At 42.9% G+C, this 109143-nt stretch overlaps 9 protein-coding genes, 1 long non-coding RNA gene and 1 other non-coding gene across 17 annotated transcripts; 4 read left to right on the top strand and 7 right to left on the bottom strand.

The window, feature by feature from the left end:
• Positions 1 to 3946: 3946 nt before the first annotated feature.
• gfap (glial fibrillary acidic protein) lies at positions 3947 to 10939 on the bottom strand. The gene is made up of 9 exons (XM_062408916.1): positions 10393 to 10939; positions 9026 to 9086; positions 8826 to 8921; positions 8507 to 8668; positions 8290 to 8415; positions 6722 to 6942; positions 6592 to 6635; positions 6166 to 6248; positions 3947 to 5945 (listed from the first exon to the last, which is right to left on the bottom strand). Exons 1-9 carry the CDS (start codon positions 10911 to 10913, stop codon positions 5904 to 5906), a joined length of 1356 nt encoding a protein of 451 aa, XP_062264900.1. The 5' UTR covers positions 10914 to 10939; the 3' UTR covers positions 3947 to 5903.
• A 5514-nt stretch (positions 10940 to 16453) lies between these two features.
• Positions 16454 to 16525, bottom strand: trnac-gca (transfer RNA cysteine (anticodon GCA)). Its single transcript has one exon. It is a non-coding gene; the product is annotated as a tRNA-Cys (tRNA).
• A 2942-nt stretch (positions 16526 to 19467) lies between these two features.
• map3k3 (mitogen-activated protein kinase kinase kinase 3) lies at positions 19468 to 39871 on the bottom strand. Its single transcript, XM_062408380.1, has 17 exons — positions 38611 to 39871; positions 34315 to 34386; positions 33654 to 33775; positions 31602 to 31642; positions 31060 to 31159; positions 30387 to 30500; positions 30034 to 30154; positions 29190 to 29323; positions 28710 to 28783; positions 28451 to 28518; positions 27811 to 27906; positions 27524 to 27685; positions 26900 to 27048; positions 24943 to 25074; positions 23745 to 23874; positions 23427 to 23604; positions 19468 to 22030 (listed from the first exon to the last, which is right to left on the bottom strand). Exons 2-17 carry the CDS (start codon positions 34316 to 34318, stop codon positions 21802 to 21804), a joined length of 1854 nt encoding a protein of 617 aa, XP_062264364.1. The 5' UTR covers positions 34319 to 34386; positions 38611 to 39871; the 3' UTR covers positions 19468 to 21801.
• A 538-nt stretch (positions 39872 to 40409) lies between these two features.
• On the bottom strand, positions 40410 to 46327 carry limd2 (LIM domain containing 2). Its single transcript, XM_062408799.1, is given in 5 exon segments — positions 40410 to 43264; positions 43267 to 43405; positions 43494 to 43630; positions 43873 to 43917; positions 46227 to 46327. Coding segments are annotated over 5 exon segments (345 nt in total). The 5' UTR covers positions 46230 to 46327; the 3' UTR covers positions 40410 to 43243.
• Positions 46328 to 55023: 8696 nt separating this feature from the next.
• Positions 55024 to 63142, bottom strand: ddx42 (DEAD (Asp-Glu-Ala-Asp) box helicase 42). 2 transcript variants are annotated; one of them, XM_062407298.1, is made up of 18 exons: positions 63052 to 63142; positions 61882 to 62103; positions 61610 to 61769; positions 61460 to 61521; positions 61160 to 61196; positions 60642 to 60794; positions 60432 to 60536; positions 60129 to 60248; positions 59858 to 60034; positions 59623 to 59751; positions 59426 to 59525; positions 59295 to 59342; positions 59105 to 59202; positions 58732 to 59008; positions 57384 to 57610; positions 57171 to 57281; positions 56859 to 56969; positions 55024 to 56389 (listed from the first exon to the last, which is right to left on the bottom strand). In XM_062407298.1, the coding sequence occupies exons 2-18, from the start codon at positions 62094 to 62096 to the stop codon at positions 55691 to 55693; spliced, it is 2829 nt and encodes a 942-aa protein (XP_062263282.1). In that variant the 5' UTR covers positions 62097 to 62103; positions 63052 to 63142; the 3' UTR covers positions 55024 to 55690. The 2 variants fall into 2 exon arrangements, with proteins under 2 accessions (XP_062263282.1, XP_062263283.1); XM_062407299.1 differs by having other exon boundaries at positions 61882 to 62098; positions 63052 to 63091.
• A 34-nt stretch (positions 63143 to 63176) lies between these two features.
• strada (STE20 related adaptor alpha) lies at positions 63177 to 72297 on the top strand. Of its 3 annotated transcripts, XM_062407300.1 has the most exons (13): positions 63177 to 63304; positions 64221 to 64284; positions 64754 to 64811; positions 65944 to 65972; positions 67280 to 67382; positions 67915 to 68036; positions 68348 to 68456; positions 68580 to 68703; positions 69371 to 69542; positions 69742 to 69846; positions 69985 to 70238; positions 70339 to 70381; positions 71285 to 72297. In XM_062407300.1, the coding sequence occupies exons 2-13, from the start codon at positions 64273 to 64275 to the stop codon at positions 71438 to 71440; spliced, it is 1287 nt and encodes a 428-aa protein (XP_062263284.1). In that variant the 5' UTR covers positions 63177 to 63304; positions 64221 to 64272; the 3' UTR covers positions 71441 to 72297. The 3 variants fall into 3 exon arrangements, with proteins under 3 accessions (XP_062263284.1, XP_062263285.1, XP_062263286.1); XM_062407301.1 differs by lacking the exons at positions 64754 to 64811; positions 65944 to 65972 and having other exon boundaries at positions 63178 to 63304; XM_062407302.1 differs by lacking the exons at positions 63177 to 63304; positions 65944 to 65972 and having other exon boundaries at positions 64228 to 64284.
• Positions 72298 to 72325: 28 nt separating this feature from the next.
• On the bottom strand, positions 72326 to 75182 carry rnf113a (ring finger protein 113A). Its single transcript, XM_062407303.1, has 10 exons — positions 75045 to 75182; positions 74279 to 74358; positions 74104 to 74199; positions 73867 to 73974; positions 73499 to 73608; positions 73302 to 73408; positions 73098 to 73187; positions 72922 to 73015; positions 72716 to 72822; positions 72326 to 72464 (listed from the first exon to the last, which is right to left on the bottom strand). The coding sequence occupies exons 1-10, from the start codon at positions 75148 to 75150 to the stop codon at positions 72397 to 72399; spliced, it is 966 nt and encodes a 321-aa protein (XP_062263287.1). The 5' UTR covers positions 75151 to 75182; the 3' UTR covers positions 72326 to 72396.
• Positions 75183 to 75970: 788 nt separating this feature from the next.
• rundc3aa (RUN domain containing 3Aa) lies at positions 75971 to 89944 on the top strand. Of its 2 annotated transcripts, none has more exons than XM_062408652.1 (11): positions 75971 to 76235; positions 84182 to 84297; positions 84568 to 84701; positions 84787 to 84872; positions 85558 to 85647; positions 85895 to 85975; positions 86076 to 86241; positions 86317 to 86474; positions 87214 to 87327; positions 88473 to 88579; positions 89056 to 89944. In XM_062408652.1, the coding sequence occupies exons 1-11, from the start codon at positions 76129 to 76131 to the stop codon at positions 89196 to 89198; spliced, it is 1302 nt and encodes a 433-aa protein (XP_062264636.1). In that variant the 5' UTR covers positions 75971 to 76128; the 3' UTR covers positions 89199 to 89944. The 2 variants fall into 2 exon arrangements, with proteins under 2 accessions (XP_062264636.1, XP_062264635.1); XM_062408651.1 differs by having other exon boundaries at positions 84182 to 84309.
• LOC133971344 (uncharacterized) lies at positions 77883 to 81469 on the bottom strand. Its single transcript, XR_009924373.1, has 2 exons — positions 81274 to 81469; positions 77883 to 80395 (listed from the first exon to the last, which is right to left on the bottom strand). It is a non-coding gene; the product is annotated as an uncharacterized LOC133971344 (long non-coding RNA).
• A 1382-nt stretch (positions 89945 to 91326) lies between the features above and the next one.
• fam117aa (family with sequence similarity 117 member Aa) lies at positions 91327 to 100039 on the top strand. Of its 3 annotated transcripts, XM_062408457.1 has the most exons (8): positions 91327 to 91895; positions 93788 to 93933; positions 96368 to 96463; positions 96645 to 96761; positions 97118 to 97234; positions 97607 to 97832; positions 97918 to 98092; positions 98329 to 100039. In XM_062408457.1, exons 1-8 carry the CDS (start codon positions 91772 to 91774, stop codon positions 98540 to 98542), a joined length of 1215 nt encoding a protein of 404 aa, XP_062264441.1. In that variant the 5' UTR covers positions 91327 to 91771; the 3' UTR covers positions 98543 to 100039. The 3 variants fall into 3 exon arrangements, with proteins under 3 accessions (XP_062264441.1, XP_062264443.1, XP_062264442.1); XM_062408459.1 differs by lacking the exon at positions 96645 to 96761; XM_062408458.1 differs by lacking the exons at positions 91327 to 91895; positions 93788 to 93933 and adding an exon at positions 95431 to 95903.
• A 475-nt stretch (positions 100040 to 100514) lies between these two features.
• Positions 100515 to 108141, top strand: slc35b1 (solute carrier family 35 member B1). Its single transcript, XM_062408419.1, has 9 exons — positions 100515 to 101058; positions 101661 to 101764; positions 102136 to 102266; positions 102355 to 102385; positions 103872 to 104032; positions 104184 to 104310; positions 105674 to 105780; positions 106886 to 107039; positions 107456 to 108141. The coding sequence occupies exons 1-9, from the start codon at positions 100934 to 100936 to the stop codon at positions 107506 to 107508; spliced, it is 993 nt and encodes a 330-aa protein (XP_062264403.1). The 5' UTR covers positions 100515 to 100933; the 3' UTR covers positions 107509 to 108141.
• Positions 108142 to 109143: the final 1002 nt, after the last annotated feature.

Raw genomic sequence — 109143 nt, 5'->3', positions numbered from 1 at the left:
TATTTATGGACTATAAAGTGGTTTAAAAATCTATTTGCAGTTTATAAAAGAAACATGATAATCGCACATATATTAGGATTTGGAGACTACTAAAAGTGTGTTAAAAATAGTGTTTTATTTTGAAATTGCTCTCGTGCAGGTATGTTACTTGTATGGTGGATGACTTAACAGTGATCTGACAGTGACAAAGGGCAGACCCTCACCATTCTATTCTGCTGCTGTCCACATCACAAGTCTCTGTGCTTAAAAATAGCTGCATCCTCTTTCTCTCTTACTGTCATCACACGTCGGCAGAATCATCTATATTCGCGATAAGCTTTGAAAGTGTGTGTGTGTGTGTGTCGAAAGGACACATCCCGATATTTAGTTGTTATCCATAATGTTGACGCGCTCCAACATTATAAATCACGATGAGCAGGATAAGGCCTGTGCCGCTAAAGAAGAAACAAATCTTTACAAGGCGGTTGTAAAGTTTACTGAGTAGATGAGGTGCTCTGGTTTTTTACAGGCGGGTGACTGCAACTGGAAATTTATAGTCTGTATTTTATTGTTGGACACAGGCAGACACACTACAGTGGGCCTGAGTAACCCGGCGTGATTTAAATAAAAAATGTGACAAATACAGACTTGATTAAATAAATAAAGTTTTGTGTTTTCACCTGGATCCTGATCTTTGCCCTGAGAGGTCCCAGTGGCAGCATTCAGACACAGAGCAGACGTTGGGGCCAGGTTTGTTTGTGTAACTACTTAAAGGTCACCAGGAGAGTTTCGAGTGGCCTCTTGACATACACTACACATTGTTAGTTTTGTTTGGGAGCAGCTGCCATAAAAGAGTTTCATTGACCAACTGAAGCTTTTCTGTTAAGTGGTATTTACAGACTTCAGCCAAATGTTTTGACCCTTGTCCGTTTCTGTGTTGGTTTCGTTTTTCAGTAGGATGGATTTAATGAAACTTAGTGGAAGGATGGGACATATTGATGAAAAATCAGGGGACTGATATCTATGTGTGAAAGTTGGTGCAGATCAAAGTAAAAACTGGGAAAATCAAAACAATAAGTTCTTAGTTTGATGACATCATGGGATCATGGGAGTTGGGGTCCACACCACCATTGCTGATCTACCTGATGCTAGTCAGGCACAAATCATGTTCACGGATGAGGTAATGAATCAAAGTTTTATTCACGTTATACAGCTAAAAGCACTGAATAATCGTGCAATGTGTTCATCACATAAATTGGAAGTTATAACAGAAAATCAAGGCCCCAGAGAAAGCAGATTTGACGTAGTTAAAAGGCGACCAAAATAATGTCCTGTTACTTTGCATAAAATTGGGGATTACTCTGGGTTTGAGCATTGTTTGAAACATTTTGTATGATTTAAGCACACATGTCAACAAAATGTTATATATGTTGCGTTGTTTTCCAATGTTTTCATGAAGAACTGTTAGATATGTCTTTAAATATGGTCTCATAAGGGGACTGTTGGGCCTTGGTGCTATTCAGGTTTTCTTTTCTTTTCTTGTGTGTCATTATCTGAAAAGCTTACTTACAGTCCAGATGTGGCCTATCGTTATCTATTAGAGACCATGAGGAAAACATAGATTGAGTGTCAGGTTGTTGACCTACACACCTAAAAAGTCATCGCTCCACTTTGTCCAAAGAAAAGCAGCCGCAATTTCCACATGTTCTCAGATCCAGCGGTTCAGCCGGTGCAGGGTGTCCAGAGACCGTCGGCCAGAGTGAGAAGCCACACTCCCTCAGACAGGCTGAGGTGGTTGCTCTGTGTTTTCTCTCAATGGCCCCGATGAAACGTGGGCTAAAATTAACCAAGGAGGGCACATGCCTTCCCATGACCCTTCGGTGTGAGAGCCAAGTGAGACAGGAATGTGAATTGAAGGAAGGCGGCGTTTGTTTTGTTGGACCTGCTGCAGCATCTCACTGATTCTTTCCACGTATGAGAGCTTTTATGACTTTGCTTGGTAATTGTGTGATAATAAGTCACCTGGAAACTTAAAAAAAACTCAAGAAAAAAAAAATTACAACAATTTCAATGGATTCTGGTGAAAAGTTTATGATGGGTATATTGAAAAAATATATTATTGGTTTGTCTCCTTTTATTATTTCCTTAGTTTATCCTAAACCCCAATTTATAACAATAAGAATATTTATACAAATTACATTTAATTAATGTTAAATTGTAAAAAACTTTTTTGATTATTTTACTAGCAGTTTACTCAAACTAAACAACTACAATTTTACAAACTGTACAGCATTGATGGATACATGAGATGTCTACAATGTTGAAATATTTTGCTGCACCAATGCGACACAACGCTCAGCCTTGAAGGAAGGAATGTCTTGGTGAAAAGAAAATTATAATTATACCATGATTAACATATTAAAATCGTGTGCACACCTCCTCGGTGTCCACGCATGTGCTGACATTGTGTGTATCCATGCTTTCTCCAGCTGATATGACAGCTTTTGTCACTGCATTGCCTGAGGAAACATAGCTAATTTTAATATGCCCTTCTCCGTCCCTCCTTCCCGGTCTGTGGAAAAAGGACTGGACGGAAAAATGGTTTCTGAGTCAGACACAGAAAGTCCCGCAGAACGCCTGGGAGTTTTATTTGCCTGGAATTCCTTCAGCTCAGGGTCACCTTCAGTGCAGACCTGAGACCTTTCATTCCTCTGATAAGAGCAGGACAGAGGAGATACATACTGTACTTTATACACACTTCAAAACACACACATCATCCCAAAGGAAAATAAGAGCAGGAGGAATATGTTTATCTACAGAGACGTGGGTATCTTATGTGAAAGTGATATGATTTTCTTCACAAATAAGCTTGGTAGGAAAATGACGTCCTTCGTGAGTTATCTGAATCACGATATTCAGAGACTAACACCACTGTGTTCTTGTGGAAATATGGATTTCATTATGTAATTTACTTCAATTAAATGCTTATTTTAGCAAACCTAAAACATTAGTTTGAGTGTCTTTTACCCAGGCTGACCTCACCTTGTGTTATTACTGTCTCAAATCCCCAAGTAGCAGATAAACACCAGGAGGAGGAGTGAGGACATAATTTTACTCTTCTCTCTAATCTATTTAGAGTTTTACTAACTGGGAGATTTTTTTGTAAGATGTTATTGTAAGTGTGCAGCACAGTGGTTTAGTGGTACAGCCCGACCCCACCATCAAGGGTTAGGTGATAATTTTTGATGGATTTTGAAATGCAGTAGCATAATGTGCAGGAACGGTTTATATTATTTGAACTCAACTGTCTAACCTACAAACACACACACACACACACGTGGAAAGGATCTCTCTTTGTTGCCGTTGTCCTTTTCAACAACCATCGTCCTCATTCCAAAGTTTATTTGAGGTTAATATGATGCTTTAACTGTCAGAGCCAATTCAATCTAATGGGTATCTTACAGTTCTTTAAATGAGGACTTCCAGCAGAGGAGTTATATCTCCAAATCTTGTCCCCATCAGGAAGAGATATTTTAACAGAAGGAACAGGATGAACAACATGGTTTGTTTTTATTGTGCCTAAGGGTATCTGATTGTTCTTTTAGACACATTTCTTCTTTCACGCCTCAAACAAACCACCCTGACATTTAACAGCCTCGGATCCATAGCTTTTCAGCCGAATCAATACAGTGACATTTTAGATATTAAACTGTTTTATGAACTGTTTGATCAGGTGCATCTGAGGCAACACTTGTCTCTCTGCCTGGATACAGTAACTCATAGTGAGCTGATACTACAGGAGGCGAACCCATCAGCTTCGCAGCACAACCAGTCTGATTGAGCCCGCCTGCTGCTGTCAACCTCTGACAGCCTAAAGTTGACTATCAGTTTATTTACTGTTCATTTCAGTGAGATGAGAGCTGATATATGGGTATGTGCGTCAGAGGAAAACCACAAGAGGCATGAACTCTAACAAACACAATCTTTTATTGTTGTTAAGTTAACATGGCTCCACAGATTGCAGCACTGGTCAAAACTACTGTTATATTCACATATGCAGAGGTTTCAGCAGCTGTGTCTTTGCTAGGAGACTCTAATAAACACAAAACAAAGTGAGAGGGCTGGATGTTAATGGGAGAGAGAGAAGAAAGGGTCGTGTGATCAGGGTGGAAGTTGCGGAGGGGAGAAGAAGGTGGGAGGCACATGGGAACACGAATCACAGTGTGTCCTTGGCGATGAGCAGAGACAGCCAGCCACGGAGTAGAGTACCATGCTCATTAGTGCCAGGGCCTGTCAGCACGGCTACAGTCAGCAAGGGCTTCCAGAGAATCACAAGGATTACAGTGTCTGAGCTGGGACGTCCATCCATCCATCCATCCATCCATCCATCCATCCATCCATCCATCCATCCATTCATTCATCCATCCATCCTTACAGCGGCCTTCTACTTCAACATCCTCCTTTTCAAAATGAAAATAAAAACAAGGGTTCCAGCTGCACTGCTGGGTTGTTGGAGGTTATCTCCACAGCACCCTCCTCCACCTCTGCGTCTCGCTCTGCTATCAGTAAACCACTACAGAAACTGGCTGGTGAATTCAAAGGATTAACTGGAAGCAGTGGGAGCAAAGGTCGAGTCAGTTTTACCAAACACCCTCCTCCACACCTCCAGCCCGGCCCTGTCCCTAACACCACTCGTGCTGGATAAGTGGGCAGACCCTGACACGTCCAAAAAATGATCATGTATTATCAGGTTGTGTTGGAGAAACACCATCAGATGAGTGTGTGGTGGAAGAAATAGGTGCAGGCGAGAGGTTAATTCATGTAGGGATGACATTTGGTTGTTTTCACTTATTTGTGCTAATTCAATTTTTTTAATTACAGACAATTGCAGGTGGTTGTAAAAGGTCACCAGGGTACAAAAAAGAATCTAAACTACAAATTGTTATTGTTTATTTATTCAGGTGAAACTTTTCTCACAGATGACTGCCGCAAAGCAGACGGGGAAATAAACCACTGCATTTGCAATTGAGATGCTCACACACGCACGAGTAGATGCATCTCTGTGTTAAAATACAGTATTCTTCAGTTACATTTAAGACCCTTTCAGAATAAGGTTAAATACAGTGAGTGTACGTATCTTTGTTTTCCTCTCGGTTATGTAAAGGACTATACATTCACAGCAGCAGCAGAAGATCATGGAAACAAACCAGCGGAGCGCAGCCAAATTCAAATCCGAGAGCAGGTCCAGTCCGAAGCATGCAAATCTTGTTCTAGTGTGCAGGACCTTAAAGCAACGTGTGGCTGCTGCAGCAAGCAAATGAGACGTAAAATAGCACCCGGTCAAAAGTAGAAAAAAAGAATCGGCTTACATTCACTTTCTGCCAAACGTTGCTCTAACATACACAAATCTCTCATTCCCTGCCCGAAACCCACTTTGAATTCCGCGAAAAGCCCCAACTCCCTCTTGCATCTTCATCACCCTAATTCACATACACAATAACCACATGTCGACCTCCACCATGATCGCTACGTTTCGAGGCCTCCTCTACGCCAGCTGATCAGAAACAAAGCAAAAAATTAGGTCTGTCAGTCCAGGTTAAAGTTAAACACATTACCAGTAAATTCCAGTCCTTTTTCTTCACTGGAACTAGCTACAGACCATTTAAGATGAACTCAAGCTAACAAGTGGAGCGGTACAAAAAGCTAAACAGAAATTAGTGATGACGTTTCGTGGTACTTCAGGGTTACAACATGAGTGTAAGGCAGTAAATAGTTTAGTCCAAGGATAACGATAAAGGAGAGACATATGAAATGGTGTGATGACTCTGACAGGGCAGCTCTGGGGTTTGCAAACAACAACAAGAAGTGATAATACGCATAGAAACTCCTCATATCGTTACGGAGGATGAGCTGGGAGAGCTGGTTTAAGGCAGATCTTTGTGTTCAGAGGTCGAATCCTTGATGATCTGAAAAGAAAGAAGAGAGACAAAAAAGAGGTTTATAAATAAAAGTCTCGGGAGAGTTTCGGGATTAGTTGTTGCACCAGGCATCAGGTGTGGTGAGCCGCGGTGAATAATTGTGAGAGCCTTCAGAGGGGTTAAACATTGCCCTCCAGAGGGACTGGGTAAGAGGTGCAATGTGCAGCTGTAAATGAGAGCGGGAGTGTGGCTCTGTGGGAGCACGTACCTCCCCGTCTCTGGTCTCCACAGTTCGAACCAGGATGCTCCTCTTCACAGGGGACTCATGGGTTTTGGTGTCCAGATTAGTTTCTAAAACGTGAGCGGATGGAGAGAGAGGCAACATTTAGACCAGAGAAGTCACCTATGGCACGAGCGTTTCTAGCAGGGCCTTACAGATTTTCCCCCAAAAAAAACACATCCACCACACCACATTATTCCAATCTTCACACTCAAATGGCATCAGAGAGCGCACACCTCTGCCATGGCGTAAACAGTCTTCTCTTGAAACCACATTCAATTCAACAAATCCGGATTTGTATTTGGATACGGATGCACACTGTTTTTGGAAAACCTGAACCATTTTTGTAATCATCACCGCAAGATTTTCAATAATTCTACAAAAACAAATGTGTGGGTCTCGTTTGATACTGACCTCGAAACTGCACGTTGGAAAAGCTCTGAACTGGAAAAGCGATCCTGGAGGAGCAGAGGAGAAACATCATCATCACACGCACCTGTCCACTCTACACCAGTACACTCCAGTCCACAGGGCTGTTGCTCACCTGGTCTCCTCTCCCTCCAGCAGCTTCCTGTAGGTGGCGATCTCGATGTCCAGGGCCAGCTTGACGTTGAGGAGGTCCTGGTACTCCTGCAGGTGCCTCGCCATCTCATCCTTCAGGGCATGGATCTCCTCCTCCAGACGGTTCACTGTATCCTGATAACCGGCGGTCTCCATGGCGAAGCGGTCCTCCATCTCCCGGAGCTGGCGTTCCAGAGAATCGTTCTGACGGAGGACAGAGAGGAGTGGGTGATGAACCCTGGAGCCAAAACACAACTCCCACCCGTCCCACCAGTCCCACCAGCATCTGATGATGTTAACTGAGGTGTCATTTAATGTTCTGGTCAGATTAACTGTAAAAGCAAATTCACTAACAGTGTTTTAATACTTACATTACTGCTGTAAATCCACCAATTACTTCTCCTTCTACCTGATAATATGAGGGCAGTCTCTACTATGTTTTCAGTGCAGATTTTTAATGAAACAATGATTTTTATTTGGATCTGCAACGAATTTCACACACTCATAAATATCAGTTTCCAAAACCAGTCAGTTGTTTTGTCATCAAGAACCGTGAATTATTCTCTATCCTGAGACTTAAACCATAAAAGAACTGCAGCAGAAAGCCAAGTCTTATGAAATCACACGGAAAGGTTTGGAGGTTGAGTTCACAGAGTTGAGGAAGATACTGAAAATGAAGGAGAGAGAAATCTGCAGGACGAAACTGAGACCATAAGAGTTGGACACCATCAACAGAGAGCTGCAGATGCAGTAAGCTCCTCATCCTGAAAACAAGTGAGCTCCAAGTAGGTTTCATCAGATCCCTTTGATTTGAATAATAACTTTTAGTGACACGTGGGTCTTTTCAGGAACTCGCCTCAAGGTCCGACAAAGACAAGGCGAAGCTGAGGGAGCAAAAGATCACAGAGAAGGAGGACGGAGCGAAGAAGGAGCTGATAGAGAAAAATGTGCTGGAGAAGAGTTCAAGCAAAGAAATGGAGAAGTGAGAGAAGGATTAAACGATCGAGAGGGAAAGGGAGGAGAAGAGAAAAAAGTTACGCTTTTACTTCCCCCAAACCTGACTCAACAGTATGAAGTGTTTCCACACAGTGAACTGCAGCTGAAACCTTTCATACATTAGAGAAACAGCACCTTCCAGTGTTTAAAGATCAATACTACGTCAAAATGTGCACACGGGAAAACTATCATTGTGTGACACATACTGACCGTGAGTGCACTGATGAAACATCTAATTTGAATTACTGCAGTATAATACACACATTAATACACAGTTATCGGAGTCTGTTGATGCTAATGGTAAAAGCACAAAACTAGATTGGTACTCGAGCACATACGAAGGTCCAACAGTCCAAAGAGAACCCGGAGAAAACACACAGACAGGAGGAGAACATGCTCAGCAAAGAAAGGCCTCTGGCTGAACCAAGGTTTGAACCAAGTAGGGCATTAAGGTTGTGAACCCCTGCTCCACCATATAGACTCATCGGACATTGGTTGTTAGATAACATAGCAGTATAGTGTCTCCCAGTCTTTTCCATGGTTTAGGGGACTTACTGCTCCACGGAGCGCCTCCATGTCACAGGTCACCACTTGGACCTGGCGCCGGTATTCGTTGGCCTCTTGCTTGGCTTGGCGCAGGGCTTCTGCGTTTCGATTGGCTGCGTCTGTCAGGTCGGCAAACTGCATGGGAAGACACACAGTCAGTTGGCCTGCTTCTGTTCCATCTTTTCTACTTTGTGTGGCTCTGTGCTACATATCATAGTGTTCTGACCTTGGATCGGTACCACTCCTCCGTCTCCTGCATGTTTGAGGAGGCCATGGTTTCATACTGGACCCTGATGTCTCTCAGGGCAGCAGTCAGGTCGGGTTTGGACACATCCAGGTCAACGTGCACCTGCTGGCACATGATCTGCTCCTGTATATCACGAATCTCCTGATGAGGGAAAAGGATATTGGGAAAAAATGTTGAGACCAAAATAAGAATCAATGTGAGCTCCAGTGAGTTGTAATAATTGGAAATAAGCCAACTGGTGTTAAAGTTTCATCACAATATGTTATCTGTCACCTTGTTCTTTTAAATTCCTCCTTACCTCGTCATGGATCTTCTTCAGGAAGTTGATCTCATCCTGCAGGGCATCGATCTTCCTCTCTAACTGGACTCGATTTAAGGAAGCCTCGTCCACATCCTTTCAGCAAGCAATGAGAAACATGGAGGAATGAGTGCGGACGGAGGACAGTCATGTTGAATATCTAAACTGTTTAGAAGATGACACCTGGGGAAAATAATGACCTGTCTGAAGGCGTTCAAGTTGTTCTCTGCATCCTGTCGGAGGCCGATCTCGTCCTGCAGCCTGAGGAAAAGGAAAAGCTGGAATCAGCAAGACGCTTTTGAATAAAATTTTTAGCATTGGATTTACAGCATTATAAACCCCCCCCCCACCCCCCCTTTTTTTACAAGGGGTAAAATGTCAATTTTCCAGTTCTGCAATTCGAATGGGACTTTTATGTAAAATAACGAGTTAAATTATGAGGACTGAAACCATATTTCAGGGGTTTTGATCAGTGCTACTCTCTCCGTGCTGCAGGAGACGACGGGGGCTCAGCTGAAAGGACGGCTCACGCATCACTACACATTCACTCCGATCTCACAGCCAGAGGCCTTTCCCACGGGATGGTGTACACACACACACACACGCACACAAACACACACACACACAGACACACACACACACACACACACAGGATGATAATCCACCACCGTGCGATCCATCTGTAACATGGGAATATACACGCTCAGACTCGAGGTAACATCTGTACGTCTTCACGCAAAGTCCACTGAATGAAGTGGCTGGAGGAGAGAGGTGGTGACCTTTGACCTCTCAGCCACAACCATACCTATACACTCCAGTGGACCAGCATCTATGTGGTAATCAGAGGGCGGAGAGGAGTCTGAAGTCAATTGTCTACCCTGACTAAATTAAATTATACATTCGTGCCAAATGTGCACCTTCAGTGTGAACAATTCTGGATGTGCAACTGCAAAAAAACACAGGGGACAAGAGAACATCTGCCCGAGTGCGGGCCCCCTTTGTGTACGGCCGCCATTGTGTTTGCCTCATTCCTCCACACTCGTTCAATGATGAGGGGTTCAGCCAGGATCAAGTTTGTGAAAAAAGGGATCCAGGAGGAAAGCCCGGGCAAAGCACTGTGGTCTGCATTCCAACGCGTCAGAGTCTAATCAAATCTGCATATAAATAGATTTGCAATTAGTTTTGGAAGACAAAACTCACAGCTAAGTCTTTCGGTTCATTTAAATCCTGTCTTTATGTTAATAGGGATTTCGGCCATTATTTGTTGCCTAAACAAAGACCTTGTGCATTACATATTTATTCTAACATAAAACGTTTTGCAAGAATATGTCAATATTTATGAGGTTTATTTAGATTATATTATTTACCGTGAAACTTACAGTATCATATGTTTTGATTGTCAATTGTATCATTAACTAAACCAAAAGTAGAAGAAAGCAAAATGAGGATGTAAAAATGTTGGATTATTCCCTTGATCACTGAACAGTAACAGGGTTGATTTTTCTTCTCTGTTCATCACATCAACATCATCCTCCGCCCACTGGAGCCCCGCCCTGTTTCCTCCTACCTCTGCTTCAGTGTTCCCACATCTGCGGCCAGGTTGTCCCTCTCTATCTCCAGCCGTGCTTTGCCGTTAGTGAGACCGTCCACCTGCCGTCGCAGCTCTCTCAGCTCCTCCTGGTAGATGTCTCCCAAGTGGCTGGGCTCCCTCCCCTTCACCTGGTTCAGCTCCACCCCCAGAAGCTTGTTCTGCTGCTCCAGCAGGCGCACCTTGTCGATGAAGCTGGCAAACCGGTCGTTCAGGCCCATCATCTCCAGCTTCTCGTTGGTGCGAGTCTCCTTGAATTGGGCCTTCATCAGGGACTCGGCGGGGAAGTCCAGCCGGTCGGCGGGGCTCCCCAGGAAAAGGGCCGGGTTGGTGGAGCCCAGGGAGATCCTGGATATTGGGCTGGAGTGGGTGAGGATGCGCGGGGAGCCATGCCAGGAGAAGCGGTTGGAGGAAAGGCTCCCGATTCTTGGGGCTGTGGAGCTGGAGCCCTGAGGCCCATAACGCTTCCTGTACGAGGACTGGACTCTCTGACTCTCCATGATGGGGAATGAAGCTCGCCTGGGGCACAGACGGGGCTTTTATAGAGGCGGGTGAACCCCTCAAGTCCGGAGCAGAGTGGCCACAGGGTGGGGCAGAGAGAAGGGAGGGTGGCAGGCACTGAATGGGACAAAAAGGGAGAGCGAAGGGGTGGTTTACATGACACTCACAAAGCTGTGTGCCAGGGATTGTCTGTGCTCGTCCACTCAACTAAAAACTTCTCTGGGCTTTCTCCCTCTCTCCCCCTCTGCTCACTTCTCCCCGGGCCACTGAATCACTCTCTCCCGCTCTCTTTCTCTCTCTCTCTCTCTCTCTCTCTCAATCTTACTTTCACCCCGTTTTTGTCTCTCTCTCTCTTTCTTTCTGTTCCAACTGAATGAAAAGGAATTTGTGAGACAGGCTCTGGCGACCAATTCAACCTGACCACACATGCACGGACTAAGGGTGAGAGTTTTTGGTAAGAGTTCTCCACTATTTAACAAGAGAAAGTATCAGCAGATTGATGGAGACGCATAAATAACACCCAAATATTACATAAGTTTCTATGTGGCACGTTTTAAACATAAAGCTGCAGGGTTTAATGAAATTAAACAGTGTTGGGAGGCAACTGAAATACGCTTGTGTCTCTCCTCTCTGTTTACAGTACAGTTACATAACAAGGACACCACTTAAAATAATTCAGTAAATACCTATGAACTGTAATGGGAATAATTTATCAGAAAATCGGGGTAATCAATAGATAAAATCTAAATTTGCAGTTTCAAATAAACATACGATAGATATAACACAAAGGCATTATTATTATTATGTTATAATAGATGATTTCTAATATAATTATTATTTAGTATTTTAGGGGGGTATTTTATAGCCTTCAATAGACAGAGTAACGAGATGACAGTAGACGAGAGAGAGACAGAGAGAGATGTCAAAATGTTACTCAGATAATATCATTAATACATTCGGTTGTACTCTACATTTCAAGATGCATCTTGGGAAACCAGGATGTCCACTGTATACGGTATAACAAATTTCACTAAACATTCGGACACCACTACAAAATGACAAATTCACTATACTAGTGAGTCAGTGTCGTCTGGCTGGTGTTGGGGGACCCATGGTGGCAGGTGACTAGACCACAGATCCATCAAGAGAATAAGTAGTTTAAAGAAATGGAACTTTACATAATCTTAACTGCAATCTGTAAATACAACAGTCCACTGATTTAAGCAAATAATAAACCATTTCATCTGGACCCTTAACAAGGTTTTATAACCAGGAAGTCAGCCGTATCTCATGGACAAGACATGGACTTTATGGGCTTTTAAAAAAGAATAATTAGCTACGTAATTTGAGTTAATTTTGTGGATGGAGCGAATCAAATAGAAGTGTATGAGAAATGTGTATATATCATTAGATAACATTACTATAATGATCAATAAAAGTTTCTTTTATTTTTTATTTATTTGTACCAATATCATGGTGAATGGGGGTGATGGAAACATATGAGGTAATTAATGGGATAATGAAAATAATTTTATTCTAATAATTAGACATCGTGTGACATTGGTTTGAGCATCATGCTGCACACTTGTATTAGAGCTGGGGTAGAAAGCAACCAAGGCTCCAGAGAGACTGCAGGACTCCTGGCTGTACACTGAGTGCAGGTCATTAGACTCTGAAAGATAGATGGTGGAGGCAGGGGAGGGGTGGACCGTGAGGAGGGAAAGTTCAGACCTAATCTTATTTTAAGTCTGCGAGGGAACATCCCAGAGGACGAAGAAGAGTTGAAATAAAGACAGTGAATTCCTTTGACACAACCACTGTCACAGCAATTATGTTGTGTAACACAATGTTTTATCGTATTTACTAGCTTGTTTACTGCAAATACAAAAAAAATTGAAAAACATTACATAAATTTCAGTGAAATTAGTCTGAGGTAAAATTATGCACCGTCTGTTGGATCATGATGGGTCAAAAGGAATTATACACATTTATACTCTTACTATAGCCTTTAATTAGTTCATTCACTTTCTCGATTATTCACTTTTAATGTTTTAGATTAGACTAGATTAGATTCAACTTTATTGTCATTGCACACTACAATTGCATATAAAACTAAATGCATTTTAGCATCTAACCAGAAGTGCAAAAAAAGGCAGTAAAAGTGCATAGTATTGTGCATAGTGGAATATGTAAATAAACAGGAAGTACAGTTAGAAATTTAAATGGAATATGAACAGTATTAAGAGGTAAGGTATGATATAAGAATGGAGAATACACTATGAGCAAGATAAATATATAAACAGGAATACACTATAGGTGGGATAGGTGGGATAATACAGTAGTAGAAACTGTCAGTTTTACTATTTATCTGTCATTTTACTGTTTAATACACGTTAAATTTAAATTGAGATGGCCCCCTTATAAAACCCCTTCTCCGTTCAATAGATCAAGACTTTTATTTGGATCTGCACCAAATAACTTATCAGTCCCTCAAACAAGCAAATCATTTTTCACCAGGACCCATGAATAATTCTCTGAGAAATCATGAAAATGTTGAAAAACCTGATAAAAGAATTCAATGGTCTCTTCCCTGACCTATAGCATATTTTCCCACCGAGTTTTGTGGTGATCCATTCTGTAGATTTTGAGTAATCCCGCTGACTAGCAAACAAACAACCAAGGTTGAAAAGACAACCTCCTCGGCGGAGGTAAATACAAGTTTGCTCGAATGGACGACCCTGGTTGGAGGAAAGAGCGAGGGAAAAAGGCAAACTGTAAAACATGCATTTGAAGAGTATACAGCATAAAAACAAAACGCTATTTTCCGACATCATTTAGAATCAACAGGATAAACGTTGCAGGAACACTGGCACGGCCATTTCACAGGTCGTAAAACAACAAAGGCAGAGGGAAATAAAGCTGCTCTTTGTTGGTGGGTCGCCAAATCACGACGAGTGCAAACCAGTGGCACTAGGAGACAGTGAATGAAGCCGCTACAACTCTACTATCTGGCCTCATGACTGTTTTTTACTTTAAAAGCAGAAAAACAACAACACAGTGTCTTGAATTCCAAGTGGGATCTGTTAATAGAGGTTAAACGACTCTAAGTCTGGCAGAGGTTTGTTGATTTAAAAGGCTCCGCGGTGACGGATTGATGGCACGGTTGCATCATTGTGGGGACACTAATTGTCTGGGCCCTCTGGATTTTTCAGACAATCGGGGCCGTTGCCTCAGATCTGGTCACTGAGGGAATATGTCTGGAAGATTAAACATTCATGTACAGAAAGGAGGAAGAAGGCGGGTGGAGGCCTCCTCCTCCTCCTCCTCCCTCCCTGCTGCTGGAGCCACAGGACGGCCAAGTCAAACAGCTGATTCATGTGTCCGACATGAGGAGAGCATCTCATTTGAGGGACTTACAAGAGAAGAGAGGTGTTGAGCTGAATTTTGACACCGCTGCCGCTGCTGCACCCGAACTGAACTCAGGCCAAAACAACATGGCTGCCAGCTAAGATTGACTGAGCGCCACTCAACGCTCGCTTTGTGCTCTGGCATTTTACACCCAGAGTCCCGCAGTGTGAACTTCACAACCTCTCATCCCTCAGCCCCGCTGAAGGCTGAATGTACATGGCCACATACCAAATTGAATCCCGACCAACGAGCCGGAAATACTGCCTCACCTCCGTCACGACATCGAGGGCGTGTTTTCCTGGACAGGGTGAAAAAGAAGTATGGGGCAGGCTTAAATCTGGTATAGTAGCTCTTGGTTTGAACACTGGCTCACTGAAACACAGGCTGAAACAATCGGTACTCACTTATTAGGCCTGTGCTGTTCAGGTCTGCAACCTGTTTAAGACTTTATGTACATTTTATTTGATCTTAAGCTTAATTTTCTTTGGATTTCATTGGGATTTGGGAAGTTTTGTGTTGGGGTTAGAGGTTCGGTTCGGACCTCAAACTCATTATTTCCTGTTTTTCCGCAAAGACCGCTCCTTTGTGGCCAAATTGAGATGATCCGGTCCACGGAGAATTTCCCTGATCGGTGTCACCAACCCATCACACCATTATTAGGTAGGCGACAGTTTTAATGAACCTCAGTGTAAGTTCAGTCAGGAAGACTTGACCTGCTTATTGATCAGCTGATTGTGGGCCTTCCTGAAAGGCCAACCAGATTTACCACGATCTCTTCTAGCCAATCATTCTGCTGAATTTCAAACTTTAAATCCCTTCTCCCTACGTCCGCAGTCAGCCGCCATTCAGTGACACACAAAAAACAACCTCCTCCAGCGGTAGGCTGGGCAGGGATGGATCCATCTGTTGGAGCAAGTGGGACAACTTAGTTGCACCTCTGTGACACAATCGATCTTGAATGCAGCCTGTGGAGGTTGCAGTCCCTGAATTGGGACACAGCCTATGATATCCTGCTGGGACCTTTCACCTGTGCCTAATTCTCCCTACTTCCCTTATTTTGTTTCTTTGCTCCCCAGTCTTCCTGGTCACTCCGTCTGTTTAGTGTTCAATTCCCTGTTGGTTCATGTCCATGTCCCTGAGTTCCACCAGCGATTTTCTGCACTGACTTCATAGTGTTGGATTCTTGAGTTTCCTCATGTCTGCCACACTGCAATCAGAGCCTGTATGCTTTGTTCAAACACTTGTGTCTGCCTTGTCTAGTGCCTGTGAATTGGCTGCAGTGACTCCTCAACCTGACACGTACCAAACAGAACAAGAAGCACCTGTGTTAGTCATTAGAGAGAGAAACTACATGGTGCAGTGGAGGAGTAAAACCGCTTGAGGCAGAACAGGAGAGCACGTTCCCAAAATATGCAATGCCGAAATCCTTTTAAGTAATCAACGGCTAGAGACGTGTGTGCCACATTTTCTTCACTGAGGCACAGTCTGGGATCTACGCGTTTAAATGGTCCCCACAGTTTTGTTTGTGTGTGTTTTTGTACGATTTTGAATGAAAAAGTGTAATCACCACCGAAATGATCCATGTGCTTCATTACAAAACTAATAAGGTCATATAAAGGCTAGATATAATCTTGGCCCACCCAGACTTGTCCGTTGGGGCTGAACACATGACAGTTTAATCACTTTTCTTACGGTGATGTCTTCTAATTTTCAGCATCGTTGAACCTGAGCCGAGGTCTAATGAACCATAATAAGTCAAATCACTGTTGCCTTGCTCCAGGGCACCACATCATTTGAATTAACTTATATGTATAATTTATTTTAGACCCTTTTCACGGCAGCCATATTGACATGAATTTCAGATTTAGTTTGAGATGTTTTCAAGCAACAAAATATGTAATTTATTTTTAAAACATGTTATAGTTGTCCCACTTTATGAAAGATGATTGATAATATGGACGTGCCACCGGGGTCTCCCATACACAGCCAGAGACAAACCTGTTGCTGTTCAGTATCATTTATTGCAGAACTTCCAACATAAACTCAACACAACTTAACTTGCATTACTTTCTGCTGGCATCCAGCACTCTAACCCTATCACATGATTAATTTTATAGCCACATCTTCAAGCAGGGGGCACCCAGATTTGAACTAGGGACCTCTTGATCTGCAGTCAAATGCTCTACCACTGAGCTATACCCCCTGTTGGGACTTAAAGACCCTAGTGGTTACGTGACAAACGCATGAATGTGGTTAAACTTAGCTTGATGAATATTTGTCTCTTTTGCTAGAGGGAGGAGAACTTAGGCCACAATCACCCTCCCCACTCCAACTAGTTCAGAACGCAGCAGCTAGGCTCCTGAACCTGATCCTTGCCTCTCTCCATTGGCTCCTTGTTATTTTTAGAATTGATTTCAAGGTTTTTTTACTGATCACTAGGGTTCCGGTAAATTTTCGGAAAACTATCCGTGGGAATATTCAGCTCGGGAATTTTGAAAAAAAAATATATACGCAAATTAAATGCTGAGCAATAAAAACATCATTCAAAACTCTATTTTAAAGATTTATGAAATGCAGCACACGCTGCACGTTGAATTTCAACCCTGCACTGTGCATTTCTCCATCACTTGTGCAGATAATTGCCAGCATCCTGCACACTACAGCAGGGCTATTGAGGCCTGCTGTAGTGTGCAGGACTATTCAGGTAGGTTTCGATGATATTACTGGGGATAATATACTAGCATGCTGATTGAGGATTCCAATTGGCCAACTATTTATATCTCTGTCATTGCATTAGTGTTTTTTTACAAGCTTTTTTCTCATCTTACTCTACAGAACAATTCCACGTGCACTATCATGTGTGGAGACATTTCACCCCAGTCACTCTCTGGGAAGGTTCTTCATACTCTTCTTTCTGGGAGTAATTTCAGCCTCACCTTTAGTTCGTTTTTTAGTGCAAGAGATTTTCTCACCACGACCACCTCTTGCCCTTTCCGGTGATGCCTCAGCCTTACTTGTGATAGCAGATGAGTCATATCGTTCTTTTACCCCTACTACACAAGTTTTGTTGCCCTTTCCATTGCATCCTGCCAATCGGCGAACTCGTCTTCTCCCAGGGGCCGATGGCATGTCAGGATTTGAGACACACTCACTGGGAAAGTGCTTCATGGTCATGAAAGGATGTCGCAGAGCTCCTTTGAAAAGTAAACTCAGCCGAGTACCCCCTGACCAGTGCAAAGCATCTTTGGTTGAAAAAAAGATGAAAAACACAGAGCTGTGCCTTTAGTGTCTGATTAATTAAACTTTGTAACTAGAAACTTACAACTTCATCAAAGTGCATAACATTTGTCCTTTGTAGTGGTCTCTCTTGAACAATTTGGAAATAAAAACATATCAAAATAACCAAAGATTTATTAAAAAAGAAATAATTATCTCAACTATAAATAGAGATTTGTGCACATAAAAATGATTATCATCTTAAAGTGCGCTCTTTCGGGATCATTACATTACATGTCATTTAGCTGACGCGTTTGTCCAAAGTGACTTACACTTTTAATACACTCAACATTTATGAGGGGCCACTTAGGGGTTCAGTATCATGCCAAGGACACTTCGGCATGCGGATGGGAGAGAGTGGAGTTTGAACCGGCAACCTTCATGTTGGAGAACCCCCCGGCTCCACCCCCTTTGCCATACCGCCCCCTAACGAGATCCTAACAAAGATATGTTCTCAAACTGAACTTATGAACTTATTTTAAACACTTCTTCACAAAAAAATCCTTATCTCAATAATAAATAAAGATTTGATCACTCCAAGCTACATCACAGAATTGCTGACCTCTTATATGCCTGCACGCAGCCTTTGATCCTCAGGCGGATCCTGTTGGATGTTCCAAAGTCGAGGTTGAAAGATGAAGGTTTTTGCCATCAGGGCCCCTCGGCTTTGAAACATCCTACCTGATGAGAGTGATCACAACAGGGATACAAACAACCCGGCTGAATGTTCGGGTGCTACTGAAGCAGCAAGGCCTCCTGGGAATGAGCTGTGTGGAGAATCAGGGGGGCTTAACTGGGACAGACTGGCCGGCTAAATGACTAAGCACCACCAGGTCCAAACAGAGCGCTGCCACAAAGAGGGCCGCTGGAGAGCTGGTTCAGGCCCAAAGCTCCAGTCTGCCTGTCAGCAGGAATCCTGGGGCCCTGAATTCACCACACACACACATTGATCTGCATACCACAAAAACACATCACCTCAAAGGCACAGCACTCAGACCCAAACACATTTAATAATGAGGCTGCACTAATTACCCAAAAATCTATTCATATGATCATATGCCGGGAATTAGACGTCATGTCAGCAGCTCTGAGGTCAGTGCTGTCATCACCCTGTTTTTATCAGGGATATTTACTATCTTTTACATGCTAATGTGCTTACATTTTATATTCAGGATGAGATATAAAGATCACCTGAGGCTGGAGATGCCATTAGATGGAACTAGTTAATTCATGGAGGTAATAAAAAAACAAAAATCAACCAATCCCTGTGTCGCATCATTCTAAGAAAAAGGCAGAAACTTCTCAGCCTCCTGTTTTTCACTACGAGTCGAGCAAAAGACCTGAACAAGAGGAAGAAAGAAAGTGACGGAGAAAGAGGAAGGAGGAGAAATGGTTTCATCAATCAAGTGGCTTCCCGGAGCCAACAATGAGCTCAGTCTCCTGCGTGCTTTCATTTACTGGACTCACTGGGTCTGGACAAGGCACAACTGTCCTCCGATGCATGTAGACAAACCAACGGACTACAGTTACCGGTTGTATGCCTCCACCAATCACAGCATTTTCACCTCTTAGCTAATATCACGTCTTATTTGAGTCCAATCGTACATTGACACTAACTTTGAAAGGACTCCCTCAAAGACACATTGCGTTCATAAGGCAGAGAAACATTGCTTATGTGGTTCCAATGATTTTGACCTTTGACAACCAAAAATCGAATCAGTTCAACCTCGATCAACCAAATTTGGAGAAGTTCCATCCGGGCACGTTCTTGAGATATTGTCTTCACAAGAATGGGACGCACTTACAAAAGCATAAAGCCTCCGATTGCTGGCTGTCGTCAGCACGGACGCATAAAAACAACAAACAGAATTAAAAAAAATCTTTATTTGTTTTGTAGAGGCCATGACAAATACATATACATATGTATATTTATACATATAAGTCATTAAAGATACTATTCTTTTCTTGATGTAAAATAAATTTGATACATTAGACTTTGCACTGCAAGTCCTGTCATGATACATAATCATACATTTACATATATAGATATATAGAGAACTAGTTTGTATTCCTTTGATTATCCCAGGGTCCTTTGTCTTCTTCAACACTGAACTTACTCAAGCTGCCTTTATCCTGTAGAAGCATCTTCATGTTAAGGCTACAGCCCCTGAAAACCATTTGCTGCAGCCCCCTGGGATAAACAAAGTCGTCTTCTGGTTTGAACAGCGAACTCTGACATCCAGCACTGGCTCTGATCCTGCTCCTCTCTGTCTCTCACACACCCCTCAATTTCATTTTAATAACACAGATCAGAGGAAAAGATTTACTTGGAGCTTCTCTTGTAAATGAAGCCTTTTTCAAGGTTTTATTCATGAGACCTCTTCAATGTTAGAAGGTACAATAGTTAAATGATTCAAAGTTTCCATAAACTGTCAGGTGATCATTTTAATGAATCTCTTTGGATGTGTGGAAAGTATTTTCTTGGAGCTGGAACAAGAAGCGTGCAGCCAGAGCTCGTTTTCCACCCATTTTTCATTTATATACTCCATTTCTGTAATGTCCGCAAAACCAGCTGCTTCCTACAATTGAACGAAACTATGTCTTGAAGTATCATTAACTTTGACACAGTCGAATTATAAAAAATATATTTATACATTTATATTTAATTATAAAATCTAATTGGAATGGATGTGGGGATTTAAATAAAAGTGAAACAATTTTCACATTTTAAGTCAAATTTGGTAACGAGAACAAAAAACCACAACATTCATTTGACATAAAAGTGCATCTGATTGAAAATCGATCATTAACCTAAGGCTTCTCTGTCAAGGATGTTTGGGCCGGACACAAATGGACACTATGATCCTCAGCAAAGGAAGTCCCACATTATGGCTTTTACTTTGTATTGTCTCTGAACATGAAAAGCCCCGTCAGCTGACTGATACCAAGTTCAGACCATGACCCTGTTCCGTCCCTATTTGGCACATTGTAGGCTCAGAACAACTGTGATACTGAAGAGCTGCGAGAGGAAGAAGGCAGCTGGAAGGAGAAGTCACACTGAGGCAAGAGGTAGAACCAAAGACGACTCACTTTAAGAAGAGAAATCCACACTCAGCTCCTCTTTCACTGTTACACGCGTCCTCATGCTGTATATGATGATTCAATTCAATTCCTTAGTCTGTACTGAAGTGCACTGATTTTCTTAATTACCTCCGACATGGAGCTTATGTTTCACAGGATAATACAAAAATTACTGAAGCTTTTTCCATTACATTTTTGGAGGGATGGGGAATGACCCAAGAAAACACATTCAATTCTGGAGTGGGTTCAGATTTTTGAGGGCTTCTTTAGATAAAGTCTGCAATAATGACAGTGACAATTTTTTTTTTCGTGCAGAAAGATTAAGAGTGAAATCTCATGCTTCTCTCTCTCCTTTTGACTGGAGCGAGGAGCTGCAGTGCATCGTGGTCTTTGGAGCTTTAAGATAGTGGACGCAATTGTGCATTTATCTCTTGTCATGACTTTGTGATCGCTAAGGCACATACTCTGTCATCTGAGGGGCTCAAACCAAAACATGACGTAGCTTATTGACTTCAGAGGTTTTCAACAGCTGAACAATATTTTGCTATTAAACTCCAGTTAAAGACAAAACTGTGATATCACTTCATCTATTGTTTTTTTTTAACCACCAATTGGTAACGAAGTTCTAACTCTGAGGGTGGAGTTTTCTTTGTTCCAGAGCAGGAACAGAAACAGGAAGTAGCTGCAAATTGCCAAAGTTGGAAAAACCTTTAACACTGTAGTGCACTGGGGGGTGGGGGGGCGATCAACATCCACTGGTGAAGGTAAACACAGGGGAGGATACGTTATCATGTGCAGAGACTCACTGATGCTGCAATTGGAGTGTGTGTATCTGAGTGATACTTCATCTGTGTTTTGTTTCCCCCTGGTGGTGACTTTTGTACTAACACTGGTTTTAAAGGCCCCAATGTTTGACAGTATGGCTCTCTTTGTCTCTACTTTGGATCAGTGTGAGCGAACACCGATTCGTCTTTGAAGCACCTGCATTGTGGCAGAGGCTTAGTGGGTTTCACACTGTTCCAGGTCTGGACTCCTGTCACGGTTCGATTTCGAGGAAGCTGCAGATTCTGCCGAGGCTGCCGTGCCACTTCATGGCAAGAAAGTTCACGAACCAGGCGGGTTTCAGCACAAAATCTGAGAGAACGGATGTCTGAGCAGCTCCTCAGCGCTCGGCCTGTGTTTGGCCTCCACGAAAATGCAGCGGATGAAGTCCCGTGCCTGGTCGGAGGTGTTTGAGGGTAGAATTGGGTTGGTGGGCTGGGTCGCGATCTTGAATATGGCCGCCATGGCCTCATATTCAGCCCATGGAGGCTTCTCTGTCAGCATCTCCACCACTGTACAGCCAAGGCTCCTGTAGAAGATGTGCATGATTAGTAATTCATAACAAGTTGAAACAAACACCGCACACTTTGTCCCAGCTGCTTTGAAGGAATGTTTGGAGTGGAAACTTTCACACTTGCTGTCTGCAGAGAGCCTCCTCCACCTGTTGGGGAGGTGCACGCCCTCCAGGGAGCATCACTCCCCCTCCAGGCCTCGGCTCAGAACATGGAACATACCAACCTCTGTTATGACCTGTCTGACTGGCTGTCGGCCAATCACATTACCCGCCCTATTGGGTGACCAGCCAATCACATTCATAAGGGAATGTTCTGTGCTCTGTGTGTGGGAGCGTGGTAAGAAGTGAGATACATACAGAAGACACCACAATTCATTAAAATGTGTTTTACAAGCATCAAGCTTCTGTCATTTAAAGAGTAATAAGTAGATATTATCCATTCTTTCAAGTTCACAGATAGATCAGTCAGTAAATGTCAGTACCTTTGTTCCCATTTCAAACTGAACTAGTTTAACAAAGAGATGCAAAGCTTTTGTTAAAAAAACACTTGTATGCAAGTGTTTGACACTCCCACGAAATTGTTGCATTCACTTCAGCAGTATTAACAGATATCATTCCCTGACAGGACCAAGTGCTCCAATGTTTGTGACACTAGATTATCAGAGAAGCTTCAATAGCTAACTTGTAAATCCGTTAAAAATCCCAAATTAAAAGTGCACAGGGATTCGTTTAATATGTGTTTGGCCAAAAAAACTGTTTCATTATTTTTATCTGTCACTTTTGCACTGATTGCAATAAAGATTTTTAACAATGAATCCATTCATATAAGAGCCCGACCGATGAGCTTATAACAATAATAGGGAAGAATTCCCAATACAGATATAATAATAATATTTATGTATATAAAAAATTGGCAATGTCAAACCATAAATCTTTTACATTTACATGCATTGGTTTTTTTCTGTAAGATGAAAGTTTTCATATCGGCAAACATGAATGCTGAGATTAATACGTCTGTGAAAGACTCATGTCTGCAGTCGAGAAAACTATGCAAGTTAATTCTGTAATTAATTATAATGATAGATTTTAATTATACAACACCCAGCTCATGTGACTTTACGAGACAAAAGTAGGTAAAAAAGAACAACAGATGCTTAAAAACAGACGATATTTTGACAATAAAATATTCTTTAAAAGGTGGTAAAAAGTAACGTAAATGATCAAAATAAGAAAAAGTTGAGATCAATCAAAATTAAGACCATAAAAAAAACATGAGGAGTCTCTCATCATCTTATTATTTGCAAAAATGAAGGCAAAATATCTTTATAATAGTTATGAGGGTCAAAAAGGACATCTATCCAGTTGTGTGATGAACTTTAAATGACACTGCTGTGTATTTCCTGGGCCTTACCAGACGTCAGCCTTTCTGCCGTAGCCTTCTCCACTGATCACCTCCGGACTCATCCAGTAGGGGGTGCCGGTCACTGTGCGGATGCCGGTGCCAGAGATGCAGATGGTCTGAAGCCTCTTGCTGGCGCCAAAATCTCCCAGCTTCACATTGCCCACTGAATCCCGCAGGATGTTGGCACCTGAGAGCCACAGTTGACATGGAACACATCAAATATTTGAACTCATCTTCAATAATCTTCTGCACGTGGTGAAACCCAAGCATCTCTGTCTGTTCATGCATCTCCTGTATAAACAGGCTTGTGTATTTAAACCGCATTACCTTTTATGTCCCTGTGTACGATCATGTTGCTGTGCAGATAGGACATCCCCTCCAGGATCTGTCTCGTGTACTTCCGGGTCACATTTTCCGTCAGGGCCCCGTACGCCTTCAGCTGGTCTTTGACTGAACCCTGATAATAAGAAAAATGCATCTTTCAAATTCAACTGCTTCAAGATGTCAGTGCAACAACTAACAGACTGTGAATACGCACAAGTGTTACGATCACCAACAAGATCACTTGAGATTTGAACCAAGGATGTATGGAGTGAAAGAGCCTGAAATAACTCTTCACTAAGTGTCTCTTAACATATCTACCCCCACCATAAGACTTAACAAATTTCAAAACTTGGTGGAGGGATGTGGTTGGGTAAGAATCCATTACATTTTGGTGTGCATTCCGGAATTTGTTTGCTTTTTTTAGCATTGTGAGCGAGGGTGTTTTTTAAAATTTTCCCTTGATTTCTCATTCAATGTGGTTTCATAAGGAGACTGCTGGGCCTTAGGGGTAGTACTCTAGTACTTCTTGTTTGTTTGTTTGTTGGTTTGGAAGCAGGATTATGCAAAATCTACAGAACTGATTTCCATAAAAACTAGCTGACGACTGGAAGACTGCACAACCAATTTTTTTTGTTTTCTATAGTTTTTTAAGTGATATGTCTACACACTGGTGGCAGGTTTTTATTTGGCAATCATTATTCATTTTCAGGTTCTGTTTTTATTTTCTCCTCCAGGGGGATTTCTCACCTGAACTCACCTATAAACCACCCAACCTATTGTTTTACTAAACAATCAATGTCTTTTTCGTCTTTTACAGCATTGGTATGTGTCGCTTTACTCCTTTTAAAATGCCTAAAACACTGGGCAAGGTTACTTCAAATTTTTTTTATAGAAAAAGTGTTGTTGAAAAGCCGCTTAACTACTTTTTTTATATATATAGAATAATTTGAAGGGGAACAATCCCTTTTCTAAATGCCTACATTTCTTAATATCACCAAATAAAATATTTATGTTAAGCTGGTTGAGTTATATGAGTTTAAATTATAATTGTTTTGTGATATTATAATCTTATTGATACGATTCCATCATATGCAAATGCTGTGGAACGCAAAGGCTCAAAGATCTGATTTCTAGTTTTCAACTTGAGAAAACACACATTGCTCTGACCCCTGGTTGAACCTGTGACGCTGCTTGGACTCACCCCCGGCATGTACTCCATGAAGATAGTGAGGGTCTTCTCATTGAGATCCCTCAGACAGCCGTAGTACTGCACAATGCGCTCGTGATGCAGGTTTTTCAGCAGCTGGATTTCACACTCAAGAGCGCTAACCTCCTGCAGAGAGACATTGAGATGGAGAGTGCGATCACGACTCAGATCTCAGAGATTAAACATGAAGGGTGTCATGTCTGAACAGAGCGGCTTTATTCATTTCCTGTTTCTGTTTGCATTCTTCAGACATGACAAATCCCTGCCATCTCTCGCAAACAAATAACCTTAAACACAGCGATGAAAAAGAGTAATTTATGGCTGCATGTGGACTCTGCGAAAATAGACACCGACAGCAGAGAGTAAATAAAAGTCAACGGCACAGTTCCCCAAAACAAGTGTGTGTTTACCTCAGGGAAATAGGCCACAACAGAGACAGAGACAGAGAGACAGAGAGACAGAGAGAGAGAGAGAGAGAGAGAGAGAGAGAGAGAGAGAGACGCACAGAGTCATCTACAAGTCCCAAAACAGAGGCTGCTTTAACAGAAACAACAACTAATTCCCATCTGCTACAAACTGGGGGAGTAAGAGATGGTGAGTGTGTGTGCAAGTGAGTGGCAGGGTGATGGAAGGCCAAGGGGACGCTGACCTGTCGCCCCTCTTCCGCCACCACCACCACAACACACATATACAGGAAGTGACAGTGCATGTTTTCTCTGTGGCAGACAGGAAGACACATTAAAATGGAGGCAGAGGGAGGAGAGATAACCTCTTCAATACATTCCTCCCCGTGGGTTATTTCATTTTTTTTCCCTTGTGCTTTGATTATCACCTCCTCCAAGGAGGTTGTGTTTTCACCCCTGTCTGTGTGTGTGTCAGCGGGATTGCACAAGAACTACTGAACATACACAGAAACTTGGTTGAAGGATGGGACATAGGCCAAGAGAGAATGGCACAGATCCAGACAAGAAGACGAAACCAGGAGTTGCTTTTTCATTAAAGTTGCATGTTTGACACCATATCCCAGAGAACAAGTCATGGATCTTGATGTGAAAAATCAGGCATACATGTTGACTGATAAATGATTGTGTGCAATTTGCGAATTAAATGTGGTTTAATAATAGGGGTTGGTTTTTTGCAGGCAAACAGAGCTACAGACATGTTATAATATGGATTCAGGAGGGATTCGACAGTTTAAATGCATCTTTAAAAGAAAGAGTTGGTGCAGAATTTAAGTGGAGTGATGGACCTTGGTGTAAGTCAGCAGTCTACTGATTGTCATTCTAGTTAGTTTTCTGACGAAAATTAAGGTAAAGTCATAAATCCATGGCTCAGTCAGTTATGCTAACTACCTACATTCCTACACTTTAACATTCACAACACATGAGGTCATTCTTATTGAGCCAACGTGTGATTTGATTAATAACCAACCGAAGGTTTAATATTTTACTCTAATGGTTCGAGAGATGAGTTTCGTAAAATGTGAGAAAAGTGAGCATTATGATGTAATGCCGTTTCCTGACAATGGGAAGTGAGCTTTGGGTGGTAGCAAAAATGTCTACATGCAATGTCAGCAAAACAAACAATATTATTAAGAGGTAATGTCCAAAGCAAAAGTAGAATTGGGGAATCAAAAAGAGACACTGCACCTGTTGTTTCTGTGACAACAAGCATCAACAACCAGGGCTCTGCAGAACAGTCGCTGGGACTCAACAACGAAAGATTATCATGACAACATTCTTTTCACGACAACAACTGATTCTCCAGTTCGGGGTTCTGCGTACTGATATGTACTTCACCGAACTTTGAATAAACATGTGAACAACTCTTTGTGCAGCAGCAGCCATTCGTAATAGAGAACTGCTCGCAGCTTCACCACAGGCCGAACAACAGTCCTTTCCAAACAGGCAGGTTTAGATACTCCATGTTTAGATACTAGCGAGCATCTCACCTTGCTTGTCTCAGGGCTGTCAGGATCAAACTGGACCTGCTTGGCAGCCAGCTCTCTCCCAGTATCCACATCGTAACACAGGTAAACCCGTCCAAATGCCCCCTGGCCCAGGAGCTTCCCCCGCCGCCATGTGACTGGGGCGCTGGGTGCTGCGGAAAAAACATTAACACACCTGTTAACCTATGTTTTACATTAGAAGAGAAGTAACATGAAAAACCTCTAATGGCTTGACAGAACTACAAAAGCATTGTTTTCACTTTTACCCTTTAGCACACTTTCCTTACAAGCTTCTCCCAGACGTTGTGGTTAGGCTTAAAATATCCCTGATTTTTGTCTCTATGGGATGTAAGAAGTTCACCTTATTCTTATCTGGTTATGATAAGAGAGCAAACAAAGGTATTTTCCAAAGTGTTCCTTCAACCTCATGTGCTGTTTAAATTACGCATAGTAACTCATTCGGTACTGACTAAACTGGAATCAATAGCACCATTTTCATTGACCTACCATTTAAAAAAACGTCATTGGCATTTACCGTTGAACCTTGCTTCACTTCTCATAGATTCATGTCATCCTAAAAAGTAAAGTGTATTTTCCAAGAAACAGCTGCTGCAGATCAACACTCACACTTATGGGCAACAGAACGATCCTGGGGACGAAGCCTGCCCTGGGCATCCACCAGCTGCCAGCTGCCCAGACTCTCCTCGCTGCCGTTGAGTGACCGACGTGAAGGCACGAGGGTGAACAGGTTCCCCTGGGGACGGCGAATCCGCGGAAACGTCCGACGACCTGCAGGAGAGCGAGACAGAGGCTCAGGTGAATGTCCCGTGATGACCGGGAGAGATTAATGGAGGAAATACCACAGAGGGAACCCATGAGACCAGGTACAGAGTGGATAAATGGAGACATCTTACCTTCGCTGTGGTCCTTGTGATGCAGGGAGACGTGGTACCTACGAGGGTAGGTGCCACCCTTTCCAGCTACCCTGTCATACACATGATTCTCCCTGTCTGAAAGCAAAAATCAACAAGTCAAAGGTCAGCAGGATTACTCTGTATTTCAACCACAGCTTAGCTCAGTTGCACGGTGAGTCACACAGCGTTCATGTGAGCTACTTTATGACTCTCCCTTACAGCTTATACTTAAAATGAAAATACTGTTCACATGAGGTGCTTAAACACTGCTTGTGTAAATGAATGAGGTCACGACAGGCTAGCACTGAAGATCATGAGCCGGATTCTTTATCAAATCAGTGATGTTGTATTCTCAGATGTTTCAAAGCTGGATTTTTGTGTACCCATGCGGTTTACAGCAAAACAGTTTCAATGTCTATATCAGTCGCGTACGTCCTAAATATTTGCAACACTTCCTGTTTCAGGCATTAGTATTTGAACATGCTTTTTAAAGTGAAATATTTGCAGGACTAGATCATGCACAACTTCATAACCTAGAGTCCTGGCATTGAGTTGAGTACATAGGCTACTTTTAGTCGAGGAAATTCAGTAGTCATACCAAAATGCTGTTAGAAGGTTCTTTGATTGTAGCTGTTCTCACCTGAGCACTCCTGACGATTATCAGGGTAGCTTTTAGCTCTGTGCATGCGAGACTTCCTCAATGACGGGCTGTACGAGAAAAAGAGTGTGAAAGAAGTATGAACATGTTGAGAGGTTTTCCAAAGTAAAATAGCCATTTCCACAGATCGTAGTTGGGTATTGACATAGAGATGGTTACAGTTATTCCAAAAATAAAACATGAAATAGACAGGGAGTTCCTGTGCCAGTATAAGTGTTGGCGGCCAGCGTTTGATCCTCACCTGTCTGAGTTGCTGTCCAGAGACTGACAGCTTCCAGAGACAGAGTTTTCTGCACTGCTCCAGGGATCCAGCACCTGCACAGGGCACAATGGAAAATAACAGCTGTGCTTGTGTGTGTGTCTGTGTGTGTGCGGGTTTGTGTACATGTTTCGAGAAGAAGAGTCTGTCCTAAAATGAATAAGTGTGGGGACTCGATGAATGCCTAGCTCGACCTTCTACTCACAAATTAATTTAGCTGCTTTACAACTCTTAACATTCCTGCATAAAAATGTGACCACAATCAGCTGAACAACTTTAGTGACTGTAAAACTTTTGATTAGCAGAACAACTTCAAAAACCAGTAAAGGTCCTGATTTCAAGCTGTTGAGGCCAAGGTTGTTTATGTGAACCAATTTGAATAGTCTCGAGATCATAAACACATCACAAGAATTATTTTTTCACAGCGGATTTTCCCCCATTTATTGTGAAGCTATGACTCACACACTGATCGCTGGTCTCTGGGATGAACTCCCCCTCACTGTTTATGCTGGTGTATGAACCTTGGCGGGCGATCCTCTGCTGGCGCTCGGGCACATAGCCAGGAGGCGGCGAGCTACGCCCAGTGTTCTGAGAACCTGGGATTAGACAGCAGTTATGAGCATAAATAAAACAATATTTGTATTTTTTTTAAATTGCAGCAACAATGTTGCCCATTTAAACTAATGGGCCCATGTTGAGATGTATTTATATTGAGAACAAGCAGCACAAAGCAACCACGCAGACACTCAACTCAAACACAGATCCATAAATAATGAAAGAAAAAAACACTAGAGCTTTTACATTTATGGCCTGGAGCTGTCATGAAGTTCAGAACTCAACCCCCCCTGCAGCCACTTTGCCCCCCCCCCCCCCAGTTCTCTAGGGGAAACAAAATAAAGATCCTAAACCAGGCCACTGGCCTACCATACTAATAGTGCTCCGTAATCTGATTGGCTGCTATCCAGCAGGCATCGTCTAGTGATGGTGAACAGGAAAAGGAAGAGGACCCATTGCTAGAAGGGGAAGCCAAAGAAAGAACAACCAGAGTGAGAGAGGGGGAGAGAGGGGGAGAGAGAGAGAGAGAGAGAGAGAGAGAGAGAGAGTGGAGGCAACAGAGAAAAGGAAACTGAGGTAGTAAAAAAGACCCGGCAGAGGGCCGCTGACATGACAGCTGCCTATAAATTAATATTTACTGTATTTATGTTGAGGCTTCTTAGGTGATCATATTTACATTCAAATCTGGAAAAAAAAGTTGCTGCAGTAAAATATCAGTTTCGCACATTTAATGACAGTTAAAGATATGTACCGGTTGATAGGTGGCGCCCTCTGGGCTCGGCAGATTGGTATGCCGCGCTAACGTCTCCAGTGGATTGAGACGACTTGATCCTCACCTGTTTACATGGAACATGGTGAGAGGGGGAGGAGACCTAGAGTCAAGAGACAGTGGGGGAGGGGACAAAAAGTTTAAACATGAACACACACAGAATTAACCTATGGCTTCATGTCAGCGAGTGCAACGACGAAGTAAGAGGAACCTGGATTTGTCACAACAGGGCTGTGCAATGAAGAAAGGGCAGTGTTGCATCTGTGCACTGTTAACGCACACCAAGTTTGTGGGTGTGTGAGCGCGCGCGTGTGTGTGTGTTTTTTGTGTCTCACGTTGCTGTGCTCCTGAGTGAGCAGCAGGATCTTGATGCTCTTCATGTTGGAGCTTCGGTCCAGCAGATCGACTGCCTTGTCCAGGTCGTCCTGGCCCCGCAGAGGGATCGACAACTGCCACGACACAAGTCCGACATATCAACACTCGCACAAACACGTGAACCAACACATGCATATGCAAACATATGAAGAACAAATGTTTGATAAATATGAAAAAACACAGTATATATTCAAACACGTTACAACCAAACAAAAAACTTAGAAGCCAATTATTTGTCCTAGCTTTTGAATAAATATGGTATATAGATATTATTGTATTGCAATTATCCCATCTCAGTGAAGTTTATTTATTGTACATCTTTACAGTTTTTGTTTATCTATTTTGATTGAAAAATACCAAATCATTCCCTGATTTTTTTTAATTTCTAACTTTTCTTTCTTTCTTTGACATCTTAAAATTAAAGATTGAGATGGAACCTTTGGCCTGAGGAAACTAACCGAAAATCGACATATCACTAGATTGTATTAGACATCTAATCGGATAAAATATGAATTCAGAAAATAATGTCAAAATATATGAAAATGATAGTCTATATCAGATTTCTTTGCACACAAACACGATAAACAATCAAGCGGAATCAATGGTTAACCAGCAGCTGAGTCGCCACTTTACCTCATTGTTCATGTAATGGAGATCTAACTGCTGACCAAACACAGTCTTAACTTTCTGCTGGATTTCTTCGAACTGCACAGGCCGTCCAAACATCAAGATCCTACGCGTGAAAAGAAATGAAGAAATCAAACAGACAGACAGATTATGAGAGCTTTGCAGTGGCTGCTCAGGAAACTGCTTTCGAGTTACATGCACACATGCAAGCAGAGTACACACGAGCTGCTGTTTTTTCAGAGAGAGCGAATCCTCTCAGTACACCTTGCATATTTGTAGTTTGTACTGGCAGCCGCAGAGTAACCACAGTCCTTTCCTCTGTGTTCTCCAGCTCACATACCAGTCTGAATTAAGAGCTGGAGCCTGTGTTTGACTCTGAGATGTGCTCGTTTCTCATGAGCTGAAACGTGACAGGAACAGCTCGTGCGTGAGTGTGTTTATGTCTGCCTCTGTTCCTGCTCGCTCTCACTCACTTATGGATGTACCGTATACAGGCATGTGTGTAGAATACCTATTCTGCATGTAAACAAAGCCTGACACAAACTCACCGTCTCTCCCCTGAGAACTCAAACTTTATCCTGACATCACCCTGGGGGGGAAAACAGAAACAGAAAGGTCACGATCATCAGTGGTCATCAGAAGCAATCACATAAGATAGACTGTGCTGATATTTTGACTCCAGCTAATTCCCCACAAACCAGTTCATTATCTACACCGCTTATCCTTACGCTGGGAGCTGGAGCCAATCCCAGCTGACATTAAGCGTGAGGCGGAGTAAAGCCTGAACATCGCAGAGCCAACAGACAGAAAAGAGCATCCGACAGTTTCACACTTAGGGCCCAGTCACACAGACTCAGATGCATCAGTGGCAAACCTTGGTCTCCCGGTTCAATTAAGGAGGCGGAGAAAACACTCACTTCCTGTGGTGAGCCAAATCTTAGTGAGGCTTTGCGTGAAGTTCAACCTTGGTGGACTTTGACCCACAATGTTCTCTACATACAGTATCTGCGTATATGTGTGAGCTGGTCCGTGTCTGTGGACTGCGGAGGACGCTGCAGTACCCGGGGCGAAAATGCAAAATCCACACAAAAAGACCAAGCTGGGATTTGAACAAACCTTCTCAATTAGTTTGACTTTTGGGAGTTGAATTACTTTAAGAATGACTTCCACATGTCATGTCGTCTTCTGTAGGTCTTACTCAATAATGGCCTGCTGGGAACACATGTCCCTTCATGCTTCTTTCGTTGCTTCATCATTAGAGAACACCCACTTCCACTCAGAACAAGCACAAACAAAGTTATAAAGCGGAGAAAATGGTGGAGAATGTTATCCTTGGGGGACAATCTCTGGCTTTAAGAAAATACAACCAAGCACATGAGTTTCCGTAATGGTTATTTTCTGTGGCCGCGACTCAATGATATTGGTAAAATGAGAGGGTGGGTGGGCTACTGGCCACTTTCCATACAAGAAAAATATATATTTTTAGAGAGAGTAGATGAAAATAACTGGATTTAATCTGTTTCAGATGAAGGGGTCCCAGAGTTGTGGTTGGCTACATCGGAAATTCATCTGTCATTATGCTAAATTAGCGAACTGTGTGGGCCAGAGGAAATTCTATAGGCAATGAGAATATTCCTGAACTGGTGATACCAAATTACACTTTTTTTCAAGTAAAATTGTTCATCGTAAAAACTCATTACTTGACACACCAATTGACCATAAGGATACAAAAATACTTTGGTAGCTTTTCAGACCCTTCGGAAATTCACCATCACTCACATTAGACACAACCTAAAATCTCACCCAGTTTGTTGAGTTCACACATAATGGACACCTGAAGATTTAAAGTGTGCAGAGAAGACTTTCGTCTTTATCACCCTTCATATTCCTCTTCAAGGACATCCAATGCTTGTCAAGTTTTTCGTTCTTCTACTCGATAAATAGTTTTTTTGTGGATGTTAAAGTTCTGCTATGTTAAAAAGCCTTAAGTCTGTGGTTTAGAGAGTTTCTCTCTCGACAGTCGTCTGGCCGATACTGCCTTCATTATGCAAACATGGAGCATTCTGATGTCACAGGTAAAGTAAGAGCAGAGGCTGACATTTTCTAAGTGAATTAGAGACAGTTGACCAATCAAACAGTGTGGGCAAGCTGCCCAAACAGAGAAACCCAGGCTTTATCAGAGAAAGGGGGGGAGGCCTCGATCTGAAACCAAGTGTTTCAGATAGAGGCTGAAAAGAGGAGCTGCAGCAATGCTCAGTGACAGGCATTTCAGCATGTAAACCTTTTCAATTAATAACACAAATTAACATTATCCACCTGAATAGGATTTAGGACTTGGGGAGTGTGATCTTGATGCAGACTTTTATTCTGACAGTGCGCAGGCACACTGCGTTGCTGAGGGACAATACAAACAACAACAACACACAGCTGTTCATGGACGTCTGTTGGGATTCATTCAATTGTTAAATTTTAGGACCAAGATGTTTAGAGTCTTGATTGTAACTGACTTTGGTGAAACTTTTGTCCATGGTTCCCAGGTTCATATCATGATTTATAAACACAACTTTACATTGATGCACTGGGATGGACTGTTACAGTACCTGTCTGTTGGACTGAGCCGGCACCTTGGGTTTGCTGTTGTCGTACGACAACACTGGCTGGCGTCTTGTCATCTGGAGGGCAACCAGGTCCTTCATTATAGAGTGGAGGGCCTGCCTCTCATCTGGAGAGGATAATACGTTGGGGGAAAACAACCAATTAGAGTGCAGATTGGAAAAAGGATGATCTGAGTGTGTAATAATGACAGAAAGTTAGAGATAGAAAGAGAGAGGTAGGAGCCTTTAGCTGTGCACTAAAAGGTGAGTGGAGACATTTAGTCAGTTATCTTTAACTAAAGCCATATTGAGACTATCCCATGACATGGTATTAGAGCCAGGGAGGGATAACAGTGTTTTTGATGTGCCTGTTCCCACGTTTGATTTCAGGGCAACCTCTGCCTTGGCTGGACAAACTCACGGAGAGAAAATATTCTCCTTGTGTAGCTTGGACAGACTTCATACAGCCACAGAGCAGTGGAGAGAACTAGACCCCATCTATACAACAGTGAAAACCAACCCTGTGTCCGCAACAGCAGCAGCAGCTCGCACAGGCTTTGGCCTCAGGGATTGTGTTTGGTGTGATTGTGTGTTTCTGTTTTTATTTCACACTGTGAGGAAACCATGCAGCAAATGTCTGCCTAACAGCAGAATTCAGAAGACTTACTCATTGTGGCAAAGTTTGCGTACGATGGTGCCCCAACAGGCCCTCAGAAACTTGCCTCTGCTGTCCCACAGCCTGTAGTAATAAAAAAACAGTAAGTGGTTATTAATAAGCTCATAAAAACTGAGGCTCTGATTGTTTTTGTTAGTATTGAATTGCTTAGAGACAAGAGTGTGAGTGTTGACACTCTCTGAGTCACATGGGAGATGACTTATGACCAAGGTTGTCAAGAACCAATGAAACATCAACTAAGTGGTAAACATCAATAAAATACAGAGGTTGGAAAAAATTTGAAAAATGTATTCATAGTATCCAGTAGAGCCAAATAATCAGACAATATGATGACAATATTAAACTCATTGTATCCGCATTTATGAGAACTATACTTCACAGCATAAACTAAGAAGATAAAATGTGCCTTACGTTAATATTTATTTTTCTAAGTTATATATATATATATATATATATATATATATATATATATATATATATATATATAGATAACAAGATCTTAGAAATGATTGCCTGAAGGCTGGCCTGATAAAGTGACTGTCCTGTGACCTTACTATAAAAAGTATCTCTGTAATTCATTTACATGAAAGAATGTTTTAATGTGATGCAAGTTAGAGAGCCTAATATCCATCAACAGCACAGGCCTTTTCACATTTGATCCCTTACAGGCATGTAACAAATGTAACCTAAGCTCTCAGAAAACAGACCAGAAGATCTCTCTGACTGAGGACCCGAGTGAATGCGAGTGTGTGCAGCACATGAGAGAATGTGCGCTGTGTTTTTTGCCCATGAGAAAGAATGACAATTGGAAACGGCTGAAACTCAAACTACACTGGCAGACATCGCTCTGGCACAGCTCACATGGGAAGAATGAATTCTAACGCTGACTTTTCGGCTTTTTTAAATATCTACCAGCTCTAAACTACTTGATTGCACGAGCTGCAGAAAACAGATTCAGCTGTTATAACTCCATTGTTGAGAGGGCAACATCATTTGCTCTGTTCAAGGCGTCAACGGCGTTAGAAACTGAGGCATTTCCTTCAATGGACAGGGTTTCCCCTAAGTTCTGACCAGTAAATCCAGGGGATTCAAACTAATTCAACAAAAGATGAAAACAATTGGACTTGTCTTCTTGTGACTTTGATGTCTTTAAACATTAGTTTTTACAAGTACACCAGATGATGAGATTTGACCGATTTTCCCTCAGTCTTGAAACAGTCCAAGGCCTTCTCTACCAGAGAGATGAACTGATTCTTCCCTTCTCCAGTACTTCAACTAATGCTCATACTGATCCTGAAGTTGATCTGATAACATTTCTTTCCTTTTTTATTTGCATCCATCCCTGCATGAAACTTTTTTGATGCACAGTAACTTGAAGCAGTGATTGCGGGGACCCTAAAAGCTGACTTGGCAGCTTGTTGTGCCTAAATGAATGCAACTGATGACGATAAAGAAACTGCACGCCATGATCTGACGCATGTGACCGACACTTGATCTGCTTCGTGAGATCAGTATCGGGACAGATATTATTGAGGTTCTTTATATCCTCATGGATGGCGGCTGAGGAAGTAGACAGAAGTTCAGTGGTTTGATCCACGGCACCTCCAGTCTGCATTCTGAAGTGTCCTAGAGGAAGGTACTGAACCCCAAATCCCCCCTGACAGCTCTGCTGACAGTGTGTGAATGGTGCCTGGTAGAAAAAGCTGAGTATAAAAGAGCTGTATAATTGTGTGTGAATGGGTGAATGTGACTTGTACTGTGAAGAGCTCTGAGTTCTCAATAACACTGGAGAAGCTCTGTATAAATAAAGTCCATTAAGCATTACCATGGTTGATGCTGTAGCAAAACAAATCACTGCTGGTGCAAAGCATGTGCTTCAATCATGCTGTTTTTACATTGATAAGTCAAACGTCACAAGCAAACAAGTTTCATCTCCAGCAGAACTTGCAGGTCAATCATTTCCTGAAGGTCAGCAAGAAAAAGAGGAAAAGCCTCATGCAGCAGGTCTGTCTACAGGAGCTCTGTGGTGATGTGCTTGGTGAACCTAGAGAACCAGTGACAAGTTACTGTCAGTGGCTGAGGATGGAGGCTGCCGAAGCCTGAGATCTGAGGATTGGTGAGGCGATCGGAGAAGAGAGCAGCTAGGTGAGCGGGAAACGACTTCTGTGCATGAAAAGGGAAACATCAGCACCTGAGGCAACACACTGACTCTCTGGATTTCATGGTAATAATCACCCACAGGAATGTTGGGCACGTCCGACTGTGGTCAGGAGACCGTTGCCACGTTTCTTTCAAGCTTCCGCCACTCTCATGTTCCCCTGCCAAAGGAGTGGGTGCCAAAGACTTTTGTCCTTCAACCCTGAAGACTTCACGCTCATGGCGTTTTCATCCCCTGCTAAATAGCATGGAGTCTATGAGGTGTGCAGAACCCCCACTAGTTGCATGGATGTGGTCCCTTCCGGTAACAAAGAACCATAATCTCTTCTCAACCAAACAAAATTGTCATAAGCAGCCTGAGTGCTGGATCTGCTATCCGATTTTAAGAAACCTCACTCGCTCAAAACATGCACCTCCAGGGGTCGTTGGAATCAAAAAACAACAATTAACCTCTCTGTCCAATCCCCTGCAGACCCTCTCATCTCTCCTGACTTTAATTACCTCCCAGGCGGAATGTGGGGAATTTGAAGGCGAAGCCGGCTGCACTGTACCAGTCCAGTCAGCTGTGCCCACTGTATTTTCCTTGTATCATATTTCCAGGACTTGCAGGATTTACATGGATTTTCCTCCCCCCCTCTCCTCTCTGTCTGCTTTGAGAGGTGTTTAGTCTGAGGCTGTTTTTCCCAGCCACAGTTCTCTCTCTGTCTCTGGCCGGTGATGCATCTGAACTCAGAGCTTCACATAACCCCCATCCCCATCACCCCCGCCACCCTGATGTCTCTCCTGTTTCAGGTGCACATGTGCTTTGGATTCAGGGAAGCCCAACATGTTTGAATATTTTTGCAATCTGAATAAGCTCCTCGTTCTTGGCTTGAGTTTCAAATGTGCTTGGCGGGGTTTAAACACAGACGGACACACTGGAATATCAATTTCAAAAGACACATTTATGTAGAACCTCAGTGTGAGTTTTGGAAATGCTGGTTATCCTGCAGGTTCGGATAACAATATTTAAAGGTCAGAAGAGGTCAAATATATGAAGGAGTATGATGAGGTTCTGTGGCCTGTATCTCGATCTATTCAATACGATTCTGATCATATCATTGAAAAACATAAATCAATAATCCAGTATTTCTTTATCTGAATTATACACTCAGCTTATTAGGTAAACCAAGATAAAAAAAATCAATGCAATGACCTTCCATAAACCTCCATGGTGATTCAAATTTTTTAGAGAGGTGCTGCTTCATGATCATTTAGTTTTTCTATCATCCCATACATCTCTGTATAATGCAATACAGTACATCAACACCACAGACTAACAACATTGTTACTGTTTCCACTAGAAACATTAAATGCAACATTTCAAGCATAGTCAAGAAATTATACTTGACGTATTAAATGTAAAAGTACTTAATTATGCAGAATAATGCCCCCTGACAGACAGTTTGTTATTATTAGTCTTGAATTCAAAAAACCTTGTTGAGGTGCGAGCACAGTTTTAGCTACCTTGTATATGACGAGAACTAATGAGGATTTTCATTATGGATTCATCTGCTGATGAGACAGGGACACCATCGTGATGCCTGTTTTGTCTAATGAGACCACTGTCATTTGTCACATATGAAATAACAACAGACAAAAAAATGATTCCAACTGCAGTAAGGACCAAAAGGGTGGGAAGAGTATTAAAAACGTTGGAATGTGTTCAGAATGTTTCTGACTGCTGGTTGTTAATAATACAAAAAAAAGTGTATCAGTAGCTGTTTTGCTTTTATTGTGGTACAGTAAGTGGCATCAAGTATCAGTTGTATTATCCTAGTATCGTATAAAAGTCTAAAATTGTTGTATCATGACGGCCCTACACACAACACCCCCCATAAGCATCACGTAATGGAATAAACACCTCCTTTTAACAACTGATGCAGGTACGATTCCTTGCAGGATGAGACCAGGTGTTCCTATTAAACTGCTTATGCTCACTTTGCTTTGTATTTTTTAGATTGAATCCTATTTCATTAAAACAAATCTGGGTTCCCATTGTTTCCCCCATGTGTCCTGACTGCTGCAGGACTCCCTCATCGTAAACCCGTCAGCCCGGTCACGTGCACCGCAGCTGACAGCAGTCCTCACCTGTTGCCCTGGCGAACCGGGTCAGGGCGAGACGGGACTTGTCCCGAGTGGAGCCGAGCCGCAGTGGGTGCACGGGTAGTTCACGTCCATTCGCTGTCTTCGAGTTCTTCTCACACCGGTGCGCGTGCGTGTGAGGGCGCCATGGCAGGGGCTGACACCCCCTCCCCTCCCTGCAGGTAACAGGGGGGCTCGTCCTCCTCTTTCAAGTTGGAGCAGGAAAAAACAACAACCACACGCTTCCCCGGGTTGTGAACACAAACTGAGTCACATGAGAGGTTTCACAGGGGGGGGAGAAAAGCCTACATCAGACCGATCCAGCCGCGGAGGTCCACACCTCTGCTCCTCTGCAGCCACTCCAACACATTCTTCACTGGCTTCATTCAAACTGAACGGTGTCCCACAAAATGTGAAAACAAAAACAAAAAAAACTAACAAAAAAGGTGCAACAACAACCGTGTGGCCTTTATGAAATCCATCTGCGAGGGAAAAGACAGCACACTTTCCGCGATTTTGATTAAATGGCCTCTCTTCCTGATCACTTTGAAGCTTTTTCCTCTCTGGGTTGCCAGGTTCGAATCCAAAATAGCCCCAGCACCAACACTATCTGTGATAATAACAGATCCTGTACATATCTGAACTTTTATTATTAAACAGGATATAACTAAATAAGGAAAAACACAGGCCTGTGTCTGGCAGTCATAAATCTGACTCCCATGGAGACACAATGGAGCCAGAACGGACTAAAACAACAGTAAAGATGAATGATTGAGGCCTTTCAGTGTTTCTGGTCCAAATACCAGGGATGTTTTCAGTCAAGTTGGACAATCTCAACCGATGTTCGGAAGCAAATCTGTCTTTAAACTCGGTCTCTGGAGTGTGGACAGACTTTCCCCTGCTTCCACGACAACGTCACAAAGTCCCGGTGGTGTCCCGTTGGTGTCCCCCGGTGGTGTTCCGGTGGTCTAGCGGGAATGTAACGGTGGTCCCCCGGTGCTCTCACAACTTTACCCGACCAAAACAAAGCGGAGGAACGCTCCTGAGCTGCGCGCGTCAAACTTCCTGACAGACGAACACTGTCACCGGAACCCGCTTCTTAAGTCTCCAGCGCGTCGTGAAAACATCGCTCTCAGGTCGAGTCCATGTTCTTCAGGTGTTAGACTGATCCCTGCTCCGTGCGCGTAGTTTAGTAATTCTCGCTTTAGCCTAAACTATCCACATTAACGCCGTGCAGCCGCGGGGACTCGCTGTTACTCGGTCGAAGTATTTTCCACGGGAGCGCGCTGCATGTTATTGGAAGGGGCGGAGCGGCTGTGACGTGGGTCAGTCACGATGCCTTCAGGAACTGTCGGTTAATCACAGGTTCAGTGAACCGCTGGGTCCGTATTACACGCTGCTTTGTGTCTGCTGGTCAAAAAGTGGTGGAAATCCAGCCAGTTACTCACAGGATTTAAATCTTCAGCGCTCATCTCAATGTGATTTTCAATGTAGCTGTACTTCTTTTTATAGATGTCAATTTGTGAATCATGTTGTAACTTTGAGAAAAATTCTATACAATGAAGTTATTATTCATATTTTAATCATTATTCTTGATTATATGAGAGGATTTACATTTTCTTCTAACTTCACCATATCATATATTTCAAGTCCTGCATTGAGAATGTTAAAAGGTCCTCAGATATTGTTGCCGCTGTTTATTTTTAAGTTTTGTTTTTTTGTATTCTGTAGTGAAGGTTCTCAGGACATCAACCGCCTGGGAATTATAGGATCTCTACATAAATAAACACACTAAAGTCTGCGAATTAAATCAACACCAGCATTTTTATTTTTCTCCAAAAGCATGTAAAAAGAAAAAAAAGAAAGAAAATGCACAGAATGATTGTGTATATAGGCGCAGAAAGCGCTTACATTTGAAAATGTTCCATTACACAAATAAGCAATAGAGAGAGAGAGAAGGGAGAAAAGAGGAGAATAGACAGCAAACACAGTCCGAGTGTCCTTTTGCTGTAAGGCCACCTCAATCCACAGGTCAAGTCAGTAATACAGAATACATTTCCAAAGATGCATACATTTAAAATGTCTCGATGACAACAGCATTGAAAAGTAAGTCCACATCAAGTTTAGCACAAAAATGAAATGATTCACAGATCTAACATTGAGAACGTTACACTGCAATCATTCACCTGAGCCTCTTGGCACCAGTGTAAAGTGTACCGTGTCTGCTCTGTTACATGTAGACGTTGCAATTCACAGATTTTGCAGCTGTACCTTGGCGAACTGCTAACGGAGAATGACAAAGACAGCATTTCTAGATACAATACTCTTAATTTTAAAGCATTCTCAGGGATCCAGAGGACCGGTTTAAAATAAAAAAAAAGGAGGAAAATATAAGATTTACATTGTCACACAGAAGGGTTTTAATTGGGGTACATTATATGAGGATAAAAAGTGGTTTGATTGGAAAAATGAATGCTGGTAAAGTGAAGTAAATATATGTTAAAGAGTGGGACTCAAGAGTAACCAGGTCTGCTTCTGAAAAGGCAAAATCAGGAGATTTTTCTTTGTAAAGGTCTGTGCACTCAAAAGGTCTCAATTGAAAAAAAAAAAAAGCAGTAAGATCAGCTATTTGTTTCTAAGGCTTCTCTTAAAAAAGTAGCAAATATCCATCCGTTAAGTTTAGCTTTCTATTCTGCACAGCATGCTTAAATTCACAGTTACCCTTCAGTCACAAAAGAACTTTGTGTCATTCAAGTGTCAGTCAAGTCTCAGTGATATTCAGACATTTTGTAAAATGAGATATTTGAATGGCTTTAGACTCATTCTTCGCACCGAATGAAAGAAGAGTTGCGGAAATCTTGTCTAACTGGATTTAATTTCTCTTAGGTGTTGCAATTAAATACGATCAAAAGTGTCTGGAGTGCAGTAGCTGCACTGCGAGCTGAGGCAACGTATTCAAAAACATCAAATAAAGGCTCTGTGGAGAACTTCTTGGGCAAAGTAATTTTTCTTACTCTTACACTAGACACTACTGTCGCACTTTCTCCAGCAGGGGGTGCTCTCCACTGGGTTTTGCAAGAAGCACATCCGGGGGACCAACAACCAACTGTGATGAACCCTCCATCAGCCACCTACTGTAAATTCAATATTAAGAAATAGGTCCAGGGGCTAAGATGTATTTAGCTAATAAGACATGAGTTGAGAGCAGGAAGGCATTTATTTAAAAAGGACACCTGCTCACGCTTAAGGGGATGACTGGGGGGAACGAATAACAATGGATGTTCAAGTGGGCGTGTCTATTTCCCCCTTAAAAACTGGCACATTATAGGAACACACTCAAATACAGCAAGAGGGGAACTCATCAGAAGATGCCAAGAACTGAGTGTGAAGTAATAAAGGAACGAATCTGTGTGGTTTCTTGCTGAGATTAAGCTCCGTCCATCAACATCCACATTTGTAGCACAGAACCATAATTGAAGTTGAATTTAACTGCGTTTACAGCTCCTGTTAAAATGTTTCATACGATGAAGTGAAGCATGTTCACAGACGACGTCTCCCTGCGATTACCAGAACCTTGTCTGGTGATCACACGTGGTCGTATGTGCAAGACTAGAGTACGGCATGACGGGGAATGTTCACTAATCACGAACTACAGCTCTATGTACAGATAGTATACAAAACACAATTAGAGAGTTCCAGAAGAATCTCGAGGGTAAAAGCTGAGAGAGGATCGACTTATGCCATGACATCGGAATCCAAACTCAAGTGCTTTCTAAAAAACGTTAAAAAGTGGTCTGCTATGCATCATGAGACAAAATCATTCACAACACAAAAGATTGATACAGTCATAAGATAAGGCTATTAAGACTCAGTCATACCAACATGCAACGATAAGACTCAAATCGGTCATTAAGATAAGAACCAACGATGGGATGATGCGAACAATAAGTGAAATAAAAACGAGAGGTGAGCTGTTGCTGATGTGTGCGGTTATGTTACAGTACTCTGTACCCTGTTTGTTCCTCAAATATATGAAACCTGACAAACTGACCAAACTGTCACAGCAAAGTCACAATACCGAGGACTATTATTTTGATTTATGTTTTGTTAACATGACAAAATGTTTACTATTTGTTTGAAATCCGTGGGTGAAAATTGACCTGAGTGTATGCTCAACTGCAAAACATGGATGCGCCGTAACCCCTCTGATATGTTTGCCTGAGCATACAATTCATATATTTAAGAATTAATGGGTGCAAATCATTAAAAATAATAAAAAAATATTATTATCGGAATACTCCCCATACCAGAGAATGTTTTTGGTCACAATCAACAACCAACTCCATAGAGGAAATTGGAAAATAAAATTAGGAAAATACAGATATCAATAATCGCAAACCCAAAGTATATCCCTAAAGTAAATTTTTAAGCGGTATGGATTAAGACTGGCCAGTCTTTTCCTAGCTGTTTGTGCATGTATCGGTTCTGATGGCATTTAAAAAGCGAGTGAGAGTGTGGGTGATTTAACAGATCCCCAGCATACGAGGGATGTGTTCATTGTGATGTACTGGAGGTGTTAGTTACGAGGAGTCAAAGGAAGAGGCAGAGGGGGGGGGGGGGGGGGCACGGGGAGACATGATTATGCCGTCTTTGTCATATTTTTTCTGAGTCCTTGGCGGACCAGAGCTCTTTGTGCTGTTTGCGTCCAAAGCCCTCGTCATAGTTGCCTTTGCTTTTGAACAGCTGTTGGAAGTGGGGCTTGCAGTAGAATTCGCCTTGAAGAGCTGCAAAGGAGCCAAGGCTGCAGGGAAGTGAGACGTTGAACAGTTAATACATAAACCAAAATGAAGTAAACACAGGGATAGTAATATAATATATAATATAATCACCTGAGTTTGGCATTGCAGTGCTTGCAGCAGAAGCATGTTGTATGGAAGACCAGGTTGTTGGCAACTAATCTCTCCATTGGGTAGACAGTCTTCTCACATGTTGTACAGACTTCCTTTTGAGTCTTAAAGCTGAAAGACTGAGCAACAAAAATTCACAATTTACTACCAGATGCACCAACAGGAGGCGATCTACACCTTGATCTTCAGTGAGATGAAAGCTACACTTTTACAAAGACACAAAATGAAGGAAGGACTTCCTCTGCTTTTTTCCGAGATCAAAAGCTGATGAAAGTGACGCGGGGGCAACAATAATAACAGACAGATGATGAGAGGACTGTGAATGAGGGATGAGAAAGAAGACAGGCAGTGTATATTTTACCTTTGATCGCTGGACAGGTTTTTCTTCGGTGGGGCCTCTGGTGTCCTGGGAAAGCAAAGAACAACAAAGTGTAAGACATTCGTGTATAAGATGAATTTTAAATGTTCTTGTTAGGTGAAATCCGCTCCACATATCTAATCCATGCAGATCACAAACAGCAGAAGAACTTCACACGGATGGAGGTTTTCTACTGTCCTCTTGTTACCTTGACCAGTCTGATAGTATTGTCAATCTGATCTCTCCACCTCTCCTTCCACTTCTATTCGCTCCATCTGTCTCTTAGCACCCCAGGGAAAGGATCAGGTGCCTTCTGTCTGGTCATGTGAGCCGCACTGTGGGACGCCCAGCATGACACTGCTCTCAACATAACATAGCAGAGCGGCTAAGAACCTGCCCTCTAATTCGGGAACTCCACAAGGCAAAATAACTGGAAATCTAATAAAATGGTGGGACATTTCTCAGTGAAATAACACCAGTGACACTTAGTCTCTATCCGTGAAATTACTTCACGTTCCTTCCATGCATGTAATAAAGAGCTTCTGTTCCAATTGGTACGTTTTATACTTTGACGTTTCTGCCTGCCATTTAACGCAGGCCCCCAGCATTTCTGTGCACACTGTAGGTGTCGTCGTGTTTGTCATCTAATTGCAGTTTGGCTGGCGATGACAGCAGGAATTAGAATATTTCCCCCAAGGCGCTGAGAGGGTTCAGAGCAGAGAGAAAAGCTTCAATGATCTCTGAAGCAGGACAAAGTTATAGGGTAGTAGTAAGTGTGTGTGTGTGTGCCCTCTGAAGTAGTGCAGCCTGTCCCCGGCAGCCACGAGCAGGGCCTCGTCTTTAAGCAGGACTAACAGGTAGTTCAAGCGGATAATAAACAGACAGAGAGACATTCAGACGCTCGCACAGTAACCGCCATGGAAAAGCCAGTGTGCAGGGAAGAAGGGCAGCCTCTGTTCAGGCGGGGGAAAAGTCCACTGCAGACTCTGCTAAAACCCTGTTATGTAAGGCCGCTTGGCTGGAGCAGGAGGAAGGGCTGGATGAAGGGGCATTGTGGGACTGCGACCAGACTTGCAACGATGGCGAGCGCTTCGACAGATAACTGCTGATTGCTCTAACTCTTATTAGGGAAAAATGAAGAATCAAGCAGATGCACAGCAGCAAGAACGTGCATCCACCTTCTTCATACAAATATTGACATGCTGACGTGAGTTGAGCTCAAAAGCTGATTAACTGACTAATGAAAAGCATGTAAAAATGTTTCCTTTTAAAAGTTAAGCAAAGTGGCTGTATAAGGGTCACACAAATGGGATTGAGCCTTCGATCACATCAATAGACTATAACTCAGTGGGTCTCCTTAAATTTAATCAGGCTGCACCAGACTTTTTTCATCAAGATTCATGAATTTCTGCCTGGGAAAATCTGTGAAAATGTCAAAAAAGATTCCTACATTTGTCCCAAGACTTGGATCTTTCCTAACCGAAAATAGATCCTTACAGTAAGTCCAGAAGTGGCCTCAAAACAAAATGGACAGGGGTTAAAATACCTAACCCCATTGGCATAGGACCAAATGTGGCTAGGAGATAAGTAATGAAGCTGAGTATATAACAGTTTCTCCTGAGAAGACATCAGCACAAAATTGGCGCTGTACATTAACCACAAAAACTGCAAACAAAGATGTTGGACTCAGTGATGTGCAACATATCTTCCAACCCAATGGTATACAAGTCATTGCTACCACACTGTAAAGAATATAGTAATATCTCTAACTGTTCCTCTACATATTGTCTCATGTTTTACAGAAAGTCATTTCCTTCTTTGGTAAGCAGCCACTTAGTGTTTTTGAGCTTGTTGAGTGGTGCATTAAAGAAACAGCAGAGTGTTGTCTGCACTTACGGGAACCGACGACATGCTTTAGAAATAAACGTCTCATTAACAGAGAGGCCGTGCAGCTTCCTGTAGATGCAATCATGTCTGTCTCCTCTGTATCCCTGGATCCTCCTGAGTTCAGTTAATGTTGCTGTTAGCAGCTCAAACTTTGCTGGTTATCTAGCCGGCTGCTCGCTCAACCGACCCACCACTTCCTGCTGCAGTAGGACAACTGCTGAGCTGACACGATGCTGATCTTCTCCAAATTATTTAACACGGTGGAAAACTCAAGTTTGAGAAATTGCCACGGTGTATTTGTGTGTAGAGAAGGTTTACTTCAGTGAGAGTTTGCAGGAGCACTTAAAAGAAGTCAACAGCAGGCTATTTGTCCATATGAAATCAAAATGTCTAGAAAAGTAAAACTGATCTGAGAGAAGGAGAAGATATGCCAATGTTTTTTTGGTAGTTAAAAAAAAAAGATTAGTTACCATTTTAGGGAGCAGGCACGCATTCCACGCACACCGGCAGGCTCTAGATAAGCTTGTGACATCTAGTCTTCTTTGGCCTTATATGTACATGAGTCTCAGTTGCCACCAAACTGCTCAAACGTGGCAGGAAGTCATTATGACACATCTGACTTCCTCTGTCATGCAGGGTCCCGACGGGAACGTCAGTTTTGCTAGCAGCTAAATTCCATCCTAATTACCGACCACTTGTTCTGTACCAACGCCTCATCATGCAGAGTGAATTAACAGATCAGAAATATACATCTCACACAGCACCACAACAGAGAGAAGACGATGCATGGTATCGGTGAATGAAACGCCTTCATGAGCACAGAACATGGTGTTCAATGTTAACATTTGTTTTGCAAGTAATTAGCTCTGAAACGCCCGGCACCGCTTTAACTGTGAAGCAATTGGACAGAGCAGAGTGTGAAAAGCTGGAGCCTGCTAGAGAGTTGTATCTTACCAAACAAAGAACACTTTCACATAAGTGGGGAAATCTTGCTGCAATGGAGCTTCGGCTCTTACCTCACAACATCGAGTGCCCGCTTTAATTTTCATCACACCTGATCAGGCCAGCCTGGGCGTGTACCATGTTGTGAGTTCCATGAGCCTCCAGTCTAAGTGGGCGACCCTTTTCTCTTAGTGTTTGTTTAAAGACTTGGTTTAGGGAAATACTATCATCTTGCTTCTGTATATTCAGTGTCAAACTACAGCCAGCAACCGCTTAGCTCAGTGTGGGAAAAAAAACAATAACAGGCACATAACTGCCCAGTAAAAATTTGTATAAATTTGTACTCCTTAAGCAGATCAAACAAGATCTAAAAAGTTGTTCATAAATGTGTAATGAATTGATATTCACCCTGACTAATCTGATTCTGCATCATGTGAAGCTGCAGAAGCCGTCAGCAAGGGAAAAGGTCGGAAGCTTTCTGGTTTCAATTTCTAGTTTGACCAATCATTTTCGAGCTAGGTTCGGTTGGCCTGCAGGTGACTGAAATGCATCAGCTATCTGCTTTGTGAATTTATCTGCATTCAAAGGCAGGCAGCTCTTGATAGAGATTAGACAAAATATCATCTGGATTTAACACACCAACAAAAAGTTTGTTTGGTGTGTTCGATATAATAAACTAGACGAAATCTTAACGGTGAATGACAAACAGAAGATGGAGTCTTGGCCCATGTCTTTACTGTCTACACTGAAAGCCTCAAAATATTGAGTAGCTTTAATTGCACACAGAAGATCTTGAGTTTCCCCAGAAATTCTTCTCATCAATCTCATATTAAGGGTAACAGGAGACAATTTGAAGATTTATGCAACAAGCATGCACCTCAAAAAATGTTCTGTAGATGCTTTTTGAAAGGAGCCAAAACTACAGTCCAGACCAAACTCTTTTCTAAATTACAGCATTTAAAACGTCTGCCAAGAGTTCAAATGGGAAGAAGAATCTCCTCTTCCTCTTGTTGTATTCTGCCCATCAGCCCTATAAAGAGAGCCCCTCCCTCTCCCTTGCACTTGCTCATCACTGAATACACACCATGGTACGCTAGTCACTGCAACAGGCCCCTAGAAGGGAAGGCAGGCGCTATGTTAACAAACGTCTTATGTCATTAATCCAAAACAAGGCTCCCAGTCTTTCTCATACCTTAAACTCAGAAGCATGATCATTATTTAATGTTTTGGGAAAAGGTGGTGTCAAAATACAGTTGGTAATAAGCCCATCTATCAGTTGTTAAGCCAATTGTAACAAACAACATTTTTCAAGGCAAGTTCTAGCAAATAAACCAGTTTTGAGGAATTTATTTTCAGCCTGCATTATAGTTTTTGGACCCAGAAGCCATGGCACGGTTTCAAAAACTAAAACTGCTGCTGCAGGGAAGATATGCAGCCGCGTCTTGGCAGCAGTCTTCCATCAGCAACTCTGCACATGAAGAGATTGAGCAAGATATATGGACAAGATGACTGAGAAGAAGAAATAGAGATAACGCAGCCCTAAAGGAAAACCACTTCCCTGTGAGGCCAATCATTAGTATTAGCACAACATGAGACGGACTAGGGAACTGGGTAGTGGTAGGATGAAACTGTCTGGTCCTTCCGTGCAGATTCATGTCACCAGTCTGCAGAGTAATCACATCTGGGAGGGAGCGTGTCAGGTCTTTTGGTCAGACACTGCTTCTCTTCCCTTTGACCAACTTCCTGTGTGAAGCGAGACAATGACGGGGGTTTTTTGTTGTGTTTTAAGACAAGGGGTATTGACCGTTTGTGTGTCTCATTACTAAAAATGAAACTTGTTTTTTGTGTCTTGTCTGCAGAGGCTGTTCAGTTCCAGCTCCAAAGAATGCCTGATGTATACCAGATAACAGGAACTTCAGGATCGACTGATGAGAAAAAAATGCTTGATATATATTACACAGACACTAGTAAGTACACTTGACTTGAGGATTTCCCAGAGTAAAATTTTCATAACTTCTGTGTGGAAATTGTAACATAGCTATTATCAAGTAAATCTCACTCTAGATTTTTTCAGTGGACATTGAAAAGCTGCAGTCAGAGATTTATTGCCCAAAATTGCTAAAATAGCCGATTGCTTTTTGGCAAATACTTAATCCACTGATTACCTTTTTGTTTCACCTTAAGATTCTGTATTTATGAAGGTCTCTATTTCAGTGTGGTTCTGTTCAAAGACAAACTGAAGGTTTCCAGTGGGGGAATATCCAAAACACACACTCAAAAAAAGCATTTCTGAGATTTTTACTAGTAATGAGTAGTCAGCAACTTTGGCTCCCACGACTCAAGTTTTGACCTGTGTGTCTTTCTTTGCCAGAAAACCCTCAAGTGATTCCTGGAATTCAAATCACTTAAATTATGTAAGATCTGTCCAATACCAGTCTGAAAACTGGTTCTTGTCTATTTGTAGTTAATAAAACCAGATACTAATGATTGAATCATGAATAAAAAAAAATCAAGGTACAGTTACTTATCTGTGAACCTGAACTTATAAACCAGTGGTTAATGATGGTTTGCTGTAGCAGCTGGTCTCTTTGTAATTTTACTTCTTAAAAATCGCAAAGAACAAAACATGTGAGGGCCTGTGAAAGAATGTGTTGGGTAGCTGGAGCCTGTGTTGACTGGCTCGCTGTCATCTGCAACCTCTTTGAAGGGGTTGTGAAGAAAACTGCCTCAAGTGCTGCAACTGATCAGATGTTATCACGGAGCAGGGAAGAGGGAACACCTCATAAAACCAAATTCTCCTTCAGGGCTGGAATTTAACATGACCAGCCCTGTCCTGCAGGTAGCTACTCTGCCATCGCAGAAAATGTCCATCACATGCTGAAACTGAAGGGTCCTTAAACTGTGGATCGAGATTTTAAAGCCTGGGACAATGAAGGAATAATGTTTCTAACCCATTTTCCACATTAGGTTATTTCCAAATCATTATTTGTAGTTCAACACACAAATTTCCTTAAGAGCTCAACAGACTTGAAATGTGACATGTAAGCAGCGTTTGGTTTTAAATGTCACTAGATACCACAAATATTCCAATATTAAGAAGATTGGCCGCTATTTCTGATAACCTGAACCCAAATAAGGTAATTCTCAGAATAAGCTACAATCTAATTAGATATTTGGACTCTTTTGACCTTAGTCCCTTTATGTAGACATGTCTTAATCTCATTCTAACGTCTGGTTTCCAACTGCGACACGTGTCCTGGGTATTGGTGTCCGCAAGTCGGAAAAATAACAAGGAGTATGAGCTGTTGCAAAATAAGAACGAAAACACTCCAAAGAGGGAACGTAAGTTTTGTGCATTTAACTATTAGACCTTTGGGTTTTAAATATATCGTAGGATCTTTGGCCGTATATTACGTGGTGGAAGTAATGTTGACCTGAGCTTTGTAACGTTAATATAATGTAACAGGAATATGACTGAAGTATTCTATCCAAAACTCATTTAAACATCATAATCTGACTAATGTCTGACTCAGTATAAGGTCAATAGCCCTCTTATAAACATAGTAGTCACTGAAATAAACGAAACACTACATGTTAGCCAGATTTCCAAAAATAGATTAGTGCTGAAAGCCAGGGGCAGACAGCAATGCGAGTTTAAAAAAAAAGATATGATCACAATGCAGCATTTACCTTTTGTCATCTTATTGAAACTGATTTAAAGTTGTACAGGTTTAAGAGCTAAACCTTTACAACAAACTGAGATCTGAAAATCAAAGCCATACAAATAGATGAATCAAATCAAGGCGACAGGACATTAAGTGTCTCGCCTTCAGTGTCTGAGCTCAATATAGACTTAAGATTGGCTTAAGTGATATATATATATTCTCCAGAGGACTAGACAAACAGAAAATTGCACCTTTTTTTTAAATTGAACAGAGGAATAGTTCATTGGATGCATGTATGTGACGCACTGGTAAACAGACACAAAATGTACACAAAACCATATTAAGCCATCATTCCGAAAGACAATCAATTACTTATAGCCGCCTAGAATTGTCGCACAATAAAGGAATGGGAGAGAATTGGATGAGAATGCCTCCAATACAAACTATTTATCAGACCACTTTTCCCTGCAGCTCATTGGCTCGGGACCTGCTGGCTACCCATTTAAAACTGCTCTTCACATCTGACAGCAGGCGAACACCCCCTCTCCCCAACATATGGTGCCTCTAACGTGCCCAGCAAATCAGGTTGTTGTGCCGTTAATGGTCATTGTTTGACAGATGAGCACATGGTCAAACAAAGCGAAAATGATGTTAATCGTAATTTTGCAGATTTATTTAACAGGCTTTTTTCCCCTCAAGCTGCATTATTAAATTTGTGTTTTTTAAAGAAACAAAGTCAGTCAAATTACCACGGCAGCCTCGCAAATCCCGCAGATCACTGACGTAAATCAGCCAGCAGAGCAGGGTGTCAATCTGGGCCATCAACTCTTACTGAAAAATACAGTCCCTGACAGTGGTAGGAAATGAAAATCACCATATACAGTGTTTACTTAAGCCTTGTCACCATATGCCAGGGTTATAATGACAGACTGCTGTTGATGTGGTAGCCCGGACGGATAAAAAGTGGTTTTAACCGACCACAGGGCAGCTTTTAAACTATGTGACAAAACAAACACAGACAAAGACATTTGTATACAGGCAGAGTGGAACACATGTCTTCACCCAGCCGGTGTATAGTTTGGATCTAATGTTGATAATCCTGTTGCTCTGCCATTCAGGAATTACTCACAGCAGCTGTTAGCGAGGTCATAAGATGCTGTGGTTATTTAACGAATCGTTTAACCTCAGGTTTTAATGGAGTGTGGTTACATGTACCGTAACCACATGCACATGCATGTAAACACTATCTGTTGGTTCAGAGGTTGAGGAATCAAGACACTATGGACTGACCTTATATGGTCATGTATACAAGGAGAGGAATAACCAGGTCCTTCATGCTCCGGGCAGATAAGATATGTTGAATTGGGCCGAGTTGATATTTTGTTTTTCAGTCCATCAGATAATGAAAAACATTTTACAAATCTTAGGTAGATATCACATGTATTATACCATCTCAAAATGTATAAGCATTACATCAATATATTGGACTCTGGTTATAGCACTACTGATACAAATGCTATTGCTATAACTGTTTATGTTGTTCTATTATGACTGTGTGGCTGAGACGCACATGATCGTCCTGACTGGGTGGGATCATGTACACGAGGATATTGATAACCATGTGTCTCATGCCTCCTGTAAATATGATACCCCGAATTGCATCAGCACCAGGTTAAACCTCGAAAGTGGGATGGCGAGCTCGATGTGTGGATACGGTTTGATCAAGGGGTTCGGTAAACACAGCCGCCATTAAAAGAGTGGCATGGATGAATATTCTGCTTTTGTTCGTGTGCTTATTCGTTTAATTGCGTTTGCTCTTTGTCTCCAGGGTTGGATCGTTGGCGAATCCCTCGCACGGACTGCTCGATTGTGTTGCACTTGGTTTACAACACGCACCACTCAGCAGCTATAGCTCAAATCGGCAAATAAACATGTTTATCTGCTTTTGTTCCTACCAATATAGAACAATTAAACCACATGTCAATTAACACCAGGGGCTAATTTGGAGGAGAATAGCACAATAGGTGACCTGGTAGTAATGGAACTGGTTGGAAAAGCAGGGGTAACGCGAGTTGCATGTTTTATTCAGTATGTTTCAATCACACTCTGGGGTTAATATTAATTAGCCACCAAGCTAGCTGCCTAACAGGCGTTTTAACGTGTGGCACGTTGCTAGCATTAAGATCAGCACAGCGGCGGGCGTTCCAATCTCCTAAAATAAACCAAATCTCCTCCCGTGCCTTGAACATCGTGTATTAATGAAAGATTAACACCGTGGCTTACACAACACGGCGGCGGCCGCCGCTTTGCTAAAGCCTCACATCATCACCTCACCTCGGCTCCGAGAGAAAAGAGGAGCCGGGAGGAGAGCGGGGCTGCGAAGGGAGGGAGGGAGGGAGAGAGCGAGGGGAGGGGAGGCTGCGGACACACAACAGCCGAGCAGGGGCACTCACCATCTGCGCTGCTCGTGTGCGACACACCGGCTGGGAAACACGTTGGCTCGGGGGCTGGAGGTGGATGCGGGCTCTCTCATTCACCGCGGTGAGGGGCTTGGAGGCGGACGCTGGTGCTGCGGTGCCGGTGAGTCTGTGCTCCGCTGCTCGGCTTCTTCAACCCTCTGCTTCGCTCGTCTCTCTCCGGCAGGATGTCGAACCCGATTGGTTCTCATCTGCTCGCGGGGCGTTCACGGCCTGTCGGACAAAGCAGCGCTGCGTCTGGAACGAGGACGTCACTCTCTGTCTGTTATCACAGTTCCTTCCCGCTGGGGTCGGTGGGTTGTTTGTCTCGCTTCTGTTTGTCGTTTCCTTGATGTGCTCTCGTCTTGTTTGTGTGTGTTTTTCTTTTGTATCTTTTATTCCGTCTCAGCCAGAAACAGAATTATTGATGAAGAAAACTGAAATGTGTCCCGTTGTATCTGTAATATAGTTTCATGAATAATAATTCAAAAACAATTCTGCTGAGTACATTTGGTTTAGTTTTATTTCAGACTCATAGGCCCCTATTAGCATAATAAATAAAACACACATTTCGTTAATTACTGTTATTGTCATTAATTCATTTAACATGTTTATGTCACCTTCTACTATTGTTGTTGTTGTTTAGACAACAACAACAATGTGGATGTGGATGTGGTGGGATGGAAGGGTGTGTGGGAACATACGATTGTTGTAAAGCTAATTGAATGGTTTTATACGTTTATGTGTTTATATTTGTGTGTTTATGTCCTATGTGTTTTATCCCTTGCTGTAAACACTAATTGCCCACTGACGACAAATAAAGTTGAAGGTTGAAAGTTGAAGTTGAAGTGAATTTAAACGGAGATTAGGAGAAAAAACAAACAGTGAATCTAATAGAATCTTCCAATTATGGTCGGGAATGATTTGGAATAATAACATATAAATTGCATCATATGTTGATGTTAACATCTCCCTTCCCTACAGTCTGTATGTGTACTTATTCGTTTTTTACTTTTTCGTTCTTGTTTCATGAGTTTGTCATCATTACAAAATATCATTAGTATATTTTCATTAGAATTACTATAATGAATGTGATGAGAACGATCTTTGTGTTCTTCTAAGTAATATGTGTTAACTTCAATAAAGGTATGAAAACAGTTTCTATGACATCTCTTTGTTAAATTATAGGTTCATGCTCTTACATAATGGAAAAGGTCTGACCTCCTGAAATCCTTCACCCCAACAATATTGGTCTCAAAATGTCCAAATCACTCTTTTTCTAATGTTGACGTTTTTTAAGTATAAAATTACCGCTGTGTTCCTTTTTCAGTAATGTTTTATTATTTTATTTTTTTTGCGAAGATTACTATTGGCCTGATATCAGTGATCTACGCCTTCTAAATCTGTTGAATGTCGCCTGTTTCTCCATGTCGGTGTCAAAAACAAACCTAAAAACTACTTATCAACTCAAATACTATTTTGCTTGCATTTATGCTTTAATTTATATTCTACCTTCCCACCCCTGAGGGCATCTTCACTGTTTGTCACAAAATAAAGGTGTGAGCAATAGAAATGAAAAAACATCCCCTGAAGCAAAAAGACATTTAAAATACAACCTACACCCTACGACTTAACCGCCCTTTGGCAGGTATCAGCTTGAAAATGTTATTTGTAGCCGTCTAAGAGACTTTCCATTCTTCATTTAGGAATTTTTACACATTTATCTGGTAGATCACTTAAAGCTGTGCGAGAGGTCAAGTGTCAGCTGCAGTGAACAGAGACCATGTTTAGGCTCTACCCACAGATGTTCGGGTCAGGGGATCTGAGGACCATTTCAAAAGCTTCCCCTTATGTCTCCTAACATTCTATTTTGTATGTGTTTAGGACGTTTTTTTTGGTTCATAGCCCATTATTAGTTTATCTGTTCCCAACAGATAAATGTAATTATTTGTTCTCTAGGTGTAAAGTCCCTGTCATTTTAAAGCTTTCATAATGTCTGTTGCGCAGCCTCATAAATTCCAGTAAAACCACATCAGCCATAAAAAACAGCAGAGTGTAAAATAGAATGTAAAAAAGGAATTACAGAGGGTGGGTCTTGTGTTCAGAAACGAAATCTCTGAGCCCCACTCATGAACATTTGTTTTCTATGATTGAACAGAAAAGCTGACATGGATTGTTTGTGACAGAAAATACACAAAAACAAATGCAAGAGAAGTGTTTTTATTTAAAACTTCCCCTTTTCCATTTGAACACTTGTAATCCCCTCGTTCCTGAAAACACATTTCGATAGCAGACGGACTAAATGCCAGGGAAAGGCACTTCACTAAAACTCGAATACAAGACACAAAAAGAGCTACTGATAGTTTTTTTTATGCACTTGTGTGACCGTTCATAAATCACAGTGCACCATAGAAAAAAAATGAAACGGTTCTAACAGTTAGCTTTGTAGAACAGAAAATGCAAATACACAAACACACATGGCAAAGATTCATTAAAGAAAAAGAAAATTTGTCAGGTTTGCAAGCACATAAGCATATTAGGGGCTCAGTGAGTAGAAACAAGACAACAACCAACACGCCCCAATTTGGAATTGTTCACTGACAGGATTCGTTACAGCTCTATTGCTTGATCCTATTGACTTATAATAACAACAGTCCTGATGGGGTATGTACAGTGGCTGTCTCCGAGCTGCTTGTGTTGATCTGTCTGACACTGTTGAGGCCAAATTGACACTGGCGTCAGTAAACGTACCCCTCCAGCCTTGTGCCTGCAACAGCCTCTGATATGCTCTGCTCTCTGCCTACACAGACAAACTTGTCATGGAGCAGTTGTTGCATCAATCATTCTACTGATGTGTTGATTCTTTTTTCTTTAGTTGTCCCACCTGCTCTTTCTACGTTTTGGTGGTTCAGGAACGGCAAAGCTATCATCTTCCCTGTCCCTCCCCTCCCCACTCCCCCGGTCTCCCCCTTCCCTGTCCCTCCCCTCCCCACTACCCCTGTCTCCTCCTTCCCTGTCCCTCCCCTCCCCAATACCCCTGTCTCCCCCTTCTCTGTCGCTCCTCCGATCATCTCTTTCCCTCCTGCTCCCATCTCCGTTACGACTGTCGCCGTGGCGGCTGCTGCTGTGGCGCTCCCGTTCCCCGTAGCGGTCACGCTCTCTGTCTCCGTGCCGATCTCGGTCGCTGTGGCGATCTTCGACGCTGTGCCGTTCGCTCCTGTCACTGTGGCGGTGGTGACTGTCCCCATGGCGCCCACGGTCTTCAACGTGTCTCTCCCGTGAGCTGTCTCTCTGTGAGGGAGGTGAAGGCGGAGGAGGGGGGGGAGGCTGAGGCTGAGGGAAGCTGTGCTGTGAACTGGTTAGACTGGGGGGCACCGAGCTCAGGGTGCCTGCACTAGTGAAGCCTGACATTGACAATGTGGCACTGTGGGACCTCTCTGAGCCATTAGGAGACTCTGTTGGCACAGAGCTCAGACTGCCAGCACTGGTCCAGCATGACGAGCTGTTAGACTTGGTAGTGAGCTTAGGAGGGCCGCTGGACGCTGCCACAAAGTGGCTTTTATACTGAGCCTAGAGGAGGAGGAAGCATCGAGAAGGAGATATTAACCGCCTGGAGGAAAAACAAGGTGTGATGAAAGTTCAGAATGTAAAGATTTTACTGCCTCGTAACATAATACAATCAAAACATATCTTCAGGTTGGTGACAGGACTGATAAATCTCCGGGTTTTGAAATGTCAGTCATTTCTTAAGCAATTCATTTTAATTATTTAATAAACAGCTGTGAGTGCAAATTTGCAACTGCCTAAAAGAAAACAGAATGCAACAAAGGCAGTTTAACATGATGCAGGTGACAAATATGGAAATAATAAGCCTCTGCTTTACTAGTACAAGCACAAACTAAAAGCTTATTTTAAAATAAACATAAACATATTAAAACAGCCATTATTAATAAGTTTTAATAAGAAATCAGTTAGGGGAAAAAGATAATTGTAACAAAAAACCATGAAACAAAATTTAGTGGAAAAGACAGAATTGTACCTGGAAGGCGTTTTTCATTGCAGACATGCGGTCCCCCATCGCCCCAGTAGCTGGTTTGCCGTAGCCCTCAAAGCTGCTAGTGGAAGACAAGAAGCTGCTGCTGCCACGCTCCTGCAAACACAGCAGAGCAGAACTCGTCCCTTAGAGTCTTCTAAGGAAATATCTTAGCCATCATAGAGGTTTCTGATCGTCAGATGGTCAGAGATCGGATGTTCAGTCAGCAATAATCATTTGTTTAAAATGATCCAGCGTAGAATAATGATTGCGTTGACAGTGGCAAGCAGATTTCCAGTCCAGTAATCAATGACTTACAGAACTTTCCGCCCCCAAGCCTGGTCTCTCTTTGTAACCAAGACCACCTCCTCCAATGTTCGGCCTCTTTCCTTTACCCCCCTTGAATCTGGATTTCCTAAACCATGGATTCTGAGAAACAACAGAGAGAAAAATTATTCCACCGAAAAAAACACAAATGGTTTAGGCTAGTTAACGAAAAACTTTGCTTATTCTTCTCCTTATTTATCTCACCTGCATGGCTAAATCCATCAGCTCTTTAGTAACAGATTGATTTGCTCCCTCCAGATTTCGCACAAGGTCTCCAGCGAATGTAGTGTCCTTGTTGGTAAGGAGGGTGTAAGCTACACCCTTCTCCCCAGCACGACCTGTTCGACCGATCCTGTGCGTGTGTGTGTCGATGTCTCGCGCCACGTCGTAGTTCACCACCGTGCGAATGGAAGGGATGTCCAGACCACGAGCTGAGGAGGAATAACAACAGTTGTAATGATCGCCTGTATTCTCTAATGTACAGAAAATGTTGCAATGATCATGTTGTTTTCACATATGGAAAATTTACAAAAAGGTTTAATTTCAGAGAATTGATGATATATGCAGAAGGCAAAATATGTTTACTATTGCTTTAAATTTGATTCTATACCACAAAAAGTTATAAATGGGTGAGGGAGGAAGTGAAGCGCTCGATGTTTGAAGCTGGAGGGTGGTGCGCTCAGACGGGGGAAGAGGCCATTCTTTGTTTAGGGGATATTCTCAAACTCTATGTTAACACTGGGACTATTGGGTGATTCTTCTGGCCTGTTTATTTATGTTGTATTGAATATATGCACATCCGTCTTTAGTGTTAAATGTAACGACCGGGCCGGATGTGATTTAATTAGCTTGAGCCTTAATATACGTTGTTTACACATAAAACTGGGTTTTATCATAAGCTAATGACTTTCTTTTAATTACTGTTAGGCGAAAGCTTGGTGATTTTTCAAACCATTCTGTGTTTCAAGTGAACAGATATTGATGAAACAGGTGTCAGATCTGCCCGTCACCTTTAATCAATCAATCAAATTTTATTTGTATAGCCCATATTCACAAATCACAATTCGTCTCATAGGGCTTTAACATGGTGTTACATCCTCTGTCCTTAACCCTCAACAAGAGTAAGGAAAAATTACTAAAAACCCTTTTACATGGTAAAAATACGTAGAAACCTCAGAGAGCTACATGTGAGGGATCCATCTCCAAGGACAGACAGAAGTGCAATAGATGTCAGGTGCAGGAAAACATCATCAAGATTAAAGTTTTTAGCAGCATTGATGAGGGTAAACATCTTGAAGGATAACTTCAATACTATATGTCAAGCAGTCCTGCTACAATCATAGTCTATGGTCAGCAGCCAGCAAGACCATGATCCACCATCAAGATCGGATCCACTATAGTCCACAGTCTAGTTTAATGTACGTGTATGTACTTTCACTGAGGGTATTTTAAGGTTATAAGGTTAGACAGTTAGCCTCAGATGCCAGAAATGCTTGACATGAATAGTTTCATGTGGATGTTCAAACAACAGGGGAAGGAAATGGCTACTCACCAGCAACATCAGTGGCCACCAGAACGGGCAAGTTCTTCTTCTTGAAGTCACTGATGACCTTGTTCCTCTCACTCTGGTCCATATCTCCATGCAGGAGGCCAATGCTGTAGCCCTCCTGCGTCAGGTTAGTGGCCAGTTCTTCACAGTTTGACTTCTTGGTAACGAAGATAAGGACAGAGCCGGAGGAGGTAAACTCTACGAGCCGCCGGATCAGCCAGGCCCATTTTTCTGTCCCACTGTGCAGCATCTCCACGACCTGGGTCACATCCTCATTGGCCTGGTTAGAAAGGGAACACAATATTCATGTTTCAATGACAGGCATAAAGCAGCTTATGTTTAGCTTTTCTTGGGGCAGATGTTTGATGCCACGTACCTCTCCGATGTCTCCCTGCACCACACGGATAGGATCTGTCAAGATGTCTCTGGCCAGCCTTTCGATCTTCTTTCGAAAGGTAGCACTGAACAAAAGAGCTGTGGAGGAAATCATGTCCAAAGTAATTAAAGATGCTTTGAGGCCTGACAACTACCGACAATGAAACAGTTTGATTGCATAAAGCACTTACTCTGTCTGTCAGGGCGGACGTGGCTCGCGACAGACCTAACCTGATATTCTGAAGGGGAAAGGAGGAATTAGCTGCAGTGCATAAAACAAGCCGACGGCATCATTGTTACAGAACAGATCATTTCAACCCACCAAAGCCCATGTCAAACATGCGATCAGCCTCGTCAAAGACCAGGTAGGTCACTCTCTGCAGGGACGTGGACTTCTTTTTTACGTGGTCAATCAGACGACCCTGTGCAAACACAAATGAGCATTAAACCTCCTGTTTGGTGCAGCAGTGGAGTGCAAGTTTTCTTTACAATAACCAGGTTGGTAGTTTGTTCCCTCACCGGAGTGCACACCACGATCTCTGCCCCCTCCTGCAGCGCCTTGGCTTGCTCCCACATGCTTCCTCCTCCATAGACTGCCACAGAACGCAATGAGTAGGCTTTCCCAAAGCGTTTACATTCTGCGTGGATCTGATGAACATTTAAAGTCACACACATCAGTGTACGAACTAGAGCAATACAAATCTATTAGTTAACCTTTCAAAATCTCAATCTAAGATCTCTTCCCTTTGTTTACCTGCTGACAAAGCTCTCTGGTGGGACACACGATAACTGCGATGGGTCCTTCTCCTGCTTCCAACTCCTTCTGGTCCATGATATGAACCAGCATTGGCCAAATAAAAGCTGCAGTTTTACCACTGCCAGTTTTTGCTATACCAATCATGTCACGTCCAGACACAGCTATAGGCACACCCTAGAACAATACCAAAAAACATCTTCATCATTATTTATTTTTTTTTTATTGATATTCAAATAAAATGCAACGATTAAATAAACTTGTACTATACCTGGCACTGAATTGGAGTGGGCTGAGTGAACTCAGACTTGCGGATGACGTGCATTAGCTGCTCATCAAAGGCGAAGTGGGCAAAGCTGGTCGAAGGTTTTGGAGGGGCAGCACCAGATACCTGAGAATGACAAAGAAAGGGAGCAGGAAAAATATTTAAGTGCGGAGATTATACTTTTTCTTTCTCATTAGCATGTGGTTTATTTATTTTTTGGCATGTAAAAGGTCTGCTTAATTACCATAGCCACAGTGTGTATATACAAGTTATACAGTAACATTTGCATTAAGTGAATTGTGGACATACCCGCAAGTTCAGTTTCTGCCTTAGTTCCGACACTTGAATTCCTGTCAGGTGGATGAGCTCCTCGTGCTCAATGTAGAAGTTTTTCTCAAATGGTGGATAATCAATCTAGGAAAAACAGGCCACATAAATCACTACAAAATACTTTAACACAACATTAAAACATAAAATGGTGATCCATAGTTGAGACAAAATTCTTAAAACCAACCGTACCTCAGAGTGGTCAATAGGAGGAAGGGGCAAGATGATTTTCTTGGTGGTCGGGGCAATTGGGTTCCCGTCACTGTCATAATCAATATTTTCATCCTCTTCCTCCAGGCTCAGGCCGGCTGTGGGATTCTCTGCCATGTAGCGGAAGTAGGCTTCCTGCAGAGAGCAGAGCACCTCATGTAAAACTGAGCCAGATTGCTGCATACCACAGCATCCGCACAACACAAAGAGAAGCACAATATACCTGGCGAGATGTTCAGCTTTGCAACAAGATGACAATTATGTGTATAGCTGTCATAAATATATAACAAAAATCATACATGCTTTCTCTAAGATGACAAGAATACTCTACACAAGAAAAACATCTGCATCATAATAATTTTTAATATGCAACCTGCATGGTCGGCTGGAAGGAAAGGCATGGAGTGTTACAAGAACAGAGATCAGAGGGGGAATATTCGGTCCGGAGACCTCTCTGATCAGCGATGTAGTGGATTAAAAACTTTGGAGGGCTCACTCACTTGTTCATCTTCTTCTTCAATGTCATCGCGAATACCCCTGAAATGAGAAGCGGAGAAAAAAAACTTCCCTGCGGCTCGTTCATACACCCAAGTCAGCCCACATCCCACTATGACTAAGAACACTTTACTTACCTGATAATATCTATTAAACCAGCAAAAACACTGCTGTGTGTTCCATTATTTAGTTTTAATTAAGCAATATTTTTTCCTCTGGTCAAATTAAACAACTACATAAAAGGCCTTAGAGGCGACTAAAAAAAGTCAAATAAATGAATATATCTGAGTAAAATGAGGACTTACTTGGCTGACTTTTTCTCTTTTTCCTTTTCCTCTAGTTTCCTCATGTCTTTTGCTGCTTGATTCTGAAGAAGAGAAAAAAAACAAGAGAACAGCAAATTAGGCATTTGAAATTACTAGTTTTTATCTGTTTATGTGAAATTATCTGCTCACCTCAACCTCTGCCATGAAGGCATCCAGTGGGTCATCCTCACTGTCTGAGCCGCCGCCACCACCACCAGACTGCATTTGCTGCCGTGTGGGCGAATTCTCTGCAGGTATATACGGTAGATCAACATTGCTGCTGGAATCCTCTTCATCATCTTCAAAATAGCTAGTTGGAAATGAGAAAGATGCAGTTTTAAATTCATTCAATTGTACGAATAACATTATACATCGACCATTCTCTCTGTGGAGGAATGTTAAGGGAGGAATGTATTACTCACGCATTTTCCTCATCAAAATTTGCTCTTTTGGTCCCTATTTTATAGAACGACGGGAGCTGCTGGTTCTTCCCATATCCCCCACTTGATCCTGGGGGTCCAAACGATGCTTGAGATTTGTCAGGTGGGGCGGAGGATTCCTCTTTTTTCCCTGCAAGAGAAAATCCTCCAAACCCAAACCCTCGCTTGATACCCGGACCACCTTTGTTCCAGTTCATAACTGTGCTGTGAAAACAAGATAGGAAAGAAGCCTTTAGAGTTTAAGTGTGTGTTATCACCTAATTTCAACGTGTGTTATTCATCCGTCAGCCTTGTTCTTTCAATTAAGGTGTTCCAAACTAAATGTTTCTTAGCAAAAGTGATCCCTGAGGACTGGCTTGCCTGTCATTCCTCAGGGATACAGTTGTGTCATAATAACAAGAAGTAACTGAGCCACCGTCATGATCATCAACTTTGCTTTGTTCGTTTTTGGTTTCAAATCCACAGCTTCATCTTTTAGATACTTTCACTTTAATTGACAGAGATTTCCTCCACCCCAATGATACAGATAAATAACGAAAACATCAAACTAAAAAGAGCATTAACTGTGCAGTAATGTAGACGAAGGCGGCAATACTTAAAGTAATATATCCCTTTAGCAGCGGCGAGCCACGCTGTGGGAAGAGGCATCAACAAACGTACGTTACAAACACAGGATCGGTCTATCTGCTGGTGCCATAGCTTGGATTAGCTAATTGACATTTGAACTAGTGTACACTGAGACATGCATGTCTGCTACAAAGCAACAGAAAACATTATTGGTCACATTTCAAACTACGGTTCGTCTTATCAGGCTGCCAACCTGACGCTACAGCGTTAGCATGAAGCTAGTTAGCAGTTTACCAGATATGACGACAAACGTTGATACAAAATCAGGACCAAGCTGCCGGCTCCGGGATATTCCTTCGCTTTAGAAAATTACAACACCTCAACCCTGGCCACGGTTTGTGTACACATAGCGCTAGCTTTAGCTCAAGGCCGCAAATTAGGGCCGAGGTGGGAGTGGGAGAGGCTCGCTCGTTAATGTGGCTCAACTAGAGTTGTTTTTGTCAAATCCCCATGAGGTAACCCGCAACTTCTCATTTGACTGCATGTGTCTGCGCGAAGGCAGCCCGGGCGAACGCCGTGATTCACCTGTTTCAGGCGCCTGTAGATGCTCCAGCCTGCAGCGCCTGTGTTGTCATGAGAAGAAGTGCCCTTACGTCACCAGTGCGCGCGGAGTCTCTCCGTGGGCGTGGCGTCGTAAATACGCGACACCGTAGTGAGCCGAGAGAGCGGAGTGGAGAGCTGTCAGGAAAACCCCGCAGGAGAAGATGGTCAGCTAAACAAGTTCCCCTGAAAAATCACACTACTCCAGCCAGGAGCTGCTCGTCCGTACATCACACTGGTAAGTCACTAAGACATCGGAAGTACGCAGTTTGTTGTTGATATAAATCCTGGTGGCTGCTGTAGCTAACGGTCATTTAGGAATGCTAACCTGCGCACAATATCCCCGCAACATTAGCAAGAACTGAGCCCAAGAGCTGTTTCTATTTATTTTAGTTCATTTTTGTGACTTTGTGTCTTTTGCGATTCATGTTTTTCACGGACTCTTCGAACTACTACGACTCCGGTCACTGGAAGTCAGTATATTCGATTGTCTAATGACAGCACCATTAAAGCGCGAGTGTTCATGGTTTGAACCTAAACTATCATTATCAATCGAATCTACAATAACAACTGACAGAGATCACCTTCCAGTTAAGGTTTAATATCACGGTGAAGAGTTAGAACGTATATGCACAACATCCATGGCAACACAATTCCTCATTTCGCACGATATCACTGAAACGCTCACATATTATTACGGTTCAACAGATGTGTGCAATCCTTACGGATATTGAAAGAAATCTGTTTTAGAAATATGAATCATTGTTTTGATAACGAGTATTGTTTATTTATTGGTTTATTTAACAGTGATAAAACATATTAATAAGCATTACCACAATTGTACCATAAGACATTATTTATTCTGTATTCCCTGGACAGAGCTGTCCTGAAAAATACAAAATGAAATCGCTTATGATCATGCAGCGTAATATAAGTTAGAAAAAAAATGTAATAAAATAGAAGACGATTTCAGGACACTGTTATTATTGCATTTTCATGTACTGTTTAAGATATTCAGCACAGAAGCACAAAATACAAGACACACGAAGCAACAAATGATCAATTTTGCATTGAAATAGCAGCAAATCATTAGTACAGACATGGAGATGAAGACAGAGACATCTTCTTAACAGTTGTTTCTTTTTTCTTTACAGATATTCCCTTGACGTGTTTTCAGCATCGTATGTAACACCCACAAGAGGATCCATGTCTTTTCTTGTAAGTTGTTTATCATGTTCTGCCTATTTTAGACCCACGCTTACAGGGCATGTTTCCCAGTTCAGGATTAAATTTAATTCTCTTCTTCGATCGATATTTGTATTAAAGATTGTGTTTGGTCTTAGAGAAGGCTATAATAACATCTATGATAGCTATCATTTCCAGCAGCCAGACACTGCTGTCATCATAATAAGTTATATGTCTAGTTATTAGTTTCATTGTAAGTTATACAAAGACAAGCTTCCTTATTAACCATGCACTTTCTAAAATGCTGCCTTTTCAATTCTACACACGTCCTACACATGAAATCCTTACGAGTGGCAAACTAGGCCATCAGCATGAAACATCTTCATCAGCTTCTTCAGCTTTAAATATGTCATGTTTCTGTCTAACCTCTCTCCTTACTCTTATGCTTTCATTTCCTCTCTTTTTTTCCCCATGTCTGTCATTTAACCTCTGTTTCTGTCAGCGTTGGGTATCTGAGAAATTGAGTGTGGAGAGCCTGCAGGATTTGGAGTTATTTGGAGGTGAGGTTCGAGGCAAATACCAACTCACAGCAAAAGGGTTCAGCTTTCCCAAACCACTGCTTACACACTTGTCCCTTTATGAGCACAAACAAAAAACTCCTCTGCCTCCCCGTCATCCGTTTCCCCTCTGGCCTGCTTTTGCATCAAAGTTCTTTGCTTAGTTCCTGTCTGATTTGGGCTTGTCACATATATAATCGTTTGTGCCATTTTATTTAATGCTTTCTGTGACTTTTGTTAATCTGGTATGTTTATCCTGTGTTTAAATATAAATTAGTTTTTTGGCTGTTATATTTTTATCTGCAATTGTAACTAAATTAGACTTTTTCTTCTTGTGGTGACTGTTGTTTTATTAAACACATTTACTTGAATTTTACTTCTAGCATGTTAGATGTAGGTACAACTATGTTTTGAGCAGTTTGGTTTTGGCTAGTATGTGCTGATATGGGCCTCATTGTTGAATTCATGCATAATGAGACCACTATAAATATTAGGGCACTTTTAGCTTATTAGCTGAGTGGAAAAAGCTTTCATGTTATTGGCAAGTCTGGCTGTGTAGAAGTAGTTTGTTAATCTTTTTTTAATGCCGTATTTCTCTGGTTTTGGGATTCTGTTGAAAAAGCTTTCGTTCTTTGCAAGCTTTGCCACATTTTCATTTCCTCACTGGCCAATCACTGCTCAATGTTGCATGTTTGTTCCAGTGTATAATTTCATATATATTTGCTGTTCCATGATTCCATTGCCTTTCATAATATTTGGACAGAACTTGGATTTAATCTAATTCATTTGTGAAAGTAGAATATTGAAGCCAGATTGTTATTCAGAAATTAGCAATTTGCTGCAGCTACAGATCATTTTTGCTGTTGCAGTGCAGTTTCAGTTTAATCATGTTCCCAGAGCTTATCATGAAAACTGGCTGTATTGATAGTTGTGTCATTTAGTCTCTCAAAGCTACTTTTTTCAGATGAATCCTGCTCGTGATAGGAAAACCAGCAAAGATCATCAGTGAAACTCTCCGGCATGCAGCGAACTCCCTCGGCCAGAGGCTGTGTCCCGGTTCAAGAGCAGCTTTAGAAGCAGATCCTCTTTTTGTTTTGTGTGTGTTCATGTCATTGATGTGGTTTTTCTACCCCAGAGCAAGCTCAGGGACTCTCTAACAGGAAAGTAAGTGTGGTACTCCTGTCATTGCATCGTCATCACCCGTTTGGCCTTTGTGTATGTGCTGGCATGTGTACGCGCGCATACAGAGCTCAATGTAGAGGAATCCACAACCCCCTGGGGCTTTGCACATTTTATGTATGCATGAGTGTTCCGCTCATAACACGCACTGTCCATGCTCGTAGCTCAGAAGGTCATCTCATTCCACTCACGCAGGCTTGTGTTGGACAGTACAGGGAAATGGTCGAGTGTACTGGGAACCCTAAAGAGGTCAAATAATCCTCTCATTCAGCCATAACACTTCTGCCCAAGTGTTTAGTTTGCAGTTGACGTGATGTGCTCAAGGCAACTGTTCTGTTTAGATTTTGGTGTGCTGTAGTTGCCTCACTAAAAGTCTGTTAGGTTGCCAAGAATATTTTGTGATGTGAGTGCTAAATGTTTGACACTGCCTGTCTGTGCTGGAGACCTGTTTGTTTGATGGTGAACTGGTGTACTGTCACACTACACTGTGATGCCCTGCAGGCTGTAGATACAGGGAGTTCCATGTGTTCAGCCTTAGGAACGCATGGTAACTCCCTCAGAATCTGATCACATTGGCAGTCTCCAATGTACCCCATGTGATTGGATCAGCATTTACAGATGTTCCCTAAACTGATGGCTGCCATAGCATGTTTGACTCTGCTGTCAAGCCCCAGAGAAATGTCTCAGGTTTACATACGACAGAAGTCACGATTTGGAACGGTCAGCTGATCTTAATCTTGGAAATCGTCATCTCTAGCTCGTGCGACAGTTTCCCATAAAGAAATCCACTATTCTAGTTTGACTCTGTGTCTTCCGTGTGGTCACCATAGAAACACTCCAAATATTCATACAACTCACTTCCATTTGCCGCCACAGCTTGCTTCTGAAATCTCTCCCTTTCCATCATATGAATGTCAAGAAATGGATGGAATTCAGGAGTTCTCACTGCCAAGAATAATAACTTGAGCTTACCTGTGATGCACATGTCGAAAATACTTTTTAACTAAAGACATGATGACATATGCAATGTGTGTACACCCTTTTATATTAATCTGTGCTATTGTATTGGAAGATGTTTTAATAAATGCACCTAAAGTAGTGTATTCTTAATAATGTGTTGCTGGTGGCGGTTTGAGTACCAGTCCTGTTTTTGTTTGTTCTCTTTGGAACCACAAACTAACACCTCGGTAACACTTTGGTGATGTTTTGCTTATCAAGCCTACACCGTAACTTGTGGAGTCAGTGTCACAGCCCATCTTCATTCGCTCTGTTTCTTCTCATCTTGCCTTCAGGCCCATGAGAACAGTCAGGAGAGCCTGAGCTCCCTCCCTCGTCGGGACACCATGGGCAGCTTCCTCCCTGACGGCAGCTCATATGAGGTCCTCACCGTTATTGGTATGTGAAGACAAATGCACACTAAGCACTCTAGGTGCCAAAGCCTTCAGCTTCTCTGCACCATGACTCTGGAACTCTCTGACACCTCACACCCCTCAGCTGGACCTTATTGGAAATTTCAAATCTAAAATTAAAACACATCTGTTTAGATGAGTTTACCCAACTTAACCCCATGTTATCTTGTCTGTGCCTCTCTAATAGGATTCTAGTCTTTAGTTTTACTCTAATTATTCACATGTTTATATCTAATGTATTGTTAAGTTGTGTGGTGTATTGACAGGGCGGACGCAGGGTTAGCGTTCATTTACCTTACTGCCATCTTACTTAACACAGGTCAAAGCATTAGAGGTCAAAACCTTTTACCTTTGAACCCGACCTTGCAAACAGAGTTCCACAAAGCACAAGTAAGCATGCAATTACCATTAAACACATATGTGGTCATAAAAACCATAAGTTGCATTGAGTGTTCTGAAAAGCACCATGAAAAAACAAAGTTATGATTATCATTAAGTCTTTGTTGTCTGTGTTTTAGGCCGGGGCTTGGAGGAATTGATGACTGTGAACCTGGCTCGATACAGACCCACGGGGGAGCACGTAGCTATCCGACGGATTGACATGGAGTCGTGCACTAATGACATGGTTGCCTACCTGCAGGTCTGCATCAGTCTGCCCTCTTCCTCCACTCCCATCAGTCTACATTATTCATATTCCCTTTAGTTGTTTCCGTCCTCTGTATGAACCGTAATTTATTTTAATTTCCCTGCCTCCATGTGAACACTTATGTAACCGTGCTGTAACCATTTTGCATGTCCTAATTAACCATCCTGTCTTTCCTGCTCAGCCCTCAGAACCAAATTAGATTCAGAATCATCTTCTCTTCCTGTCTTCCCGACATAATACGATGACAGGAAGAGAAGATGACAAAAATGTCAGATGTCAACCTTTTCTTTCCCTCTGTCTCTTAGAGCGAACTTCATGTGTCAAAGTTGTTCCACCACCCGAGTATTCTTCCCTACAAGAGTGTCTTTATAGCTGAAAATGAACTGTGGGTCATCACCCCCTTCATGGCTTATGGTGAGAAATGGACTTAAACCCTTAATACACGATACAAGTTGGTCAGCAATATTTTAATGCAGGGTGTAATGGAGGACAGCTTTCCCTCTGTTCGTGCTTATCTGTGTTTGATTATTTTCTCAGGTTCAGCCAGAGATCTGATCTGCTCACATTTCACTGATGGAATGACTGAGCTGACCATCTCATACATTCTGCTGGGCATGCTGAAAGCTCTCGAGTACATCCACCACATGGGATATGTACACCGGTAAGACACTGACAAGTTTATAAGACAATTGTGTCCTTTTGTGTCAGATATAAATGTTGTGAAAAATCATAACATCATATTTGGTAACTATTAGAGAAATTTGATGTTGTCTGACACCCAGGAAATACATACCAAACTTTATTTGGTAATGTTTGCCACTGTGCTCTACCCGAATGGATTTGAAAAAATGGAACAAAGTAACCCATTATTTATTTAGGAATTACAGCTATTTGTATGCTTAGCCCGACCATGTTCAGTATGTTTATACATCTGAATTGAAAAAAAGAATTGACGGATCAATATGTAAATGGATTGTATTTAGAAATGACTTTTCAATTCTTATCAACCACTGAAAGCATTACATTAAAAAATCTCACACGCATATTCATACAGCTTTCTATATGCAGTACCTTTTTTATCATACAGTATTCACACACTGCTAGCAAAGCCACTGGGACCTTATTGATAGTGGATGAGACGCTTTATCTGCTGAACCACAGCCCACACTCATTATTTCAGCTTGTTTTTTTTGCTGGTTTCTGGTTCTATACGTCCATTAGGATTTAACTGATTGACAATATTGATGTATCAAATTCCAGTCTAGCCACATTCATAAATACAGGCCAGTTGGATTTTCACTGTACTGACTGTGTGTGGCTGTGTGTAGGAGTGTGAAGGCCAGCCACGTGTTGATCTCAGCGGACGGACAGGTTTGCATGTCGGGGCTGCGGAGTATCTTCAGTCTGATCCGTCATGGTCAGAGGGCCAGAGTGGTTCACGATTTTCCTCAGTACAGCAACAAGGTGCTGCCCTGGCTCAGCCCTGAAGTGCTCCAACAGGTACTGTAGTCCTCAACACAGACGGTAGCATTGTATGATATTGTGTCTCTCACTATAGTCTACCTGGAAATGTTATTCTGTAACAAAGGTCTATGGATTATATTTTTTTCATGCTGCAACTCTCACATGGATTAGGAGTAAAGCCTGAAAGAGATGGAAAGTAGTGGATCATTTGTATCTTTTTTTTTTTTTCCCACAGAACCTGGAAGGCTATGACTCTCGGTCGGACATTTACAGCGTCGGCATCACAGCCTGTGAACTGGCAAATGGACATGTTCCCTTTAAAGACATGCCAGCTACACAGGTGATTGATTGTCAAAATAATATCTCATCAGTTATTTATACTAAAGACAATAGGGGCAGACCTCAGCTAGAATTTTTTTTTTTTATATAGGGTAAAATACCAATACAGATATTTAACAACTCCTCTTCACCTTCACAGATGTTGCTGGAGAAGCTAAATGGGACAGTGCCATGTTTGCTGGACACCACCACTATTCCACCAGAGGAGCTGTCCATGAAACCGTCCCGCTCTGGGGCCGACTCTGGGATCTGCGAGTGCCCTGGAGCCGGAGGGGTCAGGAGCTCCAATGGAGACCATTCCTCCTCGTCAGCCGGGCACCCATACAACAGAACATTCTCCACAAACTTCCACGCCTTTGTTGAGCTGTGTCTACAGCGAGACTCAGAAAGGAGGTCTGCGTTTGTCTTCCAACACACTTCATTATTTAATAAGATGTTTTTTAAATGTTTTGAGATTCAACAAACAGATTTTTTTCTTGTTGTTTTCTGTCAGGCCGTCTGCCGCGACTCTCATAGGTCACCCCTTCTTCAAACAGGTGTGTAAAACATCACAATTATCTCTTACTGAATTTATCTTAAGGTTAGGGCTGGTAAGTTGTTACTGACACACTTTTTGTTGAAATCCTCGTCATGTCTCGATAGCCATCAATAAATATTTGTATGAAAGGCAGATATCTGTGGCACTCGCAGGAATGTAATAGACATTCATTCGGACAGAATGAAATGATTGGCTGGCAAGCCTGCCTGCTTGGGTGCATCCTACCTCTGCTTTGCTGTGCATGCCCGGAGTCTCCAGTCGGAGAGATAGACCTCTGAAGCAGAGATGACAGTCAGAAGTTAGCGAGTGAGTCACGTTAAAGTCGACTTCTAGCAGTTGTTAGTGCGCGTGCTTGTTTTTTGGGTGTGTAGATTTGACTGGAGGGACGGATTGGAGGGGGTGAGTTGTGTTGGTTGCAATTCTTTTATGCCTTATCTACATTTTCTTTTTTCCACGATTACCAAACCTAACTTAAATTTTTTATTAACTTAGTCATTCTTGACTCTGGGACAAAAAATCATTGCCTTAGTTACTATTGCCTCTGCTGACATTACATGTCATTGTATTTCATTTAGCTGACGCTTTTATGCGATTAACAATAAGTGCATTCAACCATGAGGGTACAAACCATCAAACAAGGATCAAGAAAGTACAATTTTCTTAAAGAAACCCAAACTTGTTGTATTCAAGGTATAGTCGGAAGAGGTGTGTTTTTTTAGTTTGCGGCGAAAGATGTGGGGACTTTCTGCTGTCCTGATGTCATTAGGGAGCTCGTTCCCTAGGAGCCATTTAGGAGCCAGGACAGCAAAGAAGCGTGTGATGCGTTTTGTACATCACAGATGATCTGAAGTCCAGTCTGCATTAAAACCAATATGTTTTTTTTTTCCTCTCTGTCTCTCAGATCAAACGCCGGCCCTCAGAGGCGCTGCCTGAGCTGCTGCGGCCCGTGACGCCCATCACCAGCTTTGGGAACGTCCAGCCACAGGACTCTCAGTCTGGACTGGCCGGTCTGGAGTCGGGTCTCAGCCACCTGGAGGTCGACGACTGGGACTTCTGACGGTGGAGGACTCAGTGGGGAGACACTTGTAGGATTGTGATGGGAAACGCTCGCACACAGGACGAGAATAGTTTTTGTTATGATCCCCTTGTAAATAACACAAATTTCAAACTGAAAGGAGTCGCTGTTCTCGGAGGTTAATAGCCAGCAGCCATCTTGCCTCTTTTTGGAGTTTCTTGCACGCTTTTGTTCACTAGATACGCACAGACTCTTGCACTGCACTGGTGGCCTCTCGCTCTGTCTTTCAACACACACAACTGTTTACAGATTGTACTCATAACAAGGCTCCCTCGGAGTACAGGACTCCTCATGCTGTTGCTGATATGTCAGCGAAGGGTTTATGGATGTAGATGTGACCAAAACCCAAAGATTCTCATAAAATGTACCAGTGAAGGGAAGCTGCTTCTAAATATTCAGAGGGGACTCTCTACCTCTTGTTGGAACATGGCCGCTGGATGTGGCCCAGTGAGACCAACATAAGAACACACCAGTCGTCCCAGCTGACTCCGTTAGACCACTACACCAGATGGAAAGCTTCAACCGTGTCCCGAGGGCCGGCATGTATATGCATTTCTGCATTTCTTCGCTCTTTGCCTGTGTTACAGTGTAAACCACATCTCATGCTTTACTCATCACTTTGCTGCACAACGGTCAAAGTATAACACCGGTTCAGTTCAACCGTCAGAGCACAGACGTATGTATTTCCTCAAATTTACTCTGGGCGTGATGCTACTTATGTCAATTATGAATGTTACATTGGTGCTTGTTTTGTCTGCATGTGTTTGACAATGAGGACAAAGCAACATGTTGAAAATGTTAAACTTCAACAATAAACATTGTTCACTTTAAAGATTTAACCTGATGTTATTACACTGTGAGTCAGTAAGCTGTCTAAAAAAAGTTACTTTATTCATTATTTACACAGACAAACACATAAGGGGAATGTTGAGATGTTTCTAATCATCTTCATCTGATGGTGGCTGGTCTGTTGCAGCCTGATGTTTCTCCATCTTGGCCATTAATTCTGGAATAAAGGGAAATAATAGAAAACATGACCGGAGGGAATCAACTTGCAGTCATCGCACAAATCCCTTAAGCCGGATTCCCACAAAACCACTTTCGTAGTCGCAGTTTACTGTGTTGCAGTCGTTTTGAGTTCACACAACATGACTGACTTGCAACGGGGCGTCACAGATTACACATCTTCAATGTGAACTCTGCTTTAAAAAAAGTTAATTGTCTCTTCTCAGAATTCTTTTGTCAGACCCTTCTTACCTTTAGCCGGGTTGAAGACGCCATTGGTTTGAGTGTTGCACACGTAGCAGCGTTTTGACTTGCGGTAATGCTGAAGAGCACATGTCTCACAGAAGTAGTGCCTGCACCTGGGAGACATTTTACTTGTTTACACACTGCACCAGATGATAAACAAAGCTCTTTGTGGTGTAGAAATAGAGAAAAACGGACAAGAGGAAGAGACTTACTTTGTGATGATGGGATTCTTAAAGGATTCCCTGCAGATGAAGCACCTAAAGGGCATATCCTCCTCATCGCTGCTCACCTCATAGTTCTCCTCATCTAGATTTTAAGCACAGGGATGTTGAATAAATGCTACTGCAGGCACCGAAAAACTGACATGATCTCCCCTTCCTGAACCCACCATTGGCTCCGTATCGGCCTTCTTCCAGCTCCCTCTCGATCTGCCAGCCATGTTTGTAGTCCGATCTGTCGTGAAGGAACTTGCAGCTGTCTGAAAGCAGGACAGGAGAACATTATTGTTGAAAACAAGTTTGCATCAACAGCATCTATTCAACAGATGACTCTAATATTTTTATTTTTTGAATGTACTTCATCTACGGCTCACCTCCAAAACCACAGAAACCAGTCTCCTTATAGTCTTTGCAGATATCTGGCTGGTAGTCCCACCTGACTGTAGCTCTCAAGTGTTCAGGGGCTCGGATTGGTCCTTGTCTGTGAAGGTAGAAGAAAATTACATGAAGCGACGACTAATGACATTAGCAGTCATCGTTCTCATCAAATATGTTTCACTCTGGTACTCACCTGACCATGCCAGAGGAGGCGTTACCCATGGTGGTATCTTTGGGCTTGATTATTTTTTTGTAATTGTTGATGCCACGGTAGATTTTATCATCCTCCTTTCCGGTCAGCTCCTGTTAAAGGAGGAAAAAGGGTTAAACCAGTTAGTAGGGAACTGTAAATTTAGCTTTGAAGCAATGATAGTTTTGATATTTCACTTCTGTGCAAAGGTTGGTTAGAAAAATCAGGTATGATGTTGTGCATTTTATCGCAAAGGTCTAAGAAAAATACATCTACTAGGTGGACTAAGGAACACTTGATTATTAAATAGGTGCTTTTAGAACAATTATGAGTTGTGTAACATTAAGAATTAAAATCATCTCATCTCTTACATCTTGGATTTTCTGACTCCGCTCAAATATGGCCTGAGCGTCCTTGTCCCTCTCCGTGTCCAGCTCATATGTCGCGGTTGCACCCATGTCGTCAGGTCCCTCTGCTTTCTGTTTTGAAGATCAGCAGAACAGTGAGAAATATTTATTCACATTTGCTTTGGTTAGGATGTGGCTTCACAACTAGGTGACGTGTTTCTTAAAAATGTGATATTAAAAAGAAAGGAAGGCTCAACTCACGGCTGATCGTGTAGACTTGTAGGCAACAGTGATCTTGTCTTCTTTGTCTTGTTCACCGTCACTGGACGATACAGCCTCTCGCTCTACTTTCTTAGACTGGAAAGGGACGAGACATTAGTCAGTCTCACCTCACTATACTATAACTAACATATTACCATGGGAGATGTTATTGTACCATCTGAATCATGGGGTTGACTCGGGTGCCCTTCTTGTCTCTTCTGACCACAGAGCTCTCGTCTTCATCACTGTTGGCATCTGAAAAACACAAAACAAGTTTGACTTCAGGATAAGCTCCAGTTATTGTTGACACCAAGAACAATTTGATCTCAGTGACTGGTTGAAGCTGACAGAAGGCTCAAACTAACTCAGAATGGACGACTTGGTGAATCTGACGGTCGACAACAGATTTCACTCCTTTCAGCCAAGAACGGAAAGGCTGCAGTGAGCACAAGCTTGATGAATCTGGACAGTAGAAGACTGTATCCTGGTCTGAGGAACCAGGATTCTGCTGATGCTACGGATGGTATGAACCAATGAACCCAATATGCTTTGTGCCATAAACCCAGACTGCTGCTGGTGTCAGTCACGTCACGTGTTTTCTTGACTCCGTCTGAGTATGTGCATATATTTGTTCACCATTAACCACCTTCTAATGGCTACTTATTTGTCACACGGTGTAGCATGCAGCAAAACAAAACAAAGAGAAACTGATATTTACCAAAACACGTCATATCCCTCCAAAGGAAACTAGCAGAGTTAGCCTCACTAGTCTAACATTATCAACAAGCTGGGCTCTTTACCTACTTCCGTCATTATTAAAAAAAATATGAGGAAAACAAGAACTCGCATCAAGCCTCGCTTGTTCACAAAGCTACGTCGTTTCCACCGTTAGATGATCTCATTAAAACATCACAATCATTAGTTAAAGGATTCATTTTTACCTTTATCACTATCGCTGGCCTTTCTCTTTCGTCCAGAGAATTTTTTCTTGGATTTCTTGAACAAAAAAGTACAAGTAGCCGCTTTGGGTTCCTCAGAGTCCGCCATCTTGCCACTAGTATAAAAACCATCACCGCCACGTCGACTGCGCCCCCTAGTGTTCTGGAGTTGTCATTGTCCCAGATACATTATAATCCAGAATGTGATATTACATTATATTATATTACTAAACTGATTTGTATTAAAATCATAAACTTGATTTCACAGGTGAATAAAATATATTTTCTAAATTTAGCCAATCCTCTCATGAGTAAATGTGGAGTATGTCTTGATTGACACATTTTTTCTTAATCTTGATTTTATATTTTCACATTTCTGCCCAATCTGCATGCAGTCTCCCTCTGTGATTATATATATATATATATATTGGAAACAATATAAATTTGAAAGTGGCGTATTTTATTTATGTCCCCATAAATCACCCTGGTTAGTATTGTGTTATCACACATGAAAACAAATGGGACTTTCTATCTTTCTGTCTTTCATTCTATACTTTTTTAAATAAATAAATACATTTAAAACCTGTATTTCTAGATTAGTTTTTTCTCCCAAAATACAATTCTTCCCCGACAGACCAAAATATATAATACATTCATATTTATTTTGTGAGTGTAAGCAATGCAAAATAAAACTATTACTAAAAAGCAGTTTGCTAAAGACCCCTTGTGCTGATTTTAATTACACCTTTAGAGCTATTTACTTTGAACTCTCATCAGTACCAAGGGCATGACGTACGCTGACTAAAACCGGAAATGATCGTTGAAATAAAAGCGCCCTTATTAAACAGTCAGCACAGTCGAAGCCAAACAAGAACAAGATGGTTTTATTTTGAAAAGTCCACCCGGAAGTGTAACATTGAACCGTGTATAATTTGCCGCTTGTTCTCCGTCCCGTCCTCCTCCAGCAGCAGCAGCGACCTCCCCGGATCCCCCCGCAGAGGACAGCGGTTTGGAGGACACTGGGCCCGCGGAGGGAGGGGTCCTGGCCTGGGCACGGATCCCGAAGAGGCCCCGGGGCCGCCGCTGGATGGAGTCGGGCTGCATGCAGACAGCAATGGCTATGGGTCTGACATCGAAAAAGGCGTCTGCCCGGAGCGTCGGCGTGGAGCGAAAAAACCTCATCACGGTCTGCAGGTACACACATCACGACACCGAGCTGTGTTCATCCGCGGATGCTCCTGCCCCCCCCGCAGAGGGATCAGCTCTCACGTATGATGATCAAATGTAAAATACTGAGCATGTGATGAGGAAATAGATGGATGCAGAATAATGGACACTAGGAAGGATGAAGAGGAGGCAGGTGTGCTCACATACCGCTGACTCTATAGATGAGAACACAGATACATTCGTTTTATATATCGTTTTAATGTCAGCACTTATATTTCCTGAATGCACTTTGTTGTCAAATTATTTTAGCATCACATATTTGTTTTGACATTTATTCCTTATCCCTCTGAAATTCCTTATAGGAGGGTCTTTTATTTTGAACAGGTTCAGACACCTGCACGAATCCCGTTCATTCTGATAAATGCACTTTCAAATGATGAAACGAGAATCAGATTAGTGGAATAATATTGAAACGGCTTCTGCCAGCATCGGTATCTCTTCTCCATCACAGTCAGGTTGAGTGTCAGTGTGGGACAAGGGCACAGTGCAAGGACTCCTCCTCTTCCTCCTTCTCCTCCTCCTCCTCCTCCTTCTCCTCCTCCTCCTCCTTCTCCTCCCATCTGTGGTCCTCGGCCCACAGAGAACCCTGAGTGCTGATGGTGAGGCTGTGATGAGCAGTCCATGGCTCCCATAAATCACTGTCATGCTGGAGCAGAGAGTTCCTGTTCACCATCCATCAGTTTAACTGTGAGCGGAGACGATCATTAACTCACCTGAGGAGAGATCCGCAGCTTCACAATTATTTTGTAAAAATGTTCTTTCCAGGTGTCGAGCTCCTCTCTGATGTAACCTTCAAATAAATATATTTTACTTTGATATATAATTAAGTAGTTACCTCCAGCTTTCTGTTTATTTGTTAGCAGGATGATGCAAAAACTACCAAATGCAATGACGCAGAACTTGGTGTAAGGATGGGACATAGGTCATAGAAGAACCTGTTATTTTTCTTAGCATTGATTTTTACTTTCTTTGTTTGTTTTTGGACATTTTCACTGATTTTCTAGAGAATATTTCCTAGCTGTTGATAAAAAAGAACCAGGCTTATGCAAGGGACTGCTTTCTATGAGTGTGAGCAATTAAGCTTAATTGAATTCAAGGGCACTGTTGAACCTTGGAGGAGGGTTATGCTTTAGTTTCCAACTTTTAGGAGCTTATGAGCTCTTAAACTGCCAGTGGTTGTGATCCTGGATCGGAGGATTAACCCTTTGTGTGAACATTGAGTTGTTAAACCAAAGAGCGAGTTTTATTGTGTTTATTTGAAGGATTTTTCAGAGCCTGGACAATTCCTTTTTATTTCAACCAACCAATCATTTCATCGCTATGATAAATCAAATTATAGTGACTTTATCCTGCTGTGCAGTATTTGCAGTATTTATATTCATCAACAGAGACTTGTAGGAAGATTGCAGCTATTACTTTGATAGTTCTGGTTGTTTTATAGTTCCCCATAAAATATAGTACAGTCACTATGGCACTCTAATTACAAGTTGACTGTGGTCATAAATAAACAGGGACAGGTATTTATGTCGAGTTTGCAGGCGCTCTAAGGAAGTGACATCATGCACCGCCCCCCCTTTCAAAGTACACAAATACAAAAACACAATAACTCTGAGACACAAGCAAGCGTTTTTATTCCAGGACCTTTTTGTCCAACTGTATTTTAGTGACACGTGTAGTGAAGCAAAAAAAACACACAACAACACCACCACACAGAGTGTATACCTGCAACAAAAGAGAAGTTCTCACAGTGGACTCACAACACAGAGAAATTAGCGTTGTTTTCAGTCAGACCTGAATGTGCTAAGATGGATTTAATCATTTTAGGCATTTTAAGGACAAACACCGGACAAGACAGAAATAAATCTCAATCAGCTCTCCGTCAGTAACACTTACTACACAGTTTCTTTCATTTCACATGACATTGATTAGGTTTCACATCGAGGGTAATATTCCTCCAGGCGTGTCAGTGTCGCTGCATGTCTCATCCTTCATGACGTTTCTGACCTATTTTCTCTTTTTCCTTTTAATGTTCTTCTTCTTGATGCCGTTCTGGTCAGAGTTCATTCAAGTAGTCATAGGTTGTTGTGAACGTGCAGTGGAATAGGAGAGAGTCTCTGAATCAGCGGTGACCCTCTGGCTGGGGCAGGATGCAGGACACAGGATCCAGGCGCTGCCGTGCCGACTGACACGTCAGCTGCTGCCACAGCTGCATTGGCTGCCTGGCGACAATAGCTAAGTCGACGTTAGTGCTTCATTAGTACACCGAGTACGCCAAGCCTTTATTTCCCCTTATACATCTGTGTATATATAAAATCTGAACCTTTCCCCCCCTTATACATATAATCAGAACACACAGATTAACATTTTCAATTCCCAACAGTTCATTTGAGGAAGTTATGACATTTTGAGGGGCGTCTTTGTCTGTTAATTTGTCACATGCTGTTGTCTCATGTTCCTCAACCCTGTCCGTCACTCGTGATCACACAACAGACAGACAAGTGAATTTGACTCGATCTTGCGCAGAAACTCTGCTTTATAGCTACTCTGGGTTTCATAACCTTGTTTGCAGTGTTTTTACGACTCATTTGAAATAGAGACACATATGTACAGCAATAGACGAGTGAGTATAACAAAGGGAAACCTGATCGAATGTTGGCACCACCACAGGGAACAGTATCTGGATGAGGCCTGGGGTCAAGGGCTAGGAGGCGTTACAACAGGAAACCAAGACTCATCATTCAAATAATAATGGCTGAAAAAAAGAAAATCTTACAACTTGAGTTCATCCAAATGATTTTAAATCCTACGTGTGTATCATCCTGCAGAGGCTGGGGCTTCACGATGAAGATGAGACATGAATATATGTGAACACCCAAAAATCCAAAAGGAATTTATTTTGATTATTTAGAGTAAAGAGAACTGGAGATATTTATCAAACCACAGTGACAGCGGTGTCGACTGGGCTGTTGCCACTAGCAACAGGTTCCATCTTAACATGGCAACAGGGTTGAGCCTTTCTGCAGCCGGGGGGGAATTTTTCATGCGGCTAAATCTGAATTTTTGTTTATATCTGAGCTGAACCGACCAATGGCGGCGTCGACAGGCGGTCACAGGGCGGTTTGTGTTACAGGCCTCATGCTGCACTCTGATGTTTGGCTAAGAGCTGCCGCCGCTGTCATCCTTGTTGACGTGAACCTAAGAGAACATAGATAGAGATGAGTGAGACTGGACAGATCTGACGTGAGGTGTCGGTCCTCGAGCTGCTTCCTATAAACAAAGGCAACAAGGGAGGGAGAGGAGGCTCGAGGAGCTACGTCCAGAGCTCTAGTGGCCGGTGGGGGAGTTGCTCCAGAGAGAATAAAACGTTCTGTTCTCTAGTAAACACTAATACATATTCACATCAGCTGGACATGCTTCTGCAAGTGGGTAGCTCTTTGTTTTTTTTATCCGAGGAGTAGTAACGGGTGACGGTTGCATCATCTTGCGACACTCTCTTACTTTTGAAGAAATAATACAAATCTTCATGTCTTGGAATAATTGTGATATTTAGGTCAATTTGTGTAACGTTTCTTTTCTTATTTTCCCTGATTTATGACACTGACATGTTTGTTAAATTACAGCAGAGATTTGTCTAGATTTGACTTAAAGTCTCTCATCAGGAGATCATCCTGCTCTCTCACCATCAGTAGCACCCTGGTAGTCCTCACTCTACCCCCCTGTCTTGCTCAAACCATCTGATTTGCACTCTTCTCCGACCGACGCCCTCACTGTCCATCGTTCCCCCTGATCCATCTACACCTCCTCTGACCACAAAACACTTTTCCCAGACACTTGTTCACAGAGGGGATGGGTGAGAGAGTGGTAGGGACACACCCTGCTGTAGTTTTTAAATGTTTACATCTTTTACTCTATTTGGATTTGGCCCGGATTATTATTCTTAATCTTAAATGTCCATCAGAGAACAAAGCTTTCTTTCTCTCTCATGGCTGTTTTGGGACGGATCCAGGACACAGAACTTCTCCCCGCAACCGTCCGGGAAGATCGGCACAGCACCGGCCGGTGTTGCACAATGCTGCAGCCAGTGAGGAGACTGCCTGTGTCATCTGATCCTGCTGATTATGCCAAGACTACAGAGAGAGACAGAAAATAAGAAGAGAAAGAGAAAGGAGTCACAGGGATGTTTACGGGGGGGAAGTGAGAAAATAAAGGAAAAAAGCCAAAAGTTCAGAGAGTTAATGTGAAGCTGTGTGTGTTTGAGGTTAGGCCGATAAATGCAGTTTTGGTCGTGTGCAGATCAAACACTCTTGTGAAAGTACAGTAGAGGGGGGGGAGGGAGAACAAGGGGGCATTGACAGAGCTGAGAGTGGGCCTGGCAGAGATCCAGGCGGAGTGAGAGGGGGCACAAAAGAAGCTTGTCAGAGGCCCGGCAGTTGTTTTTCAGTGTCAAATCGTACCAAGAGCATGTTGCTACTACACTCCAACCAATTACATTTAAGCCACGCCAGCGATTCCCCCCCCCCACCTTCACATCAAGAGAAAGCATCGTCCGTAATGCTCTTTTGGAGATAATGCTGTCACTTTATCAGGTCAGAGAGGCCTTTTGCTAGAGTTGACTTCCCTCTGTTATGATTTTAAATGCTTGGCCATTAATCATGGAGACCACACTCCCTGGGAACCACTGGGGGCACTTGATGGTTTCTCCATAACGAGGAGTTACTTGATTTTGCTGAACAAACAGGGAATTTATGAACAGCTACCCTTCTGCTCCGTGACCTTTTTGACAGAATTGTACTTTTTTCTGCAAGCAAAACGTATCTTCTCGGCAGATTCCTGAAAGCAAGACACGTCAATGTAGCATCTTTTCTAAAAACACAATATTCTTCCTTGCTATTAAACTGGCATCATAGAGCACATACTTGCAGGAGCCCTACCTAATGATCTCTACTCTACATTTAAAACCCTGACTTAGCTGCTTTGCATAAAACATTATCAGACAGCTACTGACCTGTGTTCTTGATAAATCCGGCATTATTGCAACAAGTGAAAGGCTCCAAAAGTAAATTTAATCCAGTTTCAGCTCTCAGTTGGAATAGACCCTGCTCGGCTGCTTTGGTGGTGTCTCTATGTTCTCTGTGATGGTGCCGTTTGCTCGTGACATGTTCGGCCAGTCCCCCCACCCCGCAGTGCGCTCCCCTCTCATCTAGAGCGTCTTGCGCTTGGGAAAGAAGGCTTTCCGAAACGAGGTGGTGGTGGTGCCTCTGCTGAAGGAGGCACTGCCCAGGGCGATCTTGGTCTTCCCACTTGTGATGGTGGAGGAGCCCAGGGATGTCGTGCTCTTGCCTCTGGAGATTGAGGAGTTCCCCAGGGCGATCCTGCTCTTCCCCCTCTTTATGGTGGTGTTGCCCAGGGAAAGGGCCGTCTTCCCCTCGGTGAAGCTGGTGTTGCCCATTGAGGAGAAGCTTGTCTTCCTGACCCAGATTCGACGGCGGGGTTCGGGGCTCACTCGAAGCGAAGCATCACACACTCATGCAGCACGCCCTGCTCTGCGAAACCTCACGGGGAATAGTAACATCGGCTGCAATCCAGAGAGGACCAGAATGCTAAGCGTGGATAGCACGACCCCCGTGTCGCATAATGCCCTCGTTGAGCTGGTCGACGTGGGCTCTGGAAGGCCACATACCACCCATGTGTCCCTGTGAATGGACAGAGGCAGCCGTAGGTGGCCAGAGCCTATCTGGGGAGCCCGGGACAGTGGTGCGATTGTCCCATCCCCACGACGACACCGGACAGTTGAAGGACACATTGTTGCAAAGGGGACAATCTGCGGTGACATCACTTTCTTCTGAGCCATTGTTCCCTATAGCCTCTGATTGTAAGATATTCCCTCTGTGTACGACTGTATGCACCATATAGGAAACGAAACGCATCGATTCGGATTTGATAAAAGAAAGGACGCATGTCTTCCATGTTCTCCAGATCTATTTTAGGCTGTGATTGCACCCGCCTTGCATTTGTGTTGCCCCTCCATTTGAAATATAGGTGTGGTCCCTCTGTGTCTGTCCTCGTTGACCTGTTCACAACCCATTCCAGCGATGCCCTCTTTGTTTCCCTCCGTTTTACTACATTTAGACGATTGAAAATCCCAATACAAAACGACCAAGCCAAGCAGGGTTTAGACATGTTAACCTTTTATAAGCACCGTTACATCAGTCAGCTTCTATGTAACATATGGCAGTATAGTTATGGTAATGCAGACAGACTTCAGAATATCAAGCAATCTCATCAGCTTGCACGAGTATACCACATTTATACCACTGTTGATGACTTTACATGCACAATAAACAGGAGCACAGTGCTGATGAAAAGCATTCACACACTCCCTCATTTGTGTGTCCACATACATCACGCACAGCTGTTTCACATCCCCCCCCCCCCCCCCTGCCAAGTTGACACACCGTAAGCCGTCGTCTCATCGCTGTCACATTTGCATAACACGCTCGGCACGGCTCTTGATTGCAAACCCATTAGACTCGCGACTCCCTTAGTGTGTTGGCACCTGAGAATCCTTCTTATTCTTATTGATCTGTAACTCTTTGACACACACTGATCACAAACACAGCAGCTCTTTATTCTACTAACCTGCTAAAACTGACCAGACAGACAAATCCTTGGCTTTTTTTAAGTGTGTGCAGGATTCATGTTTGAAAATTCCAGTAGACGTTGCTGTGCGTTTCTTTGCCCCTGATGAGGGTGGTTTTGACCACAGACACAGACTTGGTCCCATGAGTGAGAGTCAGAGTGGTGAGTGAGCTCGTGGTCTCCCCTCGTGTGACCGATGTTTTGCCCACTGCTATGCCGGCGTTGCCCAAAATTACTGTGGTTCTGCTCCAGGAGATCGAGGATCTGCCCCAGGAGATGGCGTACTTATTCCTCAGGATCGAAACCCTGCCTTTGGTGAAGGAGGTCTTGCTTGATGAGAATGGGGATTTCCACTCATTGTTAAAGCCTTGTTTGGACTGTTGGGATGCTTTGGGTGCCTTAGCCCTGGCTTCAGGGGTCCTTTCCATCTAGGTGGTCCTGCGCTTGGACATCAAGGCTTTGCGGAAGGAGGTTGTCGTGGTTCCCCGGGAGAAGCTGGCCCCTCCAAGAGCCACGGTCGTCTTTTGCCTTTGAATGGTAGAGTCTCCCATGGAGGTGGTGGTCACTCCCCTGAAGATGGAGGAGTTGCCCAAGGCGACTGTAGTTTTCCCCCTGGCTATGGAGGTCTTTCCCACTGCCAGGGCAGTCTTGCCCTCTGTGATGCTAGTGTTGCCCATCGAAGCTGAGGCAGTCAGCCCGAGCCCGTGTCCGATCCCCGGCTTCTAACATGCACGCTGACTCGCGTCTCTCTCGTGGTGCAGCAGGGTTTGCTTGTGAGGTCAAAAGCCAAACTGAAGCTGCACTACCAGCCCTAAATAGATCAGGCCACCATGTATAGATGAGGGGGAGGGAATTATTTGATCATTCTTCGATGCTGGCCAGTGCTCAAAGGGACACGACCCAAAGGGACCTGGAAGAACAGCGTGCACAAAGGCTTGAGAAGACAGGGGATTAATTGTATCGTTTTCATAACACTGCCAAAGCACTGAAGGGGTACATTGTACATTGTACACAAAACAATTGGGGTGACCTCAGTATGATAAGATGGCATGGTTCCCAAAAGAAGAAAAAAACCTCCCTGCTGTTGTGGCAGGGTTCAAATACAGTCGTCCATTTGTCAGCATGGATACAGTGCACGGCTGCATTTCAGAGGCTCGTGCAGCCGGCAACTGACTCAAAGTTCAAATTCCTTTCGTATTTGAAGTGAACTTTATTTCCTATTCTACTTGTCTGTCCTTTACTAATTCAAATGTCTGTGTGTGCTTCTATTTCAGATTCTCTGTAAAGACTCTCCTAGAAAAGTACACAGCGGAGCCCATAGATGACTCATCGGAAGAGTTTATTAACTTTGCCGCCATTTTAGAGCACATCCTCAGCCACCGCTTCAAAGGTAACACTGCAGGTAACATATAGCAAAGGAAAGAGATGCACAGATCAGTTCATATGACTCAGGAAGTGTGACTGCAAGAAGTTATTTAACCTAAAACTGGAATATACATCTCCTTCTTATATTACAATGAAGACATTAACCACAGAAACAAAGTGATAATGTGATAAAAAGGCCAAAGAAAATACATGGTTGCTCAGTTGGCTGTACTGTTGCCTTGGCTGCATGTTTATAGTGTGAAATAATTAATGTCTGTGTTTAAATCTTGCCCAGGTTCTGGAAACTGGTTCAGCTCAGATGGACAACGCAGTTTCTGGGAGTATCTCCGCATGGCCTGCAGCAAAGTGCAGAACAACTGCATTGCCAGCATCGACAACATAGAGAACATCAGCACATCACGAGCCAAGGCAAGAATGTCTCGATGCACAAATGGGTGTATGAAAAAAATGCATGAAAAAAAAAGCCCTCTGTTCATACTTCCTCCTCCCATAGGGCCGGGCATGGATTCGAGTGGCGCTGATGGAGAAGCGTCTCTCTGAATATGTGTCCACCGCTCTGAGAGACACAAGAACCACCAGGTCAGAGTAATGATTTAAAGGGACAACCATTGACTGTATGGACGACGCCTCTTCACTTCCTCCCACTGTCTAGAAATAAAGCGGGAATATCCCGAAAATGAAATCTTGCGCTGATTAAGTAATTGAGAGTCAGCGTTTGGAGGATAGAATCCTGGTATTAAACGTTCCACCGATACGTGCGCTCAACCAATCAAGAGTTTTCTCATCAGAAAAATTAACACGTTCACACACGTCAGTGTGATTAAAAAATGACAGACACCCTCTTTGAATAAAAAAGTATTTGAAGTGTACTTGACCTTTAGTTGGGCTCTGCTAACATGGATGGGGCAAGGTTTATCAACTACATTTCAGACAGCCACCAGGGGGCAGTCGAGACACTTTGGCTTCACTTTTGGGGAGCTGTCATGTGGTCCCTCTTTATATACAGCCATTTTTTACTCACAAACTTCAACAATGAACTGCACCTCCATGCTGGCTATGAGTGCTCACCCTAATAACTTAGTTTGTAGAAGTAGAAAAGTTGAACCTTTGGTCCACCAGGGAAATATATGCCTGCTCCAGAGGTTTAGAACTTCAGCTCTACTATAAAGTCGGTCACTAATTGGCTGCAGGCAGAATCACAATATTTTCACATAATTGGTCTAAGTGGGAGTTCAGATGTGATAACCACGTATTTACCTAACAGGAGGTTCTATGACGATGGAGCCATCATGCTGAGAGAGGAGGCCACAGTTCTGACCGGGATGCTGATTGGACTGAGTGCCATTGACTTCAGGTGAGGACACGCCCTAAAACAATAAAACAACAATTCTCATAATTTAGATGAAACATCCATAGGATAACTGATATTCAATTTCTGACAATGGATCCCTTTCACCTAAATCTTACACACTGGACCTTTTAAAGACTCTTGTGAATAAAACACTTTTCAATCTGGTTTTAAAAACTGCAATGGATGCAGCATTCTAAGTCACTAATGCAGTTTGGACAACCAGTCTGTCTTTTTGTCTCTTTCTCTGCAGTTTTTGCTTGAAGGGTGAGACTCTGGACGGGAAATCTCCAGCTATGGTTGACTACACCCCCTACCTGAAGTTCACCCAGAGGTGACCCCCACCCAGTCCATCTGGACCCTTCACCTTTAGCAGTTCACGTGTGTGCAAGTGCAAGCATTTAACCCTCGTGCCCCCTCTTGTTCTCGTGCAGTTACGACTACCTGAGCGACGAGGACGACCGCCGCAGCGTGGACAGCAGCAACAGCGAGGAGAGCGTCCCGGAGCATCCCTACATCCCTCTGGTGACTGACGAGGAGAGCTGGAGCAACAAGTGCCGCAAGATGGAGCAGAGGTTTAAGATCGTCTACGCCCAGAAGGTGAATCCATAACAACATCCATTTCTGTACCCAGTTCATGACGTCTAAATCCTAACCTTGTTTCTTGGTGTGCAGGGTTACCTGGAGGAGCTGGTGCGTTTGCGGGAGTCCCAGCTGAAGAACGTGGAGACGGAGAACAAGTGTCTGAGATCCAAGGTGGAGGAGCTGGTGGTCCAGAGCCTACAGGAGAAGAAGGAGCTGGAGGCCATCGTGCTGGAGCTACAGGCACAACTGTAAGAAAACATGTTGAGCTAATACAAATCTCCAACTAAAACCACATGCTCCAAACATCATCACAGCAGATCCTGTTTGGATGACATTCACTTATGTGTTCCTCCTCTCAAACATGTGTTCGCTTTTCACACGCGCACGTTTAGTAGCAGGAGTTTAACAAGGAAGTCAAATTGGCATTTTGAAATAACCTTATAATTAGGAGCAGTTGTCATTTTCACGTTATTGGTCTATAAACCTATTTAATGTTTCTCTATAGAAGAATAAACGAGACTTCAAATTTGATGCAGATGCCATTTTTGATTATATTGGTTTATGATGCAATGCAGAGGAGGAGGCTGAATGTTTTATACTCCAACCCATCTGATTTCAAGTGGATCACGATGCAGGGAAAACCAAATACCTGTAGGCGTGAAGCTTGGTGCCGTTACAGCACCCAGAATGCCCTAAAATCCACACTTCCCCCCATAGCTTAGGGTTAGGGTTAGTGTGTTTAGAATCATAAGAAATATGCATTTTTCTAGATCAATCCTAAATAATTTGGTCCATACAATTTTGATAAAATAAGGAGAGATTCGGACTTGGCTGAGGTGCTGCAGCTTGAAGACATTAAACTCCTACATGCATCTGAAACCTTAAAGAAGGACTCTGACAAAAAGCTTGTAAATAAAGAAATTATATATTTGTACATATTTGAGTGTGCAGATGTTTTGAAACCTTGTTTTCTCTGTGATTTACCAGCTCGTCCCTCATGCCCTGCGATTCCTCCCATCTGGCCAAAAACCTCTCCATCCCGCTGGTCAACCAGTGGTCCACCATCCGAAACAACACAGGCAATGTCAAACTGTTCCGCAGGTGAACACACGCACACATTCTGTCCGTCTCATATTTATGTCTTTTTATGCCAGTGGCTAAAGGTTGCATGTTTTCTAGTTGTCTCTCTTTCCCATTCTGAACATCACACCTCAACAATTCCTTGTGGGAATTTCTTACAAATTAGATAAAAACATTCAGTTGCACTCAAGAATGTGCTGATAAGATGTTGTAGGTCAAAGTTCAAAAGTCTCACGAATAAACACATTTTTTCTTGTGAATACTTATTTCAGGTTCACTATCAGGGAATTCCTTCAAATTTGGTACAAACGTTCATTTGGACTCTATGTGATGAGATTTTAGTGGTCAAAGGTCACTGTGACCTCAAAGAGTAAAGTTTTTGTTCATGAATGTGTTAAAAACACCTTGAGAGAATCCTTTCAAATCTTGCACAAACGTTCACATTGATTCTCAAAGTACCTGATCAGACTTGGGTTGTCTCGGGTCAAAGGTCAGGATCAAGGCCACCTCAGAAAACATGTTTGTGGGGTCTACAACATTATATCTCAAGTCTGACTTCTGGGAATTTCATTGAATTTTGACCAGTTGTTAATTGTAGCTCTACAATTAGCAGGTATACAGATAAACCTGCTAAAAAAGGAGATTGACTCATTTCCCATTGCCACTAGAGGAGTTAACCTTTCTAATATTTTTCCCCCACTGTGTCACGAACAAATCCAAACTGAGGCCCTCTCACCTCACAGTTGTCCTCCCGGGTGTCACATTTCCGACACTGTTTATTGTAACTGGAGCCAATTCGAGTCCTCTGACCCGGGAGTGAATGCCGATTATCTCCATTCCCATTTTAGACAAAAGCCAGATGTGAGTTAGTGTTACAAAGATTTTTGACCAGTAGAAAGAGAACTCAAATATGAACTGATTCGATTTCAAAGTTCACGGTGAACTCTTATGAGTCTGGGAAAAAAAGGGATGTAGACTGGAACTGCAGAAGTTGGTAGAAGCGTTGACTGCAGGGTGATAGTGTGTGAATGGAGGAAGATAAAACCTCATCTAATGTTGATTCCTAATGGATATGAAGTGTAGGAGGAAGAATACTTGCTATTAAAGTAAAGAGTCTTGTACTCAGTTATTTTATTTGTGCCATCATGTTATGTCTGTCCCACCAGGAGGAGTTTCCACAGTTTGGAGCAACTTTCTGCTGATGTCAGCCTGAACTCTGACTCCCAGAGGACTGATGGGAGACAGAACGGAGATGCTGCCTGGACGTCTGCAGGTGAACTGACATTTTAAGTGCTATCTGAGCACATCACAACAACATATTCGTTACAGTTCATACAGTAACATGATATTGAACTCATAGACGTTACGCCAGTATTACAATGTCATGAAATCGTTATGGAAAGTCAAAACTTCCATTGATTTTCTATTGGTTTAAATTCTTTTTTTCCGCTAATGATAAAGTTACATGTAGGTTCAGCTATTTTATGCCAATATACCTAACAATGTCTAAAAATGTGCTTAGCTTTACTTTCATAACTCTTGCATAAAAAGCACAGCACTACTGCCACAGTGCTCCTGCTCCAATTGGAATATTTCTACTCTTCCCAGCTGTATAAAAGCCCCTCAGTGACATCCACCCTTGCACATGTACATACTCATACAAAGGCAGGCTTGATGCCTGTTTATGGTCTTCAATGTGGGCAGCCTGAAGTATGCATTTTCATCAGCTGATCCGTTTTGTCCCTGCAGGAAAAGACAACACTCCATCCATGCTGGGTCTGTGCGGCTCTCTTGTGTCTTTACCGAGCTCCAAGTCTCTGGCGAGCCTCAAGTCCAGCGAGTGCTTGGTCAACATCAGCACTGACCCCAGCCCTGCGCTCTCGCCCAGCTAGGAGCTCCAAGCCACCCGCGAGTGAGAGTAACCCCCCCCCAGCCTGTCTGCCTGGTGATGCTGCGTTGACCAATACCCTGCTCCCACCGTCCATCCGGCTCCATGAGAATACAACACAAGAAAAGTTGTGGCACCATCTCTGGATTTTTGTACAAGTCGTCATTAAGCAGAATGGATCCATCTTGGTTTTCCCTCATCCTCTCCCACCACAACTTTGCACTATCTGTGAATCTCTGCATCCAGCATCATACCATCCCTCTGCCATACCTTTTCCAAAGCTTCAGTTTATTTCCTAAAGAAGTATTCCTCCCACGGCATCATCTCAGTGTTTGTGCGCCTTTGGCCTGCTGTTTGTGTTTTCCTCTTATTTTTTCTCGTCAAAATGTAACCAAAACAGTCCTGGCAGCTCTATGGATGCAGCCACAAACAAATAGAGGTGTGATTAAGAGATAAAGATGATCAGTATGAAGTAGAGGGACGAGTTTTTACACAGTCACATCGCTGTGCATTTCGTGTGTTTGACTGAGAGTTTTCTGGGGTCTGATGCCCCTGAAAGTGCATATCATTCCTGCTCGAGTAATCACACACCACAAACCATCATAGTACATCTATTTATTTATTCTATCAAATTGCACTCATTTGTTTCACTTTAGCCAAAACAGCTGTCTGTTCTTTTTGCATATATTAAGTGTGTTTCCTTAATTTATCTGTTTTTTTCTGTTGCAATAAACTGCCTTTTTCCATTAATGACTGTCTCTTTGTGTTTATCAGTGGAACAAGAAAAATGGAGGTCCATGCACTGCAACTGCCTTCAATGTAGTTATAATGAGATGTTTTTATGAATAATGAAGCAGTTCACATATATGGCAAATTGACTATTATTTAAACAATGCACAGAAAAAGCAAAACTCTAATTCAAAAGCAAGGACCACATGACACAACAATATTAAATGTCAAGGTAATCATGGAAATGTATATATTTGGATGTTGAGGGAAGAAGTTGTGCTCTGATCTGGTCTGAGAGGACGCACTGAAATATTGGCAAAGAGGTTTTCACCAGCTGGGAGGGAGGGAAAGGAGGATGAAGGGTTTCGGCCAGGGGTGAGAGGAAAATGGATGATGGGACGGGAAGGGAAAGGGTGGGTGGAGAAATGTGAAACAGAGTGTGATAGATTGAGAAGGAATGGCTCTACTACTATAGGCTGCAGAGAACTATATCATCCTGAGAGTCTCTTAAGTCTCGTTTATAAAATATTGCTGGTTATCCTTGTTTATTTAAGTACTTCCTTGTATTCGAACCATTCATTTGACTGCTGTAACACTGTTATCATTACTCCTCAGTTGCAGGGAGTAACTACTCACGTGTATTTCTGTTACGCTTCTGTTGTGTCATCTACTTCAATTTGCATGCTGTTTATGACAATGTTGCGTGCATTGAGCATCCAGTTGTATGGGGCACATGTAGTCTGGCTACGTGTATTCTGGCTCCATCTTGTGGTGTACCAGTCTGAGACGTTACCCTGTTAACCGTTAACACGCGGCATACTGTCCAGATTCATACTGTTTTCTTATTGGCTACATCAGCCCCCATGGACAATGTGTTTGGTTTGGATTTTAGATTATTCTTTTCGCTTTAGTTTGGTATTGTTATATAGTAATTGAGCATGTGCTGGACTCCTGGATACCTATGGATACATCTCTCTGTCTCTCTTTATTAATTGGGGGGGGGGGGGGGGGTCTTAATTATGCTGTTAATCAATAATGAGCTATTAATATGCATGTTTCTCTCAGTGCCATCCATATATCACAATATATTAACAGATAATTTCTGTTCTAGACCCCCTAAGCTTCCTCTGTGACCTTAAAAGTCCCTGAACCACACTCTGACGACCACACACACACACAACACACACACACACACACACACACACACAACACTGACTGAAAAGACCAAGGATTCGGGTCCGAGGGGGAGGAAGAGGAGGAAAAAAGTTGTTTTATGAAGGGGGGGGGGGTCCCTTCAGCAGACAGATGGATGTGATGACCAATAGGTGCTCGGTAGTATTCTGTGGCAACCAATCACGTCGTCCTTGGAAATGAGTCTGCACGGGTGAGTTGCACAGGTTGAGCTGTAGTGTTGTCACTTTGCGCACAGTTCGGACACGTTTGGGAGCGTGTGTCTCTATCTGTGTGTCTGTTTGTGTGTGTTCTCCTCACACCTCAACATGAAGGATCATTATGTGCAACTTGTTGTGGCTCACTGAAGAAGCAGACTCCCTCTGCTAATGCAACTTGCACATAAGAATGAGGCAACATTTAAAAAACACCTTGGTCATCAACGGATCGAGTTGAGGGTCGTCCGCCAGGATGGAGTGAATGTGACCGGGAGACGAGAGTCAGGAGCCGTGAGGAGCTGCTGCAGCGAAAAGGACTGAGGGAAGAGGGAGAGAGAGAGTGGGTGTGTGTGTGTGTGTGTGAGAGAGAGAGAGAGAGAGAGAGAGAGAGAGAGAGCGTGTGTTTTCATAAAGCGGAGCTCGGCCGTGGGAGCAGAGCAGAGCAGAGCCGAGTGGGGGGATGTCGGGCAGAAGTGGAGGAGCGCCTCGGGGGTGCAGCAACCCCAGCCTGCAGCCCCTCAAAGCCACAGTCCCATACCAGCTCCAGAGGGGCTCCGCTCTCCTCTGCAGGGAGGTCAAGACGGGTAAATACACACTCACTGAGGGGGAGGAGGAGGAGGAGGAGGAGGGTCACATCGGATCAGCATTCACTTCCATGTGCTCCAATGTGGGGATGTCACGGTGTGGAAATAAAACACACCGGTGTTAACAGCAGTGTTTACTGAGTGACATGTGCTTCACATGTTGTGTGCAATGTTAGAGTACATAGACTCTGATAGTGGCAAAATAGTTTAATAGATCTCAAAGAAGTTTTGTGCTGTTGTTTAATTTGAATATCTATCTAAATATCTATCTATCTATCTATCTTTCTCTCTATCTCTCTATCTCTCTACCTCTCTATCTCTCTATCTATCTATCTATCTATCTAACTATCTATCTATCTATCTATCTATCTATCTATCTATCTATCTATCTATCTATCTATCTATCTCTCTATCTCTCTATCTATCTATCTATCTATCTATCTATCTATCTAATTATTTAAAACCAAATATGCTAGGATCGGGCTCTGTCCACTGGTAACACTAACAACCCTATACTCCGAAGTTGAAACCTTTGTTTGCTGTCACACTATCATCAATATGACCAGCTGTAACGAAGTGGTATCCATGGTCAAAGGTATAACTTCTGCTGTTTGACATCTAAGTGATTCTTTTGCAACAGCAAAACCGATCGATCTTTCCATCACGTTCTCTTCATTGCATCACAGAAAAACCGCAATGATCAGTAAATTGCCATAAAAATGAATCAGTTAATTTAAACCATTTTTTTTTTTTTTAAATCAACCCTCCAAACATGTTCTTCTTCTGCTTTTTTCTCTGTGTTATATTCTTAGTTTTTAAGTTTCACACTTGGTTGGACAATTGGTTTGCTCTGGCAAACTGTGAGTGGCTCTTCTGTTGGGGTTATTTTATTGGCATACCAACTCATTGGCTAATAGCAGATTAATTCATGTTTTATATAATATTAAGTTAATCGGAGCTAAAGGGGAGCATGTGGACCAGAGCATGGAGCTCACAACAGATGTAAAATAGTGGTAATTAAGCGATTTCTGAGTTGATGAGATCTTAAGTCTTAGCTTCCAATCATACTGACATTGATTATCTGCAGCAAACTTTATTCAAAGTCTTGATTTGACGATGAGTCAGACTCGCTGGACAAGCTTTTCGTGCTAAACTGCTTCAGCAATCCAACTCTTGATTTACGACCTAAAAACCATATGAGAAAGTTAGGCCAACACCGAAGGCTGCTGACCGTGAAACAGACCCATGCCCTTCTCATAATGTTATTTGGACACTCGGTCGCCCCTGTGCACTCTGACCTGTGGGATCTGTGCTGCATGCTTCACGCTAACACAGCAGCAGCTTTAAAGGCCTCTTTGTGTTACTGGGGGTGTGTTGTTCTCTCCCCATGTCCCCGAGAGTCACATCTGCATGTAGTGGTGTTTATTTATACATCCTGTCTGCCCTGCAACCTGGTGGCTGTGTGTGTGTGTGTTTGTGTGTGTGTTTTTGTGTGTGTGTGTCAGATATACAAATAGCTTGTGGTGACTGTTGCCCATGTTGTGTAGTTGGATGGCTTTGGTCCAGGTCAAAGGCACGGTCCACACCTGCCAGAGATTACAATGAGCTGCCAACACACACACGCACACGCGCACACACACACACACACACACACACACACACTGCATGCATAAGGTTCGGGAGGAAGCCTGGGAGCAATTTTGTAAACGACCACCACCAGTTTTAGAAAACTGTTAAGCCTCACACACACACACACACACACAAACAAGATGTGATGTTACTACAGGCTGAATATGATCACACAGACAGAAATAGTTTTTGAAATGTACTTAGCGAACACAACCCTGACATGCTGACCGACTTTATGTGTTTTTCTATCTGCTCCTGAAAAGCTGACAGGACGGCGGCTCGTCCTCCCAAACCCACCATCCGCAGAACGCTCTCTTTGGACGCCATCGTCGGACCCTATCTGCAGGGACAGTGGCCCAAAGATGCGGAGAGCGCGGGCGTCACCTGCGTCAACGACAAAGCCACACAGGTTGATATCAGTACATTATGATGGTGCCAAATTACAAGTGGTGCTTTGGTGTAATTACTGTGTTGAAACAAGAGTCTGGATGAACGGCAGTGTGCTATACCAGTGCAACTGGTAGTGTAAGAACCAGTGGTATCTCCCAGACGACCTGTTGCTGCATGTTGCAGAAGAAAGGAGATTACACTTCTCCTCTGTTGTTAGTGTTAGTGTGTCTGTCGAGCTCATGGTATCTGATGTTGCGTGCACTGCAGGTGTCTGCTGGTGGTTCCAGTTCCCCGCTGCACGTAGAACGCACCCAACTGGAAATAGTTGTTTTTGTTCTTCTTTTAAAGTATGCTGTTCTCCCCTCGCCACCCCCCACACCACACACCCCACCCAGCCACTGTATATGCCCCTTAACTAGTGCACAAAGAGCCGACCGACATCCCCAAGCTCCGCAGCTTCGTCTCCGCAACTGACACAGTTTACACCCAAACGAACCCCCTTCGCCTCCATTGTGAGGAGCAGACCCCGCCTGACCTCATTGTACAGACACCCCATCCCCCAGCACTCTCCTCAACCACACACATGCACACCCACCACCATCTACACCCCACCCAGCAGCTCCTTCTGCCATGTCTCCTCCTCGTTACTTCAGATAATATAACTGACTGTTTGCCGTTAGATGATTCCTTTGCTAATTTGCTTAGGGAAACACAAATGGGTATTTGACATTTGATCAATTCAGCAATTAGAATGGCTCTCAGCAGAGCACCTACTTCCTCCAAGGCCCAGCAGTCTCCTTATATGCAATCAAGCTGCACCAAATTGCACACACTCATAGAATTCAGTTAAAAAAAAGCCATGTTCTACAATGGTAAAGAAAGCGACTAGAAAAATTCCTGGATCCGCCCCTTTCCCAGGGACCCACGCCACAATGAGTTCTTTCTTGGCCCATTTCTCATGCTTCCACCAGGACTTGTGGAAATCCAGTCTGTAGATTTTGCAAATTGAATTAACCAACATAAATGAGAATTGGTATCGGAGGAAAGTCAGAATTACTCAAATTTGTCACATTTGTCCTCTCTGTACAAACTTTTATGACAATCGATCCAATATTAGTTCAGAAATCAAATATTTTAACTTCCAGATCCTTAAAGATTTTTTTCATTTTATGTGTTTAAGTTGAACATCTTTCCATAGTCCACCACTCGTAGCACAAACCAAGCAGTCGGAAGATTTGACCTTGGCCTATTTTATAAAAACTCAAAATAGAACTATAGATTAATAGATCATAATGATCCTACTTATGTGCAGCTCTTATTATTGATGTCCTGTCCACATTGCAAGCAGGCCGCTGTGAACGTTAACGAATTTCCTAAGTTGGAAACATTAGCCATGCAGACCAAATGCTCTGCTACCTTTGAATCTTTTTATAGACTTGTGTCCCATGATACCCTGGTCATGTTTTGGGGAGGGTGGGTTTGTTGGGGCTGGATGATGGGGAGGTGGCAGCTGTAACACTACACCGTCGTCACTGTGCGACTGACTCGTGCTGCGTTCTCACTTATTTAGCCCGGCTGCGATGGACTGGGTACGAGTCGCCTGGACAGTGTAGAGGATGGGGTTGATGTTTCCGTGCGGGCAGCCACTGCACCAGAAGGATTTCTCTGAGTTGTGGGGGGCTTCGTGAAAGAGCAGGTTGCGTTTCGGAGGACGTAGAGCTGTGACCTAGCCCTAAAGCTAAACGATTGTGCGTAATGTAAGCTGGCTGGTGAATGTCATGGACACCGGTGAGTGGAGGCCCAGATTGTTTGCAGGCGTGTGAAGCAGTTGACTCTGAGGAGGTGGCGGAGGCACCAGAAACTGCTGAGTGCCTGCTCCCCGTTGGTCAACTCAGGATGAGCTTCAAGCCGTCGGCAGCCAACCAGCAACCTGCAGCGGTCAACCAGACTCCCACTGGCAGAAGATCAAGAGTCAATGTGAAGAAATCGGTACAGACATATGAGTGACTGTAGGAAGTTGTAGTGATGTGCAAAATAAGTGCACAAGAAAGTTGTTGGGTGTTTTGCCTCTATGTGAAGACCGCCATAACTGTACGTGTGGTAACTTGTTGATTGCTGATAGCTGCACTGTATTTATGGTCTGCGCAGTGATGCGGTTTGGATGTTTTCTCGTGTGTTTGTGGAAGTGGAGCTGTTTTCCAGCTCAGAGTGGTTTTCCTGTTGCCTTCCCTCTGCACAGCTGTTGTGCGGCAGGTGTGCAATAGCAGCTGTGGGGCTCCACTTCACTGCTCTAGTGTTGACTAGAGCTCAGTGAGATGAACAGAAAAATAAAAGAGGCCTTCCAACGGTCGACCCTGCTGATGTCCTTCCATTGAATGATTGTTTCTGCCATGGCCCTCGTGAGGTTCGATTGGCAAAACTAACCACATTCTTCATAATATCCTATTTTAAAGACTCCAAGTTCCTGGGCAGAGGAGAGCCAGGGAAGAAGAGGTGCTGGCGGACACAAGCGCTCAGCGTCGTGGGGAAGTGCGGAACACTTGAGGGAGGTGAGTGTTTCGCTCCATAATTGCAGCAGCTTTGTTTCTCACCCGCTCTCAGGCCTCTTTACTCTGCAGCCCTCCCACTAGCAGCATGAAACCCTAACAGCCCCAGAGGGGGAAAAGGAGTAACCTGTCCCTTTTCTGAATGAATCGTCTAGTTTCGTTTCCCTCTGCACTCTGCCCTCAGGTGGCCAAGCTGAGGCACCAGTTGCAGAAGCGCTCTCGCCATGCCCCTCCCTCAGCGGCGGGGCACGGGCTCCCCCACCCCCCCGTGCCGGCAGGTCATGCGGCAGGCGTCGCTCAGGTAGCTGCTCTTTTTCCTTTTGAGGATGTGCGAGTTAAAGAAACACAGGACACACATTCTCCAGAATGCCACAGATGCCTAACTGGCTGTCACAGGCAGACCAGGCCGAGCCCCTTAGCGACTGGGATATAAAAAAACTCTGGTGCTTTTCTTAGGTTCGGCTGTCATCAAAGCTCCTGTGTTACAGCCGTGAGGTCGCACAGTGGCTATTTAAGACCAGAATATCCTATCGTAACATTCCAACACTATAGACATATGGAACTGACTCTTTTGGAGAAGACACGTAAGACACACGTAAGTGCACAGTCACACCTAAATACAGTCTAAATTGTCGCTGTATTCTGTGTGTTCTTCAGGCAACGCCTCTGATGCCACTGAACAGACTCGCCCCACGACTGAGATGCAGCGTCGAAGGTCTCAACCTGGAGCTGGAAGACGTGTTTGGGTCTGAGAAACCGGACGATCAACTTGAGGTTGGCTCACTGAAATATGGCTTCAATCAGTATTTAAAATACCTACTAATTATTCCTCTATTCCAAGGCCCAACAGCCCCCTGAAGTTCAATCCATCTGCACCAAATTTCACCGAAATCATATGATATCAGTCCCCATTATGTGCCTGATTTATTTTCGTCAAGTTCCATGAATTATTTCCTTGGACAATTTGTGAAAATGTTGAATCCCTGCAATGTTAGAGAAAGTGCATCAAAATTCATAAGTCTTCGCCCTGATACGGATTCGCATCAAAATGTAATGGGTTCTTCTCTGACTCAAACTGAATTTCTCACTTGTCGAGCACCTCCATTTCCTTCCCTCACTCTTTGATTGTGTTTCCCTTTTAAAAAGGTTCTGGACATCCCAGACGGCCACAGGGCTCCTGTCCCTGCCCAGAGGTGCAGCAGTGGGTCTCAGAGCGAGCCCTCCCCGGGGCCCCTGGACTCTTCCCTCCTGTCTCCCTGTCAATCCCCCTGTCCTCTCGATCCATCTCTTCTCTCGCCTTCAAACTCCCCTCACACCTTGAACGCGTTGCTTTTATCACCCTCACAGTCTCCCTGTCCCATCGGAGAGCCAGGTTAGACAACTCAGATTCTTTCACATTCAGTTTTTCAGTTTTAGGAGTTATTACTAAATGTATTCGGATATTTCTGATCCTACAGAGCCAGTGGACTGTGAGTCTCTGTGTCCCTCTCCATCGTCAATGCTTCCTTCATTTGCAGTGGATCCTCCTCAGCTGCGGCCCTGCTCCTCTTCCCCTCAGCCCAGTAAAACCTACTCCTTCCAGCGCGAGCCACCTGAAGGCTGTGAGCGAGTTCGAGTGTGCGAGGAGGCCATGTAAGCATCATGTGTAGATCATGTTAGCGTAACTGGAAAGCTTTGCACTTGTATGTATGAAAGTACAACAAAGCAATTTTTGAACAAAATGGGGACAATTAAGAGAGAAGTTCAAATCGCTTGGCTGCTTAAAACGGGTCTACCACCTTGATTTTCTGTTTTAGATTGTTACAGAAGTTTTCAGATGGAATCTGAAACAACAATCTGAAACACCTTTTCTGTCCCCTCACCTCCAGGTTTGCTGGTCTGGATGAGCCCCTCCTCTGGCCATCTTGCCCCGACCCAAACAAAGTGAACTTTACTCCCCACGGAGGCTCTGCTTTCTGCCCCGTCAGTCTCCTGAAGCCCCTCCTGCCCTCCATGGACCTCCTCTTCCGGGGCTTGTCGGTGTCTCCTGTCACCGGCTGCCCGGGACAAGCGTCTCCTACCAGGCACCTCGGCATGCAGTAGGCGCACATCTGAGGAGAGCATCTCAGGACTAGAGCACACTATACAGCGGGGACCTGGAGAAACCGGATGTGCTTTACATGAAGTCACTTGGCTCATCACTGGTGTTACAGGGCACCATCACTGTGATCAATAGAGACTTTGAGACCGTTATCATGATACTTCTGGCTGCTTTACTGATTATTTCCAACTGCAGGATGTTTGGATTCCGTTTATTTCAAAGGCAGTTGATTTGTTTTGTAAAACAGTTTTCTCCCATGCGGGCTGAGGATTAGACTGCGGGCCTTCAGCTTTGGAAATGCTGGCAAATGCTAGAAACATTTTTGGCAGACAGAGGCTTTTTCCTTTTTGATTTTTTGTTATGTGCAAACAGCTCAGACAAAGACTACAGTCTGCTGGAAGGATTTTTAATATCAATATGAGACGAAAAGCCACGCTCAGCTCACGTGTTGACATGAGTATTACTTCCTTTACTGTCGCCTGACCCCTGTAAAGCATGGTTAAGTTGAGGTGAAGTTTCAGCTACATATTTAACTAAATCAAAATACTTGATGGCCTACTTTTCTACAAATGTATTTGAAGCAAGATTTATATTTTTGTATCTTTGTAATGAACTTATGTGGCTGGTGATGCTTTTTTTGTTCACTAAGGAAACTGACTTCTGTACATTGGTGCTTTGTAAGCCGGATACAGAGTTTTAGGAGCTTTACTCAGAGATGTTCTGAGACTGTTTTTCCCTTCCTAATGCCGAATCTGATACCCGGACATGGCCTATCAGCCAATACAGAATACCAATCCAATACCAGTGCATTTAATAGAATAACAGCTTACATAATGCACTTTTGCCCCTCCTCAAAACTGAAGTCTTGCATATGTTGCATGTCGCCATTTTACTTGTGGAACTTTGCCGTGTGAAATATTGCCAAATTGTTGACGTTTCAGCTGGCTCTGACAAATGCTCCATTAAACAGTTTAATCTGGGTGAAACAAATGGTAACTGCACAAAAAGAGTGATGGGAATTTAGGTTTGCTTACTTGACGATACTCAAACTGGTATTTACGGTTGTATCGGAGGGTCTTTCTGATGATGGAACATCTCTAGCCTTACTTGCCTCTGTGGCCATTATTCTGAGCTGTTGAAACCTCTATAATATTTAGAGCGGGTGACACTGACGTTTTGTTTAATCTCAGTGGTTGGACCTTGTGGCTCAATATTAAATTCCCTGTTTGATGTATGTTCAAATAGATAAAACACTGTCTTTGTCAGAATCGTCCTATGCAACAGTGATTATTAATACTGATCCTACAGTAAAAACATAATAGAATAATCTGGTGCATTAAACAATTTGTATTATAAGTCAGCTCTGAGTTTTCACAGACTTGATTATTGCACCAATTTCTTTATTTTTTTACCCCCTTTTCAGGGTGATACCAGTTCAGAATATTTTGTGTGCTTTTGCTTTTGTTCAGAAAATAAAATATATTTTTTGGACATTCAAATATTTTCTACAACACTTTAGTTATTGTTTCTTTGTGTTGTTGTCATTTTCGCCTTTGACACGTGGATTTGTGGTTTTTAAATCTAAGCACCGCCTTTCCCTTCTTCTTCACCCAAACTCTGCTCTCTGATTGGCCGAGGGCGAATCTCCAGTGCCTAATACGGACCAATGCATTCAATCCACATCCTGAAACGACAAAAAGGAACGCGACATATTCAAGGAAGGTCCTCACATAGTTTCACATTAGTCTTTAAAAATGCCATATAATAAATCACAATTAAAGTCTCCCGTTTGACAAATATAATTTGTATTTCTTGTCGTATTTCTGACGCTGGCTTCACGAAGTCACAGTAAACACACAGTAATGCGTGTGTGTTCACGGTTTAATGATTGCTGAATGTAATGGGTCAGGCTTTGCTGAGGCCACCCTCGGGGTCCTTTCACAAAGCCTATTACCTTACGGGACTTCCTCTTTTTTTTATCACTGAATATAAGTATGATTTCTGAATGGAGACGCGGATTGAAATCCTCTTACAGTCCGTAATGAAGGAGGGAGTCAGCCGCTGTTGATGTCACATGTGTCCCGGAGCAGTCTGCTTGTCAGAGGCAGGACGATTCCAAATAAACTATAATGACTTGATACCTCTAGAAATCTCACACCGGCGAAGACGGTGCTAGAGCTCCGGACAAAACACTCACTGTGCAGCACAGAGCTTGGTGACAGTCATCAGAAAACCACCCGGCTTCTTAAAACCATCACAGCTAATAGGGGAAACAAAACAAGAGCGCCATTTCCGGGTTCGCGACACTGGCTGTAGTGGAGCGGGACGTCGGCGCGAGGGGCGGCGGAGGAGCAGCGGTGTCGGTTTCCATACCCGGGCTAGCGGAGGACAGCATGGCCGCGGGGAAGGGAGCGGGGAAGCCCGCCTCGCTGTGGGACAACATGCGGATACGCTTCATCGTCTGCTTCATCGGAGTGTTCGTGTGTTACTTTTATTACGGAATCTTACAAGAGACCATGTGAGTAACAGTCCCACCTCGATGCAGATGTTCTGTTCACTGCCGAACTCAAATCACAAATCTGCCAATCTAACGTATTGAGATTGTAATTCGAAAGTGGGCGACATTATCTAACTGATGCTTGTAAATGTGATGTCGGTCCTCGCTACATAATGGACCATCTATTGTACTGTATAAACAAAACAAGCTTTACATTTCCTATCTTGATCAATACAACTTTAATAATCAGCAATCATATCTGTGGTGGTTCTCTGAACTGAGAGTGTGGCTAACAACTACTGAGGGAAGACTGGCATGGTATGTTTGCCCCAAATCACGAATGGGGACAGGTCTGGTTTCAAACTGGTTTGTCTGGGAATAATCATCCTTTTCCCAACCGGAACAATTGACACATGTTAACATCTAGCAAGACACCACCCTGAGTAAATGTCACCACCACCCTTTCAGTTGTAACTCAATGGATCACAGCCTCTCCTTTACAGGGGACCTTTTCACTGCTCAACCCTCCCTCACGTCAAAGGGGGCAGTGAAGGGTTCAATTTCAGAGTCGTTGTCTGAGAATTGCTGACCTCAACACAATGTTGTTTCTCTGACTTCTCCAGCACCCGAGGTGATTATGGTGAAGGAGAACAGAAGGAGAAGTTCATTTTCGCAAGGACGTTGGTCTTCATCCAGTGCATCATCAATTCGCTGTTTGCTAAGATCTGTGAGTATGTACTGTACAAGGGAGACAAACACTCCTTAGATTGACACTTACCCCCGTCAAGTCAAACAGTTTCTTAAATTCAACCAAGGTGCAACCACATTACACAAACTCATCGATGTTGGTCTCCTTTCCACCAAGATCCACTAAGTATTCCCTGGGATATCCATGAAAATGTTGAAACACGCAATATCTCTCAATTCTGAAGAAGAAAGTTGAATGGGGTTTTTCACTGACCCATACCACATCCTTCCACCAAGCTTAGTCATTATCTGTTGTGTAGTTTTTGCGTAATCTTTCTCACAAACAAACAGAGGGAGGCGGAGATGTTTTTTGGTGTCTTTTATTTAACCCATGTTTCTCTTTTTCATTAGTGATCCAGGTTTTTGAGCCTTCAAAACAAGATCACACCAAGAACTGGCTCTATATACTGTGTTCCCTGTCTTATCTTGGAGCCATGGTGTCCAGTAACTCTGCCCTTCAGTATGTTAACTATCCCACACAGGTGAGTCTGCTCTTCGGGGGAAAAGTTAATTTAATTTTGGGGGATTTTGTATCGGTACTTCTTGGCACTCATCTTTTTCTTGTGATAGGTATTGGGAAAATCCTGCAAGCCCATACCAGGTAAATATGATATTATCATTTTGGGTTACATCTTGCATTCTAACTGTATCCCGAGCCAACATATCACCTCCTGTCACCTAAACAATGTGCTGTTGAATGAATGTCTGGGCTTATGTTTGTTTTTTGTAAAGGAAGAAACATTTGGTTTCAGTAGAGCACATACCTTTACCAAGGCCCAACTGTTTACTCATGGAAGCATATTTATATTCACCAGATCATTCATCCAGATCCATGGATTTTTCTATGAAATTAACAGACGTGCTTTCTAACAATGTTAAAGAAATTGAAAACAATTATTGGTTCTGCCCCCTGATCCGTATCCACATCAAAATGTCCTGCTACCTTACAGACTAAAAAACAAACGCAAAGAAAAACATAACCTCCTGAAAGGAGAACTCCGGCAGCAGCTGATGTTTTATGAGGAAGGTTTTAATGTAGACTTGATGCATCAAGGAGAACAGAAGGTGGAACAATATACAAACTCTAACACAATAACATGAGCAACTGTCACCCCCACGTCTGAAGATTGTCGCCCACAACCTCCCAGTATATCTTCCTCTACTTGCGTTACCCATTCTAATAGCACATCAATGAATGGAATTGCTTTCACTCTGTGTTACATGTAGGTGTTCGCATCCTATTGGACGGTTAAGCCTTAATATGCTTTCCTAAATCACATTGTGTCCTTATGTCTTGCCACTGGAGATTGATACGCAAAAGGGTTAAAGGTGATGCCTCTCTGTCTGGAGCATCTGAGTTAGATATGAAAGTCCCTCAACGTAGACACTACAGTGTTCTGTCAGTTAGTCTTTTATCTATAACCTGACCTTGGGTACTGATTAGAGAGAGAAGGGAGTATGTGTGGAACAAGCAAGGCCCCGCTCTCCCAAAGGTGTACAGATATAATGTGTAATATACATTATATACATAATATATAGTGGCATATATAGTAATATTTGAGGATGGTCAGACATTCTTCAACAATAATGAAAAATCATTTCTTCTTGAGGCGCCTTCCTTTCCTCTGTCATAAATGTCGATCTAGAGATAAACGTTGTCATTCTGTACAAATTGTACTTTTGACATTTGACATGCTTGTTTGTTCCTGCTGACTCAGCAGACACTGCAAATTTCAGGCTTCTCATTTATGTTTCAATATTGACTTCAGTAATGTTAAAGGTTAAGTTGCTGTGTGTCTATGACACTTGATCCACAGTAAATGACCTGGGACACACAGAGTAAACAGATTATTTTCTCAGCACACAGTTGTTGCAGGGCAGAGTATGTTCTGTTTGAACATGTGGGTTATTTCTTATTTTACTCACACACATGCCCCCCCCCCCCCCCCCCCCCCCCGCCCCAGTCCATATGTTCCACTCTCAGGCCTGACATTGTATCCGGGCTAAGATTAGCTCACAACACATGTATGTAACATTAGTATGCACAGCTTAAAGTGATCAGTCATATTGGTGTTGTGTTGTTTCAGTGATGATCCTCGGAGTTACGATACTGAGGAAGAAGTACCCGCTGGCTAAGTACCTCTGTGTGCTGCTGATCGTGAGTGGCGTCGCTCTGTTCCTCTACAAACCCAACAAGAGCTCAGCTGTGGCAGATGATCACGCGTTTGGCTTTGGAGAGATTCTGCTGGTGAGACCACATGGCTTTATAGTACACGCATCTCACTCCTATCACATTTACTGTCATACGATTCAGATCTATCCCCGTCCCCTCACTGTATCCACCTCTACTGTGACATTTCCATGACATTTGTCTCTTGGCGTGTTCTCGTTCGTCACAGCTGGTCTCATTGACATTGGACGGTTTGACTGGTGTGGCCCAGGACCACATGAGGTCTCGCTTCCAGGCGAGTGCCAACCACATGATGCTGAACATCAACATGTGGTCCACTCTGGTGCTGGGACTAGGTGAGTAAGCCCAGGTGTCTCTCGGTCAAACTCTAGTGGGACTGACTATGTGCGAGTTAGAATCCGGAGCATGTGGTGTTTTATTCCAACCAAACCAGGCTAACTGACTGGCACAGCCGCAGCCAGAGAGGAAAAAACGAATGCGCAAAGTCACCTTGGTGGGATTCAGTACAGAATTAAACAAAAAACACTGGTGCAATAAATGTCCCGCTGCAGATCGTGCTAACTAACAAACATATAAACAACGCAGACGAAAACATAACCTCCTTGGTGGAGGTAGATATAGTTCAGTGTCTTATTTTATCACTATGCTGGGAAGCATTTCCACTCAGCAAACTACAACTGGTATTTAGATATTAACAGCTATAGTTATAACATCGCTGTCTAAGTGATGTGGTTTATTTTCAAAAAGATATGAAATTATTAGTTAGTGTTGATTTATAACATCACAATAAATCCTAACAAAAGCTCCCAGGACCAATAACTGCTATGTAACTAATGACAATTCTAATAATAACTGAAGGACCCAGACAAAAAGCAATCACCGCTGCGTTAGAGGCTCTTGAAGAAAAGGTGAACACTTCTCTCAGGAGGAAAAACTCAATTAATTCAGTCAAGGCAAAGTTTTTAGCATTATCTTTATAGATAAGGAATTCTGAACCTCAAAGACCTCGGGTCTATATGGAGGCTGCTATAATATGCCTGAGATTAAGGCACATAAAACAAATGTGATATAATGAGGGTCTGTCTGAGGTTAGGCACTAATGGGATGTGTGATAAAGATCAAAAGGTCAAAGCCAATATGAAAACTGAGGGACTTCTATCATTCTTTAAACAAAATAATTGGCTGTTATCTGCCAGTGTGTTTCCATCCCGTCTGAAAGTCTGCTCTCCACTTTCATAGGTCTTATCACATTAAACAAAATACAGTTTCTGTTTTTCAGGAGGTCTCAGATTCAGTTTGAGGTTGTATTAAACTATTTGCAAAAGGTCGTAAGTTTTACTCTGTGAAATCTGCCCATAGCCAGGTGCTCTGCTGCTGCCTTTACTATGATCTGCCCTCCACAGTTTTGAAGTGTATTTCCCAAGATATAAAGGTTCTTATTACTACTCCCATGATTCCATGACACCCCCTCACCAAAGCTTCAGCTGACTGCTATTACTGTAATAGGCCACATGGTGGTGCCATGTGGCCACATTATAAATTATAAACACTGGTTTGAATTTCTCAGCACACCAGTGTCAAGGACAGAGCGACCACGAAGCAACCACGACAGAGGAGACTGAGTTATATTTTTGAAATGACATTAATGGTATTTTCTTTTCCTGCTCCCGCTGCTTTTTTCATCCTCTCTGCTCTCAGCTGTGTTGTGGACCGGGGAGATATGGGATTTCCTGAGTTTCACTGAACGTCACCCCAGCATCTTCTACAGTATTCTCCTGTTTGGACTCACCAGTGCTTTAGGGCAGGTGGGTGGAAGAACTGAAGTTGTCAGATGTATTTTTGTATCTCTTTATTGGGCATTTAGGTCTGAAAAGCTGTTTTCTCTGGAGTTCAGTGCATGTCTCAGAGCAGCTTATGGCTGGTTTCAGGAAAAAATTCCCCAAAGCCAAATTTCTGGACATTTCTGGGTGTTTGTTGTTCCCATAAGACGAACACAGCAGGAGACTGTCTCGGTCAGACGTGTTCAAAAAAACAGGAAAATCTCCAGAATATTCAAGCGAGGGATGTCATGTGGGTGCAGCATGCTGGATGGAGGACATGACATATAAATTCTATAGAATGCAAAGTGTTTTATATTTACAGAACATTGACACTGGCATCAGCCCTTACTACCAAAAGCTCTTGTATATAATACCAAGTTGACATCTTTGTCGGCATCATCTAAATGTATGACTCCTCTTTCATCCTGAGATATGTGTATTTTCCTGCTGTATTCTCCCTTGGGCTCACTCTGACAGTTAACAAGGTTACTAGAGGGAAAAGTTATGGAAAATGTCAACTGGCTTGAACATTTGAGTTCTCACCTCAGCCCCTCTCAGGAATATGAATGGCATTTCTTCATTGCATGTCTGAAAGCAGCTTATATAGTAACAAGCCAAGCTTTTGTACACAGATCACACTCGTATCATTTAACATAAGCGATCATTTAACATCTGTTCTCTAGGATGGCTGTAATGACCTTTCCGATAAGGTAGACAGCCATAACTAACAACATCTGTGTCTCATGCTCAGGTAGTCTCTCTTAGTGATACATGTGTAATTGTGATCTATTGTCTGTGTCATGTGAGGACATCTGGGTTTCAATGCATTTGCAAGGAAAGCCTTCAGAGGTGGGTGGTATTACATGCTGTTAACTTGTATTACTCATCACTCTCCTCCCCAATCCACTGGCCATAAATAAACCGTTTCTGCGTAAGACATCTGGGTCTCCCCAACCTATTTCCAGCAGCTCGCTAGATTTATTTTTTCATTATAGATGTGGTCGGTGTAGTTGTAAGGGGAAATCCAGTCGGACTAGATTCTTCACATTGTGTATACAAACTAAAATCTTTTTTTTAAATCCTTTTCCAGACCTTTATCTTTATGACGGTGGTGTACTTCGGGCCCCTGACCTGCTCCATCGTCACCACCACGAGGAAGTTCTTCACAATCCTTGGCTCCGTTCTTCTGTTCGGCAACATCATGTCTACTCTGCAGTGGGTCGGCACCATCCTAGTTTTCCTCGGTGAGAATTAACACCTGATTTCCTCTCGTCTTCACACAAACAATCCCACGTTTTTCTCATTACTTCAGTGTATCACTATTAAAATGGTGGGAGATTTTTATGCTATCAATTACTTGCAGAAATGAGGCTCATTCCATCAAGAGCTGTAGTAGGAGATAGTTACTGTACGTCTTTATTGGAAGAAACTATTTGGTCCAGTTTGGGATTATTCAAGCTTTCCACGCAAACCATTGGGTTTACTGCTAAATTATGTACTGAGAATAGGGAAGCCAGTAAATGTGATGCCGACACAGAGAAGATTCCAGTGCCTGTATTTTTTCTGTTTCCATTGATGTTTATTCCGTTGGTGTAAAGGGTGTTTAACTGCCAAGACTTTCCTTTGCTCCTGAATAACATCTTCCGTTGTCTCACCTTAGGTCTCGGATTTGATGCTAAATTTGGCAAGGGCCCAAAGAAGACGACGCACTAAAACATCTGGAACGCAGAGAGAGACCGAAACATTGCAAAAGAAATGCAAACACTTTAGAGCCAGTATCTTTATTTTCTTAAGACATGCTGTACAGGCAAACTGTGCCTATGACATGGTCAAGTACACCATACGTTTTTTAACATTAACTGTATTTAAAAGTCCTCTTAGTTTTCACTCCCATATTTCTGTTCTGTTGATTATACTGTAATGAACATTCAACTAGGGATCAAGATCTGACTGAGCTGCCATGAGCACTCAATATTGTGTTCGCTACACCAGCTATGGCGGTTTTGTGGAAGAATTTGGACTGGCTGACAGTTGCTCTATTGAGACAAATCTTGTAATGTTTCTGAAACCAGCTCGCCTCCCTCGATTGGAAGTTGAACCAAAACAAAGCCTAAGAATTTCAGCATTTAACTTGCCACCAAATAAGGGTTGATTTACAAATTGTTGCTTGATATCACATCCTGTTTATTTCTTGGCAAACAATTAGCCAAGTTTAATGCAATTTATAAATAATGAACGATTGTATGTGGCCTGTCGTGTTATGTCCAATCTTACTATTGAATTGTTTTTACTTTTATTTTCTACAAGTTGAAAATCACTTCCCATAAAAGGAATATTGTGATATGATTTCATGGTCCTTTTCTTTTCATTCCACCGACTTTACTTCATTGGTTCACACCAGTGAGCATCCTTAAGATAAAATATGGAACTAACATCCATCTTAATACTGTATTTTAAACTCTCTTAAGAAATCATGTCTGGGAAAAGCAACCATCTACATTTACTTCAAGACTACTTAACCACAACTTTGAGTACAAGTATAACTTGTGTATTTATATTTGGGTACTGTATGCCTCCACTCTATTGCAGTTCAGAGCTTGTGAGCGCTGCGGAGCATGTCGGGGCGAAATTCTCTCAAGAACTCAAATAAATGCCCCGTCAGATATCAAAACACAATTGGGGGGAATTGATGACAGAGAGAGTCATTTTTATTCTTAAATATTGATGAATGAAGAAAAATTGGGCTCCAGCAGAAGGGCACTTTTCTCATCCAGGGCAAAAGGTCCAGTGCTTGAGCACCATTCTCCACCTCACTAACAAAGACCTCGACATCAGTGTCGCAGAGCGTACAGAGCGCACAGGAGAAACTTTCCAAATAAAATCCCAGAGTGGAGGCCAGGATCCACTGATATGAGGGAATCGGTCCGATGCTCTAAATGGATAAATACTGCCGTGACACCGGTGCTGGGTTCTGCACGATGTGTGCATGCAAATGGAAGGAGGAGGAGGAGGAGGCGAGGGTTCAGCGAATTCTGATCTCACACATTGTGTTATCCACAGCAGCAGCGGCAGAGTATCAGTGTATTTTCTTTATTAGTGACATCACTGCTGTCCAATAAAGTAGCTCTTCTCCTCCACCTCACTAGTAAACACCTCAATGTCAGTGTCAGAAAGTTTCACTTCCTCTTCACATCGCTTGATGCCGTGCCTCCGTCAGGACTCATGGTGGAAAGCTTCATAATTGAATATTCGTGACGTGCTTTGCATTGACCATTTACAGTAGAAATTGGGCGTGTGGAGGGCGGATTTGGAGTTCAGGTTTTTCGTGCGCACGATTGTATAAATCGG

This window comes from Platichthys flesus, chromosome 16 (genome assembly GCF_949316205.1).
Source record: "Platichthys flesus chromosome 16, fPlaFle2.1, whole genome shotgun sequence".
Lineage (NCBI taxonomy): Eukaryota > Metazoa > Chordata > Actinopteri > Pleuronectiformes > Pleuronectidae > Platichthys > Platichthys flesus.
The sequence above is the reverse complement of the archived record's forward strand: the minus strand, read 5'-3'. Positions and strand labels throughout refer to the sequence as shown.

Excerpts from the sequence above, each read along its gene's own strand:
- slc35b1 (XM_062408419.1), top strand. The coding sequence starts at position 100,934 with ATGGCCGCGGGGAAGGGAGCGGGGAAGCCCGCCTCGCTGTGGGACAAC. Across the intron at positions 101,059-101,660 it reads GGAATCTTACAAGAGACCAT|CACCCGAGGTGATTATGGTG; the intron begins GTGAGTAACAGT and ends TGACTTCTCCAG. Across the intron at positions 101,765-102,135 it reads TTCGCTGTTTGCTAAGATCT|TGATCCAGGTTTTTGAGCCT; the intron begins GTGAGTATGTAC and ends CTTTTTCATTAG.
- ddx42 (XM_062407298.1), bottom strand. The coding sequence starts at position 62,096 with ATGAACTGGAACAAAGGTGGTCCGGGTATCAAGCGAGGGTTTGGGTTT. Across the intron at positions 60,537-60,641 it reads CTCCTATTGACCACTCTGAG|ATTGATTATCCACCATTTGA; the intron begins GTACGGTTGGTT and ends TGTTTTTCCTAG. Across the intron at positions 59,203-59,294 it reads CGTCCGCCCTGACAGACAGA|CTCTTTTGTTCAGTGCTACC; the intron begins GTAAGTGCTTTA and ends TTTCCTCCACAG.
- map3k3 (XM_062408380.1), bottom strand. Across the intron at positions 23,605-23,744 it reads CGTACACAGGGACATAAAAG|GTGCCAACATCCTGCGGGAT; the intron begins GTAATGCGGTTT and ends TGTGGCTCTCAG. Across the intron at positions 22,031-23,426 it reads GGCAGAAAGGCTGACGTCTG|GAGCCTTGGCTGTACAGTGG; the intron begins GTAAGGCCCAGG and ends CATCTTCTACAG.
- rundc3aa (XM_062408651.1), top strand. The coding sequence starts at position 76,129 with ATGGAGTCGGGCTGCATGCAGACAGCAATGGCTATGGGTCTGACATCG. Across the intron at positions 84,873-85,557 it reads AGAGACACAAGAACCACCAG|GAGGTTCTATGACGATGGAG; the intron begins GTCAGAGTAATG and ends TTTACCTAACAG. Across the intron at positions 86,242-86,316 it reads AGATCGTCTACGCCCAGAAG|GGTTACCTGGAGGAGCTGGT; the intron begins GTGAATCCATAA and ends CTTGGTGTGCAG.
- strada (XM_062407300.1), top strand. Across the intron at positions 65,973-67,279 it reads AGGGACTCTCTAACAGGAAA|GCCCATGAGAACAGTCAGGA; the intron begins GTAAGTGTGGTA and ends TCTTGCCTTCAG. Across the intron at positions 69,543-69,741 it reads GCCCTGAAGTGCTCCAACAG|AACCTGGAAGGCTATGACTC; the intron begins GTACTGTAGTCC and ends TTTTTCCCACAG.
- rnf113a (XM_062407303.1), bottom strand. The coding sequence starts at position 75,150 with ATGGCGGACTCTGAGGAACCCAAAGCGGCTACTTGTACTTTTTTGTTC. Across the intron at positions 74,359-75,044 it reads GGCCAGCGATAGTGATAAAG|ATGCCAACAGTGATGAAGAC; the intron begins GTAAAAATGAAT and ends TGTGTTTTTCAG. Across the intron at positions 74,200-74,278 it reads TCAACCCCATGATTCAGATG|TCTAAGAAAGTAGAGCGAGA; the intron begins GTACAATAACAT and ends GTCCCTTTCCAG.
- gfap (XM_062408916.1), bottom strand. The coding sequence starts at position 10,913 with ATGGAGAGTCAGAGAGTCCAGTCCTCGTACAGGAAGCGTTATGGGCCT. Across the intron at positions 9,087-10,392 it reads GTGGGAACACTGAAGCAGAG|GCTGCAGGACGAGATCGGCC; the intron begins GTAGGAGGAAAC and ends CCTTTTCCTCAG. Across the intron at positions 6,249-6,591 it reads TTCCAACGTGCAGTTTCGAG|AAACTAATCTGGACACCAAA; the intron begins GTCAGTATCAAA and ends CTCACGTTTTAG.
- fam117aa (XM_062408457.1), top strand. The coding sequence starts at position 91,772 with ATGTCGGGCAGAAGTGGAGGAGCGCCTCGGGGGTGCAGCAACCCCAGC. Across the intron at positions 96,464-96,644 it reads GTGCGGAACACTTGAGGGAG|GTGGCCAAGCTGAGGCACCA; the intron begins GTGAGTGTTTCG and ends CTCTGCCCTCAG. Across the intron at positions 96,762-97,117 it reads ATGCGGCAGGCGTCGCTCAG|GCAACGCCTCTGATGCCACT; the intron begins GTAGCTGCTCTT and ends TGTGTTCTTCAG.